The 144,179-nt window shown below is 40.7% G+C and overlaps 1 protein-coding gene and 1 long non-coding RNA gene across 3 annotated transcripts; both read left to right on the top strand.

Annotated features, from left to right (window-relative positions):
• Positions 1-19,797: 19,797 nt before the first annotated feature.
• LOC148004042 (uncharacterized) lies at positions 19,798-28,995 on the top strand. Its single transcript, XR_015627603.1, has 2 exons — positions 19,798-20,650; positions 26,107-28,995. It is a non-coding gene; the product is annotated as an uncharacterized LOC148004042 (long non-coding RNA).
• A 5,196-nt stretch (positions 28,996-34,191) lies between these two features.
• Pate14l3 (prostate and testis expressed 14 like 3) lies at positions 34,192-100,954 on the top strand. Of its 2 annotated transcripts, none has more exons than XM_087560200.1 (4): positions 34,192-34,363; positions 97,484-97,597; positions 98,033-98,191; positions 99,344-99,574. In XM_087560200.1, exons 1-3 carry the CDS (start codon positions 34,345-34,347, stop codon positions 98,155-98,157), a joined length of 258 nt encoding a protein of 85 aa, XP_087416326.1. In that variant the 5' UTR covers positions 34,192-34,344; the 3' UTR covers positions 98,158-98,191; positions 99,344-99,574.
• The last annotated feature ends 43,225 nt before the right edge of the window (positions 100,955-144,179 follow it).

Genomic DNA, 144,179 nt, shown 5'->3' with positions numbered 1-144,179 from the left:
CCAGCAATCTGAAGCTTCGAAATCAAACCTCTGAGCTTTTAGGCATAGTATGTGTAGGGGAAGACACATGGTGTTAAAATTTGAATGGCTCAGACATCCAGATGTATTCTAATTCCTGACCCCTCCTCTTACCAGCCCAATTTCGTACTGAGAAGCTGATGTTCTGATTTCCAAAGCCCCTAAACTGGTGGGAAAAAAAATCATGTACCCCATTGGCTAGGCTTTATGATGACCACAACATGGTCTGTGACCTCAAAGGTGGATCTAGATATATAGGTTTAGGAATTTAGTCTCTCCTCTCCCTCTACTTTGTGTGTGTGCATGTGTGTGTGTGTGTGTGTGTGTGTGTGTGTGTGTGGTGCTGGGGAATAAATTCAGGATCTTGCTTCTGCCAGCCAACTACTCCATTTCTGAGCTGGATCTCCATTATACAACTTTGCCCATACTATCCTTGAACTTGTGATCCTTTTGCTTTTGCTTCCCAAGTGCTGGGATTATGCATGTGCTGCCACACCTACCTTCTATGTTCCATTTATTTTGTGACTTCTGCTTACCCATATCACGACTCTGACCATTTGGACTTACGGTTTATTACCTCTGCTTACTCATAACTTTTGCTCATTTATGGCTTATAACTACTCATAACCCTTGATATACACTAGTCGCTCTTCTCACAGAGGTTTAATAGAGAATCTGACTTATTTAACCTCTTGCCCATCCTTTTGGGCAAACTTAATGCAAAGCTGGGAAATCTGCCCTTCATAAAATTCATGATAGTCACAGTGGACAGCCTGTGTAATCCCCAGTGTGGTTCATTATCATAGTTAGAAGTCACAGTTTTAAGCTTCCCAAAATAGACACACGTAAGTTTGGAGAAGGTGCTGAGTTTTAATCTAATACAAGAAGGCCAAAATGATAGTCTTCCATGTTCAATGTTCCCTCTGCCTAGAGACCTTTATCTTCAGACTCTTGGCCTAATTTGAATCATGCTTCTCTAAGTTCTTTTCACATTCCTGACCTGGAACTTCTCTCTTCGTTATTACAAAATCCAAGTTGATTAAAAATCCTGCTAAGCCAGTCTATCAAAAATCTTTCTTACCATCCTAGACTGTCTTCAGGACAAGAATTCTGTTGAGTCCATCTGGCAAGAATCTCATCTTGTCTACTACTAGTAATTATTCATCCACTGACAACCATTCACCTGGTTTTGTATTTGAATTAGAGGCCAGTCTCTTGATAACTCTTGCAGTAACTATTGGGGTGGTTATCATACTTTTTGTGTTATCTTCTTCTTGAATAAAGCCTTCTGTGTCTTTGGCAAATGTCATGAATATTTACCATTTATTTATTTATTTTCCATCTTACCTTTTATTTTTAATTCTATTACTATTTTATGGATATGATGTGTGCACGTGTGTGCCATGGTGTGAGTAGAGGTCAGAAGTCAGCTTTCAGGAGTTGATTTTCTTTTTTTGCTTTGGACTCTGGGGATAGAACCCAACTTACCAGGGTTAGCTTGTCTTTGCTACTTTGTGGGTTCTTTTTTTCCCTACCCTTCATCCCCCAAGTTTCACCCCCTATTACTAGATAGGAGAGAACGAAGGACAGAGGGGAGGGAGATAGAGATCTTGGAATCTAATCTCTTGTTTCTTTGAGTACGAATACTAACATACCACAATCCCCCCTGCCCTCCTTTCACCCCTCCTTATCCCCCAATGACCAATAACCATCTGCCTCCACCTTTTGGGGCCCTTGACTTTTATATACCTTGAAAAGTTTCCAGAATTCCAAACACCACACAATCAAAGAAACTATCTGAGCCTGGCAAAATCATGCCTCTCCTAGAGCACCATACACATCATAGTCAACTGCTGTGGTCAGTTTGAAGCAGCCCCATATCCCCATATCTGATATTAAAACTTTCATTTCACAGTCTTGAATTTCTGTGGTTTTCTTCCTTCCTTCCTTCCTTCCTTCCTTCCTTCCTTCCTTCCTTCCTTTCTTCCTTTCTTTCTTTCTATCTCTCTTTCTTTCTTCCTTTCTTTCTTCCTTTCTTTCACAGTTGGAAACTTTAATTTCAATAAGTTGGAATGAAAGGATGAAGGACAATGTTTCTCCAACCATTATCCAAAACAGAATATAAAAGATCTTTTACAAATTCATCCTGTGGTTTTACTCCAGATGATTTTTTTTCTTCTCATCTCCACTTGCTGACTCTTACCTCCTTGGTGGTTGCCTACCTAGAAAATTGATAGTGCATGCAGTGCCAGTTGATTTAAAGTTTTATTTTTTCCTTTTTTTATTGGATTTTAAAAAAAGATTTATTTTCATATGAGTACACTGTAGCTGTCTTCAGACACACCAGAGGAGGTCATCGGATCTCATTACAGATGGTTGTGACCCACTATGTGGTTGCTGGGAATTGAACTCAGGACCTCTGGAATAACAATCAGTGCTCTTAACTGCTGAGCCATCTCTCCAGCCCTTTATTGGATATTTTTAAATTTACATTTCAAATGTTACTCTCTTTTTCGGTTTCCCCTCCAGAAACCTGATATCTCCTGCTGCTTCTATGAGGGTGCTCTACCCACCCCCTTCCACCTCCCCACCCTCTGACTGTTCCACATCCCATACTTCCTCCCCACACCCCCTGTTTCCGCAAGGATGTCCCCACCCCACCCACCCCACCAGACCTCTAAACTCCCCGGGGCCTCCAGTCTCTTGAGAGTTAGGTGCATCTTCTCTGACTGAACCCAGACCTGGCAGTCCTCCGCTGTATATGGGTTGGAGGCCTATATCAACTGGTGTATGCTGCCTGGTTGGTGGTCCAGTGTCTGAGAGATCTCGGGGGTCTAGGTTAATTGAGACTGCTGCTCCTCCTACAGGGTCACCCTTCTACTCAGCTTCCTCCAGCTTCTCCCTAATTCAGCTATAGGGGTCAGCAGTTTCTGTTCATTGGTTGGGTATACATATCTGCATCTGACTCTTTCAGCTGCTTGTTGGGTCTTTTGGAGGGCAGTCATGATAGGTCCCTTCCTGTGAGTGCCCCATAGCCTCAGTAATGGTGTCAGGTCTTGGGGTCTCCCCTTGAGCTGGATCCCATTTTGGGCCTGTCACTCCACCTTCTTTTCCTCAGGCTCTTCTCCATCTCCATTCATGCAGTTCTTCTCGACAGGAAGAATTATGGGTCAGAGTTTTGACTGTGGGATAGCAACTCCATCCCTCCCTTGATGGCTTGTCTTTCTGCTGGAGGTGGATTCAATAAGTTCCCCTTCCCCACTGTATGGATTTCATCTAGGGTCCCTCTCTTTGAGTCCTAAGAGTCTCTCACCTCCCAGGTTTCTGGTACATTCTGGAGGGTCCTCCCAACATTCTTCCTCCCAAGGTTGCTTGTTTCCATTTTTTTCTGCTGGCCCTCACGGCTTCAGTTCTTTTCCCCCATCCAATACCAGATCATGTTCTCCTCTCTCCCCACCACCCCAGTTCCCTTTGGTTCCCAGGTCCCTCCCTCCCCCCTTGTAGTTGCTTTCTTCACTTGTGCCCCCACTTTTTTTTTTTTTTTTGCTAATATCTACTTATTAGTGAGAACATACTGTGCATGTCCTTTTGGGTCTGAGTTACCCTACTCAAGATGATATTTTCTAGTCCCATCCATTTGCTTGCAAAACTCCTTGTTCTTAATAGCTGAGTGGTATTCCATTGTATAAATGAACCACATTTTCTGTATCCATTTTTCTGTCATGGGACATCTGGGTTGTTTCCAGCTTCTGACTATCACAAATATGGCTGCTATGAACATAGTGGAACATGTGCCCCTGTGGAGTGGTGGGGCATCTTTGGGGTATATTCCCAAGAGTGGTATTGCTGGGTCTTCAGGTAGATCTATTTCCAATTTTCTGAGGAACCTCCAGATTGATTTCTAGAGTGGTTGTACCAGTTTGCAATCCCACCAGCAATGGAGAATTGTTCCTCTTTCTCTACATCCTCACCAACATGGGTTGTCACCTGAGGTTTTGATCTTAGCCATTCTTATTGGTGGAATCTCAGGGTTGTTTTGATTTGTATTTCTCTGATCACTAAGGACTTTGAATATTTCTTTAGGTGCTTCTCAGCCATTGGAGATTCCTCAGTTTAGTTCTATAGCCCATTTTTTGATTGGGTTGTTTGGTTTTTTGGTGATTAGCTTCTTGAGTTCTTTATATATTTTGAGTTCTTTATATATTTTGAATATAAGCCTTCTACAGATTGTTTTTCCCAATCTGTAGGTTGCTGATTTATCTTATTGACCATGTCCTTTGCCTTACAGAAACTTTCCAGTTTCATGGGGTCCCATTTATCAATTCTTGATCTTAGAGCATGAGCCATTGGAGTTCTGTTTAGGACATTTACCCACTATGTGCCAATGAATTTGAGGCTCTTTCCCACTTTTCTTCTAGTAGATTGTAGTAGTATCTGGTTTTATGTTGGGTTTTTGATCCACTTGGACTTGAGCTTTGTGTATGGTGACAAATATGGGTTTATTTTCATTTTTCTACATATAGACAACCAGTTAGACCAGCACCATTTTTTCATTTTTCCATTTTTTTTGTTTCTTTGTCAAAGAACAAGTGTGTGTAAGTATGTGGTTGTATTTCTGGGTCTTCAATCCTATTCTGTTGACCAACCTGTCTCTGTACCAATACTATGCAGTTTTTATCACTATTGCTCTGTAGTAGAGCTCGAGGTCAGGGATGGTGATTACCCTGGCTGTTTTTTTTTTTTTTTTTTTTTTTTATTGTTAAGAATTGTTTTCGCTATTGTGAGTTTTTGCCTTTCCAGATGAATTTGAGAAATGCTCTTTCTATGTCTTTGAAGAATTGCGTAGGGATTTTGATGGGGATTGTATTGAATCTGTAGATTGCCTTTGGTAGGATGGCTATTTTTACTATATTAATTCTGCCAATCCACGAGCATGGAAGATCTCTCCATTTTCTGAGATCTTCATTGATTTCTTTCTTGAGAGACTTGAAGTTATTGTTATACAGATCTTTCACTTGTTTGGTTAAAGTTGCCCCAAGACATTTTATATTATTTGTGGCTATTGTTTCCCTAATTTTTTTCTCTGCCTGTTTATTATTTGTATAAGGGAAGGGTACTGATTAGTTAATTTTATATCCAGCCACTTTGCTGAAGTTGTTTATCAGCTGGAGAAGTTCTCTAGTAGAACTTTTGGGGTCGCTTATATATGCTATCATATCATCTGCAAATAGTGATACCTTTATTTCTTCTTTGCCAATTTGTATCCCCTTGATCTCTTTTTGTTGTCTTATTTCTAGCTAGTACTTTGAGTACTATATTGAATAGATATGGGGAGAATGGACATTCTTGTCCCCAATTTTAGTGGGATTGCTTCAAGTATCTTTCCATTTAATTTGATATTGGCTGTTGGTGTGCAGTAAATTGCTTTTATTATGTTTAGGTATGGGTCTTAAATTCCTGATCTCTCCAATACTTTTTTTTTTATTTTTTATTTTTTTTTTTATTATCTTGAGTATTTCTTATATACATTTCAAGTGTTATTCCCTTTCCCGGTTTCCGGACAGACATCACCCTCCCCCCTCCCCTTCCTTGTGGGTGTTCCCCTCCCAAACCTCCCCCCATTGCCACCCTCCCCGCATAGTCTAGTTCACTGGGGGTTCAGTCTTAGCAGGACCCAGGGCTTCCCCTTCCACTGGTGCTCTTACTAGGATATTCATTGCTACCTATGGGGACAGAGTCCAGGGTCAGTCCATGTATAGTCTTTAGGTAGTGGCTTAGTCCCTGGAAGCTCTGGTTGCTTGACATTGTTGTACTTTTGGGGTCTCGAGCACCTTCAAGCTCTTCCAGTTCTTTCTCTGATTCCTTCAACGGGGGACCTATTCTCAGTTCAGTGGTTTGCTGCTGGCATTCGCCTCTGTATTTGCTGTATTCTGGCTGTGTCTCTCAGGAGCGATCTACATCCGGCTCCTGTCGGTCTGCACTTCTTTGCTTCATCCATCTTGTCTAATTGGGTGGCTGTATATGTATGGGCCACATGTGGGGCAGGCTCTGAATGGGTGTTCCTTCAGTCTCTGTTTTAATCTTTGCCTCTCCCTTCACTGCCAAGGGTATTCTTTTTCCTCATTTAAAGAAGGAGTGAAGCATTCACATTTTGATCATCCGTCTTGAGTTTCCTTTGTTCTAGGGATCTAGGGTAATTCAAGCATTTGGGCTAATAGCCACTTATCAATGAGTGCATACCATGTATGTCTTTCTGTGAGTGGGTTAGCTCACTCAGGATGATATTTTCCAGTTCCAACCATTTGCCTACGAATTTCATAAACTCGTTGTTTTTGATAGCTGAGAAATATTCCATTGTGTAGATGTACCACATTTTCTGTATCCATTCCTCTGTTGAAGGGCATCTGGGTTCTTTCCAGTTTCTGGCTATTATAAATAAGGCTGCGATGAACATAGTGGAGCACGTGTCTCTTTTATATGTTGAGGCATCTTTTGGGTATATGCCCAAGAGAGGTATGGCTGGATCCTCAGGCAGTTCAATGTCCAATTTTCTGAGGATCCTCCAGACTGATTTCCAGAATGGTTTTACCAGTCTGCAATCCCACCAACAATGGAGGAGTGTTCCTCTTTCTCCACATCCTCGCCAGCATCTGCTGTCACCTGAGTTTTTGATCTTAGCCATTCTCACTGGTGTGAGGTGAAATCTCAGGGTTGTTTTGATTTGCATTTCCCTTATGACTAAAGATGTTGAACATTTCTTTAGGTGTTTCTCAGCCATTCGGCATTCCTCAGCTGTGAATTCTTTGTTCAGCTCTGAACCCCATTTTTTAATAGGGTTATTTGTTTCCCTGCGGTCTAACTTCTTGAGTTCTTTGTATATTTTGGATATAAGGCCTCTATCTGTTATAGGATTGGTAAAGATCTTTTCCCAATCTGTTGGTTGTCGTTTTGTCCTAACCACAGTGTCCTTTGCCTTACAGAAGCTTTGCAGTTTTATGAGATCCCATTTGTCGATTCTTGATCTTAGAGCATAAGCCATTGGTGTTTTGTTCAGGAAATTTTTTCCAGTGCCCATGTGTTCCAGATGCTTCCCTAGTTTTTCTTCTATTAGTTTGAGTGTGTCTGGTTTGATGTGGAGGTCCTTGATCCACTTGGACTTAAGCTTTGTACAGGGTGATAAGCATGGATCGATCTGCATTCTTCTACATGTTGCCCTCCAGTTGAACCAGCACCATTTGCTGAAAATGCTATCTTTTTTCCATTGGATGGTTTTGGCTCCTTTGTCAAAAATCAAGTGACCATAGGTGTGTGGGTTCATTTCTGGGTCTTCAATTCTATTCCATTGGTCTATCTGTCTGTCTCTGTACCAATACCATGCAGTTTTTATCACTATTGCTCTGTAATACTGCTTGAGTTCAGGGATAGTGATTCCCCCTGAAGTCCTCTTATTGTTGAGGATAGCTTTAGCTATCCTGGGTATTTTGTTATTCCAGATGAATTTGCAAATTGTTCTGTCTAACTCTTTGAAGAATTGGATTGGTATTTTGATGGGGATTGCATTGAATCTGTAGATTGCTTTTGGTAAAATGGCCATTTTTACTATATTAATCCTGCCAATCCATGAGCATGGGAGATCTTTCCATCTTCTGAGGTCTTCTTCAATTTCTTTCCTCAGTGTCTTGAAGTTCTTATTGTACAGATCTTTTACTTGCTTGGTTAAAGTCACACCGAGGTACTTTATATTATTTGGGTCTATTATGAAGGGTGTCGTTTCCCTAATTTCTTTCTCGGCTTGTTTCTCTTTTGTATAGAGGAAGGCAACTGATTTATTTGAGTTAATTTTATATCCAGCCACTTTGCTGAAGTTGTTTATCAGCTTTAGTAGTTCTCTGGTGGAACTTTTGGGATCACTTAAATATACTATCATGTCGTCTGCAAATAGTGATATTTTGACCTCTTCTTTTCCGATCTGTATCCCCTTGATCTCCTTTTGTTGTCTGATTGCTCTGGCTAGAACTTCAAGAACTATATTGAATAAGTAGGGAGAGAGTGGGCAGCCTGTCTAGTCCCTGATTTTAGTGGGATTGCTTCAAGTTTCTCTCCATTTAGTTTAATGTTAGCAACTGGTTTGCTGTATATGGCTTTTACTATGTTTAGGTATGGGCCTTGAATACCTATTCTTTCCAGGACTTTTATCATGAAGGGGTGTTGAATTTTGTCAAATGCTTTCTCAGCATCTAATGAAATGATCATGTGGTTCTGTTCTTTCAGTTTGTTTATATGATGGATCACGTTGATGGTTTTCCTTATATTAAACCATCCCTGCATGCCTGGGATGAAGCCTACTTGATCATGGTGGATGATTGTTTTGATGTGCTCTTGAATTCGGTTTGCCAGAATTTTATTGAGTATTTTTGCGTCGATATTCATAAGGGAAATTGGTCTGAAGTTCTCTTTCTTTGTTGGGTCTTTGTGTGGTTTAGGTATAAGAGTAATTGTGGCTTCATAGAAGGAATTCGGTAGGGCTCCATCTGTTTCAATTTTGTGGAATAGTTTGGATAATATTGGTATAAGGTCTTCTATGAAGGTTTGATAGAATTCTGCACTAAACCCGTCTGGACCTGGGCTCTTTTTGGTTGGGAGACCTTTAATGACTGCTTCTATTTCCTTAGGAGTTATGGGGTTGTTTAACTGGTTTATCTGTTCCTGATTTAACTTCGATACCTGGTATCTGTCTAGGAAATTGTCCATTTCCTGAAGATTTTCAAGTTTTGTTGAATATAGGTTTTTATAGTAAGATCTGATGATTTTTTGAATTTCCTCTGAATCTGTTGTTATGTCTCCCTTTTCATTTCTGATTTTGTTAATTTGGACGCACTCTCTGTGTCCTCTCGTTAGTCTGGCTAAGGGTTTATCTATCTTGTTGATTTTCTCAAAGAACCAACTTTTGGTTCTGTTGATTCTTTCTATGGTCCTTTTTGTTTCTACTTGGTTGATTTCAGCTCTGAGTTTGATTATTTCCTGCCTTCTACTCCTCCTGGGTGTATTTGCTTCTTTTTGTTCTAGAGCTTTTAGGTGTGCTGTCAAGCTGGTGACATATGCTCTCTCCTGTTTCTTTCTGCAGGCACTCAGCGCTATGAGTTTTCCTCTTAGCACAGCTTTCATTGTGTCCCATAAGTTTGGGTATGTTGTACCTTCATTTTCATTAAATTCTAAAAAGTTTTTAATTTCTTTCTTTATTTCTTCCTTGACCAGGTTATCATTGAGTAGAGCATTGTTCAATTTCCACGTATATGTGGGCATTCTTCCCTTATTGTTATTGAAGACCAGTTTTAGGCCGTGGTGGTCCGATAGCACGCATGGGATTATTTCTATCTTTCTGTACCTGTTGAGGCCCGTTTTTTGACCAATTATATGGTCAATTTTGGAGAAAGTACCATGAGGAGCTGAGAAGAAGGTATATCCTTTTGCTTTAGGATAGAATGTTCTATAAATATCCGTTAAGTCCATTTGGCTCATGACTTCTCTTAGTCTGTCTACATCTCTGTTTAATTTCTGTTTCCATGATCTGTCCATTGATGAGAGTGGGGTGTTGAAATCTCCCACTATTATTGTGTGAGGTGCAATGTGTGTTTTGAGCTTTAGTAAGGTTTCTTTTACATATGTAGGTGCCCTTGTATTTGGGGCATAGATATTTAGGATTGAGAGTTCATCTTGGTGGATTTTTCCTTTGATGAATATGAAGTGTCCTTCCTTATCTTTTTTGATGACTTTTAGTTGGAAATTGATTTTATTTGATATTAGAATGGCTACTCCAGCTTGCTTCTTCTGACCATTTGCTTGGAAAATTGTTTTCCAGCCTTTCACTCTGAGGTAATGTCTGTCTTTGTCTCTGAGATGTGTTTCCTGTAGGCAGCAGAATGCAGGGTCCTCGTTGCGTATCCAGTTTGTTAATCTATGTCTTTTTATTGGGGAGTTGAGGCCATTGATATTGAGAGATATTAAGGAATAGTGATTATTGCTTCCCGTTATATTTATATTTGGAAGTGAGGTTATGTTTGTGTGCTTTCATTCTCTTTGTTTTGTTGCCAAGATGATTAGTTTCTTGCTTCTAGGGTATAGCTTGCCTCCTTATGTTGGGCTTTACCCTTTATTATCCTTTGTAGTGCTGGACTTGTAGAAAGATATTGTGTAAATTTGGTTTTGTCATGGAATATCTTGGTTTCTCCATCTATGTTAATTGAGAGTTTTGCAGGATACAGTAACCTGGGCTGGCATTTGTGTTCTCTTAGGGTCTGTATGACATCTGTCCAGGATCTTCTGGCCTTCATAGTTTCTGGCGAAAAGTCTGGTGTGATTCTGATAGGTCTGCCTTTATATGTTACTTGACCTTTTTCCCTTACTGCTTTTAATATTCTTTCTTTATTTTGTGCGTTTGGTGTTTTGACAATTATGTGACGGGAGGTGTTTCTTTTCTGGTCCAATCTATTTGGAGTTCTGTAGGCTTCTTGTATGCCTATGGGTATCTCTTTTTTTAGGTTAGGGAAGTTTTCTTCTATGATTTTGTTGAAGATATTTACTGGTCCTTTGAGCTGGGAGTCTTCACTCTCTTCTATACCTATTATCCTTAGGTTTCATCTTCTCTTTGAGTCCTGGATTTCCTGTATGTTTTGGACCAGTAGCTTTTTCCGCTTTACATTATCTTTGACAGTTGAGTCAATGATTTCTATGGAATCTTCTGCTCCCGAGATTCTCTCTTCCATCTCTTGAATTCTGTTGGTGAAGCTTGTATGTACAGCTCCTTGTCTTTTCTTTTGATTTTCTATGTCCAGGGTTGTTTCCATGTGTTCTTTCTTGATTGCTTCTATTTCCATTTTTAATTCCTTCAACTGTTTGATTGTGTTTTCCTGGAATTCTTTCAGGGATTTTTGCGATTCCTCTCTGTAGGCTTCTACTTGTTCTCTAAGGGAGTTCTTTATGTCTTTCTTGAAGTCCTCCAGCATCATGATCAAATATGATTTTGAAACTAGGTCTTGCTTTTCTGGTGTGTTTGGATATTCCGTGTTTGCTTTGGTGGGAGAATTGGGCTCCGATGATGCCATGTAGTCTTGGTTTCTGTTGCTTGGGTTCCTGCGCTTGCCTCTCGCCATCAGATTATCTCTAGTGTTACTTTGTTCTGCTATTTCTGACAGTGGCTAGACTGTCCTATAACCTGTGTGTCAGGAGTGCTGTAGACCTGTTTTCCTGTTTTCTTTCAGCCAGTTATGGGGACAGAGTGTTCTGCTTTCGGGCGTGTAGTTTTTCCTCTCTACAGGTCTTCAGCTGTTCCTGTGGGCCTGTGTCTTGAGTTCACCAGGCAGGTTTCTTGCAGGGGAAAAGTTGGTCCTACCTGTGGTTCCAAGGCTCAAGTTTGCTCGTGGGGTACTGCCTAAGTCCTCTCCGCTGTGGCAGCAATCGGGAAAATCTGTGCCGCTCCTTCCGGGAGCCTCCGTGCACCAGGGTTTCAGATGACGTTTGGTGTTTTCCTCTGGCGCCTGGATGTGCACAGAGTGCAGTCTCTTCTGGTTTCCCAGGCGTGTCCGCCTGTCTGAAGGTTCAGCTCTCCCTCCCACGGGATTTGGTTGCAGAGAACTGTTTATCCGGTCTGTTTCCTTCAGGTTCCAGCAGTGTCTCAGGCGCAGGGGTCCTGCCGCTCCCGGGCCCTCCCCTACGGGAACCCAGAGGCCTTATACAGTTGCCTCTTGGGCCAGGGATGTGGGCAGGGGTGGGCAGTGTTGGTGGTCTCCTCCGCTCTGCAGCCTCAGGAGTGCCCACCTGATCAGGCGGTGAGGTCTCTCTCCCACGGGGTTTGGGAGCAGAGAGCTGCTGCGGTCCGGGATCCGCCGGTGTGGGACTTCCGGTAAACACAGGAAGTGCCCGGCCTTAGAGGAATTTTGCCTCTGTGTGTCCTGAGTTCACCAGGCAGGTTTCTTGCAGGGGAAAAGTTGGTCCTACCTGCAGTTCCAAGGCTCAAGTTTGCTCGTGGGGTACTGCCTAAGTCCTCTCCGCTGTGGCAGCAACCGGGAAGATCTGCGCCGCTCTTTCCAGGAGCCTCCGTGCACCAGGGTTCCAGATGGCGTTTGGTGTTTTCCTCTGGCGCCTGGATGTGCACAGAGTGCAGTCTCTTCTGGTTTCCCAGGCGTGTCCGCCTCTCTGAAGGTTCAGCTCTCCCTCCCACGGGATTTGGGTGCAGAGAACTGTTTATCCGGTCTGTTTCCTTCAGGTTCCGGCAGTGTCTCAGGCGCAGGGGTCCTGCCGCTCCCGGGCCCTCCCCTACGGGAACCCAGAGGCCTTATACAGTTGCCTCTTGGGCCAGGGATGTGGGCAGGGGTGGGCAGTGTTGGTGGTCTCCTCCGCTCTGCAGCCTCAGGAGTGCCCACTTGATCAGGCGGTGAGGTCTCTCTCCCACGGGGTTTGGGAGCCTCTCCAATACTTTTTAATATGCTTTTTTTTGCATCTAAGGAGATGATCATGTGATTTTTTTCTTTGAGTGTTTATATCATGGATTATGTTAATGGATTTTACTATAGTGAACAAACCCTCCATCCCTGGGATGAAGCCTAATTGATCGTGTTGAATAATGGTTTTGATGTGTTCTTGGATTTGGTTTGCAAGAATTTTATTGAGTATTTTTGCATCCATATTCATAAGTGAGATTGGTCTGAAGTTCTCTTTTTTGGTAGGGTCCTTGTGTGATTTAATTAGGTAGTATTCCTTCTGTTTTATTTTATGGAATAGTTTGAGGAATATTGGTATCGGTCTTCTTTGACGGTCTTGTAGAATTCTGAACTAAATCCATCTGACCCTGGTGGTTTTGTTGTTGTTGTTGTTGTTGTTATTGTTGGGAGGTTTTATAATGACTTCTTCTATTTCCTTATGGGATATGGGCCTATTCAGAAAGTTTACCTGCTCTTGATTTAACTTTGGTATGTGAGATATGTCTAGAAAACCATCCATGTCATTTAAATTTTCCAATTTTATTGAGTGAGTATAGGCTTTTGTAGTAGAATCTGTTGTTTTTTTTTTTGAATTTCCTCTGTTTCTGTTGTTATGTCTTCCTTTTCATTTCTGATCTTCTTAATTTGGATACTGGCTGTGGGCCCTTTATTTACTTTGGCTAGGGGTTTATCTATCTTGTTGATTCTCTCCAAGAACTAGCTTTTGGTTTTGCTAATTTGTATTGTTTTCTTTGTTTCTATTTTGTTGATTTCAACCATGAGTTTGACTGTTTCTTGTGGTGTACTCCTCTTGTGTGAGTTTGCTTCTTTTTGTTCTAGAGATCTCAGGTGTGCTGTTAAGTTGCTAGTATAAGATCTCTCTAGTTTCATTACCAGGGCACTTAGTGCTATGAATTTTCTTCTTAGCGCTGCTTTCATTGTGTCCCACAAGTTTGTGTATGATGTATTAACATTTTCATTAAATTCCAGGAAGGCTTTAATTTCTTTCTTTATTTCATTCCTGACCAAATTATTATTGAGTAGAGAGTTGTTCAGTGTCCACATGTATGTGGACTTTCTATTGCTTTTGCTGTTATTGAAGACCAGGCTTAGGTCAGGGTGGTCTGATAGGGTGCATGGGACTATTTTAATCTTCTTGTGTTGGTTGAGGGTTGTTTTATGATCAATTATGTGGTCAGTTTTGGAGAAGGTACCATGAGGTGCTGAAAAGAAGGTGTATTCTTTTGGTTTAGGGTGAAATGTTCTGTAGATATCTGTTAAATCCATCTGGTTCTTAACCTCTATTAGTTTCTCTGTGTCTCTGTTTAGTTTCTGTTTCAATGACCTGTCCATTAATGAGAGTGGAGTGTTGAAATCTCCTACTATTATTGTGTGGGGTTCAATGTGTGTTTTGAGCTTTAGTAAAATTTCTTTTATGAATGTGGGTGCCTTTGCATTTGGGGCATAGATGTTTGCAATTGAGACTTTCTCTTGTTGGATTTTCCCTTTGATGAATATGAAGTGTCCTTCCTTATCACATTTGATAATTTTTGGTTGAAACTCTATTTTATTGAATATTAGGATGGCAACTCCAGCTTTTTTTGTGGGACCATTTGTTTGGAAAACCTTTTTCCATCCTTCTACTCTGAGATAGTGTCTGTCTTTGTTTTTATGAGGTGTGCTTCTTGTATGCAGCAATATGCTGGATCTCGTTTGCATATCCAATCTGTTAACCTATGTCTTTTTATAGGTGAGTTGAGTCCATTAATATTGAGAGATATTAAAAATAGATGACTGTTGGTTCCTGTTATATTTTTTTTTTTTGTAGGTAGCTTTATGTGCTTGTAGTTTACTCCTTTCGGCTTTGTTGTGAGATGCTTAATATCTTGCCTTTTCTTTGGTGTAGGTTTCCTCCTCGTGTTGGAGTTTTCCTTCTAGGATCCTTTGTAGGTCTGGATTGGTCAATAGATAATGTTTGAATTTGGTTTTGTCCTGGAATATTTTGGTTTCTCCATCTATGCTGATTGAGAATTTTGCTGGCTATAGTAGCCTGGGCTGGCATTTGTGTGCTCTTAGAGTCTGCATGACCTCTTCTGGCTCTCATAGTCTTTGTTGAGAAGTCTGGTATAATTCTGATAGGTCTGCCTTTGTATGTTACTTGGTCCTTTTCTCTTGCAGCTTTTAATACTCTTTGTTTGTTTCTGTGCATTTAGCGTTTTGATTATTATGTGACGAGAGGATTTTCTTTTCTGGTTCCATTTGTTTGGTGTTCTATAGGTTTCTTGTACCTTTATGGCCATCTCTTTCTTTAGGTTGGAGAAGGTTTCTTCTATGATTTTTTAAAAATGTTTTCAGGTACTTTGAGCTGGGAATCTTCGTTCTCTTCTATTCCAATTATTCTTAGATTTTTCCTTCTTGTCTTTTCATTGTGTCCTGAATTTACTGGATGTTTTGGGTTAGGAGTTTTTTATGTTTTGGATTTTCTTTGACAGTTGTGTCAATCTCTTCTACAATATCTTCTATACCTGAGATTCTCTCTTCTATCTCTTGTATACTGTTGGTGGTACTTACATCTGTAATTCCTGACCTCTTTCCTAGGCTTTCTGTTTCCAGGTTTGCCTCCATTTGTGTTTTCTTCATTGTTTCTACTTCCAGTTTTAGGTCTTGTACTGCTTTATGCAATTCCTTCACCTGTTAGATTGTGTTTTCCTGTTTTCTTTAAGAGATTTATTTGTTTCCCCTTTAAGGACTTCTACCTGTTTACCTATGTTTTCCTGTGTTTCTTCAGTGAGTTATTTATATCCTCCTTAAAGGACTCTATTCTTGTCATGAGATAGTATTTTGGGTCAGCTTTCTGATTTTCAGATGTGTTGGTGTATTCAGGGCTTGCCGTGATGGGAGAACTGGGTTCTGATGATACCCATGTATATTGGCTTCTGTTGCTTATGGTCTTAGACTTGCCTCTTGCCATCTGGTTATCTCTGATGTTTGCTGGTCTTAGTGACTCTGGAGTCTGTCTCTTTTGTCTCTGGGTTGTAACAGGTCTCCTGGCAGGCCTGTGGCCTGGCTGTAGCAGATGTCCTGTGGGGCCTTCCAACTGGAGGGTCTTCAGAAGGGCAGAGATTTGTTGTCCTGACTTTAGTAGATCTCCTGGGAGGCCTTCAGATCTTTGGGTCTTCAGAGGAGCAGTCAAACTGTTGTCCGGTGTGAAGCTGTTCTCCAGGGGTTGGGGTGGGGTCAATGGACTGTGGTTTCTGTTTCCTTGTGTGCAGCCACACTCCAGGGAGGCTTCCAGTCTTTTGGGTCAGTTTCCCTGCATGCCACAGAGATCCATTGAGGTCTTAAGTCTGTGGTGTCTAGTTTCCCTGTATACAACGGAACTCCTGGGATGCCTTTAAGCTGTGGTGTCCTGGGTGCAGTGGATCTCCTGGGCAGTCTCTGGCTGTGGTGTCAGATGCCCTGGGTGCAACAGATATCTTGGGATGCCTCAGGATATGGTATCGAATGCTCTGAGTGCAGTGGCTCTAGTATGCTTCAGGATATGATGTTGAGTGTTTTGAATGCAGCAGATCCTCAGGTATGCCTTAGGATATAGTCTCTTCTGGGGAGCAGACTAGCTAGCAGTCTGTCCTGGTAAAAAGAACCAGATGGAAGCTGCATCCTGTTTTTGTTTTTTCTTCTATTTTTTATTAAATTGAGTATTTCTTATTTACATTTCAAATGTTATTCCCTTTCCCGGTTTCCTATCCATCAGCCCCCTAGCCCCTCCCCCTGCCTTCCATATGTGTGTTCCCCTCCCCATCCATCCCCCATTACCACACCCCCCAACAATCCTCTAGAATGGGGGTCCAGACTTGGCAGGATCAAGGGCTTCCCCTTCTCTGGTGCTCCAACAAGGCTGTTCATGGCTACCTATGCAGTTGGAGCCCTGGATCAGTCGCATGTATAGTCTTTGGGTAGTGGTTTAGTCCCTGGAAGCTCTGGATGGTTGGCATTGTGGTTCTTATGGGGTCGAAAGCACCTTCAGCTCCTTCAATACTTTCTCTAATTCGTCCAATTGGGGTCCTATTCTCAGTTCAGTGGTTTGCTGCTGGCATTCGCTTCTGTATTTGACATGTTCTGGCTGTGTCTCTCAGGAGAGATTTATATCCAGTTCCTGTCAGCATGCTCTTTTTTTTTTTATTAACTTTGATTTTTTTTATTTGCTTATTTTTTTTCTCCAGCTTTATTAACTTGGGTATTTCTTATTTACATTTTGATTGTTATTCCCTTTCCCGGTTTCCAGGCTAACATCCCCCAAACCCCTCCCACTCCCCTTCTATATGGGTGTTCCCCTCCCCATCCTCCCCAATTACAGCCCTCCCCCCAACAATCACGTTCACTGAGGGTTCAGTCTTGGCAGGACCAAGGGCTTCCCCTTCTCCTGGTGCTCTTACTAGGCTATTCATTGCTACCTATGAAGTTGGAGCCCAGGGTCAGTCCATGTATATAGTCTTTGGGTAGGCTTTGTCCCTGGAAGCTCTGGTTGGTAGGCATTGTTGTTCATATGGGGTCTCAAGCCCCTTCAAGCTCTTTCAGTCCTTTCTCTAATTCCTTCAACGGGTGTCCCGTTCTAAATTCAGTGGTTTGCTGTTGGCATTCGCCTATGTATTTGCTGTGTTCTGGCTGTGTGTATTGGTATGAGGTCTTCTATGAAGGTCTGATAGAATTCTGCACTGAAACCATCTGGATCTGGGCTCTTTTTGGTTGGGAGACTGCTACCAACGCCTTCTATTTCTTTAGGAGTTATGGGGTTGTTTAAATGGTTTATCTGTTCCTGATTTAACTTTGGTACCTGGTATCTGTCTAGGAAATTGTTCATTTCCTGCAGATTTTCAAGGTTTGTTGAATATAGGCTTTTGTAGTAGGATCTGATGATTTTTTGAATTTCCTCTGATTCTGTAGTTATGTCTCTCTTTTCATTTCTAATTTTGTTAATTTGGACACACTCTCTGTGTCTTCTGTTTAGTCTGGCTATGGGTTTATTAATCTTGTTGATTTTCTCAAAGAACCAGCTTTTGGTTCTGTTGATTCTTTGGATAATCCTTTTTGTTTCTACATAGTTGATTTCAGCTCTGAGTTTGATTATTTCCTGCCTCTACCGCTCCTGGGTGAATTTGCTTCTTTTTGTTCTAGAGCTTTTAGGTGTGCTGTCAAGCTGCTGATATATGCTCTCTCCTGTTTCTTTCTGCAGGCTCTTAGCATAGCTTTCATTGTGTCCCATAAGTTTGGGTATGATGTACCTTCATTTTCATTAAATTCTAAGAAGTCTTTAATTTCTTTATTTCTTCCTTGACCAGGTTGTCGTTGAGTCGAGCATTGTTCCACTTCCATGTATATGTGGGCATTCTTTCCTCATTGTTATTGAAGACCAGCTTTAGCCTGTAGTGGTCTGATAGCACGCATGGGATTATTTCTATCTTTCTGTATCTGTTGAGGCCAGTTTTGTGACTGATTATATGGTCAATTTTGGAGAAAGAACCATGAGGTGGCTTTAGGATAGAATATCCTATAAATATCTGTCAAGTACATTTGATTCATGACTTCTCTTTGTCTATGTCTCTATTTAACTTCTGTTTCCATGATCTGTCCATTGATGAGAGTGTGGTGTTGAAATATCTTACTATTATTGTGTGAGGTGCAGTGTGTGCTTTGAGCTTTAGTAAGGTTTCTTTTTTTTCTTTTCTTTTTTTTTCTTTTTTTCGGAGCTGGGGACCGAACCCAGGGCCTTGCGTTTGCTAGGCAAGCGCTCTACCACTGAGCTAAATCCCCAACCCCAGTAAGGTTTCTTTTATGTACGTAGGTGCCCTTGTATTTGGAGCATAGATATTTAGGATCGAGAGTTCATATTGGTGGATTTTTCCTTTGATGAATATGAAGTGTCCTTCCTTATCTTTTTTGATGACTTTTGTTTGAAAATCTATTTTATTTGATATTAGAATGGCTACTCCTACTTGCTTCTTCAGACCATTTGCTTGGAAAGTTGTTTTCCAGCCTTTCACTCTGAGGTAGTGTCTGTCTTTGTCTCTGAGGTGTGTTTCCTGTAGGCAGCAGAATGCAGGGTCCTCATTGCATATCCAGTTTGTTAATCTGTGTCTTTTTATTGGGGAATTGAGTCCATTAATTTTGAGAGATATTAATGAATAGTTATTGTTGCTTCCTGTTATGTTCGAATTTGGATGTGAGATTATGTTGTATGCTTTTCTTCTCTTTGTTTTGTTGCAAGACGATTAGTTTCATGCTTTTTCTAGGGTGTAGCTTGCCTCATTGTGTTGGGCTTTACCATTTATTATCCTTTTCGCGCTGGATTTGTAGAAAGATATCGTGTAAATTTGGTTTTGTCATGGAATATCTTGGTTTCTCCATCTATGTTAATTGAGAGTTTTGCTGGATACAGTAACCTGGGCTGGCATTTGTGTTCTCTTAGGGTCCGTATAACATCTGTCCAGGATCTTCTGGCTTTCATAGTCTCTGGTGAGAAGTCTGGTGTAATTCTGATAGGTCTGCCTTTATATGTTACTTGACTTTTTTCCCTTACTGCTTTTAATATTCTTTGTTTTGTGCATTTGGTGTTTTGAGTATTATGTGACAGGAGGAGTTTCTTTTCTGGTCCAATCTATTTGGAGTTCTGTAGGCTTCTTGTATGTTTATGGGCACCTCTTTTTTTAGGTTAGGTAAGTTTTCTTCTATGATTTTGTTGAAGATATTTACTGGTCCTTTGAGCTGGGAGTCTTCACTCTCTTCTATACCTATTATCCTTAGGTTTAATCTTCTCATTGTGTCCTGGATTTCCTGTATGTTTTGGGCCAGTAGTTTTTTCTGTTTTACATTATCTTTAACAGTTCTGTCAATAATTTCTATGGAATCTTCTGCTCCTGAGATTCTCTCTTCTATCCCTTGTATTCTGTTGGTGATGCTTGTATCTACGGCTCCTTGTCTCTTCCTTTGGTTTTCTATATCCAGTGTTGTCTCCTTTTATGCTTTCTTTATTGCTTCTATTTCCATTTTTAATTCCTTCACCTGTTTGTTTGTGTTTTCCTGCATTTCTCTAGGGGAGTTCTTCATGTCTTTCTTGAAGTCCTCCAGCATCATGATCAAATGTGATTTTAAATCTAGATCTTGCTTTTCTGGTGTGTTCGGATATTCAGTGTTTGCTTTGGTAGGAGAATTGGGGTCCGATGATGCCATGTAGTCTTGGTTTCTGTTGCTTGGTTTCCTGCACTTGCCTCTTGCCATCACATTGTCCCTGGTATTACCTTGTTCTGCTATTTCTGACAGTGGTTAACCGTCTTATAGGCCTGTGTGTCAGGAGTGCTGTAGACCTGTTTTCCTCTTTTCTTTCAGTCAGTTATGGGAACAGAGTGTTCTACTTTCCGGTGTGTAGTCGTTCCTGTCTACTGGTCTTCAGCTGTTCCTGTGGGCGTGTGTCCTGTGTCCACCAGGCAGGTCACTTGGAGCAGAAAAGTTGGCCTTACCTCTGATCTCGGGCATGAAATTGCTCCTCAGAGCTGGATTTCAGCTGTTTGTGAGGGCAGCAACCAGAAGGGCCTGTCCCGCCTTCTCTCGGGACCCTGGCCACAATTACTCTTACACGCAAACCACACAAAGACCCAACTAAGAAAGAGAAGTTCAAACCAGTTTGCCTTATGAACATCAATGAAAAAATACTCAATGAAAAAATTCTTGCAAACCAAAACCAAGAACACATCAAAATGATCATCCATCATGATCAAGTAGGCTTCATCCCAGGTATGCAGGGATGGTTCAATATATGGAAATCAATCAACATAATCCACTATATAAACAAATTCAAAGATAAAAACCACATGATCATTTCATTAGATTCTGAGAAAGCATTTGACAAAATTCAACACCTCTTCATGATAAAAGTCCTGGAAAAAACAGGAATTCAAGGCCATACCTAAATATAGTAAAAACTATATACTCAAACCAGTAGCTAGCATCAAACTATTTGTAGAGAAGCTTGAAGCAATCCCACTAAAATCAGGGACTACACAAGTCTGCCCACTCTCTCCCTACTTATTCAATATAGTTTTCAAAATCCTAGCCAGAGCAAACAAACAGCATAAGGAGTTCAAAGTGATACAAATCAGAAGGTAAGTAGTCAAAATATCACTATTTGCAGATGATATGATAGTATACTTAAGTTTTCCTAAAAGTTCCACCAGAATACTATGAAGCCTGATAAACAATTTCAACAAGTGGCTGTGTATAAAATTAACTCAAACAAATCAGTAGCCTTCCTCTACTCAAAGGATAAACAGGCTGAGAAAGAAAATAGGGAAATGATACCCTTCATAATAGTACCAAATAATACAAAATACCTTGGTGTGACTTTAACCAAGCAAGTGAAAGATCCGTACGACAAGAACTTCAAGTCTCTGAAGAAAGAAATTGAAGAAGCTCTCAAATGATGGAAAGACCTCCCAATAGTCATGAATTGGCAGGATTAATATAGTAAAAATGGCCATTTTGCCAAAAGCAATCTACAGATTAAATGCAATCCTCATCAAAATTCCAACTCAATTCTTCATAGAGATAGAACAATTTGCAAATTAATTTGGCATATCAAAAAACCCAGGATAGTGAAAACTATCCTCAATAATGTAAGAACTTCTGGGTGAATCACCGTTCCTGACCTCAAGCAGTATTACAAAGCAATAGTCATAAAAACTATATGGTATTGGTACAGAGACATACATGTAGATCAGTGGAATAGAATTGAAGACCCAGAAATGAACCCACAAACCTATGGTCACTTGATCTTTGATAAAGGATGTAATACCATCCAATGGAAAAAAGATAACATTTTCAATGTATGATGCTAGTTCAACTGGAGGTCAGCATGTAGAAGAATGCAATTTGATCCATTCTTTTCATCCCATACAAAGATTAAGTCAAGGGATCAAGGACCTCACATTAATCCAGGTACAGTCAAACTAATAGAAGAAAAAGTGGAGAACAGGCTCTGAACACATGGCCAATGAGGAAAATTTTATGAACAGAACACCAATGGCTTATGCTCTAAGATTAAGAATCAACAAATGGGACATCATAAAACTGCAAAGCTTCTGTAAGGCAAAGGACACTCTCATTAAGACAATAGGGCAACCAACAGATTGGGAAAAGATCTTTACCAATCCTACATCTGATAGAGGACTCATATCCAAAATATACTAAGAACTCAAGAAGTTAGACTTTGGAGAGCCAAATAACCCTATTAAAAATGGGATACAGTGCTAAACAACGAATTCACAGCTGAGGAATATAGTGTGTTGGAGAAGCACCTAAGGAAATGTTCAACCTCCTTAGTCATCAGGGAAATGCAAATCAAAACAACCCTGAGATTCCACCTCACACTAATCAGAATGACTAAGATAAAATATGGAGGCAACAGCAGATGCTGTCGAGGATGTGGAAAGAGGAACACTCCTCCGTTGTTGGTGGGATTGCAAACTGGTACAACCTGTCTGGAAATCAGTCAGGATTTCCTCAGAAGTTCTTATATTGTTGAGGATAGTTTTCAGTATCCTGAGTTTTTTTGTTATTCCAAATGAATTTGCAAATTGCTCTTTCTAACTATAGAGAATTGAGTTGAAATTTTGATGGGGATTGCATTGAATCTGTAGATTTCTTTTGGCAAAATGGCCATTTTTTACTATATTAATCCTACCAATTCGTGAGCATGGGAAGTCTTTCCATCATTTGAGATCTGATTCATTTTCTTTCTTCAGAGATTTGAAGTTCTTGTATACAGATCTTTCACTTGCTTGGTTAGAATCACACCAAGGTATTTTATGTTATTTGTGAATATTGTGAATGGTGTTATTTTTCTAATTTCTTGCTCAGCCTGTTTATCCTTTGAGTAGATGAAGGTAACTGATTTTAGTTAAATTTATACCCAGCAACTTTGCTGATATTGTTTATCAGGTTAGTAGTTCTCTGGTGACACTTTTGGAGTCAGGTAAGTACATTATCATATACTATCATAATTTTGTGAAAATCACCTTCCCTGACCTCAAGCTATATTACAGAGCAATAGTGATAAAAACTGTATGGTATTTGTACTTAGACTGGCTGGTAGGTCAATGGAACAGAATTGACGACCCAGATATGAACCCACTCACCTATGGTCACTTGGTCTTTGACAAAGGAGCTAAAACTATCCAGAGGGAAAAAAGATAGCATTTTCAACAAAGGGTGCTTGTTCGACTGGAGGTCAGCATGTCGAAGAATGCAAATCAGTCCATTCTTATCACCTTGTACAAAGCTTAAGCCCAAGGAGATCAAGAACCTGTACATCAAACCAGATACACTCTAACTAATAAAAGAAAAAGTGGGGAAGAATCTCGAACACATGGCCACTGGGGAAAAGTTTCTGAACAAAACACCAATGGTTTATGCTGTAAGATCAAGAATCGACAAATGGGATCCCATAAAACTGCAAAGCTTCTGTAAGGCAAAGGACACTGTCATTAGGACAAAATGGCAACCAATAGATTGGAAAAGATCTTTACCAATCCTACATCTGACAGAGGGCTAATATTCAATATATACAAGAACTCAAGAACTTATACTCCAGAGAGCCAAATAATCCTATTCAAAAATCGGGTACAGAGCTACACAAAGAATTTTCAGCTGGGGAATATCAGATGGCCGAGAAGTATCTAAAGAAATGTTCAGCATCCTTAGTCATCAGTGAAATGCAAATCGAAACAACTCTGAGATTCTATCTCACACAAGTCAGAATGGCTAAGATAAAATACTCAGGTGATAATAACTGCCAACCAATTTTACTGTGTCCAGCAAAGCTATTACTAAAAATTGGAGAATTTAAGAACTTTAACAATAGTAGAACCTAGCAATTCAGAACTACACAGAAGCATTAAAAGAGATACTTACAGGAATTGTACATTGGAAGGACAAAGACAACAACCACAAGCCTAGGAAGGAATATATTTTATTAGAGGAAAACATAAATAAATAAAAATGAGGTGTAAGCTAACATACATGTTCAACTCATTAAATCAGCAAACTCTTAGTATTTGTAAAGATTAACAAAATACTAGAACTACTAGAGCAAACATTTGCATTCCTGAGACTATTCATGCTTGTCAACTGGGGCTAAGAAATTAGTAGTGACTAAGAAAAGACCAGCATCATTGACATGAAATCTTCTGGGAAGTGTTCTTCTGAGAGCACAAAGAGGCTGTGTTCCAGAGAAGGCCAAGGTTGTACCTCCTGCTGTGGCTGGACTTGGTAGTGTGTAAGAGTCACCTAGGTTGTACTGGTTTTGAAGGCATGAAGGGATCATGAAGAGGAGCTGAGGCTGGGCACTGTGAGAGGCCATGGAAGGCCATTGGTGAAGGTGCACCGTCAGTTGCAATTGATGGCCCAGGACTGAAATGGTCTTGCAAAGGAGTTGAGGCTTGGCACCATGAAGAGAGCCTGTGAGAGGCTATTGGTGAAGCCTAGGTGCAGGGGAAGACAGCAGTGTTTTCGAGAAGGAAGCACCATGAGATGAGTACCAAGAGCAGCAGCAGCAGCGGCATCTGTAGCCTAGAAGACAAGGTGAATGCAACGAAGGGCAGAGCTGGAGAAGTGACCCAAGCCCTTTGAAGAGGTCAGAAGATTATTGGTGGATCCTAGACATTGAACAGTTAAGAGTTTGATTTCACTTTTTATTGTGACTATGCCCTGATATTTTTCACTCTTGAATTGAGAAAATATTTTAGTGAAGTCCACAGTTAACAGACTTTGAGTTAAAAAAAAGACTTTGAATTTTAAAAGATATTGTCTATTTTAAAGGGATTGAACTTTTAATATGTAAAGACTGTGGAACTCTTAAAAATCATTTAGATCTTGGGGATTTATAAGAAAGAAAGGGTTGAGGCTTAATAGTTATGTGATTGTGTGTCAAGTTGACAAGCAGTCAATTGTACTGGCTGGTTTTGTGTGTCAACTTGACACAAGCTGAAGTTATCACAGAGGAAGGAGCCTCAGTTGAACAAATGCCTCTATGAGACCCAGCTGTAAGGCATTTTCTCAACTAGTGATCAAGGTGGGAGGACCCAGCCCAATGTGGATGGTGCCATCCTTGGGCTGGTAGTCTTGGGTTCTATAAGAGAGCAAGCTGAGCAACCAGGGGAAGCAAGCCAGTAAGTAACATCCCTCCATGGCCTCTGCATCAGCTCCTGCTTCCTGATCTATTTGAGTTCCAGTCCTGACTTCTTTTGGTAATGAACAGCAATGTGGAAGTGTAAACTGAATAAACCCTTTCCTCCCCAACTTGCTTCTTGGTCATGATGTTTGTGCAGGACTTAGACAGTGACACCCATTTTTAAGGTGGGGGTTTTCTCCCTGAAATAACAGTTTAGAAACTCCCCCAAAGACCCAACAAACATTTCCTATGTGATTCTAGATCCTGTCATGCTAGCACTCAATCAGTGTTAGCCATCACAAGGCTACCCCTTGTTAATTTGACATGCAAACATCAATTTTAAAAATGATAACCTTCTACCCCTTGTCCTTATAGTCAGGGCCATCTCGTAATACAGAACGTGTTCAGTTAACCTTCAAAGTCCTCATAGTCTTTAATGGTTACAATACTTCAGAAGGGTAAATGCAATCTCTTAGGCAATCTTTTAACTGTGAGCCCCTAAATCATTGAAAAGCAAGTTATATTCTTCAAACATAGCGCATTATATACATTCCTATTCCAGAACACAGGAATGTGGTCACAGCAAGGAAAAATTTGATCGAAGCAACATGAAACCTAGCATGGAAAATTCCACTTCCCACATCTACTTGTCTGGCATCCACGACTTATTGGAATTATGACTCCAAAGCTCACTGGTAGCCCTGCACCTCCAGCTCTGGTACCTGAAGCACACAGCTCTTTATGTGTCCTTGGGCAACTTATTGTATGTCTGTAGATTTCCTCAGCAGATGTCATATAGCCTGTCATCTCAAACAAACTGGAGTCTTCATTGAGATTTAGGCTTTGTCTTCACAGCTTCATATATTATTCTGTCAGGGTCTCATTGCAGGAACTGTGAACCAGCCTTGATATCTATCTGGAAATGAGGTTCAAGTCTGCACAACTCTCTCAATCTTTCATTCTTGCCTGTAAAATCAGCACCATATGGCTGGCATTGCTAAGTTGTGCTGCCAGCTCAGAACAAAGTCTAGGCTCCTTGGGCCACAGTTGCACCAGCTTGCCTGTGTGTGGTGAAACAGATAACTGCTTTCTTAAGCAATGGCTAGTTTTGACCAGGACATCTGTGGCATTCTCAGTTAAGTTTCTCCCTTTCAAATGAATTTGGATTTTCATGAGCTGGAAGCTTCCTTGTGTTGGGTCTTGCCCTCACAACATGCTTCCTGTTGTCCTAGTGCCAGAACAATAGGCTAATCTTTAATGGTTCTAATCTCTAACAATTATACTTGGTTTCAAGCTTCCCTTGCCTGTACAGTTAAAAATTGCTTATGTTCATTGCTGAGCTGCACATTTTCCAAAATCTTACTTTTTACTTTTTTTTTTTTGTCACTGCAGACTTGGATGGAAGAGTGAACTGCACCATGACACAGCCTGAATGTTCTCTTGTCTTGAGCAAACAAACTGGGACAACACTTTTAAATTTATTCTCGCTCAAGTTCTCAGGACATAGGGAAGAAAAAAAAAAAAAAGAAAACCACATGATCATCTCATTAGATGCTGAAAAAGCATTTGACAAAACTCAACACCCCTTCATGATAAAAGTCTTGGAAAGATCAGGAATTCAAGGCCCATACCTAAACATAGTAAAAGCAACATACAGAAAACCAGTAGCCAACATCAAACTAAACAGAGAGAAACTTGAAGCAATCCCACTAAAATCAGGGTCTAGACAAGGCTGCCAACTCTTTTCCTACCTATTTAATATAGTACTTGAAGTCCTAGCCAGAACAATCAGACAACAAAAGGAGGTCAAAGGCATGCAAATTGGAAAGGAAGAAGTCAAAATATCACTATTTGCAGATGATATGATTGTATACTTAAGTGATCCCAAAAGTTCCACCAGAGAACTCCTAACCTGATAAACAACTTCAGCAAAGTGGCTGGATATAAAATTAACTCAAATAAATCAGTTGCCTTTCTCTACTCAAAGGATAAACAGGCTGAGAAAGAAATTAGGGAAATGACACCCTTCTTAATAGTCCCAAATAATACAATATACCTTGGTGTGACTTTAACCAAGCAAGTGAAAGATCTGTATGACAAGAACTTCAAGTCTTTGAAGAAAGAAATCAAGGAAGAGGTCAGAAGAAGGAAAGACCTCCCATGCTCATGGATTGGCAGGATTAATATAGTAATAATGGCCATCTTGCTGAAAGCAATCTACAGATTCAATGCAATCCCCATCAAAATCCCAAGTGAATTCTTCACAGAGTTAGAAAGAGCAATTTGCAAATTCATTTGGAATAAGAAAAAAAAAACTCAGGATAGCAAAAACAATTCTCAACAATAGAAGAACTGAAGAAATCACCATCTCTGATGATGTAATGCCCCAAGCTGTATTAAAGAGCAAATAGTGATAAAAACTGTCTGGTATTGGTACTGAAGCAGGCAAATAGATCACTGGAATAGGATTGAAGACCCAGAAATGAACCCACACACCTATGGTCACTTGATGTTTTACCAAGGAGCTAAAACCATCCAGTGGACCAAAGATAGCATTTTCAATAAATGGTGCTGGTTCAACTGGAGGTCAGCATGTAGAAGAATACAAATCAATCCATTCTTACCACTATGTACAAAGCTCAAGTCCAAGTGGACCAAAGACTTCCACATAAAACCAGATACACTGAAACTTGTAGATGAGAAAGTGGGGAAGAGCCTCAAATACATGGACACAAAGGAAAATTTCGTGAACAGACCACCAATGGCTTATGCGCTAAGATCAAGAATTGGCAAATGGGAATTTATAAAATTGCACAGCTTCTGTAAGGCAAGGATACTGTCACTAGGACAAAATGGCAGCCAATACATTTGGAAAAGATCTTTACCAATCCTATATCTGATAGAGGGCTAATATCCATTGTATACAAAGAACTCAAGAAGTTAGACTCCAGAGAACCAAATAACCCTATTAAAGAATAGGGTACAGAGCTAAGCAAAAGAATTCTCAGATGAGGAATATTGAATGGGTGAGAAGCACCTAAAGAAATGTTTAACATCTTCAGTCATCAGGGGAAATGCAAATCAAAACAACCCTGAGATTCTACCTTATACCAATCAGAATGGGTAAGAAAAAAACTCAGGTGACAGATGCTGGTGAGGATGTGGAGAAAGAGGAACACATCGCCATTGTTGGTGGGATTGCAAGCTGCTACAACCATTCTGGAAATCAGTTTGGAGGTTCCTCAGAAAATTGGACATAGCATTACCTGAGGACCCAGCTATAAAACTCCTGGACATACACCCAAAAGATGCTCCAACATAAAACAAGAACACATGCTCCACTATGTTCATAGCAGCCTTATTTGTAATAGCCAGAAGCTAGAAAGAACCCAGATGTCCCTCAACAGAGGAATGGATACAGAAAATGTGGTACATCTACACAATGGAGTACTACCAGCTATCAAAAAACAATGACTTCATGAAATTTATAGGCAAATGGAAAATATCCCGAGTGAGGTAACCTAATCACAAAAAAACACACATGGTATGCACTCACAGATAAGTGGATATTAGCCCAAAAAGCTCTGATTACTGAAGATACAATCCACAGACCACATGAAGCTCAAGAAGGCCAACCAGAATGCAGATGCTTCAGTCCTTCTTAGAAGAGGGAACAAATATATTCAGAGGAGGAGATATGGAGACAAAGTTTGGAGCAGAGACTGAAGGAAAGACCATTTAGAGCCCGTCCCACCTGAGATCCAGTCCATATATATACAGCCACCAAACCCAGACTATTGCTGATGCCAAGAAGTGCATGCTGACAGGAGCCTGATAGAACTGTTTCCTGAGAGGCTCTGCTAGAGCACGACAAATACAAAGGTGAATACTTCCAGCCAACCATTGAATTGAGGTCCCCATTAGAGGAGTTAGAGAAAGGATTGAAGGAGCTGAAGGGTTTTGCAACCTCGTAAGAACAACAATACCAGTGAACCAGAGCTCCCAGGGACTAAACCACCATCCAAAGAGCACACATGGACAGACACATGGCTCCAGATGCATATGTAGCAGAGGATGGCCTTGTTGGGCACCAACGGGAGAAGAAACCCTCGGCCTTGCCAAGACTGGACCTCCCGGTGTAGGGTAATGTCAGGTCTGGTTGGCGAGAAGGGGTTGGTGGTTGGGTGGGGGAAAGGGAATAGCATTTGAAATGTAAATAAAAAATACCCCCCAAAAGAAACAATAGTACTTAAGGCATTAAAAACCATATTTCTTACTAGAGATTGATGTTTTCTGTATAATTTGGATAAGGAGAACTAACCTATATTTCTGGCTCTCTCCAACTAGATATAATGAAGTTAGAATTATTTGGTTAACATCTGAGCATGGTATAAAACATTTTGTAGTTTGATTTGTTGTACTTTTTATGTAATCCAGTTATTTGGACTCAGTATTTTTGAGGCAGGACTATTCAAATTTTCATTTAAAATATAGATACCCCTCAGAGGACTTTAAAACAAGATTTAAAATAAGTTTTGTCAATTAGAATAACTGGATTTAAAATAAAAAATTATACTGAATAAAAGGAAGAATTTTTTTAAAATATAAGACAGTGAAACTGTTGAATCTTTTAAACATGAAAACTAGTCTGAGGGAGGTTCTGGGAAAGCAAACAGTCATAATAAAAAACAAGTAAATGAAAAGATACAGTACCTTCATTTAGAACTTCATTAAAGCTACAATTAACATTTAATTACTATTATAGCAAGTAAAACATTAACTATCATAAAGAGTTTTAAAATGTAACTACTAAAGGGCTTTAAAAACATGAAATGTAAGGGAAATGTTCAGCTGCTTCGGGAATTTGTCAGTGGAGCTGTAGATGAGGATCATCCATCACTTCTGCAGTCTGCATAGGTGTATATGTTTGATGCGAGAAAGTTCATTGCCTCAAATTTTGTAGTCCAGCCGTGGGTTATAAGTTGTTTTCCACCAGTAAGAATGGAGTCTTGGATCATTTTTAAGTCAATGAGAGCATCTAGTTTTATCATTTGAGAAGTTGTTCTAACTAATTTTGAATCATCATAGCTAAAAGTCCTTAGTATATATTTTTCTTTTTTTAGTATTACATTTCATTTATGTGGAGATCAGAAGGACTTGCAGGAGTCAGTTTCCTCCTCTCACCCTGTGGGTCTCGGGCATCTAACTAGGGTTCTTAGGTGTGGTGCATTTACCCTCTGAGCCTTCTTGCTGACCCCATGATTTTTCTTTTGTAATGATGGCTGTATGCAGTTTTCGTGACCTCGCCCAAGCGGTCAAATTTCAGTGGCTTGCCTCTGAGGGAAGGGAAAAAAGATCAGAAGGTAAAAAGATAGGAAAGTTTGATGATATCAGATCTTGAACAAGGTACATTTTATGCCAAGCAGGTTTATCAAGAAGTACATCTTATATACTGTTTGCAGGGTGGGGGAATGGGCCAGCACTGGCAGAGAGCTAAATCAAATAAATTGATTGGCAAAGAGAGTATAGGATACCTCAGACATGGTTGCCTTGGGACGACAACCAGAGCCCTTCAGAGGGGAAACCTGGATTCTCAGAAACTACAACCTTAACTCCTCTGAGGATCTGACCCCAACCCCAGACCAGTCCTTGTCCTCTGGGCAAGGACACAAAACAAGTGTTCTCTTTGTCCTTTTATTAGGGAGTCCTAGAAAGCCTTGGAGTTGGCCTGGCTCCCAACATTTTTACCTACAAAATCTTTAAAGAATAAAATGTCAGGTACTTATTTTATGAAGAGATTCTGAATGTCTTCCAAAAGGGTTAAATTATAGGAGAAAGCCAAAGTTTTAGTTGATTTTGACACTTTACTAGTGCCATTTCTTAATAATAGGCCAAATTTATGAACATTTAAATATTTAATATTTAAATATTTGTCCACAATTACTATACTATACTATACTAGTAGGAATGTTCCAAATATGAATAATTCCATAAATTTAATTCTTTTCCTGTGGTTAAGACAATGACTATCCAACAGGCAAAGAGTTTCTTCTATGGGAAAACACAAAATGAAATCTAATCAGAGCTTTAAATGCCCCATTTTTACTAATGTTAAGAGTCCATGATTTGCAAAGAATGATGCCCTAGGTTCAAATGGTATGCAACAGCCAAGACCATTTATTCTGCAGAAAGCCTGCATACAGGGGGGTCTACCATACATCGGGATGGAAGGCAGAGAGGTGTGGACTTTGAAGGGTCAATTTAACACCTGTTAGGGTAGGAGTGGGCGACTTTTACCTTTCTTTCCCCTGATTGGATGCCTCTATCTCCAGGGCTATAGGTGCTTTAGTGATTGGTTAATGCTCGGGGGATTTTGTGGACTTTTGCTGATTAGCTTCGCTTGACTTAGGTTAGGTGGTGGTGGTGGTGGTGCAGCTTCTACAGCTCCTGATTGGCTGCTCGTGAGATTGGCTCTGGCTAGGTGGTGGGGCAGCTTCCTGATTGGCTGCCCATCAGGGTGGTTTTCCTGGAATTGACTGTTTTGGATTTTTCCATTTCTGGGAAACAGAAACTTAAGACTAGTCTTCCAAACTGCCAGTTTGCAGTCTGTCAAGGAGTCAGCCGGGCTCTGGCCAACTCTGTCCTCTTACTAAGAACAGATTGGCACTTAAGATAACATTGTAAACAGAGAGTCAAGCATTAAATTCATCCCAGGATATTAAATTTTGACTTTAAAAATTTAGTAACCTTTATATTACAATCAACTTAATTATAACCCTACCAACTCCCCCACCCCTATCTTTCTGTAGCATACTTTTATATAATGTTTTAAATCAATTTCCATTATGGAACATTCTTTATATTTCCTTTATTTGATGGTTTATTGTTACGTTTATAACACTAAAAAGATAGTTTTTCGAAACAAGGTTTCTCTGAATAGCCTTGGTTGTTCTGGAATTCTCTGTGTAGACCAGGCTGGTCTTGAATTTAGAAATCCACCTGTCTCTGCCACCTGAGTGCTGGGATTAAGACATGTGACACCACTGCTTAGAATATAATTTTAAACTAAAACACCCCTTCCCCCGACACAACCCATTTATCTGGTATCTGAAATAGTTAACAGTTTATAAATCTAAGTTAAAAAAATTAATAACCTCTTTAGAAGTCATTTTAGGGTTGGAGAGATGGCTCAGCGGTTAAGAGCACCGACTGCTCTTCCAGAGGTCCTGAGTTCAATTCCCAGAAAGCACATGGTGGCTCACAACCATCTGTAATGAGATCCGATGCCCTCTTCTGGTGTATCTGAAGACAACTATAGTGTTCTTATATATAATAAATGAATAAATCTTAAAAAAAAGTCAGTTTAAATTAATTCTTTGTTAGAGATTTGTCATTGCACCTGTCACTTTTAAATAGATTTTATTTAAAAATATCATTTGCTTTGCATTAGGGTTTATGAGGCATCCAAAACAAGATAAAGTTTGACATTTGTTTTTAATTTTGTTTTGGGTCACTTGTTTATATTTTTTTAAAAAGAGATTTATCTATTTTATATAAGTACACTGTAGCTATCTTCAGACTCACCAGAAGAGGGCATCAGATCTCACATGTTTGTGAGCCACCATGTGGTTGTTGGGATTTGAACTCAGGACCTCTGGAAGACCACTGAGCCATCTCTCCAGCCCTTGTTTATCTTATTTAAAATAAATATTTTATGCATATGAGTGTTTGGTCTGCATGTAAGTGTATGCATCATGTGTATTTCTAGTACTCAGGAGGACCAGAAGAGGGCATTGGATCCTCTGGGACAACAGTAGCAGCCATGTGTGAACAAGCAATTGAGTCCTGGCCCTCTGGAAGAGTGATCAGTGCTCTTAAATCACTGAGCCATTTCTTCAGTCTTCTTGTTTGCCTTTGTAGAAATATATATATTCTAAAGAAATATATATTTTGTAGAATATAAAAATAAAATAGTTTTTTCATTTGATTTTTTTTTCTTATCTAGACAGGGTTTCTCTGTGTAGGTAGCTTTTGCTGTCCTAGAACTCACTCTGTAGACCAGGCTGGCCTTGAACTTGTGAGATAATTTTATCTTTTTTTTTTTTTAAACAGATGAATAATTGTCCCAAGAGACCAGATGTTTTGGATCTGGACTCCATTTTAGAGAGTCTGACTAAGGTTGAACTCGAATTAACTAACAAGTTAGCACCTTGCACCAGTTTCTAGGTTACTCCCCAACAAAGCTGCACCTCCAGGTTGCGAGCCTGATCCTGGCACTTATCACAATCACCAACCAGGAGAAAAGCAGAAGTTAAGTTTAGGGTTTGGCTCCCAGCACCAGCCAATTATGTGAAGGGACAAATACAATTCCATAATGGACCCTAATCAGATGTGTACCAGGCTAGATAACTCCTTTTTGACTCTATAAATACCTGCTTGAAATTGGACCCTGGGCTGCACCCTTCTGTTCTGCTGTGTCAGAGACTGTGATGTGGCCAAAACTCGAGTCTGTAAGAGACCCTGGCAGGACTGCATTGGAGTCGGCTCTTTGGTGATCTTTCTGGGTAAACAGGCACAACGAAACATACGATTATCATGTAACATGCTAAGATTATCTTCCAATTATCTATAAATTTTAAGATGTCTTTGTAAGCCTTGAAGCTTACAAAATTTGCAAAAGATATGAACCTGGGAAAATCTGTTTGTTCATCTGTTTGTTTACTTTAAAGAGGCACTAGTGGGTAAAAATATATAAAAATAATTTATATGCATGTACAGACCATATGTAAAATCACAGAGGTAATTTCCCCTCTGATACCTTGCAATGAAGAGTTTAACACCCCAGGGAAGGAATATTATCCAAGAGGAGGAATCTCACCCTGGAGCAGGAGTGATCATCTCTTAAAACTAAAGTCCTCAGTCTGTTTGGCCCATGTCGTAGACCCAGAATTGAGACAAGAATTTATCCAGGGCACAAACCCTTGGCCAGAACTATTTAATTATGTTTATCTTGTTCATACATGAGTTACACTGCCTTGTGTTTTTCTTTTTTTATTGCCTCCCAAGTGCTGGGATTAAAGGTGTGTGCCACCACAGCCAGCAAATGTGTAGCTCAAACTGGTGATAAAATCGATTTTTTTTATAAGCCAAGATTTTTTTTTCAGAAGACATCATTTATTTTGACTTATGGTTCCAGAGGGATAAGAGTCGATAATGTAGGGGTTGGGGAGCACTGGCGAGGAGCAGGCATTTTGAGGCAGGAGCAGAAAACGGAGAGATAACACCAGGAAGGAGAGAGAGAGAGAGAGAGAGAGAGAGAGAGAGAGAGAGAGAGAGAGAGAGAGAGAGAGAGAGAGAGGGAGGGAGGACAGAGAAAGGGAGGGAGGGAGGGAGAGAAAACTAGCTGTGGGATGCAGCTACAGATTCTCAAAGCCCACCCCCAATGACGTACTTCCTCCCACAAGGCCCAGCCTCTTCAGTCTCCCCGAGACACCAACACCGACTGGGGACCAAGTGTTCAAACACACGAGCCTTTGCAGGGTGTTTCTTATTCCAAGCACTCCCCTCCACCTCTGCAGGACTGGGGTTTCCAGGTGTGCGTTAGGATGCTTGGTCTGCGCAGCACTGGGGATGGCTTTGCCCACGCCAGGTAAGCGTTCTACCAACTGAACCATGTCTTCATCCCCGTGTCCTGCTTTCTCACTTAGCATTCCAGAATAAAGTTTTTTTTCCAACTCATTTCTATATCTTCTGAAAATAAACCTTAAAGAAACAAAAGCAAATACAGGAAGTAATTACTCTGTTATTGTAGAAAAATTAATGCTCAGAGTAAGAGGACGAGCAAATGAAGAAACCTGCTTTACAAACTGTGTAAATTTGGTTCAAATCATTTGAACATGTTAAGGCTCCTGCATGCAACATTTTACCTGATGCTGTCTGGGAGCTGAGCAAAGCTCATACTTACTGGTTCTCAAAGGATGGTTTGGTAAAAAGATTAAAAGGTGGGTAGGTACATTCTAGAGGTTTACTTTTTCTTTTTTTATTAGATATATTTTTTACTTACATTTCAAATGTTATTCCCTTTCCCAGTTTCCTGTCCATAAGAATGGGTATTACCCCCATCCATCCCCTTTACTGCACCCCCATACCCCCCTGCACAGGGGTCCAACCTTGGCAGGACCAAGGGCTTCCCCTTCCACTGATGCCCCAATAAGGCTCTTCTCTGTTACCTATGCAGTTGGAGCCCTGGGTCAGTCCATGTATAGTCTTTTGGTAGTGGTTTAGTCCCTGGAAGCTCTGGTTGGTTGGCATTGTTGTTATAAGCCAAGATTTATTTATTTATTTATTTTTTTTATTAACTTGAGTATTTTTTTTTATATTTTCTAGTTACATCCATTTGCCTGCAAAACTCAGGATATCCTCATTCTTTTTTTTTTTTTTTTTTTTTTTTTTTTTGGAAAAGAGGAAATCACATTTATTTTTTTTTCTTTTTTCTTTTTTTTTTTTTATTAACTTGAGTATTTCTTATATACATTTCGAGTGTTATTCCCTTTCCCGGTTTCCGGGCAAACATCCCCCTCCCCCCTCCCCTTCCTTATGGGTGTTCCCCTCCCAACCCTCCCCCCATTGCCGCCCTCCCCCCATAGAGTAGTTCACTGGGGGTTCAGTCTTAGCAGGACCCAGGGCTTCCCCTTCCACTGGTGCTCTTACTAGGATATTCATTGCTACCTATGGGGTCAGAGTCCAGGGTCAGTCCATGTATAGTCTTTAGGTAGTGGCTTAGTCCCTGGAAGCTCTGGTTGCTTGGCATTGTTGTACTTTTGGGGTCTCGAGCCCCTTCAAGCTCTTCCAGTTCTTTCTCTGATTCCTTCAATAGGGGACCTATTCTCAGTTCAGTGGTTTGCTGCTGGCATTCGCCTCTATATTTGCTGTATTCTGGCTGTGTCTCTCAGGAGCGATCTACATCCGGCTCCTGTCGGTCTGCACTTCTTTGCTTCATCCATCTTGTCTAATTGGGTGGCTGTATATGTATGGGCCACATGTGGGGCAGGCTCTGAATGGGTGTTCCTTCAGTCTCTGTTTTAATCTTTGCCTCTCCCTTCCCTGCCAAGGGTATTCTTTTTCCTCATTTAAAGAAGGAGTGAAGCATTCACATTTTGATCATCCGTCTTGAGTTTCCTTTGTTCTAGGGATCTAGGGTAATTCAAGCATTTGGGCTAATAGCCACTTATCAATGAGTGCATACCATGTATGTCTTTCTGTGATTGGGTTAGCTCACTCAGGATGATATTTTCCAGTTCCAACCATTTGCCTACGAATTTCATAAAGTCGTTGTTTTTGATAGCTGAGTAATATTCCATTGTGTAGATGTACCACATTTTCTGTATCCATTCCTCTGTTGAAGGGCATCTGGGTTCTTTCCATTTTCTGGCTATTATAAATAAGGCTGCGATGAACATAGTGGAGCACGTGTCTCTTTTATATGTTGAGGCATCTTTTGGGTATATGCCCAAGAGAGGTATAGCTGGATCCTCAGGCAGTTCAATGTCCAATTTTCTGAGGAACCTCCAGACTGATTTCCAGAATGGTTTTACCAGTCTGCAATCCCACCAACAATGGAGGAGTGTTCCTCTTTCTCCACATCCTCGCCAGCATCTGCTGTCACCTGAGTTTTTGATCTTAGCCAATCGCACTGGTGTGAGGTGAAATCTCAGGGTTGTTTTGATTTGCATTTCCCTTAACTAAAGATGTTGAACATTTCTTTAGGTGTTTCTCAGCCATTCGGCATTCCTCAGCTGTGAATTCTTTGTTCAGCTCTGAACCCCATTTTTTAATAGGGTTATTTGTTTCCCTGCGGTCTAACTTCTTGAGTTCTTTGTATATTTTGGATATAAGGCCTCTATCTGTTGTAGGATTGGTAAAGATCTTTTCCCAATCTGTTGGTTGCCGTTTTGTCCTAACCACAGTGTCCTTTGCCTTACAGAAGCTTTGCAGTTTTATGAGATCCCATTTGTCGATTCTTGATCTTAGAGCATAAGCCATTGGTGTTTTGTTCAGGAAATTTTTTCCAGTGCCCATGTGTTCCAGATGCTTCCCTAGTTTTTCTTCTATTAGTTTGAGTGTGTCTGGTTTGATGTGGAGGTCCTTGATCCACTTGGACTTAAGCTTTGTACAGGGTGATAAGCATGGATCGATCTGCATTCTTCTACATGTTGCCCTCCAGTTGAACCAGCACCATTTGCTGAAAATGCTATCTTTTTTCCATTGGATGGTTTTGGCTCCTTTGTCAAAAATCAAGTGCCCATAGGTGTGTGGGTTCATTTCTGGGTCTTCAATTCTATTCCATTGGTCTATCTGTCTGTCTCTGTACCAATACCATGCAGTTTTTATCACTATTGCTCTGTAATACTGCTTGAGTTCAGGGATAGTGATTCCCCCTGAAGTCCTCTTATTGTTGAGGATAGCTTTAGCTATCCTGGGTTTTTTGTTATTCCAGATGAATTTGCAAATTGTTCTGTCTAACTCTTTGAAGAATTGGATTGGTATTTTGATGGGGATTGCATTGAATCTGTAGATTGCTTTTGGTAAAATGGTCATTTTTACTATATTAATCCTGCCAATCCATGAGCATGGGAGATCTTTCCATCTTCTGAGGTCTTCTTCAATTTCTTTCCTCAGTGTCTTGAAGTTCTTATTGTACAGATCTTTTACTTGCTTGGTTAAAGTCACACCGAGGTACTTTATATTATTTGGGTCTATTATGAAGGGTGTCGTTTCCCTAATTTCTTTCTCGGCTTGTTTCTCTTTTGTATAGAGGAAGGCAACTGATTTATTTGAGTTAATTTTATACCCAGCCACTTTGCTGAAGTTGTTTATCAGCTTTAGTAGTTCTCTGGTGGAACTTTTGGGATCACTTAAATATACTATCATGTCGTCTGCAAATAGTGATATTTTGACCTCTTCTTTTCCGATCTGTATCCCCTTGATCTCCTTTTGTTGTCTGATTGCTCTGGCTAGAACTTCAAGAACTATATTGAATAAGTAGGGAGAGAGTGGGCAGCCTTGTCTACTCCCTGATTTTAGTGGGATTGCTTCAAGTTTCTCTCCATTTAGTTTAATGTTAGCAACTGGTTTGCTGTATATGGCTTTTACTATGTTTAGGTATGGGCCTTGAATACCTATTCTTTCCAGGACTTTTATCATGAAGGGGTGTTGAATTTTGTCAAATGCTTTCTCAGCATCTAATGAAATGATCATGTGGTTCTGTTCTTTCAGTTTGTTTATATGATGGATCACGTTGATGGTTTTCCTTATATTAAACCATCCCTGCATGCCTGGGATGAAGCCTACTTGATCATGGTGGATGATTGTTTTGATGTGCTCTTGAATTCGGTTTGCCAGAATTTTATTGAGTATTTTTGCATCGATATTCATAAGGGAAATTGGTCTGAAGTTCTCTTTCTTTGTTGTGTCTTTGTGTGGTTCAGGTATAAGAGTAATTGTGGCTTCGTAGAAGGAATTCGGTAGGGCTCCATCTGTTTCAATTTTGTGGAATAGTTTGGATAATATTGGTATGAGGTCTTCTATGAAGGTTTGATAGAATTCTGCACTAAACCCGTCTGGACCTGGGCTCTTTTTGGTTGGGAGACCTTTAATGACTGCTTCTATTTCCTTAGGAGTTATGGGGTTGTTTAACTGGTTTATCTGTTCCTGATTTAACTTCGATACCTGGTATCTGTCTAGGAAATTGTCCATTTCCTGAAGATTTTCAAATTTTGTTGAATATAGGTTTTTATAGTAAGATCTGATGATTTTTTGAATTTCCTCCGAATCTGTAGTTATGTCTCCCTTTTCATTTCTGATTTTGTTAATTTGGACACACTCTCTGTGTCCTCTCGTTAGTCTGGCTAAGGGTTTATCTATCTTGTTGATTTTCTCAAAGAACCAACTTTTGGTTCTGTTGATTCTTTCTATGGTCCTTTTTGTTTCTACTTGGTTGATTTCAGCTCTGAGTTTGATTATTTCCTGCCTTCTACTCCTCCTGGGTGTATTTGCTTCTTTTTGTTCTAGAGCTTTTAGGTGTGCTGTCAAGCTGCTGACATATGCTCTTTCCTGTTTCTTTCTGCAGGCACTCAGCGCTATGAGTTTTCCTCTTAGCACAGCTTTCATTGTGTCCCATAAGTTTGAGTATGTTGTATCTTCATTTTCATTAAATTCTAAAAAGTTTTTAATTTCTTTCTTTATTTCTTCCTTGACCAGGTTATCATTGAGTAGAGCATTGTTCAATTTCCACGTATATGTGGGCATTGTTCCCTTATTGTTATTGAAGACCAGTTTTAGGCCGTGGTGGTCCGATAGCACGCATGGGATTATTTCTATCTTTCTGTACCTGTTGAGGCCCGTTTTTTGACCAATTATATGGTCAATTTTGGAGAAAGTACCATGAGGAGCTGAGAAGAAGGTATATCCTTTTGCTTTAGGATAGAATGTTCTATAAATATCCGTTAAGTCCATTTGGCTCATGACTTCTCTTAGTCTGTCTACATCACTGTTTAATTTCTGTTTCCATGATCTGTCCATTGATGAGAGTGGGGTGTTGAAATCTCCCACTATTATTGTGTGAGGTGCAATGTGTGTTTTGAGCTTTAGTAAGGTTTCTTTTACGTATGTAGGTGCCCTTGTATTTGGGGCATAGATATTTAGGATTGAGACTTCATCTTGGTGGATTTTTCCTTTGATGAATATGAAGTGTCCTTCCTTATCTTTTTTGATGACGTTTAGTTGGAAATTGATTTTATTTGATATTAGAATGGCTACTCCAGCTTGCTTCTTCTGACCATTTGCTTGGAAAGTTGTTTTCCAGCCTTTCACTCTGAGGTAGTGTCTGTCTTTGTCTCTGAGGTGTGTTTCCTGTAGGCAGCAGAATTCAGGGTCCTCATTGCGTATCCAGTTTGTTAATCTATGTCATTTTATTGGAGAGTTGAGACCATTGATGTTGAGAGATATTAAGGAATAGTGATTATTGCTTCCCGTTATATTCATATTTGGATGTGAGGTTATGTTTGTGTGCTTTCATTCTCTTTGTTTTGTTGCCAAGACGATTAGTTTCTTGCTTCTTCTAGGGTATAGCTTGCCTCCTTATGTTGGGCTTTACCATTTATTATCCTTTGTAGTGCTGGATTTGTAGAAAGATATTGTGTAAATTTGGTTTTGTCATGGAATATCTTGGTTTCTCCATCAATGTTAATTGAGAGTTTTGCTGGATACAGTAACCTGGGCTGGCATTTGTGTTCTCTTAGGGTCTGTATGACATCAGTCCAGGATCTTCTGGCCTTCATAGTTTCTGGCGAGAAGTCTGGTGTGATTCTGATAGGTCTCCCTTTATATGTTACTTGACCTTTTTCCCTTACTGCTTTTAATATTCTTTCTTTATTTTGTGCGTTTGGTGTTTTGACAATTATGTGACGGGAGGTGTTTCTTTTCTGGTCCAATCTATTTGGAGTTCTGTAGGCTTCTTGTATGTCTATGGGTATCTCTTTTTTTAGGTTAGGGAAGTTTTCTTCTATGATTTTGTTGAAGATATTTACTGGTCCTTTGAGCTGGGAGTCTTCACTCTCTTCTATACCTATTATCCTTAGGTTTGATCTTCTCATTGAGTCCTGGATTTCCTGTATGTTTTGGACCAGTAGCTTTTTCCGCTTTACATTATCTTTGACAGTTGAGTCAATGATTTCTATGGAATCTTCTGCTCCTGAGATTCTCTCTTCCATCTCTTGTATTCTGTTGGTGAAGCTTGTATCAACAGCTCCTTGTCTCTTCTTTTGGTTTTCTATATCCAGGGTTGTTTCCATGTGTTCTTTCTTGATTGCTTCTATTTCCATTTTTAATTCCTTCAACTGTTTGATTGTGTTTTCCTGGAATTCTTTCAGGGATTTTTGCGATTCCTCTCTGTAGGCTTTTACTTGTTTATTAATGTTTTCCTGTGCTTCCCTAAGTGTGTTCATGTCTTTCTTGAAGTCCTCCAGCATCATGATCAAATATGATTTTGAAACTAGATCTTGCTTTTCTGGTGTGTTTGGATATTCCATGTTTGTTTTGGTGGGAGAATTGGGCTCCGATGATGGCATGTAGTCTTGGTTTCTGTTGCTTGGGTTCCTGCGCTTGCCTCTCGCCATCAGATTATCTCTAGTGTTACTTTGTTCTGCTATTTCTGACAGTGGCTAGACTGTCCTATAAGCCTGTGTGTCAGGAGTGCTGTAGACCTGTTTTCCTCTCTTTCAGTCAGTTATGGGGACAGAGTGTTCTGCTTTCGGGCGTGTAGTTTTTCCTCTCTACAGGTCTTCAGCTGTTCCTGTGGGCCTGTGTCTTGAGTTCACCAGGCAGCTTTCTTGCAGCAGAAAATTTGGTCTTACCTGTGGTCCCGAGGCTCAGGTTTGCTCGTGGGGTGCTGCCCACGGGCTCTCTGCAGCGGCAGCAACCAGGAAGACCTGTGCCGCCCCTTCCGGGAGCTTCAGTGCACCAGGGTTCCAGATGGTCTTTGGCTTTTTCCTCTGGCGTCCGAGATGTGTGTGCAGGGAGCAGTCTCTTCTGGTTTCCCAGGCTTGTCTGCCTCTCTGAAGGTTTAGCTCTCCCTCCCACGGGATTTGGGTGCAGAGAACTGTTTATCCGGTCTGTTTCCTTCAGGGTCCGGCTGTGTCTCTGGCAGGGGTCCTGCCGCTCCCCCACGGGAGCCCAGAGGCCTTATACAGTTTCCTCTTGGGCCAGGGATGTGGGCAGGGGTGAGCAGTGTTGGTGGTCTCTTCCGCTCTGCAGCCTCAGGAGTGCCCACCTGACCAGGCGGTTGGGTCTCTCTCTCACCGGGTCTGGGTGCAGAGAGCTGCTGCGGGCCGGGATCCGCGGGTGAGTATTTCTTATATACATTTCGAGTGTTATTCCCTTTCCCGGTTTCCAGGCAAACATCCCCCTCCCCCCTCCCCTTCCTTATGGGTGTTCCCCTCCCAACGCTCTCCCCATTGCCGCCCTCCCCCCATAGACTAGTTCACTGGGGGTTCAGTCTTAGCAGGACCCAGGGCTTCCCCTTCCACTGGTGCTCTTACTAGGATATTCATTGCTACCTATGGGGTCAGAGTCCAGGGTCAGTCCATGTATAGTCTTTAGGTAGTGGCTTAGTCCCTGGAAGCTCTGGTTGCTTGGCATTGTTGTACTTTTGGGGTCTCGAGCCCCTTCAAGCTCTTCCAGTTCTTTCTCTGATTCCTTCAACAGGGGACCTATTCTCAGTTCAGTGGTTTGCTGCTGGCATTTGCCTCTGTATTTGCTGTATTCTGGCTGTGTCTCTCAGGAGCGATCTACATCCGGCTCCTGTCGGTCCGCACTTCTTTGCTTCATCCATCTTGTCTAATTGGGTGGCTGTATATGTATGGGCCACATGTGGGGCAGGCTCTGAATGGGTGTTCCTTCAGTCTCTGTTTTAATCTTTGCCTCTCCCTTCCCTGCCAAGGGTATTCTTTTTCCTCATTTAAAGAAGGAGTGAAGCATTCACATTTTGATCATCAGTCTTGAGTTTCGTTTGTTCTAGGGATCTAGGGTAATTCAAGCATTTGGGCTAATAGCCACTTATCAATGAGTGCATACCATGTATGTCTTTCTGTGATTGGGTTAGCTCACTCAGGATGATATTTTCCAGTTCCAACCATTTGTCTACGAATTTCATAAAGTCGTTGTTTTTGATAGCTGAGTAATATTCCATTGTGTAGATGTACCACATTTTCTGTATCCATTCCTCTGTTGAAGGGCATCTGGGTTCTTTCCAGCTTCTGGCTATTATAAATAAGGATAAGCCAAGATTTTTTTTTTTTGGTTCTTTTTTTTCCGGAGCTGGGGACCGAACCCAGGGCCTTGAGCTTCCTAGGTAAGCGCTCTACCACTGAGCTAAATCCCCAGCCCCAAGCCAAGATTTTTAATGTTACTGTTTGTTAGGTCTTCTCTAATCTTCAATGTGAAAGGGAAGTTTAACACAAAAATCTTTAGTAAACATATATATATATTCCAGAATTAATAAAAAACCTTATATTTAACAGTTTTATATAAGAATATTTTATATCATCCTGAGTGAGGTAACTCAATCACAAAAAAGCACACATGTTATGCACTCACTGATAAGTGGATATTAGCCTAAAAGTTCAGATTACCCAAGATACAATCCACAGACCACATGAAGCTCAAGAAGAAGGACGACTAAAGTGTGGATGCTTCCACTCCTTCTTAGAAGGGGGAACAAAAATATTCATTAGAGGGGATATGGAGACAAAGTTTGGAGCAGAGACTGAAGGAATAGTCATTCAAAGCCTGCCCCACCTGATAGAGCTGTCTTCTGAGAGGCTCTGCCAGAGCATGACAAATACAGAGGCGTTAGAGAAAGGAGGAGTTAGAGAAAGGATTGAAGGAGCTGAAGTGGTTTGCAGACCCATAAAAACAACAATGCCAACCAACCAGAGCTCCCAGGGTCTAAAAGACTATATACATGGACTGACCCATGGCTCCAGCTGCATATGTAACAGAGGATGGCCTTGTTAGATACCAATAGGAGGAGAAGCTCTTGGTCTTGCCAGGGCTCAACCCCCACTGTGTAGGGGAATGTCAGGGCAGGGAAGCAGGAAGGGGTGGGTGGTTGGCTGAGGGAAAGAAATAACGTGTGAAATGTAAATAAAAAATATCCAGGGGTTGGGAATTTAGCTCAGTGGTAGAGCGCTTGCCTAGGAAGCATAAGGCCCTGGGTTCGGACCCCAGCTCCGAAAAAAAGAACCAAAAAAAAAATATCCAATAAATAAAAGAATATTTTGAGGGGTGAGGAGATGGCTCAGCAGTTAAGAACCCTGGCTGCTCTTACAGAGGTCTTGGGTTCAATTCCCACTACCCACGCGGCAGCTCCCAAATGTCTGTAACTCCATTTCCAAAGTATTTGATGCCCTGTTCTGGTCTCCATAGATATAGTCAGACAGGTACTTTACAGGTAATCATGCAAGCAAAACACTCGTACACAGGAAGTAAAATAAAAAAATAATAAAAAATGAAAAGAATGTTTTGAAAATGAAATCATATAATTTGTACGTTTCCCATGACTATAATACAAGTGAAATAAAATTTGTAATTAATATGTATTTATTTAGAATCTGTTTTTGAAGGAAATAATTACATATATATGTATATATTTTCATATGAACTTATATATGTAAAGGTACAGAACATAAAATATGTAAAATAATAAATGAAATAATAAAATTTTTCTTATGATTAATGACTGTTGTTTATGTAAACAATTAGCAATACTTAGCATAACCAAAGACATCACTCTCATAGATTTTAAGATGTTCAGTATACAGGTATGTATTCATCAGGTCTTTTAATACATCGTCAAAATACTCATTATTTGTAAATCTATACATGTGCATTTTATTTAGGCATGACAAAAATAAAAATTTTAGCACACAATGGAAAAGTAAGGAAAAACTAATGTAATTCATTAATTTTTTTCTTTATACAAATAACACATAAAATCAATTATACACACAGATGACATAAATACAAAAAATGGTCAATAGAAATGGTAGAAAATTTATCTCTCACTCTCCTGAAAGTGTGAGAAAGGCTTAGAGACGCAGAGATCATAAGGTGAAGTCTGTCATGTAGATCAAGGTGATGATTCTTCCTCTTCTTAAGAGCTAAATAGCTTAGGAGGAGATGCCTTTACAGATAAAATGGTCTTCCTCAATGTTACTTTGGACCAAAGTCTATTTTGCTTTGACTCTTTTTTAGTGAGGTTAAATCATATTCCCCATGCTTGTGTTTATATCGGAAATAAAAAGAAAGAAGTACATTTCTTTCATGTGTTGTTTAGATCAGGCATCATCTACTGGGCTGATATCAGTCTGGATGCCTAGATCTGGCAATGCTGATCTGTTTCCTCCCTTGGGATTAGGCATCACAGGATGTCCCATACATGTTCTTGTCTTACATTCAGTCATTAATAATGTTCAAGTGACTACTTTTCTCTAGGCATTCCTTGAGGCCCTCAGAATATAAATGCTCCTGTCCAGGGTAAAGCTGAATGGCATGAATGCACACAGTAGCAGACAGGATGGGCAGGAAAGCAAGAAAAGGAGTGTCAGGTAGAGAGAAAGTACAGAACCAGTTGTTCCTTTTGTGCTTTGTTGAAGAATTGTTTTCCACTGTGCTTTGCTAGAAGCAAGAGACTGGCATAGGACATGTGGATAATTAAATCTCATAATGAGGTCCCCCAGAAAAATGACGTACATTTACATATGACCCAGGTGTGGAGCTTAGATGAATCTAGCTTTATTTTTGGTGCCAGTGGCTCTTAACAAGCATTTAGTAGATTCCTGGCTAGAAACATAATCAAGAAAAACTAAGGTAACATGAATCATGCTTAGCAGGGTACATCTACCAAATAGCAGGAAAACCTCACCAACATGCTTAAACATGGATCGTAGTACAAAGCCCTAGGGATGTCTGCAATGAGAAGACTGGAGATACAGCTCTTATGTGTACTTACCAGCCCTAGAGCTCCCCCAAACCTCAAGGACTACAATGCAGGTGAAACCTAGATGTGTGGCTTCAGTACAGACAAGAATTTTTTTTATCTTTATTAACTTGAGTATTTCTTATTTTCGATTATTATTCCCTTTCCCGGTTTCCGGGCCAGCATCCCCCTAACCCCTCCCCCTCCCTTCTATATAGGCTTCCCCTCCCGATCCTCCCTCCATTACACGTTCACTGGGAGTTCAGTCTTGGCAGGACCAAGGGCTTTCCCTTCCACTGGTGCTCTTACTAGGATATTCATTGCTACCTATGAGGTCAGAGTCCAGGGTCAGTCCATGTATAGTCTTTAGGTAGTGGCTTAGTCCCTGGAAGCTCTGGTTGGTTGGCATTGTTGTTCACATGGGGTCTCGAGCCTCTTCAAGCTCTTCCAGTTCTTTCTCTGATTCCTTCAACGGGGGTCCTATTCTCAGTTCAGTGGTTTGCTGCTGGCATTCGCCTAAGTATTTGCTGAATTCTGGTTGTGTCTCTCAGGAGAGATCTATATCCGGTTCCTGCTGGCCCGCATATCTTTGCTTCATCCATCTTATCTAATTGGGTGGCTGTATATGTATGGACCACATGTGGGGCAGGCTCTGAATGGGTGTTCCTTCTGCCTCTGTTTTAAACTTTGCCTCCCTATTCCCTGCCAAGGGTATTCTTGTTCCCCTTTTAAAGAAGGAGTGAAGCATTCGCATTTTGGTCATCCTTCTTGAGTTTCATGTGTTCTATGCATCTAGGGTATTTCAAGCATTTGGGCTAATAGCCACTTATCAATGAGTGCATACCATGTGTGTTTTTCTGTGATATCTCAGGATGATATTTTCCAGTTCCAATCATTTGCCTACGAATTTCATAAAGTCATTGTTTTTGATAGCTGAGTAGTATTCCATTGTGTAGATGTACCACATTTTCTGTATCCATTCCTCTGTTGAAGGGCATCTGGGTTCTTTTCAGCTTCTGGCTATTATAAATAAGTCTGCTATGAACATAGTGGAGAATGTGTCTTTGTTGTATGTTGGAGCATCTTTTGGGTATATGCCCAGGAGAGGTATAGCTGGGTCCTCAGGTAGTTCAATGTCCAATTTTCTAATGAACTTCCAGACTGATTTCCAGAATGGTTGTACCAGTCTGCAATCCCACCAACAATGGAGGAGTGTTCCTCTTTCTTCACATCCTCTCCAGCATTTGCTGTCACCTGAGTTTTTGATCGTAGCCATTCTCACTGGTGTGAGGTGAAATCTCAGAGTTGTTTTGATTTGCATTTCCCTTATGACTAAAGATGTTGAACATTTCTTTAGGTGTTTCTCAGCCATTCGGCATTCCTCAGCTGTGAATTCTTTGTTTAGCTCTGAACTCCATTTTTTAATAGGGTTATTTGTTTCCCTGCGGTCTAACTTCTTGAGTTCTTTGTATATTTTGGATATAAGGCCTCTATCTGTTGTAGGATTGGTAAAATCTTTTCCCAATCTGTTGGTTGTTGTTTTGTTCTAAGAACAGTGTCCTTTGCCTTATAGAAGCTTTGCAGTTTTATGAGATCCCATTTGTTGATTCTTGATCTTAGAGCATAAGCCATTGGTGTTTTGTTCAGGAAATTTTCTCCAGTGCCCATGTGTTCGAGATGCTGCCCTAGTTTTTCTTCTATTAGTTTGAGTGTATCTGGTTTGATGTGGAGGTCCTTGATCCACTTGGACTTAAGCTTTGTACAGGGTGATAGGCATGGATAGATCTGCATTCTTCTACATGCTGACCTCCAGTTGAACCAGCACCATTTGCTGAAAATGCTATCTTTTTGCCATTGAATGGTTTTGGTTCCTTTATCAAAAATCAAGTAACCATAGGTGTGTGGGTTAATTTCTGGGTCTGCAGTTCTATTCCACTTGTCTATCTGTCTGTCTCTGTACCAATACCATGCAGTTTTTATCACTATTGCTCTGTAATACTGCTTGAGTTCCCCCAGAAGTCCTTTTATTGTTGAGGATAGTTTTAGCTATCCTGGGTTTTTTGTTATTCCAGATGAATTTGCAAATTGTTCTGTCTAACTCTTTGAAGAATTGGATTGGTATTTTGATGGGGATTGCATTGAATCTGTAGATCGCTTTTGGTAAAATGGCCATTTTTACTATATTAATCCTGCCAATTCATGAGGATGGGAGATCTTTCCATCTTCTGAGATCTTTTTCAATTTCTTTCTTCAGGGGCTTGAAGTTCTTATCGTACAGATCTTTTACTTGCTTTGTTAAAATCACACCGAGGTATTTTATATTATTTGTGACTATTATGAAGGGTGTCGTTTCCCTAACTTCTTTCTCGGCTTGTTTCTCTTTTGTGTAGAGGAAGGCTACTGATTTATTTGAGTTAATTTTATAACCAGCCACTTTGCTGAAGGTGTTTATCAGGTTTAGTAGTTCTCTGGTGGAACTTTTGGGATCACTTAAATATACTATCATATCATCTGCAAATAGTGATATTTTGACTTCTTCTTTTCCAATCTGTATCCCCTTGACCTCCTTTTGTTTTCTGACTGCTCTGGCTAGAACTTCAAGGAGTATATTGAATAAGTAGGGAGAGAGTGGGCAGCCTTGTCTAGTCCCTGATTTTAGTGGGATTGCTTCAAGTTTCTCTCCATTTAGTTTAATGTTAGCAACTGGTTTGCTTTATATGGCTTTTACTATGTTTAGGTATGGGCCTTGAATTCCTATTCTTTCCAGGACTTTTATCATGAAGGGGTGTTGAATTTTGCAGATAGGAATTTTAAAACTAGTGTATATAGCGAAGACATCTGAAACATGAGGACTCAAAAGCACAGAGCTGATTAATAAAAAATATGTCTTGTGAGTGTGAGCATAGCTTCCCAGGGGAAAGCACTTTTTTTAAAAAAAATAGATATTTTAATGTAGAATTAATGCAACTGCATTGTAAGTACATTTCCAATACAATTAAAATTTGAAGACTTCAAGGGAAATTGTTGCTTTGTTTTATAGTAACACACTCATGGCCTAATAAAATTAATATATTGCTGTTACATTTATTTATTTATTAATTAATTAATTTATATTTTAACTTTATTCCCATCTTTATTAACTTGAGTATTTCTTATTTACATTCGATTGTTATTCCCAGCCAACTTCCCGCTAACCCCTCCTCCTCTCTTTCTCTATGTATGTTCCCCTCCCCATCCTCCCCCCATTACCACCCTCCCCCCAACAATCACGTTCACTGGGGGTTCAGTGTTGGCAGGACCAGGGGCTTCCTCTTCCACTGGTGCTCTTACTAGGATATTCATTGCTACGTATGCAGTTGGAGTCCAGGATCAGTCCATGTATAGTCTTTGGCTTAGTCCCTGGAAGCTCTGGTTGGTTGGCATTGTTGTTCATATGGCGTCTCGAACCCCTTCAAGCTCTTTTAGTCCTTTCTAAGATTCCTTCAACGAGGGTCTCATTCTCAGTTCAGTGGTTTGCTGCTGATATTCGCCTTTGTATTTGCTGTATTCTGGCTGTGTCTCTCAGGAGAGATCTACATCCGGTTCCTGTCGGCCTGCACTTCTTTGCTTCATCCATCTTGTCTAATTGGGTGGCTGTATATGTATGGGCCACAGACAGGCTCTGAATGGGTGTTCCTTCTGCCTCTGTTCTAATCTTTGCCTCCCTATTCTCTGCCAAGGGTATTCTTGTTCCCCTTTTAAAGAAGGAGTGAAGCATACGCATTTTGGTCATCCTTCTTGAGTTTCATGTGTTTTGTGCATCTAGGGTAATTCAAGCATTTGGGCTAATAGCTACTTATCAGTGAGTGCATACCATGTGTGTTTTTCTGTGGTTGGGTTACCTCACTCAGCATGATATTTTCCAGTTCCATCCATTTGCCTATGAATTTCATAAAGTCATTGTTTTTTTTTTATTATTAACTTGAGTATTTCTTATATACATTTCGAGTGTTATTCCCTTTCCCAGTTTCCGCGCAAACATCCCCCTCCCCCCTCCCCTTTCTTATCGGTGTTCCCCTCCCCACCCTCCCCCCATTGTCCCCCTCCCCCCAACAGTCTAGTTCACTGGGGGTTCAGTCTTAGCAGGACCCAGGGCTTCCCCTTCCACTGGTGCTCTTACTAGGATATTCATTGCTACCTATGAGGTCAGAGTCCAGGGTCAGTCCATGTATAGTCTTTAGGTAGTGGCTTAGTCCCTGGAAGCTCTGGTTGCTTGGCATTGTTGTACATATGGGGTCTCGAGCCCCTTCAAGCTCTTCCAGTTCTTTCTCTGATTCCTTCAACGGGGGTCCTATTCTCAGTTCAGTGGTTTGCTGCTGGTATTCGCCTCTGTATTTGCTGTATTCTGGCTGTGTCTCTCAGGAGCGATCTACATCCGGCTCCTGTCGGTCTGCACTTCTTTGCTTCATCCATCTTGTCTAATTGGATGGCTGTATATGCATGGGCCACATGTGGGGCAGACTCTGAATGGGTGTTCCTTCAGTCTCTATTTTAATCTTTGCCTCTCTCTTCCCTGCCAAGGGTATTCTTGTTCCCCTTTTAAAGAAGGAGTGAAGCATTCACATTTTGATCATCTGTCTTGAGTTTCATTTGTTCTAGGCATTTAGGGTAATTCAAGCATTTGGGCTAATAGCCACTTATCAGTGAGTGCATACCATGTATGTCTTTCTGTGTTTGGGTTAGCTCACTCAGGATGATATTTTCCAGTTCCAGCCATTTGCCTACGAATTTCATAAACTCGTTGTTTTTGATAGCTGAGTAATATTCCATTGTGTAGATGTACCACATTTTCTGTATCCATTCCTCTGTTGAAGGGCATCTGGGTTCTTTCCAGCTTCTGGCTATTATAAATAAGGATGCAATGAACATAGTGGAGCACGTGTCTTTTTTATATGTTGGGGTATCTTTTGGGTATATGCCCAAGAGAGGTATAGCTGAATCCTCAGGCAGTTCATTGTCCAATTTTCTGAGGATCCTCCAGACTGATTTCCAGAATGGTTGTACCAGTTTGCAATCCCACCAACAATGGAGGAGTGTTCCTCTTTCTCCACATCCTCGCCAGCATCTGTTGTCCCCTGAGTTTTTGATCTTAGCCATTCTCACTGGTGTGAGGTGAAATCTCAGGGTTGTTTTGATTTGCATTTCCCTTATGACTAAAGATGTTGAACATTTCTTTAGGTGTTTCTCAGCCATTCGGCATTCCTCAGCTGTGAATTCTTTGTTTAGCTCTGAGCCCCATTTTTTAATAGGGTTATTTGTTTCCCTGTGGTCTAAGTTCTTGAGTTCTTTGTATATTTTGGATATAAGGCCTCTATCTGTTGTAGGATTGGTAAAGATCTTTTCCCAATCTGTTGGCTGCCGTTTTGTCCTAACCACAGTGTCCTTTGCCTTACAGAAGCTTTGCAGTTTTATGAGATCCCATTTGTCAATTCTTGATCTTAGAGCGTAAGCCATTGGTGTTTTGTTCAGGAAATTTTTTCCAGTGCCCATGTGTTCCAGATGCTTCCCTAGTTTTTCTTCTATTAGTTTGAGTGTGTCTGCTTTGATGTGGAGGTCCTTGATCCACTTGGACTTAAGCTTTGTACAGGGTGATAAGCATGGATCGATCTGCATTCTTCTACATGTTGCCCTCCAGTTGAACCAGCACCATTTGCTGAAAATGCTATCTTTTTTCCATTGGATGGTTTTGGCTCCTTTGTCAAAAATCAAATGACCATATGTGTGTGGGTTCATTTCTGGGTCTTCAATTCTATTCCATTGGTCTATCTGTCTGTCTCTGTACCAATACCATGCAGTTTTTATCACTATTGCTCTGTAATACTGCTTGAGTTCAGGGATAGTGATTCCCCCTGAAGTCCTTTCATTGTTGAGGATAGCTTTAGCTATCCTGGGTTTTTTGTTATTCCAGATGAATTTGCAAATTGTTCTGTCTAACTCTTTGAAGAATTGGATTGGTATTTTGATGGGGATTGCATTGAATCTGTAGATTGCTTTTGGTAAAATGGCCATTTTTACTATATTAATCCTGCCAATCCATGAGCATGGGAGATCTTTCCATCTTCTGAGGTCTTCTTCAATTTCTGTCTTCAGTGTCTTGAAGTTCTTATTGTACAGATCTTTTACTTGCTTTGTTAAAGTCACTCCGAGGTACTTTATATTATTTGGGTCTATTATGAAGGGTGTCGTTTCCCTAATTTCTTTCTCGGCTTGTTTCTCTTTTGTATAGAGGAAGGCAACTGATTTATTTGAGTTAATTTTATACCCAGCCACTTTGCTGAAGTTGTTTATCAGCTTTAGTGGTTCTCTGGTGGAACTTTTGGGATCACTTAAATATACTATCATATCATCTGCAAATAGTGATATTTTGACTTCTTCTTTTCCGATCTGTATCCCCTTGACATCCTTTTGTTTTCTGATTGCTCTGGCTAGAACTTCAAGAACTATATTGAATAAGTAGGGAGAGAGTGGGCAGCCTTGTCTAGTCCCTGATTTTAGTGGGATTGCTTCAAGTTTCTCTCCATTTAGTTTAATGTTAGCAACTGGTTTGCTGTATATGGCTTTTACCATGTTCAGGTATGGGCCTTGAATTCCTATTCTTTCCAGGACTTTTATCATGAAGGGGTGTTGAATTTTGTCAAATGCTTTCTCAGCATCTAATGAAATGATCATGTGGTTTTGTTCTTTCAGTTTGTTTATATAATGGATCACGTTGATGGTTTTCCGTATATTAACCCATCCCTGCATGCCTGGGATTAAGCCTACTTGATCATGGTGGATGATTGTTTTGATGTGCTCTTGGATTCGGTTTGCCAGAATTTTGTTGAGTATTTTTGCGTCGATATTCATAAGGGAAATTGGTCTGAAGTTCTCTTTCTTTGTTGTGTCTTTGTGTGGTTTAGGTATAAGAGTAATTGTGGCTTCGTAGAAGGTATTCGGTAGTGATCCATCTGTTTCAATTTTGTGGAATAGTTTGGATAATATTGGTATGAGGTCTTCTATGAAGGTTTGATAGAATTCTGCACTAAACCCGTCTGGACCTGGGCTCTTTTTGGTTGGGAGACCTTTAATGACTGCTTCTATTTCCTTAGGAGTTATGGGGTTGTTTAACTGGTTTATCTGTTCCTGATTTAACTTCGGTACCTGGTATCTGTCTAGGAAATTGTCCATTTCCTGAAGATTTTCAAGTTTTGTTGAATATAGGTTTTTGTAGTAAGATCTGATGATTTTTTGAATTTCCTCTGAATCTGTTGTTATGTCTCCCTTTTCATTTCTGATTTTGTTAATTTGGACGCACTCTCTGTGTCCTCTCGTTAGTCTGGCTAAGGGTTTATCTATCTTGTTGATTTTCTCAAAGAACCAACTTTTGGTTCTGTTGATTCTTTCTATGGTCCTTTTTGTTTCTACTTGGTTGATTTCAGCTCTGAGTTTGATTATTTCCTGCCTTCTACTCCTCCTGGGTGTATTTGCTTCTTTTTGTTCTAGAGCTTTTAGGTGTGCTGTCAAGCTGCTGACATATGCTCTTTCCTGTTTCTTTCTGCAGGCACTCAGCGCTATGAGTTTTCCTCTTAGCACTGCTTTCATTGTGTCCCATAAGTTTGGGTATGTTGTACCTCCATTTTCATTAAATTCTAAAAAGTTTTTAATTTCTTTCTTTATTTCTTCCTTGACCAGGTTATCATTGAGTAGAACATTGTTCAATTTCCACGTATGTGTGGGCATTCTTCCTTGATTGTTATTGAAGACCAGTTTTAGGCCGTGGTGGTCCGATAGCACGCATGGGATTATTTCTATCTTTCTGTACCTGTTGAGGCCCGTTTTTTGACCAATTATATGGTCAATTTTGGAGAAAGTACCATGAGGAGCTGAGAAGAAGGTATATCCTTTTGCTTTAGGATAGAATGTTCTATAAATATCCGTTAGGTCCATTTGGCTCATGACTTCTCTTAGTCTGTCTACATCTCTGTTTAATTTCTGTTTCCATGATCTGTCCATTGATGAGAGTGGGGTGTTGAAATCTCCCACTATTATTGTGTGAGGTGCAATGTGTGTTTTGAGCTTTAGTAAGGTTTCTTTTACATATGTAGGTGCCCTTGTATTTGGGGCATAGATATTTAGGATTGAGAGTTCATCTTGGTGGATTTTTCCTTTGATGAATATGTAGTGTCCTTCCTTATCTTTTTTTTTGACTTTTAGTTGGAAATTGATTTTATTTGATATTAGAATGGCTACTCCAGCTTGCTTCTTCTGACCATTTGCTTGGAAAGTTGTTTTCCAGCCTTTCACTCGGAGGTAGTGTATGTCTTTGTCTCTGAGGCGTGTTTCCTGTAGGCAGCAGAATGCAGGGTCCTTGTTGCGTATCCAGTTTGTTAATCTATTTCTTTTTATTGGGGAGTTGAGGCCATTGATATTGAGAGATATTAAGGAATAGTGGTTATTGCTTCCCGTTATATTCAGATTTGGATGTGAGGTTATGTTTGTGTGCTTTCATTCTCTTTGTTTTGTTGCCAAAACGATTAGTTTCTTGCTTCTTCTAGGGTATAGCTTGCCTCCTTATGTTGGGCTTTACCATTTATTATCCTTTGTAGTTCTGGATTTGTAGAAAGATATTGTGTAAATTTGGTTTTGTCATGGAATATCTTGGTTTCTCCATCTATGTTAATTGAGAGTTTTGCAGGATACAGTAACCTGGGCTGGCATTTGTGTTCTCTTAGGGTCTGTATGACATCTGTCCAGGATCTTCTTGCTTTCATTGTTAGTGGCCAAAAGTCTGGTGTGATTCTGATAGGTCTGCCTTCATATGTTACTTGAACTTTTTCCCTTACTGCTTTTAATATTCTTTCTTTATTTTGTGCATTTGTTGTTTTGACTATTATGTGACGGGAGGTGTTTCTTTTCTGGTCCAATCTATTTGGAGTTCTGTAGGCTTCTTGTATGCCTATGGGTATCTCTTTCTTTAGGTTAGGTAAGTTTTCTTCTATGATTTTGTTGAAGATATTTACTGGTCCTTTGAGCTGTGAGTCTTCACTCTCTTCTATACCTATTATCCTTAGGTTTGATCTTCTCATTGAGTCCTGGATTTCCTGTATGTTTTGGACCAGTAGCTTTTTCTGCTTTACATTATCTTTGACAGTTGAGTCAATGATTTCTATGGAATCTTCTGCTCCTGAGATTCTCTCTTCCATCTCTTGTATTGTGTTGGTGCAGCTCGTATCTAGAGCTCCTTGTCTCTTCTTTTGATTTTCTATATCCAGGGTTGTTTCCATGTGTTCTTTCTTGATTGCTTCTATTTCCATTTTTAATTCCTTCAACTGTCTGATTGTGTTTTCCTGGAATTCTTTCAGGGATTTTTGCGATTCCTCTCTGTAGGCTTCTAGTTGTTCTCTAAGGGAGTTCTTCACGTCTTTTTTGAAGTCCTCCAGCATCATGATCAAATATGATTTTGAAACTAGATCTAGCTTTTCTGGTGTGGTTGGATATTCCGTGTTTTCTTTGGTGTGAGAATTGGGCTCCAATGATGCCATGTAGTCTTGGTTTCTGTTGCTTGGGTTCCTGGGCTTGCCTCTCACCATCAGATTATCTCTAGTGTTACTTTGTTCTGCTATTTCTGACAGTGGCTAGACTGTCCTATAAGCCTGTGTGTCAGGAGTGGTGTAGACCTGTTTTCCTGTTTTCTTTCTGCTAGTTATGGGGACAGAGTGTTCTTCTTTCGGGCGTGTAGTTTTTCCTATCTACATGTCTTCAGCTCTTCCTGTGGGCCTGTGTCCTGAGTTCACCAGGCAGGTTGCTTAGAGCAGAAAAGTTGGTCTTACCTGTGGTCCCGAGGCTCAAGTTTGCTCATGGGGTGTTTTCCTCTGGCGTCTGAGATGTGTGCAGAGTGTAGTCTCTTCTGGTTTCCCAGGTGTGTCTGCCTGTCTGAAGGTTTAGCTCTCCCTCCCACAGGATTTGGGTGCAGAGAACTGTTTATCTGGTAGGTCCCTTCAGGTTATGGCAGTGTCTCAGGCGCAGCGGTCCTGCTGCTCCTGGGCCCTCCTCTACGGGAACCCAGAGGCCGTATACAATTTTCTCTTTGGTCAGGGATGTGGGCAGGGGTGGGCAGTGTTGTTGGTCTCTTCTGCTCTGCAGCCTCAGGAGTGCCCACCTGACCAGGCGGTGTGGTCTCTCTCCCACAGGGTTTGGGAGCAGAGAGCTACTGCGGGCTGGGATCTGCGGGTTTGGGACTCCCGGTAAACCACTATTGGTGTTTTGTTCAGGAAAGTTTCCCCAGTGCCCATGTGTTCGTGAATCTTCCCCACCTTTTCTTTTATTAGTTTGAGTATATCTGGTTTGATGTGGAGGCCCTTGATCCACTTGGAATTAAGCTGTGTGTAGGGTGATAAGAATGGATCGATTTGCATTCTTGTATGTGCTGATTTCCAGTTGAACCAACACCATTTGTTGATAATGCTATCTTTCTTCCATTGTATGGTTTTAGCTCCTTTGTCAAAGATCAAGTGACCATAGGTGTGTGGATTCATTTCTGGGTCTTCAATTCTGTTCCACTGATCTATCTGTGTGTCTCTGTACCAATACCATACAGATTTTATGACTTTTGCTCTGTACTACTGCTTGAAGTCAGGGATGGTGATTGCCCCAGAAGTTATTTTACTGTTGAGTATAGTTTTTTCTATCCTGGTTTTTTTGTTATTCCAAATGAATTTGCAAATTGCTCTTTTTATCTCTATAAAGAATTGAGTAGGAATTTTGATGAGGATTGCATTGAATCTGTAGATTGCTTTTGTCAAAATGGCCCATCTTTACTTTATTAATCCTGCCAATCCATGAGCATGGGACATCTTTCCATCTTCTGAGATTTTCCTCAATTTCTTTCTTCAGATATTTGAAGTTCTTGTCCTACAGATCTTTCACTTGCTTGGTTAAAGTCACACCGAGATATCTTGTAAGATTTGGTACTATTGTCAAAGGTGTCATTCCCCTAATTTCTTTTTTTTTTTAATTTTTTTTTATTAACTTGAGTATTTCTTATATGCATTTCGAGTGTTATTCCCTTTCCCGGTTTCCGGGCAAACATTCCCCTCCCCTTCTTTATAGGTGTTCCCCTCCCCATCCTCCCCCCATTGCCGCCCTCCCCCCAACAATCTAGTTCACTGGGGGTTCAGTCTTAGCAGGACCCAGGGCTTCCCCTTCCACTGGTGCTCTTACTAGGATATTCATTGCTACCTATGAGGTCAGAGTCCAGGGTCAGTCCATGTATAGTCTTTAGGTAGTGGCTTAGTCCCTGGAAGCTCTGGTTGCTTGGCATTGTTGTACATATGGGGTCTCGAGCCCCTTCAAGCTCTTCCAGTTCTTTCTCTGATTCCTTCAACGGGGGTCCTATTATCAATTCAGTGGTTTGCTGCTGGCATAAGCCTCTGTGTTTGCTGTATTCTGGCTGTGTCTCTCGGGAGAGATCTCCATCCGGCTCCTGTTGGCCTGCACTTCTTTGCTTCATCCATCTTGTCTAATTGGATGGCTGTATATGCACGGGCCACATGTGGGGAAGGCTCTGAATGGGTGTTCCTTCTGTGTCTGTTTTAATCTTTGCCTCTCTATTCCTTGCCAAGGGTATTCTTGTTCCCCTTTTAAAGAAGGAGTGAAGCACCCTAATTTCTTTCTCAGCCTGTTTATCCTTTGAGTAGAGGAAGGATACTGATTTGTTTGAGTTAATTTTATACCCTGACAATTTTCTGAACTTGTTTATCAGGTTAAGTAGTTCTCTGGTTGAACTTTTCGGGTCACTTAAGTACACCATCATATCATCTGCAAATAGTGATGTTTTGATTTCTTCCCTTCCAATTTGTATCCCTTTGACTTCCTTTTGTTATCTGATTGCTCTGGCTAGGACTTCAAGTACTATACTGAATCAGTAGAGAGATTGTAGGTAGCCTTGTCTAGTCCCTGTTTTTAGTGGAATTGCTTCAAGTTTCTCTCCATTTATTTTCATGTTGGCTACTGGTTTGCTCTATATGGCTTAGTATGTTTAGGTATGGGCCCTGAATTCCTGGTCTTTCCAATACCTTTAACATGAAGGATTGTGGAATATTGTCAAATGCTTTCTCAGCAACTAATGAGATGATCATATTTTTTTTCTTCATTGAGTTGGTTTACATAGTGGATTATGTTGATGGATTTCCGTATATCAAACCATCTCGGCATCCCTGGGACAAAGCCTACTTGATCATGATGGATGATTGTTTTGATGTGCTATTGGATTCGGTTTGGGAGAATTTTATTGAGTACTTTTGCATTGAAATTCATAATGGAAATTGGTCTTAAGTTCTCTTACTTTGTTGGGTCTTTGTGTGGTTTAGGTATAAGCATAATTGTGGCTTCATAGAAGGAATTTGGTAGTGCTCCTTCTGTTTCCATTTTGTGGAATAGTTTGGACAGTATTGGTATGAGGTCTTCTATGAAGGTCTGATAGAATTCTACACTAAACCTGTCTGGTCCTGGGCTCTTTTTGGTTGGGAGACTTTTTATAACTGCCTCTATTTCGTTAGGAGTTATGGGGTTGTTTATACGGTTTATCTGCTCCTGATTTAACTTTGGTACCTGATATTTGCCTAGAAAATTGTCCATCTCATCCAGATTTTCCAGTTTTGTTGAATGTAGGCTTTTGTAGTAGATTCTGATGATTTTTAAAAATTCCTTGGATTCTGTCATTATGTCTCCTTTTTCATTTCTGATTTTGTTAATTTGGATATAGTCTCTGTGCCCTTTGGTAGTTTGGCTAAGGGTTTATCTATCTCCTGGTTTTGTTGATTCTTTTTATAGCCCTTTTTGTTTCTACTTGGTTGATTTCAGTCCCGAGTTTGATTATTGCTTGCTCCCTACTCCTCTTTGGTGTATTTGCTCCTTTTTGCCCTAGACCTTTTAGGTGTGCGGTCAAACTGCTAATGTATGTTCTCTCCAGTTTCTTTTTCGAGGCACTCAGAGCTATGAGTTTTCCTCTTAGCTCTGCTTTCATTGTGTAACATGAGTTTGGGTATGTTGTGCCTTCATTTTCATGAAATTCTAAAAAGCCTTTAATTTCATTCTTTATTTCTTTCTTGATCAAGTTATCATTGAGTAGAGAGCATTGTTCAACTTTCATATATATGTGAGCTTTCTCATTTTCCTTGTTTTTGAAGACGAGCCTTTTTCCATGGTGATCTGAGAGGATGTGTGGGATTATTTCAATTTTCTTGCATCTGTTGAGGCCTATTTTGTGATAGATTGTATGTTCAATTTTGGAGAAGGTACTATGAGTTGCTGAGAAGAAGGTATATTCTTTTGTTTTAGGGTGAAATGTTCTATAAATATCTGTTTAATTTATTTAGTTAATATTTTCTGTTAGTTTCTCTATGTCTTTGCCTAGTTTCTGTTTCTGTGATCTGTCCTTTGATGAGCGTAGAGTGTTGAAATCTTCTACTATTATTGTGTAAGGTGCAATGTGTGTTTTGAGTTTTAGTAGGATTTCTTTTATGCATGTAGGTGCCCTTGCATTTGGAACATAGATATTTAGGATTGAGAGTTCATCTTGGTGGATTTTTCCTTTGATGAATATGAAGTGTCCTTCCTTATCTTTTTTGATAACTTACATCTGCTGTCTCCCATCCTTTTGTTCTTATGTTGGAGCCTCTTTTCAGCTGAGATTCAAGGAGCACAGCATAACTGACATTTGCTTTGAAGCTTGTAGAGAGTTACATTTTGTTTTATATAGGAAGCAGACTATAACTAAGGGCCCATTTTTCTCATGCTTTTACATATCTCCCCTATTTTTCTATTTTTCTATTTCCTATTTTTCTGTCCAGCTTTGAGAAATCAACTGTAGCCTGAATGGAAGATAGGATTTTATCTGGTATTTTAGTTTAAGGATTTTGTTGAGTAGCAGTACATTCCTTTTCCACTGAGGCAAGAGATTTAATATTTAGATATAGCAGATTCAGGAAAGTAGTTTATTTCTGGCCATAAAATCAGGGTACAGTGTGTGGTACCACCCCTTCCCCATACTCATCAAGTACCAGATCTCAGAATTATTTTAGTCTCATAGCCATAAATCCTCACTTGAAAGTTAGTAAAGTATTTGTGGGATGAAATCCAGAAGTACCTTGTCAATGATTGTGGAGGTGGAGGTGTGCAGGGCCAGTGAGAAATGTAGGATGCCTAGCACCAGGACTTACTTCCCCCAAGATATCTGCTCAGTCCTTGGCCTGGGATTCCTGTGACTTTCCCTCCCTACCTGGGCTTTTGTAGATACTTGACCAGGTGAGGCTAGTCTTGAGCTGTATTTTCCTCTGTTGCTCTCTGACCCTCGAGTCCCACTGCTATGGGAAAGCACATCCTGTTCTGTTTGAGATTGGTTCTAGTTTTAATGCTTTGATTTAATCAGAAGTCTGTATGTTGAAATGCTAAAGGTCCTTGACCTCAATTGGTTTTTGATTGATCAATAAAGAAGTCAAAGGCCAAAGGCACCAGGTTGGACCTTTGGAGTAGAGGATGCATAGAGGGACACAGCAGAATTGCCATGACTTGAGGTAGAAGGACGGGCTGCAGGAGTGGCCGGAGATAAAGCCAACCAGTCATACTTCTGATAAGTGGCCACTGGGTACTTTTCCAATTGGGCATAGGGTAGCAGGGGGAGGTTTAGGAATGCCCAGGTTTTGAGGTAGCTAAGGCATTTTAAATGTAACCTAATGTGTGTGTGTCTTTTACTTAAAGAGATAAAGATAAGTTCTGAGTGGGTGTGCCCATGCGATCTGTTGGGGTCACAAAGTGGTGTAGTCAAAACTTACTACTAAACTGTTGCTTCTGCTGGGCATCTCCTTGCTAGTAGGCTGCCTGCAAGGTCAGATCATGGCAGATGGTAGGAGCTGATGCTGGTGTGCAGATACAGTGCTACCACAGTGTGTTGCTCTTTGCAGACATGAGGAACAGGAGTTAGGTCCCGACTCCCTAAACAGTGATCCCTGTAGTCTTCATTCCCACATCTCCTCACTCCCTTTGTCCCCTTTCTTGTGCTGTGAACAATACAGTCCCCATTCCTTTTCTTCCCTTCAAGTTCCTCACCTTCCTTCTCTTCTTATCTTCTTCATATCCCCAAAATTCTCAATTTATTTAGCTTCCTTGTTCATGGTCCTAAGTTTGGGCTGAAAGTTTGGCAAGCCAGGTTCTTGACAGGATGATAACAATGAAGGAATAGCTGGAATTTTCTAGTCCTGATGATAAGATCAGCTTTCCACCCAGCATGAGAGCTTTTATCTTTTCCCCTACAGTATATCATTTCCTGGGATTTAGGATAGGAAAGCCTCCTGGCTCTCCTTAAACCATCATGGGTCTCCGAATAGGTAAAGTTCAACTCTACATTCAATGGCTCCTTCCCTGACCATTGTGTCTTGCTCATTGTTCAGAGGCCCAAGTTTAGTCCCTGTAAGATGATTGAGGGAGGGTCCTATATGAGCCCATTACCCTTGCTTCTGCCTTTCATCTTTCCTATGTGCCCAGTGTGATCTGCTCACTTCTTCTGGGATTTGTGATGAGTTTTGTGGGTGAAAGGAAATGTGTGGCTCAGGACCCACAAGTCAAATTCTCAGCCTGAAAGACATTTATTTGCTCAAGAGGGAGAGAGTGCAGGGAATAGGGGACAAAGACAGAGATCAAGAAAGGAATAAAGGAGGGGGAATAGGGGTAAGGGAGTGGGTAAGGAGAATTTGTCCAAGGGTGACAAATGACTGCCTCTAGATATAGAGGAGATAGATGTGGCACATGAAAAATGGTTTATAAAGGTAAAATGGGAAATCCTGTGTTAGGATGAGGTGTTTAATTTTAATTGGACATGTAATTAGGTGAGCCAAAGGGGGCTTTTTATTGCTGGGTTTCAATACTTTAATAGCTGGATCTTGGTAGTCAGCTTCAGGAGGAGGGATTGACGAAATAAGGGAATAGTCCTTGGGGGATAGCTTTAGGAATGTAATTTAATGGCTTTTTAGCAAGTTACAGGAAACTGGGGAGAAGGGCAAGGGCTCAGAGCCATGCTCACCATGTTTCAGCTGGCCAGAGTTCCTTCAGATTCCCTACAGGTAAGGATGACCTTGGAGGTCTGAAGATGCTCACTTGCCCTGAAGGAGGCAGCTGGGTCTAGAGCCTGGGGGTAAAAGCAAAGAGTGTGGAAGGATGGTTTCCATGTAGGGGAACTCTTTTCTACTTTTGGGATTGGTAGCCACTGGCTGAAGGCCAGACCAAACTTCCTTTGAGGATGAAAAAGGAAATACTTCTTGAGGTGGTCTTTGGGTGGTGGTACTCAAGGGTCTTGCAGGTCAACATTCTCAGGGATGGCAGGATTTATAGTTCTACTCTGTACTGTTGAGAATTGGGCCAGATTAAGCTCTGGTAACTCAGAGAGGCCAATTTTGTCATCTCAGTGTGGCTGGTGGACATTTCACCTGAGAGTCTGACTCTGCTCATTTACAGCTACAGTAATTCTCTCTACAGATATTTAGGATTTTCTCTTGTCCTTCCTTGTCAGACAGAGAACCTGATTATTCTGTTTAGGTGTGTGCTAGAGTGTGCTTTACTAAAAGCAATGCAGAGTGAAATCTGACAACACATTTTATATACTGTGGCGACAAAAATTTCTGTAACAGGCTTCAAGGCCAGACTTTCTTGTTTTGTTCTAATTTTGGTGAACCCTGTGCTTTTTTCTATCATCTTAGATTGGATTACTCTTGCTGTGATGAAACACCATGACCAAAAGAAAGTTGGGGGAGAAAGGCATCATCAAAAGCAGCAAGAGCAGGAACTTGGAGGTAGCAGCTGATGTAGAGGTCATGGAGGGGTGCTTGTTCCTCATAGCTTGCTCAGATGTTTTCTTATAAAAACACGACCACCACCACAGGTATGTCACCATCCATAATGGTCTGTGCCCTCCACAATGGATCTTTAATTAAGAAAATGCTATATAGCCAGAGCCTATGGAACCATTTTGTCTATTGATCGTTCACCCTCTCTGATAGCTCTAGCTTGTGTCAAGTTGACACAAAACTAATCCGTATATTTCTATTCCTGTAACATGTATACTGTAAGATCATTTTTTCCTAGCACTGTCCATACCCTGACATGACTAGACTCACAATCATGTACTGATATTTCCAAAGTTCAGCTGGGGACAGAGAGACACTCTGTCTCCCAACACTTTCCTTTTCCCCCTTTCTCAGATTTGATTTTCTTCCTTCTCTTCTTTCATCCTTCTTTTTTGAGTGATCTATAGCACAATATCCCACCTCTTTTTTTCCTTAAACAAATGAGATGATCAATAAGCACTGCAGTGAGGTAAGTTCACACTTAGCCTACACCCGCCACACACTTAGACGTGTGTTTCCTGGGCAGTTCCAGACTCAGTCAATTTAACAATGACGACTAACAATCACAATGCCACATTCATATTTTGTTCTTTTTCCTGCCTAGCAATGTGTACTGTGACACTCTTTCACACTGCTGGCAGGTATGATGATCCCTCGAATTCAATTGTGCTACTTTATGATTACTGTGCGTTCTTTTTGTTCCGTGATTTTCCTACTGTAGGTTGATGTAGTTAAGAGAACATCTGAGGTATGTCAGGACCAGTGATAGTGTTTAGTAGGCCAAGGGAATTAACTGTGGTTTTCAATTTATGGTGAGTTTACTGACACACAACTCCATCAACAGTTAATGGGAATCTGCAGTTACTTCTGTGGCATGTTTCCAACTCTTAACAAAATATTGATGTATGTCCAGTGATAAATGTGTGATTAGATTACCTTCACAGGAAACTGCCATTCTCCCCTAGAACTGATCATGTTACATTCTCTCTGATGCGTGAAAGCTGCTCCATGACCATGGCAGCACTCACACTGTCAGTTATTGGTGTGTTTGTTCTCTTGTTTCAGCCATTCTAGCTCATGGACCATGGTTGCTTTGCACTTCACTCTGGGAAGTGACATTTGGCATGAGTCACTTGTTTAGAATCAACTCCTTAGTCAAGTTTCTGTTATGATAGTTTAAGTTAGATCTGCTGACTTGAGGAAATCCTTTACATATTCTATATCAAGCTCTTTGAAATTTTATACCAGTCAGATATTTAACAATGTTTTCCTATTAGCAACAGATTTGAATTTTAATAATATAGATTCCACTTTCTTCAGGTACTGTTTGGAAACACTCTAATGGAACATGTCTAAGTTAATGAGAGGCTTTATTTCACCTCATAATTATAACCTGCTCACAACTATTGTATCTCCAGGTTGGTAAACTGATGCTCTCTTCTGGCTTCTAATGGCATAAGCATACATGTGGTATACAGACATACATGAAGGAAAAACATCCATGCCCATAAAAAAACTAAATAATTTTTTATAAAGACTAGTAAAATTTCCTTTTTGTTCTCTTTTTATTGGATAATTTTTAATTTACATTTCAAATGTTATTCCCTTTCCTACTTTCCCAGACTTAAGCCCTATCTCTTCCACTTCTTCCACAAGGTTGTTCCCCTCCCCTTCCTGCTCCCCTGACATTCCACTACACTGGTGGTCTAACTTTGGCAGAACCAAGGGCTTTTTCTTCCTTTGGTGCCCAGGAAGACCATCCTCTGCTACATGTGCAACTGGAGCCATGGGTCAGTCCATGTATAGTCTTGGGGTAGTGTTTACTCCCTGGGAACTCTGGTTGGCTGGCATTGTTCTTCTTATGGGGTTGCAAGCCCCTTCAGCTCACTAAACAACTTTTAACGTATAGATGTTAATTTTATTACATTTTCATTTTCAAGTTTAATATGTTGGTCTCTGACATATTTGAGTTAAATTTTGTTTATTGTCTAAATAGTGGGTCAATGATCTTTTACTTATTTAAATTTTGCCAATGTACTGGGAGGTAATTTTCAGTCTACTGTGGGAGGAAAGTCATCAAGGAATGGCCCAGCTGTTAGATGCATATGTAAAACACTAAACCTGCTGGGAAAAGTGTACATATTGGTGAAAAGAGACACTACTTTTTTGGAGGGCAGGAATGAACTGCTTTCTGATTAGAATGGAAGCTTGTTCCCCAGAAAGGAATCTATGACTTTATCTCTAACGTGGTCAAAACCTCATGTCTTAGGAGGTCATAGGCCTAAGGATGGGGGATGTACTATCATTGTCTTGTTAAGTGTACATTTGATCTAATTGTCTTTCAACTATTAGTGATTATAAACATAGATTAATTTTGCATTCTATGCTGGACAAAAAGCCTCTTTCTGTAGTTAGTACAATGACTCTCAAGTGGGCAGGTGACTGCTGAGTTCTCCGTGTTAACTGAGACTTCTGTGTCAACCTCCACAAGCCCAGGGGACACTGTGGAAGAAGAGAAGAATGTAAGAGCCAAGGAGGAGTGTGGAGGACTGGGAAGCACTGTCATCTGCCCCTGGCATGGCCATGGCTCTCATGGACTTATGGCATCTGTAGTTGCATATGTGGGAAGGAAAGTCACTCGGGGACTCTCAGGAGGAGAGGAAGAGGCAGATATGATTAATGGCATTAAGATACATTGTATACATGAAGGAAATATCAAAGAGTAAATTAAAAGTATTTAAAAAATAAGATAAAATTTACTGCTTTGCTCACGTGATTTGCCATTTCCCCCATAGCAAAATACAGGCATTGTTTTTCTTTTCTTTTCTTTTCTTTTTTGCCACATTTCATATTAATTGTAAACACTTTTTTTATTAACTTGAGTATTTCTTATATAGATTTCGAGTGTTATTCCCTTTCCCGGTTTCCGGGCAAACATCCCCCTCCCCTCTCCCCTTCCTTATGGGTGTTCCCCTCCCAACCCTCCCCCCATTGCCGCCCTCCCCCCAACAATCTAGTTCACTGGGGGTTCAGTCTTAGCAGGACCCAGGGCTTCCCCTTCCACTGGTGCTCTTACTAGGACATTCATTGCTACCTATGAGGTCAGAGTCCAGGGTCAGTCCATGTATAGTTTTTAGGTAGTGGCTTAGTCCCTGGAAGCTCTGGTTGCTTGGCATTGTTGTACATATGGGGTCTCGAGCCCCTTCAAGCTCTTCCAGTTCTTTCTCTGATTCCTTCAACGGGGGTCCTATTCTCAGTTCAGTGGTTTGCTGCTGGCATTCGCCTCTGTATTTGCTGTATTCTGGCTGTGTCTCTCAGGAGCGATCTACATCCGGCTCCTGTTGGTCTGCACTTCTTTGCTTCATCCATCTTGTCTAATTGGGTGGCTGTATATGTATGGACCACATGTGGGGCAGGCTCTGAATGGGTGTTCCTTCAGTCTCTGTTTTAATCTTTGCCTGTCCCTTCCCTGCCAAGGGTATTCTTTTTCCTCATTTAAAGAAGGAGTGAAGCATTCACATTTTGATCATCCGTCTTCAGTTTCGTTTGTTCTAGGGATCTAGGGTAATTCAAGCATTTGGGCTAATAGCCACTTATCAATGAGTGCATACCATGTATGTCTTTCTGTGATTGGGTTAGCTCACTCAGGATGATATTTTCCAGTTCCGACCATTTGCCTACGAATTTCATAAAGTCGTTGTTTTTGATAGCTGAGTAATATTCCATTGTGTAGATGTACCACATTTTCTGTATCCATTCCTCTGTTGAAGGGCATCTGGGTTCTTTCCAGTTTCTGGCTATTATAAATAAGGCTGTGATGAACCTAGTGGAGCACGTGTCTCTTTTATATGTTGAGGCATCTTTTGGGTATATGCCCAAGAGAGGTATAGCTGGATCCTCAGGCAGTTCAATGTCCAATTTTCTGAGGAACCTCCAGACTGATTTCCAGAATGGTTTTACCAGTCTGCAATCCCACCAACAATGGAGGAGTGTTCCTCTTTCTCCACATCCTCGCCAGCATCTGCTGTCACCTGAGTTTTTGATCTTAGCCATTCTCACTGGTGTGAGGTGAAATCTCAGGGTTGTTTTGATTTGCATTTCCCTTATGACTAAAGATGTTGAACATTTCTTTAGGTGTTTCTCCGCCATTCGGCATTCCTCAGCTGTGAATTCTTTGTTTACCTCTGAACCCCATTTTTTAATAGGGTTATTTGTTTCCCTGCGGTCTAACTTCTTGAGTTCTTTGTATATTTTGGATATAAGGCCTCTATCTGTTGTAGGATTGGTAAAGATCTTTTCCCAATCTGTTGGTTGCCGTTTTGTCCTAACCACAGTGTCCTTTGCCTTACAGAAGCTTTGCGGTTTTATGAGATCCCATTTGTCGATTCTTGATCTTAGAGCGTAAGCCATTGGTGTTTTGTTCAGGAAATTTTTTCCAGTGCCCATGTGTTCCAGATGCTTCCCTAGTTTTCTTCTATTAGTTTGAGTGTGTCTGCTTTGATGTGGAGGTCCTTGATCCACTTGGACTTAAGCTTTGTACAGGGTGATAAGCATGGATCGATCTGCATTCTTCTACATGTTGACCTCCAGTTGAACCAGCACCATTTGCTGAAAATGCTATCTTTTTTCCATTGGATGGTTTTGGCTCCTTTGTCAAAAATCAAGTGACCATAGGTGTGTGGGTTCATTTCTGGGTCTTCAATTCTATTCCATTGGTCTATCTGTCTGTCTCTGTACCAATACCATGCAGTTTTTATCACTATTGCTCTGTAATACTGCTTGAGTTCAGGGATAGTGATTCCCCCTGAAGTCCTTTTATTGTTGAGGATAGCTTTAGCTATCCTGGGTTTTTTGTTATTCCAAATGAATTTGCAAATTGTTCTGTCTAACTCTTTGAAGAATTGGATTGGTATTTTGATGGGGATTGCATTGAATCTGTAGATTGCTTTTGGTAAAATGGCCATTTTTACTATATTAATCCTGCCAATCCATGAGCATGGGAGATCTTTCCATCTTCTGAGGTCTTCTTCAATGTCTTTCTTCAGTGTCTTGAAGTTCTTATTTTACAGATCTTTTACTTGCTTTGTTAAAGTCACACCGAGGTACTTTATATTATTTGGGTCTATTATGAAGGGTGTCGTTTCCCTAATTTCTTTCTCGGCTTGTTTCTCTTTTGTATAGAGGAAGGCAACTGATTTATTTGAGTTAATTTTATACCCAGCCACTTTGCTGAAGTTGTTTATCAGCTTTAGTAGTTCTCCGGTGGAACTTTTGGGTTCACTTAAATATACTATCATATCATCTGCAAATAGTGATATTTTGACCTCTTCTTTTCCGATCTGTATCCCCTTGATCTCCTTTTGTTCTCTGATTGCTCTGGCTAGAACTTCAAGAACTATATTGAATAAGTAGGGAGAGAGTGGGCAGCCTTGTCTAGTCCCTGATTTTAGTGGGATTGCTTCAAGTTTCTCTCCATTTAGTTTAATGTTAGCAACTGGTTTGCTGTATATGGCTTTTACTATGTTTAGGTATGGGCCTTGAATTCCTATTCTTTCCAGGACTTTTATCATGAAGGGGTGTTGAATTTTGTCAAATGCTTTCTCAGCATCTATTGAAATGATCATGTGGTTTTGTTCTTTCAGTTTGTTTATATAATGGATCACGTTGATGGTTTTCCGTATATTAAACCATCCCTGCATGCCTGGGATGAAGCCTACTTGATCATGGTGGATGATTGTTTTGATGTGCTCTTGGATTCGGTTTGCCAGAATTTTATTGAGTATTTTTGCGTCGATATTCATAAGGGAAATTGGTCTGAAGTTCTCTTTCTTTGTTGTGTCTTTGTGTGGTTTAGGTATAAGAGTAATTGTGGCTTTGTAGAAGGTATTCGGTAGTGATCCATCTGTTTCAATTTTGTGGAATAGTTTGGATAATATTGGTATGAGGTCTTCTATGAAGGTTTGATAGAATTCTGCACTAAACCCGTCTGGACCTGGGCTCTTTTTGGTTGGGAGACCTTTAATGACTGCTTCTATTTCCTTAGGAGTTATGGGGTTGTTTAACTGGCTTATCTGTTCCTGATTTAACTTCAGTACCTGGTATCTGTCTAGGAAATTGTCCATTTCCTGAAGATTTTCAAGTTTTGTTGAATATAGGTTTTTATAGTAAGATCTGATGATTTTTTGAATTTCCTCTGAATCTGTAGTTATGTCTCCCTTTTCATTTCTGATTTTGTTAATTTGGACGCACTCTCTGTGTCCTCTCATTAGTCTGGCTAAGGGTTTATCTATCTTGTTGATTTTCTCAAAGAACCAACTTTTGGTTCTGTTGATTCTTTCTATGGTCCTTTTTGTTTCTACTTGGTTGATTTCAGCTCTGAGTTTGATTATTTCCTGCCTTCTAGTCCTCCTGGGTGTATTTGCTTCTTTTTGTTCTAGAGCTTTTAGGTGTGCTGTCAAGCTGCTGACATATGCTCTTTCCTGTTTCTTTGTGCAGGCACTCAGCACTATGAGTTTTCCTCTTAGCACAGCTTTCATTGTGTCCCATAAGTTTGGGTATGTTGTACCTTCATTTTCATTAAATTCTAAGAAGTCTTTAATTTCTTTCTTTATTTCTTCCTTGACCAGGTTATCATTGGGTAGAGCATTGTTCATTTTCCACGTATATATGGGCATTGTTCACTTATTGTTATTGAAGACCAGTTTTAGGCCGTGGTGGTCTGATAGCACGCATGGGATTATTTCTATCTTTCTGTACCTGTTGAGGCCCGTTTTTTGACCAATTATATGGTCAATTTTGGAGAAAGTACCATGAGGAGCTGAGAAGAAGGTATATCCTTTTGCTTTAGGATAGAATGTTCTATAAATATTCGTTAAGTCCATTTGGCTCATGACTTCTCTTAGTCTGTCTACATCTCTGTTTAATTTATGTTTCCATGATCTGTCCATTGATGAGAGTGGGGTGTTGAAATCTCCCACTATTATTGTGTGAGGTCCAATGTGTGTTTTGACCTTAGTAATGTTTCTTTTACATATGTAGGTGCCCTTGTATTTGGGGCATAGATATTTAGGATTGAGAGTTCATCTTGGTGGATTTTTCCTTTGATGATTATGACGTGTCCTTCCTTATCTTTTTTGATGACTTTTAGTTGAAAATTGATTTTATTTGATATTAGAATGGCTACTCCAGCTTGCTTCTTTTGACCATTTGCTTGGAAAGTTGTTTTTCAGCCTTTCACTCTGAGGTAGTGTCTGTCTTTGTCTCTGAGGTGTGTTTCCTGTAGGCAGCAGAATGCAGGGTCCTCGTTGCGTATCCAGTTTGTTAATCTATTTCTTTTTTTTTCTTGATAAAGGTATTTTATTTAGTAAACAGTTAACAAATGAAAAATAATGCTCTATTTCAAAGTAAAAATATTTTTGACATTTGTAAATTTATGGGTTTCTAATGCATCACTATCTGAATATTTAAGTGATAACATTTTAAAGGAAAAGTCTTTATATTTTACTACCTTCAGTGGCATATTTCTAATACAAACAAGTAATATATATTAAATATATGTTTATTTAATTTTATACTATGCCCTGACAAATGTAAGCGAGAAGTTGATAGAACTTACAAAGGAAGAGCGGAAAAGAGGAAATGGGGATAGGGTAGCATTCATGCACGTGTACATGCACGAGAGAGAGAGAGAGAGAGAGAGAGAGAGAGAGAGAGAGAGAGAGAGAGAGAAAGAGAGAGGAGAGAGAGAGAGACAGAGAGGGGAAAAGAGAGACAGAGAGGGAAAGAGAGGGAGAGAGACACAGAGAGACACAGGGAGAGATAGAGAGAGACAGTGAGATAGAGAGACAGAAAGGGGAAAAATGGAGAGAGGGAGAGAGGTGGACAGAAAGGGAGACACATCAAGAGACACACAGAGAGAAACACAGACATACACAGAGTATTACCACATTAATACTTAAAATTGTCAAAGTACTAAAATGTCTGTAATACAAATATGGAACAAAAAATTATTTGCAATATCAGCCAATTATTGCCAGTAACAGTGGCTTTTATGTTGGAATCTTGAGTTATATTGTTAAATATTGAGTGTGCTCTGTGTTCCTGTCTAGTTGTGTTCAACTGTGCTTTGATTTTGATGCCCTTTTCCGACACTTTTATGCCATTACTTAACATTTTGGTAATTGGAGACAAATGTATTTCCTAAGAAGCACCTGAAACAAAAGTCCACAAGCCGTAGGAAATATGGATCATGTTCTGCATTGTAATCAGAGCTATCAAAGAAAGCCTTATTTATGCAAGAATGCAATTGGGAGAAAAGTAACAGTCAGTCAATTGCTTTGTCCTTTTGAAAGAATCATTTGTAACAAGCCAATTTCAATCAATTATATGGACATTTTGTAAAATTAATGCTTTTTGTTAGTATTAATAATAAGTGTTCTGCCAGAGCAGGACTGGAAGACGGGAACATTGGGAGTGAGTTACCCTCACCAAGGAGAGCTGTTGTGAGGTGCAGTGCAGGTAAATGGGCAGTGTGGGTGTTAATGCTGGGAACAAGAATAGAAGAAAGGGCAGGAAGTGAGCTGTGGGGAAGGCTCATAAAGTGTTCTTTAAAATGTCAGCAGCTAGAATTTGTTCTTCCAGCTCTGTAGGTATGCACAAGGCAGGGTTTATTCTCTATCCTTGTGATTAAGGAACAATGAGGCAAAGATTATGAAGTAAAACTTTACTTTTCTGGCGATTCTTTCTTAATTTGTTTCATGCTTATTATTAAGTAGAAGATTCTTTTTTTTTTTAACAAAGAGAGCTTTTTATTAACTTGAGTGTTTGTTATTTACATTTCGAGTGTTATTCCCTTTCCCCGGTTTCCAGGCAAACATCCCCCTATTCCCTCCCCCTCCCCTTCTTTATGGGTGTTCCCCTCCCCACCCTCCCCCCATTACTGCCCTCCCCCCAACACTCACGTTCACTGGGGGTTCAGTCTTAGCAGGACCAAGGGCTTCCCCTTCCACTGGTGATCTTACTAGAATATTCATTGCTACCTATGAGGTCAGAGTCCAGGGTCAGTCCATGTATAGTCTTTAGGTAGTGGCTTAGTCCCTGGAAGCTCTGGTTGATTGGCATTGTTGTTCATAAGGGGTATCGAGCTCCTTCAAGCTCTTCGAGTTCTTTCTCTGATTCCTTCAACAGGGGTCCCGTTCTCAGTTCAGTGGTTTGCTGCTGGCATTCGCCCCTGTATTTGCTGTATTCTGGCTGTGTCTCTCAGGAGCGACATACATCCGGCTCCTGTCGGCCTGCACTTTTTTGCTGCATTCATCTTGTCTAATTGGATGGCTGTATATGTATGGGCCACATGTGGAGCAGGCTCTGAATGGTGTTCCTTCTGTGTCTGTTTTAATCTTTGCCTGTCCCTTCCCTGCCAAGGGTATTCTTGTTCCCCTTTTAAAGAAGGAGTGAAGCATTCACATTTTGATCATCTGTCTTGAGTTTCCTTTGTTCTAGGGATCTAGGGTAATTCAAGCATTTGGGCTAATAGCCACTTATCAGTGAGTGCATACCATGTATGTCTTTCTGTGTTTGGGTTAGCTCACTCAGGATGATATTTTCCAGTTCCAGCCATTTGCCTACGAATTACATAAACTCGTTGTTTTTGATAGCTGAGTAATATTCCATTGTGTAGATGTACCACATTTTCTGTATCCATTCCTCTGTTGAAGGGCATCTGGGTTCTTTCCAGCTTCTGGCTATTATAAATAAGGCTGCAATGAACATAGTGGAGCACGTGTCTTTTTTCAATGTTGGGGCATCTTTTGGGTATATGCCAAAGAGAGGTATAGCTGGGTCCTCAGGCAGTTCGATGTCCAATTTTCTGAGGATCCTCCAGACTGATTTCCAGAATGGTTTTACCAGTCTGCAATCCCACCAACAATGGAGGAGTGTTCCTCTTTCTCCACATCCTCGCCAGCATCTGCTGTCACCTGAGTTTTTGATCTTAGCCATTCTCACTGGTGTGAGGTGAAATCTCAGGGTTGTTTTGATTTGCATTTCCCTTATGACTAAAGATGTTGAACATTTCTTTAGGTGTTTCTCCGCCATTCGGCATTCCTCAGCTGTGAATTCTTTGTTTACCTCTGAACCCCATTTTTTAATAGGGTTATTTGTTTCCCTGCGGTCTAACTTCTTGAGTTCTTTGTATATTTTGGATATAAGGCCTCTATCTGTTGTAGGATTGGTAAAGATCTTTTCCCAATCTGTTGGTTGCCGTTTTGTCCTAACCACAGTGTCCTTTGCCTTACAGAAGCTTTGCGGTTTTATGAGATCCCATTTGTCGATTCTTGATCTTAGAGCGTAAGCCATTGGTGTTTTGTTCAGGAAATTTTTTCCAGTGCCCATGTGTTCCAGATGCTTCCCTAGTTTTCTTCTATTAGTTTGAGTGTGTCTGCTTTGATGTGGAGGTCCTTGATCCACTTGGACTTAAGCTTTGTACAGGGTGATAAGCATGGATCGATCTGCATTCTTCTACATGTTGACCTCCAGTTGAACCAGCACTATTTGCTGAAAATGCTATCTTTTTTCCATTGGATGGTTTTGGCTCCTTTGTCAAAAATCAAGTGACCATAGGTGTGTGGGTTCATTTCTGGGTCTTCAATTCTATTCCATTGGTCTATCTGTCTGTCTCTGTACCAATACCATGCAGTTTTTATCACTATTGCTCTGTAATACTGCTTGAGTTCAGGGATAGTGATTCCCCCTGAAGTCCTTTTATTGTTGAGGATAGCTTTAGCTATCCTGGGTTTTTTGTTATTCCAAATGAATTTGCAAATTGTTCTGTCTAACTCTTTGAAGAATTGGATTGGTATTTTGATGGGGATTGCATTGAATCTGTAGATTGCTTTTGGTAAAATGGCCATTTTTACTATATTAATCCTGCCAATCCATGAGCATGGGAGATCTTTCCATCTTCTGAGGTCTTCTTCAATGTCTTTCTTCAGTGTCTTGAAGTTCTTATTTTACAGATCTTTTACTTGCTTTGTTAAAGTCACACCGAGGTACTTTATATTATTTGGGTCTATTATGAAGGGTGTCGTTTCCCTAATTTCTTTCTCGGCTTGTTTCTCTTTTGTATAGAGGAAGGCAACTGATTTATTTGAGTTAATTTTATACCCAGCCACTTTGCTGAAGTTGTTTATCAGCTTTAGTAGTTCTCCGGTGGAACTTTTGGGTTCACTTAAATATACTATCATATCATCTGCAAATAGTGATATTTTGACCTCTTCTTTTCCGATCTGTATCCCCTTGATCTCCTTTTGTTCTCTGATTGCTCTGGCTAGAACTTCAAGAACTATATTGAATAAGTAGGGAGAGAGTGGGCAGCCTTGTCTAGTCCCTGATTTTAGTGGGATTGCTTCAAGTTTCTCTCCATTTAGTTTAATGTTAGCAACTGGTTTGCTGTATATGGCTTTTACTATGTTTAGGTATGGGCCTTGAATTCCTATTCTTTCCAGGACTTTTATCATGAAGGGGTGTTGAATTTTGTCAAATGCTTTCTCAGCATCTATTGAAATGATCATGTGGTTTTGTTCTTTCAGTTTGTTTATATAATGGATCACGTTGATGGTTTTCCGTATATTAAACCATCCCTGCATGCCTGGGATGAAGCCTACTTGATCATGGTGGATGATTGTTTTGATGTGCTCTTGGATTCGGTTTGCCAGAATTTTATTGAGTATTTTTGCGTCGATATTCATAAGGGAAATTGGTCTGAAGTTCTCTTTCTTTGTTGTGTCTTTGTGTGGTTTAGGTATAAGAGTAATTGTGGCTTTGTAGAAGGTATTCGGTAGTGATCCATCTGTTTCAATTTTGTGGAATAGTTTGGATAATATTGGTATGAGGTCTTCTATGAAGGTTTGATAGAATTCTGCACTAAACCCGTCTGGACCTGGGCTCTTTTTGGTTGGGAGACCTTTAATGACTGCTTCTATTTCCTTAGGAGTTATGGGGTTGTTTAACTGGCTTATCTGTTCCTGATTTAACTTCAGTACCTGGTATCTGTCTAGGAAATTGTCCATTTCCTGAAGATTTTCAAGTTTTGTTGAATATAGGTTTTTATAGTAAGATCTGATGATTTTTTGAATTTCCTCTGAATCTGTAGTTATGTCTCCCTTTTCATTTCTGATTTTGTTAATTTGGACGCACTCTCTGTGTCCTCTCATTAGTCTGGCTAAGGGTTTATCTATCTTGTTGATTTTCTCAAAGAACCAACTTTTGGTTCTGTTGATTCTTTCTATGGTCCTTTTTGTTTCTACTTGGTTGATTTCAGCTCTGAGTTTGATTATTTCCTGCCTTCTAGTCCTCCTGGGTGTATTTGCTTCTTTTTGTTCTAGAGCTTTTAGGTGTGCTGTCAAGCTGCTGACATATGCTCTTTCCTGTTTCTTTGTGCAGGCACTCAGCACTATGAGTTTTCCTCTTAGCACAGCTTTCATTGTGTCCCATAAGTTTGGGTATGTTGTACCTTCATTTTCATTAAATTCTAAGAAGTCTTTAATTTCTTTCTTTATTTCTTCCTTGACCAGGTTATCATTGGGTAGAGCATTGTTCATTTTCCACGTATATATGGGCATTGTTCACTTATTGTTATTGAAGACCAGTTTTAGGCCGTGGTGGTCTGATAGCACGCATGGGATTATTTCTATCTTTCTGTACCTGTTGAGGCCCGTTTTTTGACCAATTATATGGTCAATTTTGGAGAAAGTACCATGAGGAGCTGAGAAGAAGGTATATCCTTTTGCTTTAGGATAGAATGTTCTATAAATATTCGTTAAGTCCATTTGGCTCATGACTTCTCTTAGTCTGTCTACATCTCTGTTTAATTTATGTTTCCATGATCTGTCCATTGATGAGAGTGGGGTGTTGAAATCTCCCACTATTATTGTGTGAGGTCCAATGTGTGTTTTGACCTTAGTAATGTTTCTTTTACATATGTAGGTGCCCTTGTATTTGGGGCATAGATATTTAGGATTGAGAGTTCATCTTGGTGGATTTTTCCTTTGATGATTATGACGTGTCCTTCCTTATCTTTTTTGATGACTTTTAGTTGAAAATTGATTTTATTTGATATTAGAATGGCTACTCCAGCTTGCTTCTTTTGACCATTTGCTTGGAAAGTTGTTTTTCAGCCTTTCACTCTGAGGTAGTGTCTGTCTTTGTCTCTGAGGTGTGTTTCCTGTAGGCAGCAGAATGCAGGGTCCTCGTTGCGTATCCAGTTTGTTAATCTATTTCTTTTTTTTTCTTGATAAAGGTATTTTATTTAGTAAACAGTTAACAAATGAAAAATAATGCTCTATTTCAAAGTAAAAATATTTTTGACATTTGTAAATTTATGGGTTTCTAATGCATCACTATCTGAATATTTAAGTGATAACATTTTAAAGGAAAAGTCTTTATATTTTACTACCTTCAGTGGCATATTTCTAATACAAACAAGTAATATATATTAAATATATGTTTATTTAATTTTATACTATGCCCTGACAAATGTAAGCGAGAAGTTGATAGAACTTACAAAGGAAGAGCGGAAAAGAGGAAATGGGGATAGGGTAGCATTCATGCACGTGTACATGCACGAGAGAGAGAGAGAGAGAGAGAGAGAGAGAGAGAGAGAGAGAGAGAGAGAGAGAGAGAGAGAAAGAGAGAGGAGAGAGAGAGAGACAGAGAGGGGAAAAGAGAGACAGAGAGGGAAAGAGAGGGAGAGAGACACAGAGAGACACAGGGAGAGATAGAGAGAGACAGTGAGATAGAGAGACAGAAAGGGGAAAAATGGAGAGAGGGAGAGAGGTGGACAGAAAGGGAGACACATCAAGAGACACACAGAGAGAAACACAGACATACACAGAGTATTACCACATTAATACTTAAAATTGTCAAAGTACTAAAATGTCTGTAATACAAATATGGAACAAAAAATTATTTGCAATATCAGCCAATTATTGCCAGTAACAGTGGCTTTTATGTTGGAATCTTGAGTTATATTGTTAAATATTGAGTGTGCTCTGTGTTCCTGTCTAGTTGTGTTCAACTGTGCTTTGATTTTGATGCCCTTTTCCGACACTTTTATGCCATTACTTAACATTTTGGTAATTGGAGACAAATGTATTTCCTAAGAAGCACCTGAAACAAAAGTCCACAAGCCGTAGGAAATATGGATCATGTTCTGCATTGTAATCAGAGCTATCAAAGAAAGCCTTATTTATGCAAGAATGCAATTGGGAGAAAAGTAACAGTCAGTCAATTGCTTTGTCCTTTTGAAAGAATCATTTGTAACAAGCCAATTTCAATCAATTATATGGACATTTTGTAAAATTAATGCTTTTTGTTAGTATTAATAATAAGTGTTCTGCCAGAGCAGGACTGGAAGACGGGAACATTGGGAGTGAGTTACCCTCACCAAGGAGAGCTGTTGTGAGGTGCAGTGCAGGTAAATGGGCAGTGTGGGTGTTAATGCTGGGAACAAGAATAGAAGAAAGGGCAGGAAGTGAGCTGTGGGGAAGGCTCATAAAGTGTTCTTTAAAATGTCAGCAGCTAGAATTTGTTCTTCCAGCTCTGTAGGTATGCACAAGGCAGGGTTTATTCTCTATCCTTGTGATTAAGGAACAATGAGGCAAAGATTATGAAGTAAAACTTTACTTTTCTGGCGATTCTTTCTTAATTTGTTTCATGCTTATTATTAAGTAGAAGATTCTTTTTTTTTTTTAACAAAGAGAGCTTTTTATTAACTTGAGTGTTTGTTATTTACATTTCGAGTGTTATTCCCTTTCCCCGGTTTCCAGGCAAACATCCCCCTATTCCCTCCCCCTCCCCTTCTTTATGGGTGTTCCCCTCCCCACCCTCCCCCCATTACTGCCCTCCCCCCAACACTCACGTTCACTGGGGGTTCAGTCTTAGCAGGACCAAGGGCTTCCCCTTCCACTGGTGATCTTACTAGAATATTCATTGCTACCTATGAGGTCAGAGTCCAGGGTCAGTCCATGTATAGTCTTTAGGTAGTGGCTTAGTCCCTGGAAGCTCTGGTTGATTGGCATTGTTGTTCATAAGGGGTATCGAGCTCCTTCAAGCTCTTCGAGTTCTTTCTCTGATTCCTTCAACAGGGGTCCCGTTCTCAGTTCAGTGGTTTGCTGCTGGCATTCGCCCCTGTATTTGCTGTATTCTGGCTGTGTCTCTCAGGAGCGACATACATCCGGCTCCTGTCGGCCTGCACTTTTTTGCTGCATTCATCTTGTCTAATTGGATGGCTGTATATGTATGGGCCACATGTGGAGCAGGCTCTGAATGGTGTTCCTTCTGTGTCTGTTTTAATCTTTGCCTGTCCCTTCCCTGCCAAGGGTATTCTTGTTCCCCTTTTAAAGAAGGAGTGAAGCATTCACATTTTGATCATCTGTCTTGAGTTTCCTTTGTTCTAGGGATCTAGGGTAATTCAAGCATTTGGGCTAATAGCCACTTATCAGTGAGTGCATACCATGTATGTCTTTCTGTGTTTGGGTTAGCTCACTCAGGATGATATTTTCCAGTTCCAGCCATTTGCCTACGAATTACATAAACTCGTTGTTTTTGATAGCTGAGTAATATTCCATTGTGTAGATGTACCACATTTTCTGTATCCATTCCTCTGTTGAAGGGCATCTGGGTTCTTTCCAGCTTCTGGCTATTATAAATAAGGCTGCAATGAACATAGTGGAGCACGTGTCTTTTTTCAATGTTGGGGCATCTTTTGGGTATATGCCAAAGAGAGGTATAGCTGGGTCCTCAGGCAGTTCGATGTCCAATTTTCTGAGGATCCTCCAGACTGATTTCCAGAATGGTTGTACCAGTTTGCAATCCCACCAACAATGGAGGAGTGTTCCTCTTTCTCCACATCCTCGCCAGCATCTGTTGTCCCCTGAGTTTTTGATCTTAGCCATTCTCACTGGTGTGAGGTGAAATCTCAGGGTTGTTTTGATTTGCATTTCCCTTATGAATAAAGATGTTGAACATTTCTTTAGGTGTTTCTCCGCCATTCGGCATTCCTCAGCTGTGAACTCTTTGTTTAGCTCTGAGCCCCATTTTTTAATAGGGTTATTTGTTTCCCTGCGGTCTAACTTCTTGAGTTCTTTGTATATTTTGGATATAAGGCCTCTATCTGTTGTAGGATTGGTAAAGATCTTTTCCCAATCTGTTGGTTGCCGTTTTGTCCTAACCACAGTGTCCTTTGCCTTACAGAAGCTTTGCAGTTTTATGAGATCCCATTTGTCAATTCTTGATCTTAGAGCGTAAGCCATTGGTGTTTTGTTCAGGAAATTTTTTCCAGTGCCCATGTGTTCCAGATGCTTCCCTAGTTTTTCTTCTATTAGTTTGAGTGTGTCTGCTTTGATGTGGAGGTCCTTGATCCACTTGGACTTAAGCTTTGTACAGGGTGATAAGCATGGATCGATCTGCATTCTTCTACATGTTGACCTCCAGGTGAACCAGCACTATTTGCTGAAAATGCTATCTTTTTTCCATTGGATGGTTTTGGCTCCTTTGTCAAAAATCAAGTGACCATAGGTGTGTGGGTTCATTTCTGGGTCTTCAATTCTATTCCATTGGTCTATCTGTCTGTCTCTGTACCAATACCATGCAGTTTTTATCACTATTGCTCTGTAATACTGCTTGAGTTCAGGGATAGTGATTCCCCCTGAAGTCCTTTTATTGTTGAGGATAGCTTTAGCTATCCTGGGTTTTTTGTTATTCCAGACGAATTTGCAAATTGTTCTGTCTAACTCTTTGAAGAATTGGATTGGTAGTTTGATGGGGATTGCATTGAATCTGTAGATCGCTTTTTGTAAAATGGCCATTTTTACTATATTAATCCTGCCAATCCATGAGCATGGGAGGTCTTTCCATCTTCTGAGGTCTTCTTCAATTTCCTTCTTCAGTGTCTTGAAGTTCTTATTGTACAGATCTTTTACTTGCTTTGTTAAATTCACTCTGAGGTACTTTATATTATTTGGGTCTATTATGAAGGGTGTCGTTTCCCTAATTTCTTTCTCGGCTTGTTTCTCTTTTGTATAGAGGAAGGCAACTGATTTATTTGAGTTAATTTTATACCCAGCCACTTTGCTGAAGTTGTTTTTCAGCTTTAGTAGTTCTCTGGTGGAACTTTTGGCATCACTTAAATATACTATCATATCATCTGCAAATAGTGATATTTTGACTTCTTCTTTTCCGATCTGTATCCCCTTGACCTTCTTTTGTTGTCTGATTGCTCTGGCTAGAACTTCAAGAACTATATTGAATAAGTAGGGAGAGAGTGGGCAGCCTTGTCTAGTCCCTGATTTTAGTGGTATTGCTTCAAGTTTCTCTCCATTTAGTTTAATGTTAGCAACTGGTTTGCTGTATATGGCTTTTACCATGTTCAGGTATGGGCCTTGAATTCCTATTCTTTCCAGGACTTTTATCATGAAGGGGTGTTGAATTTTGTCAAATGCTTTCTCAGCATCTAATGAAATGATCATGTCGTTTTGTTCTTTCAGTTTGTTTATATAATGGATCACGTTGATGGTTTTCCATATATTAAACCATCCATGCATGCCTGGGATGAAGCCTACTTGTTCATGGTGGATGATTGTTTTGATGTGCTCTTGGATTCGGTTTGCCAGAATTTTGTTGAGTATTTTTGCGTCGATATTCATAAGGGAAATTGGTCTGAAGTTCTCTTTCTTTGTTGTGTCTTTGTGTGGTTTAGGTATAAGAGTATTTGTGGCTTCGTAGAAGGTATTCAGTAGTGATCCATCTGTTTCAATTTTGTGGAATAGTTTGGATAATATTGGTATGAGGTCTTCTATGAAGGTTTGATAGAATTCTGCACTAAACCCGTCTGGACCTGGGCTCTTTTTGGTTGGGAGACCTTTAATGACTGCTTCTATTTCCTTAGGAGTTATGGGGTTGTTTAACTGGTTTATCTGTTCCTGATTTAACTTCGGTACCTGGTATCTGTCTAGGAAATTGTCCATTTCCTGAAGATTTTCAAGTTTTGTTGAATATAGGTTTTTATAGTAAGATCTGATGATTTTTTGAATTTCCTCTGAATCTGTTGTTATGTTTCCCTTTTCATTTCTGATTTTGTTAATTTGGACGCACTCTCTGTGTCCTCTCGTTATTCTGGCTAAGGGTTTATCTATCTTGTTGATTTTCTCAAAGAACCAACTTTTGGTTCTGTTGATTCTTTCTATGGTCCTTTTTGTTTCTACTTGGTTGATTTCAGCTCTGAGTTTGATTATTTCCTGCCTTCTACTCCTCCTGGGTGTATTTGCTTCTTTTTGTTCTAGATCTTTTAGGTGTGCTGTCAAGCTGCTGACATATGCTCTTTCCTGTTTCTTTCTGCAGGCACTCAGCGCTATGAGTTTTCCTCTTAGCACAGCTTTCATTGTGTCCCATAAGTTTGGGTATGTTGTACCTTCATTTTCATTAAATTCTGAAAAGTTTTTAATTTCTTTCTTTATTTCTTCCTTGACCAGGTTATCATTGAGTAGAGCATTGTTCAATTTCCAAGTATATGTGGACATTCTTCCCTTATTGTTATTGAAGACCAGTTTTAGGCCGTGGTGGTCTGATAGCACGCATGGGATTATTTCTATCTTTCTGTACCTGTTGAGGCCTGTTTTTTGACCAATTATATGGTCAATTTTGGAGAAAGTACCATGAGGAGCTGAGAAGAAGGTATATCCTTTTGCTTTAGGATAGAATGTTCTATAAATATCCGTTAGGTCCATTTGGCTCATGACTTCTCTTAGTCTGTCTACATCTCTGTTTAATTTATGTTTCCATGATCTGCCCATTGATGAGAGTGGGGTGTTGAAATCTCCCACTATTATTGTGTGAGGTCCAATGTGTGTTTTGAGCTTTAGTAAGGTTTCTTTTACATATGTAGGTGCCCTTGTATTTGGGGCATAGATATTTAGGATTGAGAGTTCATCTAGGTGGATTTTTCCTTTGATGAATATGAAGTGTCCTTCCTTATCTTTTTTGATGACTTTTAGTTGAAAATTGATTTTATTTGATATTAGAATGGCTACTCCAGCTTGCTTCTTCTGACCATTTGCTTGGAAAGTTGTTTTTCAGCCTTTCACTCTGAGGTAGTGTGTCTTTGTCTCTGAGGTGTGTTTCCTGTAGGCAGCAGAATGCAGGGTCCTCATTGCGTATCCAGTTTGTTAATCTATGTCTTTTTATTGGGGAGTTGAGGCCATTGATATTGAGAGATTTTAAGGAATAGTGATTATTGCTTCCCGTTATATTCATATTTGGATGTGAGGTTATGTTTGTGTGCTTTCATTCTCTTTGTTTTGTTGCCAAGACGATTAGTTTCTTGCTTCTTCTAGGGTATAGCTTGCCTCCTTATGTTGGGCTTTACCATTTATTATCCTTTGTAGTGCTGGATTTGTAGAAAGATATTGTGTAAATTTGATTTTGTCATGGAATATCTTGGTTTCTCCATCTATGTTAATTGAGAGTTTTGCAGGATACAGTAACCTGGGCTGGCATTTGTGTTCTCTTAGGGTCTGTATGACATCAGTCCAGGATCTTCTGGCCTTCATAGTTTCTGGCGAGAAGTCTGGTGTGATTCTGATAGGTCTGCCTTTATATGTTACTTGACCTTTTTCCCTTACTGCTTTTAATATTCTTTCTTTATTTTGTGCGTTTAGTGTTTTGACTATTATGTGACGGGAGGTGTTTCTTTTCTGGTCCAATCTATTTGGAGTTCTGTAGGCTTCTTGTATGCCTATGAGTATCTCTTTTTTTAGGTTAGGGAAGTTTTCTTCTATGATTTTGTTGAAGATATTTACTGGTCCTTTGAGCTGGGAGTCTTCACTCTCTTCTATACCTATTATCCTTAGGTTTGATCTTCTCATTGAGTCCTGGATTTCCTGTATGTTTTGGACCAGTAGCTTTTTCCGCTTTACATTATCTTTGACAGTTGAGTCAATGATTTCTATAGAATCTTCTGCTCCTGAGATTTTCTCTTCCATCTCTTGTATTCTGTTGGTGAAGCTTGTATCTAGAGCTCCTTGTCTCTTCTTTTGGTTTTCTATATCCAGCATTGTTTCCATGTGTTCTTTCTTGATTGCTTCTATTTCCATTTTTAATTCCTTCAATTGTTTGATTGTGTTTTCCTGGAATTCTTTCAGGGATTTTTGTGTCTCCTCTCTATGGGCATCTACTTGTTTATTTATGTTTTCCTGGAATTCTTTCAGGGATTTTTGCGATTCCTTTCTGTAGGCTTCTACTTGTTTATTAATGTTTTCCTGTGTTTCTCTAAGGGAGTTCTTCACGTCTTTCTTGAAGTCCTCCAGCATCATGATCAAATATGATTTTGAAACTAGATCTTGCTTTTCTGGTGTGTTTGGATATTCAATGTTTGTTTTGGTGGGAGAATTGGGCTCCAATGATGCCATGTAGTCTTGGTTTCTGTTGCTTGGGTTCCTGCGCTTGCCTCTCACCATCAGATTATCTCTACTGTTACTTTGTTCTGCTATTTCTGACAGTGGCTAGACTGTCCTATAAGCCTGTGTGTCAGGAGTGCTGTAGACCTGTTTTCCTCTCTTTCAGTCAGTTATGGGGACAGAGTGTTCTGCTTTCGGGCGTGTAGTTTTTACTCTCTACAGGTCCTCAGCTGTTACTTTGGGCCTGTGTCTTGAGTTCACCAGACAGGTCACTTGCAGCAGAAAAGTTGGTCTTACCTGTGGTCCTGAGGCTCAAGTTCACTCGCGGGGTGCTGCCCACGGGCTCTCTGTGGCGGCAGCAACCAGGAAGATCTGTGCCGCCCTTTCCGGGAACTTCAGTGCATCAGGGTTCCAGATGGCCTTTGGTGTTTTTCTCTGGCGTCCGAGATGTACGTGCAGAGAGCAGTTTCTTCTGGTTTCCCAGGCTTGTCTGCCTCTCTGAAGGTTCAGCTCTCCCTCCCACGGGATTTGGGTGCAGAGAACTGTTTATCCGGTCTGTTTCCTTCAGGTTCCGGTGGTGTCTCAGGCAGGGGTCCTGCCGCTCCTGGGCCCTCCCCCACGGGAGTCCAGAGGCCTTATACAATTTCCTCTTGGGCCAGGGATGTGGGCAGGGGTGGGCAGTGTTGGTGGTCTCTTCCGATCTGCAGCCTCAGGAGTGCCCACCTACCAGGCGGTGAGGTCTCTCTCTCTCACGGGGTCTGGGAGCAGAGATCTGCTACAGGCCGGGATCCGCGGGTGTCGGACTTCCGGTAAACACAGGACATGCCCGGTCCTAGAGGAATTCTGCCTCCGTGTGTCCCGAGCTCACCAGGCAGCTTTCTTGCAGCAGAAAAGTTGGTCTTACCTGTGGTCCCGAGGCTCAAGTTCACTCGCGGGGTGCTGCCCACGGGCTCTCTGCGGCGGCAGCAACCAGGAAGATCTGCGCCGCCCCTTCTGGGAGCTTCAGTGCACCAGGGTTCCAGACGGCCTTTGGTGTTTTCCTCTGGCGTCCGAGATGTGTGTGCAGAGAGCAGTCTCTTCTGGTTTCCCAGGCTTGTCTGATTCTCTGAAGGTTTAGCTCTCCCTCCCACGGGATTTGGGTGCAGAGAACTGTTTATCCGGTCTGTTTCCTTCAGGTTCCGGCGGTGTCTCAGGCAGGGGTCCTGCCGCTCCTTGGCCCTCCCCCACGGGAGTCCAGAGGCCTTATACAGTTTTCTCTTGGGCCAGGGATGTGGGCAGGGGTGGGCAGTGTTGGTGGTCTCTTCCGATCTGCAGCCTCAGGAGTGCCCACCTGACCAGGCGGTGAGGTCTCTCTCTCACGGGGTCTAATTGTAAACATTTTATGTTTCCATTTTGTTCTCATTATTGTGTTAATTAGTTTTATTCATTTTCCAAATGATATTTTTCTGCAAGTACAGGGATCACTGTATATAATATAGATTTCTCTGTCCATTTTCTTTCTTTTAAATTAAATTAAAATTTTATATCCTGCTCACTACCCTCCTCCTGGTCATTCTCTCAAACATTCCTTCCCCAACCCACCCACCCACCCCTTCTCTTCTGAGCAGTTGTGAGTCCCTTGGATATCCCCACACTCTAGCACTTCAAGTCTCTGTAAGGACAGGTGCTTCCTGTCCCACTGAGGCCAGACAAGGCAGCCCAAATAGAAGAACATATCCGACATATAGACAACAGCTTTTAGGATATCTCCTGTTCTAGTTGTTTGGGACCCACATGAAGGTCAAGCTGCACATATGCTACATATGAGCAGGGAGGCCTAGGTTCACCCTGTGTATGTTCTTTGGTTTGGTGGTTCAGATTCAGAGCCCCAAGGGTGCAGGTTAGAGTAGCCAGAGGTGCTAAATCCTTCCTTACTCTAGGCTGGTATTTGCTTGCCTCAGGACTCCAGGAATTAGGAAGTTATGTGGTGAAGTCCAGGCTCAGAAAAATGGGGCAATTATCAAGCCCCGAATTGTTTATTGAGTATTGTTTTGTGTTCTAGGACAATGATAGGGCAAGTTGGAGAGGGTGAAAGTTCTGTAGGAGGAGAGGTCATGGATTTCTTCTGACCAGAGGATTTTATGTGCCAAAGCAACATGCCATCAGCCATCTTTGCCCAATCTGTATGCCAAGGTCCTTCTGCAGAATTGTATAGAAAACACTGCTTCATTTATTTTATTCTCTTGAATTTGTTATTTGGGACTTCCAACAATTGTATATATCTTCAAAACCTCCCTTAAAGGAATGTCATAGCACTCTACATGGAAAAACACTCATATATTTGACTCTAAGTACTCTGGAAACAAGATGATCTAGTTTTGTGTGTTTATCTTACCAATCTTTGTGAAAGCAATTGATCTTTAATTGGAAATGGCCATTTTTAAATTGTTATGACATTGATAGACTCTTTTTTAAAGTTTTATTTTCTATGAACAAATTGTTTATGAAATCTCTAGTTCCCTCAGTTCTATATGGTGTCAGAAGTGTATGGCAGACTGAACTATTGGGAAGAGATATTTTAGTAGAGTGATTAATGCAATAAATGGACAGATAGATACCAATATTGCAAAGAATGTAAAGAATGTCCAGGCATACATGACAGAAAGCAAGGAGTTGTTGTTCTAAGTTTCTAAGAATGAGGGAGGTTCTGAGACATGTGAGTGATGAGTAGCGGAGAGTGCCTGATGTAGTCAGGCTGTCTCTTATGCCTGTAGGGGTAACATTAAGTCTGTCAGCCTGGATTCTGTGTGCAGAGTCATCTATGAGGGTCAGAGAGACAGAGCTGTAGACCACATGACTTGAGCAGCAGCTGATTTAAGTCATGAGGTATCTAACCAACCGATGTGTCTACATATCTTGGTAGGAAATCAGGTAACCAGATGCAGTGAGCCCAATGCTTTCATCATCTCAGGGAGATATGTGACCCTCTCTCTGACCACAACTTTGTACAAGAGAACATAACCAGAGAACATTATTGGTTCCCAGTCTGGGGAGATGTACCCATGAAATCGAGGAAATTCATTCTGGGCCTCAAGGACTGTTATGGGAGCTGATTCTTTTGAAAAAGAAACATTAAGGTTAGCTGCTTTCAGAGCACACACTTCATAAGTGGGAAGGTAATGGTACCTTTGTATGGAGCTCTAGGGACAAAGGAATAGCACAAACTCTTAGAGGATAAATTTTACATGGAAGGGAAAATAGAAACCTTGGTCTCTTGGGCAGCTTGTTTGCCATTGCCTTTACAAAGGAGAGAGTACATTTGAGGCATCTCTGGGTAGCAGCATGGGAAAAGATCTGTCCTTATGTCTGTGTGATGTCTGCTATTGTACTAGAAACAATGAGACAAGTTTCAATGTTAAAAGTCTTTATCAGACACAAATTTATAGATATTTTAATAAAATATATGTACTGGGAAAACCAGATCAACATCTCTCTCTCTCTCTCTCTCTCTCTCTCTCTCTCTCTCTCTCTCTTTCTCTCTCTCTCTCTCTCTCTCTCTCTCTCTCTCTCTCTCAGAGTGTCACCTAGTCTCATCTCAATTGCTTATTCTGTGCTTATTATGGTATTTGAACAGATAAGGAGTTAGAATCTCACTGGTTTCTTCTGTCATACATGTTATACCATTGTATGCTACTTTCTGAATCTGCTCATTTGGAGAGCAGCATTTGTAGGCAATAGAAATTAGATCCCAATTATTCAAAGGATGAATCATGCGTCACCATGTCAGGCTCCAAGCTGTCTGGATCAAAGTTTGATTGTTAGACAATGGGCATATAGACTTTTATTTTTATCCTTTTTTTTTACCTTTACCTTTCCCATTATGAGGTTGATGATACAAAGGTCTCACTTATTCTGATATTGTGTTCCAGCTATGAAGAGATATTTGAGAGCTTTGGTTGGCATTGACGTGCTATAGGATCACAAGCCAAAAAGCCTTGATGTATATTTTTTAAAGGAAAGGAATATGTTTCAGTGGGTGTGGAAAGCCAGCAGGTTAAACAAACATGAGCTGAACACACAGCAGAATTAAATACAAGAACAAAGGGAATATGGGGATAAATGAGCTCAAACTGACTTGAAAAAGCTTCCTAGAGATGATGCTGGCCATGCAGTCTAGGTCTATAGTAGTCGGGGTTCTCTCAAGATATTGACCTTGTATAACTTACCAAATGGAGATTTAGTAGAGTGGCTTATAGGATATTGTCCATCTAGTTAAACAATGGCTATCTACCAATGAATATTCTAAGAGTCCCGTAGCTATTCAGTCTGGAAGTCTAGATGTCTCAGTTGCTTTTCATTGTACACCAGAATCCCAAAGCAGTAGGCTATAATGCCACTGAAGTAATGGACTTGCCAGTGAGAGTGAGGCCAAGCAGGCAAAGAGCAAAAGCTTCATTCTTTTATGTCTTTTATATAGGCTGTCCCAGAAGGTGTGGCCTATATTAAAGATCTTCCCACCTCCAAAGATACAGATTAAAATCGGTCTGCCCACTCCAAATATTTGAATTATGAAAAACCCTTTACAGGTTTACCCAGCAACCTGGGATTTAATGAATTTCTTATGAAGTCAAGTTAGCACCCAAGAATAGCTATCACAATTCTATATGAAAATTTGATTTAACACCTTGAATAGTTTGATATTCTCTGACTTTTTGGAGAAATTTCCTGTACTTCTCCTGAGGTTGTGGCCTTGAAATACCAAGTCTCATGTAGGAAAGTACATGAAGAAATGTAGAGGTTTGAAGGACCATTTCTGTCATGGAGTTGAGGCATTGCTGACTGTTCACTTTAGTAGATATTGTAGCCTTCCTGAAAGATGCATGATGAGACAGTTCTAATAACTATATAGGTGAAGTTACACTTGTCCAAATGAGTCCTCTAAGAATACGTAGCACTGAATAGGTCATCTATTTCTTTCTTTTTTATTGTCTGTTTGTGAATTTCACATCATGCATTCCAATCCTACTGATCTCCCTGTTTCTTTGTATCTGCCCTTTGTGTTTGCAACTTCCTCGACAAAAGAAAATAAAATAAGATAGAATTAAAAACAAAATCTTGTTTTAGAAGCTGCAGTATGTCACACATCTTTTTTGTCCACACATAACCTTTTGTCCATACATCTTTACTTACAAACGTCCATTGCAATGAGTCATTGGTCTAGTTCAAGACCTCTGACTTCTGCTACTTTATCTATACTGGATTCTCACAGGATATCCTGTTGTTCGCCATGTGTCATGCACGTACTGCAGTTTTGGATCTGTCTGACAGGCTCTGTCATCCCTTTGGCAGATCATAGATTGGGTAGATGTTGGGGTGGGCCAACTCACAGCCCTGGATCTGGGCCTGAGGACACCTATTTCTTACCAAGTTGGGATGACTGCTGCAAAATCCGTGAGATTTTGTTTTTGTTATATTTTCATCTAGGGTGTGACAGATAAAATTCTTTTATATGAAAGGACCCTATGTTGGGAAGAGCATAAAAAGATGAGAAAGCTAACATGCTCACAATCTGCTTATTAGAGATTGCTGTCATAGTGTATTAGCAGTGCTAACTACCACATGATCCCAGAATCCAAACATAGAAGAGGTTGGTCTTTCAGATGTTGTAGTTTGGCCCAGAGATGAACTGCTCCCATAGCTCTATGTACCCAAATCCTGTGGGAGAGAGAGAGCTGTACTCTCAGAAGTGTAGAAAATACTGAGAGCTCAGGGGAGACTTCCAGTTCTGCTCACATTCCTGGCCCAAGAGGAACCTGCCTACTACCCTCTGGATACAGTAACCTAGAAGCAGTCAGGGGCAGGACCCTTTGAGTCTCTGCCTAATTCCAGAGCTGAAAGTCAGTTACTGGGAGCAGTGCCAAACCTGAGGGTAGATGTAAGACCAACCCTTCTGCTCTAAGTGACCCATCTGGAGGCTTCAAGACACAAAAACCCAGGAGTACCTCTCTGTTCCCAGACCTGACTGAAAGAAAACAGTTCTATAGGAGTGCTGACACACAGGCTTACAGTGTGTCATTATCTGTGATGTCACCATCAGAGAGAGCAAGACAAGTTACCACCAGAGACATACCTGAGGGGTGGGGAAAGTACAGGAACCCAAGCAACAGAAACCATGACTAATTGACATCATCAGAGCCATGCTCTCCCACCAAACCAAATAATGGATATCCAAGCACACCAGAAAAGCAAGATTTGGATTGAAAAATCACATCTCATGGTGATGTAGAGGACTTTAAGAAGGACATAAATTACTCCCTTAAAGAAACCCAGAATAACACAGGTAAACAAGTAGAAGGCCTTAAAGAGAGCACATAAAACTCCCTTAAAGAATTACAGGAAAACACAACCAAACAGGTGAAGGAATTGAAAAAGAACCAATCAGGATTTAAAAATGAAAATAGAAACAATAAAGAAATCACAAAGGGAGACAACCCTGGAGATAGAAAACCTAGGAAAGAGATCAAGAGTCATAGACACAGCATCACGAAGAGAATAGATGAGATATGGAAAAGAGAATCTCAGGGGCAGAAGATGCCATAGAAAACATGGACACAAACATCACAGATAATGTAAAACTCCAAAAGCTCCTAACCCAAAACATCCAGGAAATCAGGACACAATGAGATGATCAAATCTAAGGATAATAGATATAGAGTAGAGCAAAGACTCTCTTCTTAAAGGGCTAGTAAATATCTTCTACAAAATTACTGAAGAAAACTTCCCTAAAAAAAGTGATGCTTATACACATACAAGAAGCCTCCAGAACTTCAAATAGATTGGGCCAGAAAAGAAATTCCTCCTATCACATAACAGACAAAACACCAAATGCACAAAAAATATTAAAAGCAGTAAGGGAAAAAGGTCAAGTAACATATAATGGCAGATGAATCAGAATTACACCAGTCTTCTCACCAGAGACTATGAAAGCTAGAAGATCCTGCGCAGATGTCATACAGACCCTAAGAGAGCACCAATCCCAGCCTAGGCTACTATATCCAGCAAAACTCTCTATTAACATAGATGGAGAAACCAAGATATTCCATAACAAAACAAAATTTACACAATATCTTTCCACAAATCTAGCCCTACAAAGGATAATAGAAAGCTCCACCACAAGGAGGGAAACCGTACCCTAGAAAATGGAAGAAAGTAATCTCCTTGCAAGGGAACCAAAGTAAGAGAGTCTCACAAACATAACTTCACCTCTAACAACAAAAATAACAGGAAACAACAATCACTATTCCTTAATAACTCTTAACATGAATGGACTCAATTCCCCAATAAAATGGCATAGACACAGATTGGATACATAAAGAGAACCCCACATTTTGCTGCATAAAGGAAACACACCTCAGTGACAAAGACAGTACCTCAGTGTAAAAGGCTAGAAAACAATTTTCCAAGCAAATGATCCAAAGAAATAAGATGGAGTAGCCATACAATTATGGAATAAAATTGACTTTCAACCCAAAGTTATCAAAAATATAAGGAAGGACAGTTCATACATCAAAGGAAAAATCCAACAAGATGAACTCTCAATCCTAAATATCTATGCTCCAAGTGCATTCATAAAAGAAAACTTACTAAAGCTCAAAACACACATGGACCTCACACAATAATAGTAGGATGTTTCAACACCCCACTCTCATCAATGGACAGACCATGGTAACAGAAACTAAGCAGAGACATAGAGAACCTAACAGAAGTCATGCACCAAATGGATTTAACAGATATTTAAAGAATTTGTCATCCTAAAACAAAAAGATATACCTTATTTTCAGCACCTCATTGTACGTTCTCCAAAATTGTCACATAAGTGGTCAAAAAACAGGTCGCAACAGGTACAAGAGGAGTGAAGTAATCACATGCATCCTATCAGACCACCATGGAATAAGGCTGGTCTTCAATAACAACAAAAACGACAGAAAGCCCTCATATACATGGAAGTTGAATAACATTCTACTCAATGATAACTTGGTCAAGGAAGAAATAAAGAAAGAAATTAAATACTTTTTAGAATTTAATGAAAATGAAGGCACAGCATACCCAAACTTATGTGAGACAATGAAAACAGTGCTATGAGGAAAACTCAAAGCTATGAGTGCCTCCAAAAAGAAACTGCAGAAAGCATACATTAGGAGCTTGACAGTACACCTAAAAGCTCTAGAACAAAAAGAAACAAATATACCCAAGTGGAGTAGAAGGCAGGAAATAATCCAACTGTGGGCTGAAATCAACCAAGTAGAAACAAAAAGAAGTATACAAAGAATCAACAAAACCAGGAGCTCATTCATTGACATAATTATCAAGATAGATAAACCCTTAGCCACACTAAGAAGAGGACACAGAGAGTGTAACCTAATCAAGAAAATCAGAAATGAAAAGTGAGACATAACAACAGAAACTGAAGAAATTAAAACAAGCATCTGATTGTATGACAAAAGCCTGCATTCAACAAAACTGGAAAATCTGGAGGAAACGGAAACTTTTCTAGACAGATACCAGGTTCGAAAATTAAATCAGGATTAGATAATCCATCAAAACAGTCCCATAACTCCTAGAGAAATAGAAGCTTTTATTAAAATCTCCCAACCAAAAAAAGCCCAGGACCAGATGGGTTTAGTGTAGAATTCTATCAGAACTTTATAGAAGACCTCCTACAAATACTGTCCAAATTACTTCACAAAATAGTAGCAGAAGGAGCACTAACCAATTCCTTCTATGAAGCCACAATTACAATTATACTTAAACCACACAAATTCTCAACAAAGAAAGAGAACTTTAGACCAATTTCCCTTATGAATATTGAGGCAAACACACTCAATAAAATTCTAACAAGCGAAATCCAAGGACACATCAAAACAATCATCCATCATGATCAAGTAGGCTTCATTGAAGGGATGTAAGGATGGTTCAATATATGGAAATTCATCAACGTAATCCAGTATGTAAACAAACTCAAAGAAAAAAATACTTGATCATGTCATTAGATGCTGAGAAAGCATTTGAGAACATCAAACATCGCTTCGTGTTTAAAGCCTTGGAAAGATCAGGAATTCAAGGCCCATATTTAATCACAGTAAAAGCAATATACAGCAAACCAGTAGCCAACACTAAACTAAATGGAGAGATACTTGAAGCAATCCCACTAAAATCAGGGACTAGACAGGCTGCCCACACTGTCCCTACTTATTCAATATAGTACTTGAAATGCTAGGCAGAGCACTCAGAAAACAAAAGGAGGTCAAAGGGATACAAATCAGAAAAGAAGAAGTCAAAATTTCACTATTTGCACATGATATGATAGTATATTTAAGTGACTCCAAAAGTTCCACCAGGGAACTACTCAGCCTGATAAACAACTTGAGCAAAGTGTCTCAGTATAAAATGACCTCAAACAAATCTGTACCCTTCCTTTACTCACAGGATAAACAGGATGAGAAAGAAATTAGGAAACTACACCCTTCACAATAGTCATAAATAACACAAAACACCTTGGTGTGACTCTAATGGAGCAGGTGAAATATCTGTATGACAAGAACTTCAAGTCTCTGAAGAAAGAAATTGAAGAAGATCTCAGAAGATGAAAAGACTTCCCATGATCATGGATTGGCATGGTTAATATAGTAAAAATGCATTTTTGCATTTTGCCTAAAGCAATCTACAGATTCAATGAAATTCCCATCAAAATTCCAACTCAATTCTTCATATAGATAATAAGAGCAATTTGCAAATTCATTTGGAATTACAATAGCCCAGGATAGCAAACACTATTCTTAACAATAAAAGAACTTCTTGGGGATTCAGCATCCCTGACCTCAAGCTGTATTACAGAACAATAATGATAAAAAAAAACTGTATGGCATTGGTACAGAGACAGGCAGGTAGATCAATGGAATAGAATTGAAGACCCATAAATGAACCAACACACCTCTGGTCACTTGATATTTCACAAAGGAGCTAAAACCATCCAGTGGAAAAAAGATAGCATTTTCAACAAATGGTGCTTGTTTAACTGGAGATCAGCATGTAGAAGAATGCAAATCAATGCACTCTTAACGCTTATACAAAGATTAAGTCCAAGGTGATGAAGGACCTCCACATAAAACCAGATATATTCAAACTAATAAAAGAAAAAGTGGGGAAGAGTCTTGAACACATGGGCACTGGAGAAATTTTCTGGAACAAAACACCAATGGCTTATGCTCTAAGATCAAGAACTGACAAATGGGACCTCATAAAATTGCAAAGCTTCTGTAAGGCAAAGGATACTGACAATAGGACAAAACAGCAACAAACAGATTGGGGAAAGATCTTTAACAATCCATATTCTGGTAGAAGGCTATTATCCAATATATGTAAGGAACTCAAAAACTTAGACTCCAGAGCACCAAATAGCCCTATTAAAATGGGGTACAGAGGTAAACAAAGAATTCTCACTTGAGAAATATCAAATGGCTGAGAACCTAAAGAAATGTTCAACCTCCTTAGTCATGAAGGAAATGCACATCAAAAAACCCTGAGACTGTATCTTACACCAGTCAGAATGGCTAAGATCAGACACTCATGTGACAACAGATACTGGTGAGGATGTGGAGAAAGAGGAACACTTTTTATTGTTCATGGGATTGTAAGCTGGTATAACCACTCTGGAAAGAAATCTGGAATTTCCTCAAAAAATTGGTCATTGTACTACCTGAAGACCCAACTATACTATTCCTGGACATATACCCAAATGTTGCTCTAACATACAACAAAAGCCCATGTTCCATTATGTTCTTAAAAGCTTTTTTTTATAATAGCCAGAACCTGGAAAGAACCCAGATGCCCTTCAACAGGGGAATGAATACAGAGGATGTGGTACATCTACACAATTGAGTACAACTCAGGTATCAAAAACAATGACTTCATGAAACTCATAGGCGAATGGATGGAAATAGCAAATATCATCCTTAGTGATTTAACCCAATCACAGAAAACATACATGGTATGTACTCACTGATAAGTGGATATTAGCCCAAAAGCTTGAATACCCAAGATACAATCCACACACCACATGAAGCTCAAGAAGAAGGATGACAAAAGTGAGGATGCTTCAGTCCTTTTTAAAAGGGGAAACAAAAATTTTCATAGGAGGAAAAGATATAGGGGCAAAGTTTGGATCAGAGACTGAAGGAATGGCTAATCAGAGCCTGCCCTACCTGTGGATCCAGCCCATATATGTACAGCGACCAAAACTAGACAATATTGTTGAAGCCAAAAGTGCATGCTGACAGGAGCCTGATATAGGCATCTCCTGAGAGGTTGAGCCAGAGCATGACAAATGTAAAGGTGAATGTTAGCAGCAAACATTAACTGAGAAAGGGTCCTCATTGAAGAAGTTAGAGAAAGGATTGAAGGAGCCGAAGGGGTTCACATCCCCATAAGAACAACAATACCAACCATCCAGAGGTCCCAGGGACTGAACTACTACCCAAAGAGTACACATGGACAGACCAATGACTCCAGCTGCATATGTAGCAGAGGATGGCCTTGTTGGGCACCAATGGGAGAAGGCCTTGTTCCTGCCAAAGCTGCCCCCCGCCCAGTGTAGGGGAATGTCAGGGTGGAGAGGTGGGAAGCGGGGATGTTTGTGGAGGGGAACTCGAATATAAGAAGGGGAGGGGGATGAGATAGGAAGCTTATGGACTCAAAACCGGGAAACGAATAACATTTGAAATGTAGCTAAAAAAATAAAGAAAAGAAAACACCATTAAAAAAGATGCTGTAAAAAAAAAGATGCTGTAGTTTGTTAGGTTAGAGAAGTAGCAGAAGAGGAAAAGGACACTTACAGAATATTGGTGTGAATGTAAATTTACTCAGACAATATGGAAATCATTGTGAATGTTCTCAAAAGAGAATGACTACATAATCAGCTATATCACTGGTGTGCTTGTGTGTGCATATGCAGAGTGTGTGTGTAATTGTGAAGTTTGTGTGTGTGTGAGTGTGTGTGTGTGTGTGTGTGTGTGTGTGTGTATGCATTCATTCATGGAATACAAGGATGGAACATTAGGTATAAAATACAGGTAATTTATTGGATTTGTGTTCTCTTTTGTATGTATATGGTATATACATGGGTACATATTGTATAGAAAGGTATGCATATACAGATGTGTGAATGTATGTTAGAGAGATCATAGACTACATCATTTGTCTTCCTCCATATTTTGTATTGTTTTAGATAATGTCCTCCCTCCTTTCTCAAGGTCCACCTCTGCTCTTAAGGCTCTATTATTCTAGTAAATGGCACATTATTGTTTAGAAAACATCTCTCTTCCAACCTGGAGCTCCTTGACTGCCTAGCCCTAGCTTGCTTGTAAGCCAGAGATTCTCTCACCTCTACTTCTGAGTGATGGCTTGCAATCCCATAGGCATACCCTGCACTTGCTGTGCTTGCTGGCACGCTGAGCTCAATCTGGATCTTGAGTTTGTGTAACAGATACTTTACTGACTAAGCTATCATTCCAGCTCTGGTGAGAGTCTTGAAAGTGAACTTGAGTAGCAACTTAATGAATTAGGTGACCTCTGAAGTCTCATTAATAATAATGTACTAAACTAGAGTGGGACACCAAACCTGGCTCTGACATTTTTCAAAGTTAATAAATTGATTTGTAGTTTAATTTTTATTCTTCAAAGCTTCGTACATGTAGATTTTAAATTTTAGTTCTTTTTAAAATCCTCTATTTCTGTTGTTCCCATCTAGTTCAGCTGAAACCATTGAACAGGGGCTTAAAGAGATGCTGGACCAAATAATAAGACATATCTGTCAAGAAACAGAGAACCGATATGTGGAAAGGAACTGACACAAAACTACTCAAGAAATAAGCTTTGTTCAGAGAGAGGTGATCCATATCCACAAGGAGTGGGGCAATCACTAGACCTTGACGTCAGAGAGCATCACATCATGCCAGAGGCAGCATGATGGGGCTGTAAGTTTGGGGGATTAAAGATATCATGAAATTGCTACAAGAGTCAACTCAAAGAGTAGGAGAGATAGCTACCATCGACCTGTCTTAAAAACAAACAAACAAAACACAACAGAACCAAACCAAAACCAACTGACACAAGAAACAAGTCTTAAAAACAAGCAGTCGTTTCTGGGGGAGGTGTGCATCAGTGTAGTTTGTTTGTAATGGCCGAAAAGCTGAAGCACATCTAGGGATTTCTGGTGTGAAGACAGTCTAGAGCAGCACAGTGGGAGAGGAGGACATCATCTGATGGCCCGTGTACTAACAATACCCAAATATGGTTGTGGGCTTCCCAAGGGAGAGTCTTCTCTGTCTTTGCAACCAGTTTATTTACTATTTGGGCAGCTCCAAAAGCAGTTTTAGAAAGGAAAAGATAGGAGATGTTTTACATACTTTTGGTACTATGTAAACAGAGTTTATTTTCGTCTTTGTACCTGTTTGAGAGGTTTCTAGAAAGCAGATGTGGTCTCTGTATAATTTTGGTTTTATCAGTGGTGCTTTAAGCTTCCTGACTCCATCAGTAGGACCAGGAAACCAGATCCAGAACGAAAGTTCTGTTTCTCTACCATGTTCTCCTTACATGGCCCTGTAGTTTCCTTGTCTTTCTATCTAGCCCCAAGGAAGATGACTGTAGTCTGCATGGAAGATGAACAAGAGTGTGCAATTTGGGTTTCAGTGGTTTATTGAGCAATTAAATGTATTCTTAGATGTATATCTCATTCACACAGAGTCCAGGAATTTAAATATCTGGATGCAGAGGCTGAGGCTATTGGCTTCTGTGTGTGAGCCATAGCCTAGTGTGTAGCACCCTCTAGGCTCCTCAGGTCCCCAGTTTCAAAAAATCTCACAGCAATTAACCCCTATTGGAAAGTTAGTGAAATAAATATGTAGACACGAATCCAGAAGAACTTGAACCATTGCGTAGTGGTGTAGATGTGAGCAGACATGGTGAAGCACGTAGGATCTGTGCTTCCTCTAGGCTATCTGCTCAGCCCACTGGCTTGGGATCCCATTGGCTTTTCCTGCTAGCCTGAGTTCATATATAAACATGCATAGTTGAGGCCTTGAGTACTCAGTCCTATCTCAGCTACTCTTCATACCTAGGAGATCACTGCCATGGGGAAGAATATCCTGCTCCTTCTGCTGGGCCTCTCATTTGTGATAGGCTTCCTGCAAGGTGAGATCATGGCAGATGGTGCCATCAAGCAGACAATCTGTCAAAGGGTATTGGGTTTTGGGAGGTGAGGAGTAAGATACTAGACTGGACTACTTTTATAAGTGACTTCACCCTTCATTTCTGTGTTCTCACACCACCTTCCTTCCCTGCCCTTTCTTGTACACAGTAGGGACCTCTCCAGTCCCTCTTCTTCTTTGTCACAGCTCTGGTCCTGGTGTCCTTTCTCCTAGTACTTCAGCTTTCCTCCTCAGGTTTTAAGAAACTAATATTCTCAATTCCTCCAGCTGACGTGTGCACAGGTCTATATTTGCATTGAAAATAATGCTGGAAGGTCCTTGACAGGATGCAGATAATGATGTGATGGGGAGCACCTGTCTGGTCATAGGTGGTAAGCTCAAGCTCCTACAGCAGAGCTCTGATCTTCCTCCCTACATCCCTGTCCATTCACATTTGAGTGTGGGAAAATCTGGCTCTTCTTAAACCTTTCCTAGGCTTCAAGATCATGGATCACCCTGTAGGGCTCAGCTCAGCATACACACAGATCTTTGTTTGGTCACTGTTGATTATTCATTGACTATAGCCATAAGATAAGCTGGCTTCAATCTGGTTAATGAGTGAAACTCTTACTCTTGATTTTTGCCTTGTAGCTCTGAGATGTTTGGAGTGTGATATGTTAAACTCGGATGGAATTTGTGAGAAAGGAAACTCCACCTGTGAGGCTAAAGAGGACCAGGAATGTGGCATACTGGTAGTTTCTCAAGGTGGGTCAAGTCTGGGAGACTTCAGGGTGATCCTGTTTGCTGCTGACAAATGAAGTAGCACTTGCTGCACTCCTGGGACAAAGCAGAAACTGTGGGGGACTGTGTTTCTGTGTAAACTCAGGGCAAGGCTCTTTTGTACTTGGTACTGGTTGTCTTCTGTTCTTGGCCAGATGAAGACACATTTTTGAGGGGGGAGTCTCTGCATGGTCTTGAGAAGTTCTCTTGGGATGAGAGCATTTGAATTGTAAAATTCTATTCAGCAGTTTTGGGGATGGGAAACATTCCTGCTGGCCGAATTACAGGTTGATTGACGGTAACTACAGTAACTTCAATGTAGCTGGCATAGATTACACTGGGGAGCATGACTCTCCTCAATTATTGAGATTCCGATTTCACAACTGTTTGTGTTTCTCTGTTGCTTTCCTTCATATACAGGTGTTGATATCCTCTTTGGGATGCAAGATTGTTCTTCTCACTGCTTAAATAAGACTTTCCACCATTATAATCTAACACTGGATTTTACATGTTGCCACGACCAATCACTCTGCAATGAGTTTTAGAGGCCAGGCTACTTCTTGCTCAATTCTGCTGCAGGTGAGCCCTTCCCCCTTCCTTGTGCTCTCATAACCTCACAACATCTGTTCCCTGAACTGACCAAGTCCTGACACCTGCCTGTAGTCAGCATCCATTGCTGATGTGTCAGCAGTTCAGGTAGGGACAGAGAGCTGATCTCTGCTTCCCACTGCCCAGTGCTTCCCTCTTCTAGATACTTCTTCCTTCCTTTGCTTCCTCCATAGTTCCATCAATAAGTGACATTCATCACCTTTATCAACACTGGTTTTTATCCTAGTGAATAAGACAGATCTCACACCTGCCCTTTATGAACCTTCAGATTATTGATGCCTCTTTTGCCAAGGTTGCAAGCCAATATTTTTAGTTCCAGTACATATCTGTCATATTAAATATTAATAAATAAAGCCCAGTGCAGGTTACTTCCCACTTCAGTGGGTTATGTTTCCAAATGAAAGGCACATGCACAAGTGCACAAGCTTTTATATTTCAATATGCCTTAAAGAGCACAATAGCCGGGCCACTGCCTAACCTCCATTCAGTTAATCCTGACTTATTACTTACTAATTAGTTAGCCAGTGACTGCTTTCTTCAACCCAGCCTACAACACTTAACAATCTATACAAAATTTGAAAGAACCCATGGCTTTAATATTTAATTGGGTCAGAAACATCATATCCTAATAAGTCTAGATATGTCACAGACACATCCAGAGAGGTGTTTGAGGAATGCCTTGAACATCCTGATACAATAAAGTTTACAGTTAATATTAGCCATTACATGGGCTGAGGTCACTTCAGCATCACAGCATCTAATTCTATTTTGTGTATGCATTGAAAGACTGTCCAGTTTAGCTTTTCCTAGTAAATACATAATTTGAAGTTGATGTCGTTGGCACCATTACTTTTATATTTTTTCCAGCACATGCTTACTCAACTGACAAAATACAGATAATACTGTCCACAGGAAACATGACTAGTAATCCCATCCCACACTGCCGAGACATAGCTTGTTTACCTGTTCAGGCTTTAAAATCATTAATAAATTCCAAAGCTTTACATCATTAATAAATTTCAAAACTTTAAAATCATTAATAAATTATGATGTATATTTATATGTATTTACATGTGACTATGTATATACAAATATTAAAATCATTGTAACTTCGCTTTTCAGTGCTGTTCCTTGAATCCTGGCAATGGAGCATGTCAGCGAGCATTCTACTATTGACTTGTCTTGAAGCCGATACCTTGTCTTTCCATCGTATGGCTTAGATGTCTTTTGTAGTCTACATTTAACTTACTCCATTGTATTTGATGCTCTTGCATTCATTGTATACCTTTAAAGTTTTTCATCAATCCTTCAGAGTTGTCTAGATTACTTTCTATTACATAATATTTGCATTTATTTATTTTGTGTGTCTTTCTATATTGTCATTCCATGACACATGTTGAAGTCCAAGATGAACCTTTATGACTCAGTACCATTTTTCTACCATGTTAGTTCTGTAGGTTGAACTCAGTAGTCAGACTTAGTGGTATTCATACAAGTGGTGGTGGGGGGGTGTCAATGGGTACAGTTATTTGTCACTAAGCCTGGTGATCTGATTTCAGTTCCTCAGACCCACATGGTAGAAGGAGTAAACGGATCTATTCATGTTTTTCTCTGACCTCCATGTAAAGAACATTGCAGGATGTGTATACACCCCCCCACTCACCATTGAAACAGACAGATACACAATTAATGTAGTAAAAAAATACAACTACAGCATTTTTTATCCCTCGCCACATTCCTTCCTCTACCCTACCCTTCCATTCTCCTCCTCATTTAACTTGTATTCTAATTTTCCTCCTGGAATATCCTTTTCCCATGACGCTTTACTAATTTCTTGATAGTTGTAGGTATTCCAAGCAGACTAAACATGTCTGAAGAATCAAAGCTCACCCCCCAATGAGAGAAAATAAATACCAAGGAAATAAAAATGCCATTCATAAATGGGTAACTGCAATGAATAGTTTTCAAAAGTGATGAGGAGGAGGAAGAGGAAAAGAGGAGGAGGAGGAGAATAAAAAAGGAAGATAAGGAGGAGGAGGAAAGAAAAAAAGAAATGGAAATGGCTAGTAATTATTTTTTAAAGTGCTCCAGACTAGGTGGCAGTGATAAATTTCACTAGGAATGGGAAATAGAATAGATAGTTTTTAATGAACAAGAAGATGTACTTCTAGAATGTGAAGATCAAATTAGGAGGGGGAAGTCAGAGTTGGCAAGGGAGGGAATACTGGGAGAGATAGCTAAACTAAGGGCCCTCTGAGAGGTCACGTGGAAACCTGTTATAGTAGAAATTTCCTATAATATATACATATATGGAAGTGAGCTACATGAAATTGCCAAATACTGGGGGAGACAGCTTCAAGTGGACATCTCTCATCACCAAATAAAGCTTCCAGTACTGGGAGTAGGTTATACAATTGCGTTGTTAGACAAAGGGCTCCAATGGTGTGGTGATCTTAATGAAAATGGTCCCTATAGGCTCATATGGAGTGGCACTTTTAGGAGGTGTGCAGTTGTTAGAGTAGTTATGGCCTTGTTGGAGAAAGCATGTCACTGGGGATGGGCTGTGAGGTTTCAAATGCTTAAGGCAGTCCCAGAATCACTCTTTCTTCCTGCTGTCTGCCAATCCGAATGTAGGACCACTGCCTTCTCTGGCATCATATCTACCTTTACACTGCCATGCTTCCCACCATGATGATACTGGATTAAACTTCTGAATCTGTTTAGGTAGGAGCTGATGCAGAAGCCATAGAGGAGTCCTGCTTATTGGCTTGCTTGCTTAGACTGTTGTTCTTATAGAACCTAGACCACAAACCCAAGGATGGCACTGGGCCCTCCTCCACTGATAACAAATTAAGAAAATGCCCTACAACTGGATCTTTTGAGGTGTTTTCTCAATTGATGCTTCTTCCTCTCCAATGACTTTAACTTGTGTTACCTTGACATATAACCAGCGAGTACAGTAACCAACCAAAATCTGATTGGATTTAAGGCCTACTTCATGAGATAGAATCCATATCCAATGTTGCTTGGGTGGCCAAGAATCTGAGATCAGATGTGCTAGAGGCCTAGGGGAATCCCAAATACTACTGTGCTGCAAAGGACACAGCAGTAAAATAAGTAAAGGCATTCTACCACCAGAGACCATTATTTCTGCAGCAGATGGGAACACAAACAGAGATATGCAAGTAGATAACATTCAAAGAGCGAGAGACCATGAAGCACTCAGTCCTAAGTGGGATGTTTCTATCAATTTCTTCTCCCCAGGGCACAGGCACTCTATGGAAGAGGATGTAGTAATAGTGTAAGAGCCAGAGGGGAGAGAGGACACCAAAAAAAAAAACAAGACCCTCAAGAGGATCTATGCACAATAGAACTCACAATTCTGGCAGTATGGACAGGGCCTCATAGGTCCTCACCAAAATGGGTCCTGGAGATGAAAGAAATGGACATATGTCCTCATCCTTAAACTAGACACTATCTGCAATTGATAGCCACTTGTAAATTAACAATTATTTTGTCAAAGAAATCTAACTTGGAAACAAATCATATTTTTCTCTTTTTTGCATTAAAAAATTGGATGTTATTTACATTTCAAATGTTACCCCCTTTCCCAGGTTCCCCTCTGGAATCCCCCTATCCCACCTCCTCTCCCCCTGTTTCTATGAGGGTGCTCCCCCACCCCCTCCTTCACACCTCCCAGACCTAGCATCACCCTACACTGGGGCATCAAGCCTTCACAGAACCAAGGGCATCTCCTCCCATTGATGCCCAAGAAGGCCATCCTCTGCTACATATGTGGCTGGCTTCATGTGTACTCTTGAAACGAACCGCTTAAATTTTTTAAAATTTATTAATTAAATTGTCTTTACTTATTCATGTCACCCCTCACATAGTCCTTTTCCCCCTCCCCTCTCCTCCTCCTCCTCCTCCAGGCAGGTGGCAGGCCTTGGGCATCTCTCCCCTCCCTGGCACTTCAAGTCTTTTCAAAGCTAGGCATTTTCTTTCCAACTGAGGCCAGACAAGGCAACCCAGCTAGTAGAACACATCACATGTATAGGCAACAGCTTTTGGGGTAGTCTCTGCTCCAGTTGTTCAGAACCCACATGAAGATCAAGCTACACCTCTGCTACATATGTGCAGGGAGGAGTATATTCTTTGGTTGTTGGTTCAGACTCTGAGAGCCCCAAGGGTCTAGGTTATTTGATGCTGTTGGTCTTCTTGTGGAGTTCCTATCCCATTTGGGATACACAATCCTTCCTCCTATTCTTCCCTAAGAATCCCCAAGCTCCAACCACTGTTTGGTTGTGGGTGTCTATATCTGTCTGCTTCAGTTGCTGTGTGGAGGCTCTAAGAGGATAGCCATACTAGACTCTTGTCTGCAAGCCTAACAGAGTATCATTAATAGTGTTAGCAATCAGTGCTTGTCCGTGGGATGGGTCTCAAGTTGGGTGGTGATTGGTTGGCCATTCTCTCAGTCTCTGCTCCCTCCCCCATGTCTGTATTACTTGTAGATAGGGTAAATTTTAGGTTGAACGTTTTGTAGATGGGTTGGTGTCTCCATTGCTCCACTGGAGTTCCTGTCTGGATACAGGAGGTGACCTCTTTAGGTTCCATTATCCCCAGTGAAGTGAGTCACAGCTAAGGCCACCCTCATTAATTGTTGGGTGCCTCCCTTGTCCCAGTCCACATCTCATCCTGGAGATGCCCACCACCTCCTCACCCCTGTCAGTTGCAGATTTCCATTTCTTTTCATGTTCATCTAGCCATCTCTCCTGATTTCCCTACATCTGATACCAAATCCTCCATTCATCTCCCCATCATCATCCCTCCCAATTCTCTCTCTTCATCTACATCTTATGATTATTTTATTCCCTCTTCTGAATGAGATTCAAGCTTCCTTGCTTGGGCCTTCCTTCTTTACACCCTCTCTTTGGGTCTATGGAGTGTAACATGGTGCCTGTATTTTATGGCTAATATCCACTTAGATGTGAGTATATACTATGCATGTGTTTTTCGGTTTGAGTTACTTTACTCAGGATGATATTCTTTTTTTTTTCTTTTCTTTTTTTCGGAGCTGGGGACCGAACCCAGGGCCTTGTGCTTCCTAGGCAAGTGCTCTACCACTGAGCTAAATCCCCAACCCTCAGAATGATATTCTTAAGTTCCATTCATTTGCCTAAAAAGTTAGTGATGTCTTGGCTTTTAAAAGCCGAATAGTATTACATTGTGTAGATATACCACATTTTCTTTATCCATTCTTCAGTTGAGGGATATCTAGGTTGTTTCCGGTTTCTGGCTATTATGAATAAAGCTGCTATAATATAGTTGAGCAAGTGCCTTTGTGAGATGTTGGGGCATCTTTTGGGTGTAGACCCAGGAGTGGCATGGCTGGGCCTTGAGGTAGAGCTATTCCAAGTTTTCTGAGAAAACTCCAAATTGGTTTCTAAAGTGGTTGTATAAGTTTACACTCCCACCAGTGATTGATGAGTGTTCCTCTTGCTCTATATACTGGCCAGCATGTGCTATCTCTTAAGTTTTTGATCTTAGCCATTCTGGTAAGTGTCTGATAGAACATTAGAGTTGTTTTGGTCTGCATTTCCCTGGTGACTAAGAACTCCGAACATTGCTTTAAGTGCTTCTTGGCTGTTCAAGATTCCTCTGTTGTGAATTCTGCTTAGTTCTATACCCAATTAGATTTTTGGGTTGTTGGTGTCTAACTTCTTTAGTTCTTTGTAAATTTTGGATATGAGCCCTCTGTTCGTTGTAGGATTGGTTAAGGTATTTTCCTAACCTGTGGACTGTGTTTTATCCTGTTGACAATGTCCTTTGCCTTACAGAAGCTTTGCAGTTTCATGACGTTCCATTTACCAATTGCTGATCTTAGAGCTTGAGCCATTGGTGTTCTGTTCAGGAACTTCTCTCCTATACCAACACATTCAAGGGTATTTTCCACTTTCTCTTCTACTAGATTTAGTGTATCCAGTTTTATGTTGAGGCCCTTGATCCACTTGGGTTTGAGCTTTGCGCAGGGTTGTAAGTATGGACTATTTTCATTCTTCTACATGTTGATATACAGTTAGTCTAGCACCATTTGTTGAAGATGCTTTCATTTTTCTACTGTATAGTTTTGGCTTCTTTATCAAGAATCAAGCGTCCATAGGTGTGTGAGTTTATTTCTGGGTCTTCCATTTGATTTCATTGGTCGATGTGTCTATTTCTGTACCAATATCATGCAGTTTTTTTAAAAAAAAATCACCATTGCTCTCTAGTAAAACTTGAAAACAAACCACTCAACACCATTCTGATCGGAGTAAGATGAAATTGCAAGGCAGTTTCCTGATGGCTAGGATAATGTAAATTAAAAAGGTATTTTTTTAAGTCATTCGTATTTAATCTTTTGAGAATTCTCTGATTAGTTCCATGCCTCGGTTTTCCCCCCATTGGGTTTTTTTTTTCAATTTTTCCACATGGAGAGATTTAATGAAAGGACAAGACAAGGGAGAAGGACAAGAGAGAAGAAAGAGGAGAAGAGAGTAGAGAAGGAGAGTAGAGTACAAGCCAGCCATGAGCATGTAGAGAGAAAGGGCAAGGGGAATAGGGAGAAAAGGGAGAAAGGGGAAAGAGGGTGAGAGCAAGAGAACAAGAGCAAGAGAGTGAGGAGGGGGCAAGCAGCCCCTTTCATAGTGTCAGGAATATCTGGTTGCTGTCAGGCAACTGTGGGGGTGGAGCTTAGACAGAATGCTAACATTTTTCCATTTTGGTTTAATTGAAAAAGAAAAATTAGAAAGGCGATGGTGGAGCAGGAATAGGGTCATTGTGATCTCTGACTACTTCATGCTTATTTGGGGTGACATGTCTCTAGGGAACCTAAAAAAGTGGGTAGGGGATGTTTGTCCAGTCTTAGAGTTGTCTGTTTCCTTGTTGTTCAGGGTCTGTGGAACCATCTAAGGATAGGTCAGAAGGAATATGTCCAATAGAAGTGTCCGTGTCTGCGAGAGGAGATTGAACATCTGGAGGTCACTTCTCTGGAGCTGTCCCAGGTGTAGTAAGTACCTGGACTTCACAAGATGCTGGAACACGCGCGCGCGCACACACACACACACACACACACACACACACACACACACACACACACACACATGTTATAGGTAGAATTAAGCACATTTCTAAGAAAAATTTTTCTTAGATGTACTTTTTTTAAGTTTTCTTTTTTCTTCCATTTTATTTAATTGGATATTTTTTATTTACATTTAGAATATTATTTCCTTTCCCAGTTTCCTGTCCATCAGCCCCCTAATCCCTACCCCTCCCCTTCTATATGAGTGTTCCCCTCCACATCCATTCCCCATTACCGCACCCCCAACAATCCCCTACACTAGGGGTCCAGCCTTGGCACAACCAAGGGCTTCCCCTTCCACTGGTGCCCCAACAAGGCTACTTACTGCTACATATGAAGTTGGAGCCCAGGGTCAGTCCATGTATAATCTTTGGAAGTGGAATGGTTTAGTCCCTAGAAGCTCTGGTTGGTTGGCATTGTTGTTCTCGTGGGGTCACAAGCCCATTCAGCTCCTCCAGTCCTTTCTCTAATGCCTCCAATGGGGGTCCTGTTATCAGTTCAGTGTTTTGCTTCTGGCATTCAACTCTGTATTTGACATATTCTGGCTGTGTCTCTCAGGGGAGATCTATCTCCAGTTCCTGTCAGCATGCACTTCTTAGCTTCATCCATCTTATCTAGTTTTGGTGGCTGTATATATATGGGCCACATGTGGGGCAGGCTCTGAATGGCCATTCCTTCAGTCTCTGGCCTAAACTTTGCCTCTCTATCTCCTCTATGGTCATTTTTGTTCCCCTTTTAAGCATATACATTTTGGCCTTCCTTCTTGAGTTTCATGTGGTCTGTGCATCTTGGGTAGTTCAAGCATTTGGGCTAATATTCACTTATCAATGAGTGCATACCAAGTGTGTCTTTGTTGTATGTTGGAGTATCTTTTGGGTCTATGCCCAGGAGAGGAATAGCTGGGTCCTCAGGTAGTACAATGTCCAATTTTCTGAGGAACCTCCAGACTGATTTCCAGAGAGGTTGTACCAGTTTGCAATCCCACCAACAATGGAGGAGTGTTCCTCTTTCTCCACATCCTTGTCAGCATCTGCTGTCACGTGAGTTTTTGGTCTTAGCCATTCTGACTTGTGTGAGGTGCAATCTCAGGATTGTTTTGATTTGCATTTCCCTTATGACTAAGGACTTGAACTATTCTTTAGGTTCTTCTCAGTCATTCTATATTCCTCAGCTGTGAATTCTTTGTTTAGTTCTGTACCCCATTTCTAATAGGGTTATTTGGCTCTCTGGAGTCTAACTTTGTGAGTTCTTTGTATTATTTGGATATTTGCACTCTATCAGTTGTAGGATTGGTAAAGATCTTTTCCCAATCTGTTGGTTGCCATTTTGTCCTAATGACGGTGTCCTTTGCCTTACAGAAGCTTTTCAGCTTTATGAGATCCCATTTGTCAATTCTTTTTTTTTCTTCATCTTTATTAAATTGGGTATTTCTTATTTACATTTCAATTGTTAGTACCTTTCCCAGTTTCCAGGCCAACATCCCCCTAACGACTTCCCCTCCCCTTCTGTATGGGTGTTCCCCTCCCCATTCTCCCCCTATTACCACTCTCCCTCATAACAATCACATTCACTGGGGGTTCAGTCTTGTCAGGACCAAGGGCTTCCCCTTCCACTGGTACTCTTACTAGGCTATTCATTGCTACCTATGAGGTTGGAGCCCAGGGTCAGTCCATGTATAGTCTTTGGGTAATGGCTTAGTCCCTGGAAGCTCTGGTTGGTTGCCATTGTTTTTCATATGGGGTCTCGGGCCCCTTCAAGCTCTTCCAGTCCTTTCTCTTATTTCTTCAACGGGGGTCCCGTTCTCAGTTCAGTGGTTTATTGCTGGCATTCACCTATGTATTTGCTGTATTCTGGGTGTGTCTCTTAGGAGAGATCTACATCTGGTTCCTGTCGGCCTGCACTTCTTTGCTTCATCCATCTTATCTAGTCTGGTGCCTGTATATGTATGGGCCACATGAGGGGCAGGCTTCTGCCTCTGTTCTAAACTTTGCCTCCCTATTCCATCCCAAGGGTATTCTTGTTCCTCTTTTAAAGAAGGAGTGAAGCATTCTCATTTTGGTCATCCTTCTTGAGTTTCATGTGTTCGGTGCATCTATGGTAATTCAAGAATTTGGGCTAATAGCCACTTATCAATGAGTGCACACCATGTGTGTTTTTTTATGATTGGGTTACCTCACTCAGGATGATATTTTCCAGTTCCATCCATTTATCTATGAATTTCATAAAGTCATTGTTTTTAATAGCTGAGTAATATTCCATTGTGTACATGTACCACATTTTCTGTATCTATTCCTCTCTTGAAGGGCATCTGGTTTCTTTCCAGTTTCTGGCTATTATAAATAAGGCTGCTATCAAAATAGTGGAGCATGTGTCTTTGTTATATGTTGGGGCATCTTTTGGGTATATGCCTAAGAGAGGTATAGCTGGGTCCTCAGGTAGTTCAATGTCCAATTTTCTGAGGAACCTCCAGACTGATTTCCAGAATGGTTGTACCAGTCTGCAATCCCACCAACAATGGAGGAGTGTTCCTCTTTCTCCACATCCTCGCCAGCATTTGCTGTCACCTGAGTTTTTGATCTCAGCCATTCTCACTGGTTTGAGGTGAAATCTCAGGGTTGCTTTGATTTGCATTTCCCTTATGACTAAAGATGTTGAACATTTCTTTAGGTGCTTCTCAGCCATTCAGCATTTCTCAGCTGTGAATTCTTTCTTTAGCTCTGAACCCCCCTTTTTTAATAGGGTTATTTGTCTCCCTGCAGTCTAACTTCTTGAGTTTTTTGGTATATTTTGGATATAAGTCCTCTATCAGTTGTAGGATTGGTAAAGATCTTTTCCCAATCTGTTGGTTGTCATTTTGTCCTAACCACAGTGTCCTTTGTCTTACAGAAGCTTTGCAGTTTTATGAGATCCCATTTGTTGATTCTTGATCTTAGAGCATAAGCCATTCGTGTTTAGTTCAGGAAATTTTCTCCAGTGCCCATGTGTTTGAGATGCTTCACCACTTTCAGTGTGTGCTTTGGTGGGAGAATTGGGCTCCGATGATGCCATGTAGTCTTGGTATCTGTTGCTTAGGTTCCTGCGCTTGCCTCTCACTGTCATGTTGTCTCTGGTCTTACCTTGTTCTGCTATTTCTGACAGTGGCTAGACTGTCCTATAGTCCTGTGTGTCAGGAGTTATGTAGACCTGTTTTCCTGTTTTCTTTCAGCCAGTTATGGGAACAGAGTGTTCTGCTTTCAGGTGTGTAGTTGTTCCTGTCTACTGGTCTTTAGCTGTTCCTGTGGGCGTGTGTCCTGAGTCCACCAGGGAGGTCACTTGGAGCAGAAAAGTTGGTCTTACATCAGGTCCCGGCGCTGAAGTTGCTCCTAAGGCCTGTTTTTGAGCTCTCCATGAGGGCGGCAACCAGAAGGCCCCGCCCTGCCTTTTCCTGGAGCCCTGGTACACTAGGGTCCCAAATGGTGTTAGGTTTTTTCCTCTGGAGTCAGAAATGTGGGCAGAGTGTAGTCTCTTCTGGCTTTCCAGGTGTATCTGCCCCTCTGAAGGTTTAGCTCTCCCTCCCACAGGATTTGGGTGCAGGGAGCTGTTGACCAGGTCCCTTCAGATCCGGGCGGTGTCTCCATTTGTTGATTCTTGATCTTAGAGAATAAGCCATTGGTGTTTTGTTCAAAAAAATTTTCCCCAGTGTCTTTGTGTTTCAGACTCATCCCCACTTTTTTCTATAAGTTTGAGTATATCTGATTTTATGTGGAGGTCTTTCATCACCTTGGACTTAAGCTTTGTACAGGGCAATAAGCATGGATCAAGTGGCATTCTTCTAAATGTTGGTCTCCAGTTGAACCAGCACCATTTGTTGAAAATGCTATCTTTCTTCCATTGGATGGTTTTAGCTCCTTTGTCAAAGATCAAGTGACCACAGGTGTGTGGGTTCATTTCTGGGTCTTCAATTCTATTACTTTGATATTCCTGCCTGTCTCTGTACTAATAACATACAGTATTTATCACTATTGCTCTGCAATACTGCTTGGGGTCAGGAATGGTGATTCCCCCAGAAGTTCTTTTATTGTTGAGTATAGTTTTCACTAACCTGGGTTTTTTGCTATTCCAAATGGATTTGCAAACTGCTCTTTCTAACTCTATGAAGAATTGGGTTGGAATTTTGATGGTGATTGCATTGAATCTGTAGATTGCTTTTGGCCACTTTTACCATATTAATCTTGCCAATTCATGAGCATAGGAGGTCTTTCCATCTTCTGCATTCTTCTTCAATTTCTTTCTTCAGAGACTTGAATTTCTCGTCATATAGATCCTTCACTTGCTTGGTTAGAGTCACACCAAGATATTTTATGTTACTTGTGGCTATTGTGAAGGATGTGATTTCCCTAATTTCTTTCTCAGACTGTTTATCCTTTGAGTAGATGAAGGTTACTGATTTGTTTGAGTTAATTTTACTCAGGCTGAGTAGCTCTCTGGTGGAATTTTGGGGTCACTTAAGTATACTATCATATCATCTGCAAGTAGTGATATTTTGACTTCTTCCTTGCCAATTTGTATCCCTTTGACCTCTTTTCACTGTTTGATTGCTCTGTCTAGGACTTTGAGTACTGTATTGAATAAGTAGGAAGAGAGCCAGCAGCCTTGTCTAGTCCCTGATTTTAGTGGGATTGCTGCAATTTTTTTCTCTGTTTATTTTGATGTTGGATACTGGTTTGCTGTATATTGCTTTTGCTATGTTTAGGTATAGGTCTTGAATTCCTGACCTTTCCAAGACTTTTAATATGAAGGATTGTGGAATTTTGTCAAATGCTTTCTCAGCAACTAATGAGATGATATTTTGTTTTTATTTCATTGAGTTGGCTTACATAGTGGATTATGTTGATGGATTTCTTTTTCTTTTTTTCTTTTCATCTTTATTTACTTGAGTATTTCTTATTTGCATTTCGATTGTTATTCCCCTTGCGGGTTTCCAGGCCAACATCCCCCTAACCCCTCCCCTCCCCTTCTCTATGGGTGTTCCCCTCTCTATCCTCCCCCCATTACCGCCCTCCGCCCAACAATCACGTTCAATGGGGGTTCAATCTTGACAGGACCACGGGCTTCCCCTTCCACTGGTGCTCTTACTAGGCTATTCATTGCTACCTATGAGGTTGGAGTCCAGGGTCAGTCCATGTATAGTCTTTGGGTAGTGGCTTAGTCCCTGGAAGCTCTGGTTGGTTGGCATTGTTGTTCATATGGGGTCTCAAGCCCCTTCAAGCTCTTTCAGTCCTTTCTCTGATTCCTTCAACAGAGGTCCTTTTCATTTCTACTTGGTTGATTTCAGCGTTTAGTTTGGTTATTTCCTGCCTTCTACTCCTATTGGATGTATTTGTTTCTTTTTGTTCTAGAGCTTTTAGGAGTGCTGTCAAGCTGCTGACATATGCTCTCTTGTTTCTTTTTGCAGACACGCAGATCTATGTGTTTTCCTCTTTTTTTAAATTTTTTTTATTAACGTGAGTATTTCTTATATATATTTCGAGTGTTATTCCCTTTCCCGGTTTCCAGGCAAACATCCCCCTCCTCCCTCCTCTTCCTTATGTGTTTTCCTCTTAGCACTGCTTTCATTGTGTCCCATGAGTTTGGGTATGTTGTATCTTCATTTTCATTAAGAAGTCTTTAATTTCCTTTTTATTTCTTCCTTCATAAAGTTGTCATTTAGTAGGCCATTGTTCAACTTCCATGTATATGTGTGCTTTCTGTCGTTATTGTTGTTATTGAAGGCCAGCCTTAGTCAGTGGTGATCTGATCTGATCTGATACATGGGATCATTTCTACCTTCCTGTATCTGTTGAGGCCTGTTGTGACTGTCAGTGTTAGAGAAGGTACCATGAGATGCTGAGAAGAAGGTATGTCCTTTTTTTTTAGGATGGAATGTTCTATAAATATCTGTTAAATCCATTTGTTTCATAACTTCTGTTAGTTTCTCTATGACTCTGTTTAATTTCTGTTTCCAATATCTGTGCATTGATGAGAGTGGGGTATTGAAATCTCCTACTATTATTTTGTGAGGTGCAATGTGTGATTTGAACTTTAGTAAGGTTTCTTTTATGAACATAGGTGTATAGATATTCAGAATTGAGAGTTCATCTTGGTGGATTTTTCCTTTGATTAATATGAAGTGTCCTTTCTTATCTTTTATAATGACTTTTGGTTGAAAGTCAATTTTATTTGATATTAGAATGACAACTCCAGCTTGTTTCTTTGGGCCATTTGCTTGAAAAGTTGTTTTCCAGCCTTTTACTCTGAGGTAGTGTCTGTCTTTGTCTCTGAGGTGTGTTTCCTGCATGCAGCAAAATGCTGGGTCCTCTTTATGTATTCAGTCTGTTAGTCTATGTCTTTTTATTGGGGAATTGGGTCTGTTGATGTTGAAAGATATTAAGGAATAGTGATGGTCGCTACCTGTTATTTTCATTATTAGAGGTGGAATTATGTTTGTCTCTCTTTTGGTTTCCTTGCAAGGACTTTATTGCTTTCTGTATGGTGTAGTTTCTCTCCTTGTGTTGGAGTTTTCCATCTATTATCTTATTTAGGGATGGATTTGTAGAAAGATATTGTGTAAATTCAGTTTTTTCATGGAATATCTTGGTTTCTCCATCTATGTTAATTGAGAGTTTTGCTGGATATAGTAACTTGGGCTGGCACTTGTGTTCCCTTAGAGTCTGTATGACATCTGTTCAGGATCATCTGGCTTTAATAGTCTCTGGTGAGAAGTCTGGTGTAATTCTTATAGGTCTGCCTTTATATGTTACTTGATCTTTTTCCTTTACTACTTTTAATATTCTGTCGTTTTTTCATGTACTTGGTGTTTTATCTATTATGTGACAGGAGGAATTTCTCTTCTGGTCCAATCTATTTGGAGTTCTGTCGGCTTCTTGTATGTTTATGGGCATCTCTTTCTTTAGGTTAGGAAGTTTTCTTCTATAATTTTTTTGAATATAATTACTGGCCCTTTAAGTTGGGAGTCTTCATTTTCTTCTATACCTATTATCCTTAGGTTTGATCTTCTCATTGTGTCCTGGATTTCCTGTATGTTTTGGGCTAGGAGATTTTTGCGTTTTACATTATCTTTGACAGTTGTGTCAATGTTTTCTATGGTATCTTCTGCCCCTGAGATTCTCTTCTCTATCTCTTGTATTCTGTCGGTGATGCTTGTATCTATGGCTTTTTATTTCTTCCTTAGGTTTTCTATATCCAGGGTTGTCTCCCTTTGTGCTTTCCTTATTGTTTCTATTTCCATTTTCAATTTGTTCACCTGTTTGGTTGTGTTTTCCTATAATTCTTTCAGGGATTTTTGTGTCTCCTCTCTAAGGTTTCTACTTGTTTACTTGTGTTTTCCTGCATTTCTTTAAGAGAGTTCTTTATGTCTTTCTTGAAGTCCTCCATCATTATCAAAAAATGTAATTTTAAATCTAAATCTTGCTTTTCTGATGTGTTTGGGTATCCAGGATTTTCTTTGGTGGGAGAACTGGGCTCTGATGATGCCAAGTAGTCTTGGTTTCTGTTGCTTAGGTTCCTGTGCTTGCCTCTAGCCTTTGGGTTTTTCTGGTGTTTGCTTGTCTTGTTGTTTCTGAGAGTGACTTTACCCTGCTGTAGGCCTCTGTGTCAGCACTCCTGTAGAACTGTTTTCCTGTTTTCTGTCAGCCTTTTCTGAGAACAGGTGCTCTGCTTTCAGGTGTGTTAGCACCCCCAGAAACTGTCTTCCCCCTTTAGGCACAGGCAGGTATCAAATGGTCCTGTCCCTGATTGCTCCTAGGACCTTGCACCCAGTGGGAACAGTTGGCACTATGTGATTCCCTTTTGGGTTTGGACTATAGGCAGAGGGTATTCTTCTCTGGCTTCTCTCCCCATGGGATTTGGATGCAGGGAACTGTTTGGCCAGTTCAGTTCGGTCCTGGGCACAGAGCAAAACACATGAGTACTGGTGGCTGTCTGTTCCTATATCCCTGTGTCTAGAGGCACTGTGCAGTTTACCCTTGTACCAGGGATGTGGGCAGAGGTGTGCAGAGGTGGCAGTCTGTCCTGCGGTCTCAGGATGACTGCATTCCTGGGTGTTCAGCTCTCTTCCCCACGGGATTTGGGTGCATGAAACTATGAGACGGTGTCCATTTACTTCTGGCCAGAGCCAGAAACAGGAAGTGCCCTGACCCAGAGGACTTCTGCTTCTGTGTATCCTGAATCCACTAGACAGGGCACTTTGTAGCAGAAAAGTGGGTCTTACCTCTGCTCTCAGGTATGTTAGCATTTCTGGAGACTGTCTTCCAGCTCTAGGCATGGGTAGGAATCAAAGGGTCCTGCCCCTGATTGCTCTTAGGTCCTTGCACCCAGCAGGCACAGTTGGCACTATGCGATTTTCTCTTGGGTCTGGACTGTGGGCAGAGGGTAGTCTCCTCTGATTTCTCAGGAGTATACATACTTCTGAGGATCCAGCTCTTTCCCCCACAGGGTTTGGGTGCAGGGAGCTGTTTGGCTGGTTCAGTTTGGTCCTGGGCGCAGACCAGAACTGTGGATACCAGCAGCTGTCTATTCCTATATCCCTGTGTCCAGGGGCACTGTGCAGTTTCCCCTTGGACAAGGGATGTGGACAGAGGTGTGCAGAGGTGGCAGTCTGTCCTGTGGTCTCAGGATATCTGCCTGTTTCTATTTTTATTTTTAAGTTCTGTATGGTTTTTTTTCAATTTCTTCACCTGTTTGGTTTTGTTTTCCTGTAATTCTTTCAGGGATTTTTGTATTTCCTCTCTAAGGGCTTGTATACTTGTACACTTGTATACTCCTCTCTACTTGTATACTTGTGTTTTCTTGCATTTCTTTAGGGGAGTTCTTTATGTCTTTCTTGAAGTCCTCCATCATTATCTAAAAAAAATGTGATTTTCAATCTAAATCTTGCTTTTCTGTTGTATTTGGGTACCCAGTATTTGCTTTTCTGGGAGAACTTGGTTCTGATGATGCCATGTAGTCTTTGTTTCTGTTGCTTAGGTTCCTGATCTTGCCTCTCACCATCAGGTTGTCTCTGTTGTTAGCTTGTCTTGCTGTTTCTGGAAGTGGTTTGACCTTCCTGTAAGCCTCTGTGTCAGCACTCCTGTAGACCTGCTGTTTTTTTCAGCCAGATCTGGGAACAGAGGGCTGCTCTTGGGTTTGTGTATCCTGCAGTCTCCAGTCAGGTCACTTAGAGCAGAATAGTTGGTCTTACCTCTGCTCTTAGGTGTGTCAGTGCTCCTGGCGACTAGCTTACAGCTCTGGGTGCAGGCAGAAACCAGAAGAGTCCTATCCCTCACTGCTCCTAGGTTCCTGTATCCAGAGGGCTCTAGGCATGTTCCTCTTTGGCCAGGAATATGAGCAGAGTGATGGTCTCTTCTGAGCTCTCAGGATTGTCTGCACTTCTGAGAGACCAGCTATCTCTCCCATAGGATTTGGGTACAGAGAGCTGTGAGAGTGGTTCATCTCCATACCCAACTACAACATCTTAAATGTAGGATCAACCTCTTACATGTTTGGATTCTGAGACCATGTTTTAGTTACCACTGCTAACATACTGATGACTGCCATTTCTGACAAACAGATTGTGGGCATGTTAGATTTCTCATCTTTTTCTGTTTTTCCCAAAATAGGGTCTTTTCATAAAAAATAATTTTATCCTTCACATCCTAGCTGAAAATATAACAAACACAAAATCTCAGGGATTTTGCAGCAGTCATCCCAACCTGATAAGAAATAGATGACCTCAAACCAAGATCCAGTGCTTTTAGTTGGCCCACCCCAACATCTACCCAATCTATGATCTGCCAAAAATATGGTGGCCTGTTTGACAGATCCAAAACTGCAGTATCTGTATGACCCAGGGTAACATTAGAATATACAAGATGATTCCCTGTAAGAATCCAGTATAGATAATATAGCAGAAGCCACAGGTGTTGAATCAGACCTCTGGTCTCATTGCAATGAACATTTGCAAGTAAAGATGTGTAGAAAAAAAGGTGTGTGTGAACAAAAAAGATGTGTGACATACTGCAGCTTCTAAAACAAGATTTTTAAATTAATTATATCATATTTTATTCTCTTTTGTGGAGGAGGTTGCGAGGGCAAAGGGCAGATATGAAGAAACACGGAGCTGAGTGGGATTGGAGTGCATGATGTAAAATTCACAAACAGACAATAAAAAACAGTTGACATATTTGGTGATACTTATTCTTAGAGGACTCATTTGGACAAGTGTAATTACACTTATATAGATATTAGAACTGTCTCAGCATGCATCTGTTAGGAAGGCTACAGAATCTACTAAAGTTAACTGTCAGCAATGCCTCAACTCCCTGACAGAAATGGTCCTTCAAACCTATACATTCTTTCACATGCCTTCCTACGTTAGACCTCGTATTTCAAGGCCACAACCTCAAGAGAAGTTGAGGAAAATTTTCCAAAAACTCAGAGAATATCAAAATATTCAAGGGGTTAAATCAAATTTTCATATAGAACTTTTGATAGCTATTCTTGGTTACCAACTTAACTTCATATGAAATTAACTAAATCCCAAGTGGCTGGGTAAGCCTGTGAAGGGTTTTTCATAATTCAAATATTTGGAGTAGGAAGATCTACTTTTAATCTGAATCTTTGGAGGTGGGAAGATCTTTAATATAGGCCCCAACTTCTGGGGCAGCCTACATAAAAGACATAAAAGAATGAAGATTTTGCTCTTTTCCTACTTGCCCTCACTCTCACCGGCAAGTCCATTTTTTCACTGGCATTACGGCCTACTTCTTTGGGATTCTGGTGTACATTGAAAACCAGCTGAGACATCTAGACTTGTGAACTGAACAGCTACTGGACTGTCAGGCCTTTCATTGGTAGATAGCTGTTGGGAGCGATGCCCTTAAAACCCTCCATTATTGATGTTAATAGTATAGTTAGAGTTAAGTATGACTGGGTTCATGGAAAATCCCCAGCCAGCTGCAGAAGACTAATACAAATCTGGTGGTCAGAATGAATAATAATATGATAAAGTTGTGACCTTGCTGAGAAATACATCTGATGTCCAGACGCCCAATGTGATGACCTGTAACCTTTCTGAAAAACCAACATCCTGCTGACTAATAGATATGATAAATGTGACCTTCCTCACATCCTGTTAACATCAGCTAATTGCCCGACCACAAGAACTGTGTCCTTGGCCTGCATAAATGTTTCACACTTCCCCCTTCCCCCTGTTATGGTATAAATTCAGCCTTGGGAAAAAATAAAATTGTCTCCTTGATCAGACTCTTGTCTTGGTGTCCTTCTTCATGTCTCTTGTCCCCCATTCTCTTCCAGGTACCCTCTGCACCCTCGTTGACTGTCCTGCAGGATGAGACAGATAGCCATCGTTTAACTAGAAGTACACCATCCAGTAATCCACTGTACTAAGTTTCCATTCTATAAGTTCCACAAGGTCAATATCTCCAGAGAACCCTGACAATTATAAACCTCATGGCCGGCACCATCCGTAGGAAGCTTTTTCAGATTAGTTTGAGCTCTTTTAGTCCCCATAGTCCTTTTGTTCGTGTTTTTCATTCTGCTTTGTGTCTTCAGCTCATGCTTGTTTAACCTGCTCACTTTCCACAACCACTGACACATACTCCCTTCCTTTAAAAAATATACCTCAAGGCTTTTTGGCTTGTGACCCTATGGCAGGTCAATGCCAACCAAAGCCCTCAAATATCCCTTCTCAGCTGGAACACAATACCAGAATAAATGAGACCTTTATCCCATCGACCTCATAAGAGGAAAGGCAGAGACAATAAAGACTAAAAATAAAAGACTATATGACCATTGTCTAACAATCAAACTCTGACTCAGACAGCTGGGAGCCTGACATTGTTACTTGTGATTCATCCTCTGAATAATTGGAACCTAATTCCTAATGCTCATAAATGCTGTTCTCCAAATGAGAAGACTCAGAGAGTTGCATGTAATGCTACAACATGTATGACAGAAGAAACCAGTGAGATTCTAACTCCTTATATGTTCAAATACAATACCACAGAATAAGCAATTGAGATGAGACTAAGTGACCAATTCTCTCTGTCTCTGTCTCTGACTCTCTGTCTCTCTGACCCTCTGTCTCTCTCTATCTCCGTCTTTGTCTCTGTTTCTCTGCCCCTCTCTGTGGTGTGTGTGTGTGCGTGTTTGTGTGTGTGTGTGTGTGTGTGTGTGTGTATGTGTGTGTGCGTGCGTGTGTATGTGTGTATGTGTGGTGTGTTGTGTTGATCTGGTCTTCCTACAGTACTTATCTTTTATCTTAAAGTATCTATAAATTTGTGTCTGATAAAGACTTTTACCACTGAAACGTGTCCCACTGTTTCTACTACAATAGCAGACATCATACAGACCTAAGGACAGATCCTTCCAAGTTCTGCTACTCAGAGATACTTCAAATGTACTCCATCTTCTGTGAAGGCGATGGCTAACCATCTCCCCAAGAAACTTTAGTTTCTATTTTTTTCTTCCATGGAAAATTTGTCCTCTAAGTGTTTGTGGTATTCCTTTGTCCCTAGAGCTCCATACAGAGGTACCATTCCCTACCCACTTATGAAGTGTGTATTCTGAATGCAGCTAGCCTTAATGTACTTTTTCAAAAGAATCAGCTCTCATAACAGTCTTTGAGACCCAGAATGAATTTCCTAAATTCTATGGGTACACCTTCCCAGACTGGGAACCAATAATACTCTCTGGATATGTTCCCTTGTGCAAAGCTCTGGTCAGATAGAGGGTCACAGACTCCCTGAGACGATCAAAGCACTGGGCTCACTGCATACTGTTACCTGATTTCCTACCAAGATATCTAGAGACATCTGTTGGTTAGATCCCACATGATTTAGATCAGCTGCTGCTCAAGTCATGTGTGTCTACAGCTCTGTCTCTCTGACCCTCATAGATGACTCTGCACACAGAATCCAGGCTGACAAACTTAATCGTTTCCCTACAGGCATTACGGACAGTTTGACTACAGCCAGCACTCTCCCCTACTCATCACTCACATGTCTCTGAACTTCCCTGAGTCTTAGAAACATAGAACAACTCCTTACTTTCTGTCATGTATGCCTTGATATTCACCACAGTCCTTGCAATATTGGTATCTATCTGTCTCTTTATTGCATGAATCACTCTACCAAAATATCTCTCCCCAATAGTTCAGTCTGCCATACCCTTCTGACACCATATAGAACTGAAGGAACTAGGGATTTTCATAGACAATTTGTTCATAGAATATAAACCTAAAAAGATTCTAAGAATGTCTTAACACTGTAAAAATCATCATTTCTATTTAAAGATTTATTGCGTTCACAAAGGTTGGTAAAATAAACACACAAGGCCCAGGAGCGGCAGGACCCCTGCCTGAGACACCACCGGAACCTGAAGGAAACAGACCGGATAAACAGTTCTCTGCACCCAAATCCCGTGGGAGGGAGAGATAAACCATCAGAGAGGCAGACAAGCCTGGGAAACCAGAAGAGACTGCTCTCTGCACACACATCTCGGACGCCAGAGGAAAAAGCCAAAGACCATCTGGAACCCTGGTGCACTGAAGCTCCCGGAAACGGTGGCACAGGTCTTCCTGGTTGCTGCCGCTGCAGAGAGCCCGAGGGCAGCACCCCACGAGCGAACTTGAGCCTCGGGACCACAGGTAAGACCAACTTTTCTGCTGCAAGAAAGCTGCCTGGTGAGCTTGAGACACACGGAAGCAGAATTCCTCTAGGACCCGGCACGTTCTGTGTTTACCTGAAGTCCCACACCCATGGATCCCGGCCCGCAGCAGCTCTCTGCTCCCAGACCCCGTGAGAGAGAGACCCAACCGCCTGGTCAGGTGGGCACTCCTGAGGCTGCAGAGCGGAAGAGACCACCAACACTGCTCACCCCTGCCCACATCCCTGGCCCAAGAGGAAACTGTATAAGGCCTCTGGGCTCCCGTGGGGGAGGGCCCAGGAGCGGCAGGACCCCTGCCTGAGACACTGCCGGAACCTGAAGGAAACAGACCGGATAAACAGTTCTCTGCACCCAAATCCCGTGGGAGGGAGAGCTAAACCTTCAGAGAGGCAGACAAGCCTGGGAAACCAGAAGAGACTGCTCCCTGCACACACATCTCGGACGCCAAGGAAAAAGCCAAAGACCATCTGGAACCCTGGTACACTGAAGCTCCCGGAAGGGGCGGCACAGGTCTTCCTGGTTGCTGCTGCTGCAGAGAGCCCGTGGGCAGCACCCCACGAGCGAACTTAAGCCTCGGGACCACAGGTAAGACCAAATTTTCTGCTGCAAGAAAGCTGCCTGGTGAACTCAAAACACAGGCCCACAGGAACAGCTGAAGACCTGTAGAGAGGAAAAACTACACACCCGAAAGCAGAACACTCTGTCCCCATAACTGACTGAAAGAGAGGAAAACAGGTCTACAGCACTCCTGACACACAGGCTTATAGGACAGTCTAGCCACTGTCAGAAATAGCAGAACAAAGTAACACTAGAGATAATCTGATGGCGAGAGGCAAGCACAGGAACCCAAGCAACAGAAACCAAGACTACATGCCATCATCGGAGCCCAATTCTCCCATCAAAACAAACATGGAATATCCAAACACACCAGAAAAGCAAGATCTAGTTTCAAAATCATATTTGATCATGATGCTGGAGGACTTCAAGAAAGACGTGAAGAACTCCCTTAGAGAACAAGTAGAAGCCTACAGAGAGGAATCGAAAAAAATGCCTGAAAGAATTCCAGGAAAACATAAATAAACAAGTAGAAGCCCATAAAGAGGGGACACAAAAATCCCTGAAAGAATTCCAGGAAAACACAATCAAACAGTTGAAAGAATTAAAAATGGAAATAGAAGCAATCAAGAAAGAACACATGGAAACAACCCTGGATATAGAAAACCAAAAGAAGAGACAAGGAGCTCTAGATACGAGCTTCACCAACAGAATACAAGAGATGGAAGAGAGAATCTCAGGAGCAGAAGATTCCATAGAAATCATTGACTCAACTGTCAAAGATAATGTAAAGTGGAAAAAGCTACTGGTCCAAAACATACAGGAAATCCAGGACTCAATGAAAAGATCAAACCTAAGGATAATAGGTATACAAGAGAGTGAAGACTCCAAGCTCAAAGGACCAGTAAATATCTTCAACAAACTCATAGAAGAAAACTTCCCTAACCTAAAAAAAGAGATGCCCATAGACATACAGGAAGCCTACAGAACTCCAAATAGATTGGACCAGAAAAGAAACACCTCCCGTCACATAATTGTCAAAACACAAAACGCACAAAATAAAGAAAGAATATTAAAAGCAGTAAGGGAAAAAGGTCAAGTAACATATAAAGGCAGACCTATCAGAATCACACCAGACTTCTCGCCAGAAACTATGAAGGCCAGAAGATCCTGGACTGATGTCATACAGACCATAAGAGAACACAAATGCCAGCCCAGGTTACTGTATCCAGCAATACTCTCAATTAACATTGATGGAGAAACCAAGATATTCCATGACAAAACCAAATTTACACAATATCTTTCTACAAATCCAGCACTACAAAGGATAATAAATGGTAAAGCCCAACATAAGGAGGCAAGCTATACCCTAGAAGAAGCAAGAAACTAATCGTCTTGGCAACAAAACAAAGAGAATGAAAGCACACAAACATAACCTCACATCCAAATATGAATATAACGGGAAGCAATAATCACTATTCCTTAATATCTCTCAATATCAATGGCCTCAACTCCCCAATGAAAAGACATAGATTAACAAACTGGATACGCAATGAGGACCCTGCATTCTGCTGCCTACAGGAAACACACCTCAGAGACAAAGACAGACACTACCTCAGAGTGAAAGGCTGGAAAACAATTTTCCAAGCAAATGGTCAGAAGAAGCAAGCTGGAGTAGCCATTCTAATATCAAATAAAATCAATTTCCAACTAAAAGTCATCAAAAAAGATAAGGAAGGACACTTCATATTCATCAAAGGAAAAATCCACCAAGATGAACTCTCAATCCTAAATATCTATGCCCCAAATACAAGGGCACCTACATACGTAAAAGAAACCTTACTAAAGCTCAAAACACACATTGCACCTCACACAATAATAGTGGGAGATTTCAACACCCCACTCTCATCAATGGACAGATCATGGAAATAGAAATTAAACAGTGATGTCGACAGACTAAGAGAAGTCATGAGCCAAATGGACTTAACGGATATTTATAGAACATTCTATCCTAAAGCAAAAGGATATACCTTCTTCTCAGCTCCTCATGGTACTTTCTCCAAAATTGACCATATAATTGGTCAAAAAACGGGCCTCAACAGGTACAGAAAGATAGAAATAATCCCATGCGTGCTATCGGACCACAACGGCCTAAAACTGGTCTTCAATAACAATAAGGGAAGAATGCCCACATATACGTGGAAATTGAACAATGCTCTACTCAATGATAACCTGGTCAAGGAAGAAATAAAGAAAGAAATTAAAAACTTTTTAGAATTTAATGAAAATGAAGGTAAAACATACCCAAACTTATGGGACACAATGAAAGCTGTGCTAAGAGGAAAACTCATAGCGCTGAGTGCCTGCAGAAAGAAACAGGAAAGAGCATATGTCAGCAGCTTGACAGCACACCTAAAAGCTCTAGAACAAAAAGAAGCAAATACACCCAGGAGGAGTAGAAGGCAGGAAATAATCAAACTCAGAGCTGAAATCAACCAAGTAGAAATAAAAAGGACCATAGAAAGAATCAACAGAACCAAAAGTTGGTTCTTTGAGAAAATCAAAAAGATAGATAAACCTTTAGCCAGACTAACGAGAGGACACAGAGAGTGCGTCCAGGTTAACAAAATCAGAAATGAAAAGGGAGACATAACTACAGATTCAGAGGAAATTCAAAAAATCATCAGATCTTACTATAAAACCTATATTCAACAAAACTTGAAAATCTTCAGGAAATGGACAATTTCCTAGACAGATACCAGGTATCGAAGTTAAATCAGGAACAGATAAACCAGTTTAACAACCCCATAACTCCTAAGGAAATAGAAGCAGTCATTAAAGGTCTCCCAACCAAAAAGAGCCCAGGTCCAGACGGGTTTGGTGCAGAATTCTATCAAACCTTCATAGAAGACCTCATACCAATATTATCCAAACTATTCCACAAAATTGAAACAGATGGAGCACTACCAAAATCCTTCTACGAAGCCACAATTACTCTTATACCTAAACCACACAAAGACACAACAAAGAAAGAGAATTTCAGACCAATTTCCCGTATGAATATCGACGCAAAAATACTCAATAAAATTCTGGAAAAACGAATTCAAGAGCACATCAAAACAATCATCCACCATGATCAAGTAGGCTTCATCCCAGGCATGCAGGGATGGTTTAATGTACGGAAAACCATCAATGTGATCCATTATATAAACAAAGTGAAAGAACAGAACCACATGATCATTTCATTAGATGCTGAGAAAGCATTTGACAAAATTCAACACCCCTTCATGATAAAAGTCCTGGAAAGAATAGGAATTCAAGGCCCATACGTAAACATAGTAAAAGCCATATACAGCAAACCAGTTGCTAACATTAAACTAAATGGAGAGAAACTTGAAGCAATCCCACTAAAATCAGGGACTAGACAGGCTGCCCACTCTCTCCCTACTTATTCAATATAGTTCTTGAAATTCTAGCCAGAGCAATCAGACAACAAAAGGAGATCAAGGGGATACAGATAGGAAAAGAAGAGGTCAAAAATATCACTATTTGCAGAAGACATGATAGTATATTTAAGTGATCCCAAAAGTTCCACCAGAGAACTACTAAAGCTGATAAACAACTTCAGCAAAGTGGCTGCGTATAAAATTAACTCAAATAAATCAGTTGCCTTCCTCTATACAAAAGAGAAACAAGCCGAGAAAGAAATTAGGGAAACGACACCCTTCATAATAGACCCAAATAATATAAAGTACCTCGGTGTAACTTTAACCAAGCAAGTAAAAGATCTGTACAATAAGAACTTCAAGACACTGAGGAAAGAAATTGAAGAAGACCTCAGAAGATGGAAAGATCTCCCATGCTCATGGATTGGCAGGATTAATATAGTAAAAATGGCCATTTTACCAAAAGCAATCTACAGATTCAATGCAATCCCCATCAAAATACCAATCCAATTCTTCAAAGAGTTAGACAGAACAATTTGCAAATTCATCTGGAATAACAAAAAACCCAGGATAGCTAAAACTATCCTCAACAATAAAAGGACTTCAGGGGGAATCACTATCCCTGAACTCAAGCAGTATTACAGAGCAATAGTGATAAAAACTGCATAGTATTGGTACAGAGACAGACAGATAAACCAATGGAATAGAATTGAAGACCCAGAAATGAACCCACACACCTATGGTCACTTGATTTTTGACCAAGGAGCCAAAACCATTCAATGGAAAAAAGATAGCATTTTCAGCAAATGGTGCTGGTTCAACTGGAGGGCAACATGTAGAAGAATGCAGATCGATCCATGCTTATCACCCTGTACAAAGCTTAAGTCCAAGTGGATCAAGGACCTCCACATCAAACCAGACACACTCAAACTAATAGAAGAAAAACTAGGGAAGCATCTGGAACACATGGGCACTGGAAAAAATTTCCTGAACAAAACACCAATGGCTTATGCTCTAAGATCAAGAATCGACAAATGGGATCTCATAAAACTGCAAAGCTTCTGTAAGGCAAAGGACACTGTGGTTAGGACAAAACGGCAACCAACAGATTGGGAAAAGATCTTTACCAATCCTACAACAGATAGAGGCCTTATATCCAAAATATACAAAGAACTCAAGAAGTTAGACCGCAGGGAAACAAATAACCCTATTAAAAAATGGGGTTCAGCCACAGGTGGCCCATACATATACAGCCACCCAATTAGACAAGATGGATGAAGCAAAGAAGTGCAGACCGACAGGAGCCGGATGTAGATCGCTCCTGAGAGACACAGCCAGAATACAGCAAATACAGAGGCGAATGCCAGCAGCAAACCACTGAACTGAGAATAGGTCCCCCATTGAAGGAATCAGAGAAAGAACTGGAAGAGCTTGAAGGTGCTCGAGACCCCAAAAGTACAACAATGTCAAGCAACCAGAGCTTCCAGGGACTAAGCCACTACCTAAAGACTATACATGGACTGACCCTGGACTCTGTCCCCATAGGTAGCAATGAATATCCTAGTAAGAGCACCAGTGGAAGGGGAAGCCCTGGGTCCTGCTAAGACTGAACCCACAGTGAACTAGACTGTTGGGGGGAGGGTGGCAATGGGGGGAGGTTTGGGAGGGGAACACCCACAAGGAAGGGGAGGGGGGAGGGTGATGTCTGTCCGGAAACCGGGAAAGGGAATAACACTTGAAATATATATAAGAAATACTCAAGATAATAAAAAAAAATAAAATAAAATAAAATAAAAAAAAAGAAGTTGTAAAAAATGGGGTTCAGATCCCGGACCGCAGCAGCTCTCTGCTCCCAAACCCAGTGGGAGAGAGACCTCACCGCCTGATCAAGTGGGCACTCCTGAGGCTGCAGAGCAGAGGAGACCACCAACACTGCCCACCCCTGCCCACATCCCTGGCCCAAGAGGCAACTGTATAAGGCCTCTGGGTTCCCGTAGGGGAGGGCCCGGGAGCGGCAGGACCCCTGCGCCTGAGACACTGCCGGAACCTGAAGGAAACAGACCGGATAAACAGTTCTCTGCACCCAAATCCCGTGGGAGGGAGAGCTGAACCTTCAGAGAGGCAGACACACCTGGGAAACCAGAAGAGACTGCACTCTGTGCACATCCAGGCGCCAGAGGAAAACACCAAACGCCATCTGGAACCCTGGTGCACGGAGGCTCCTGGAAAGAGCGGCGCAGATCTTCCCGGTTGCTGCCACAGCGGAGAGGACTTAGGCAGTACCCCACGAGCAAACTTGAGCCTTGGAACTGCAGGTAGGACCAACTTTTCCCCTGCAAGAAACCTGCCTGGTGAACTCAGGACACACAGAGGCAAAATTCCTCTAAGGCCGGGCACTTCCTGTGTTTACCGGAAGTCCCACACCGGCGGATCCCAGACCGCAGCAGCTCTCTGCTCCCAAACCCCGTGGGAGAGAGACCTCACCGCCTGATCAGGTGGGCACTCCTGAGGCTGCAGAGCGGAGGAGACCACCAACACTGCCCACCCCTGCCCACATCCCATGCCCAAGAGGCAACTGTATAAGGCCTCTGGGTTCCCATAGGGGAGGGCCCGGGAGCGGCAGGACCCCTGCGCCTGAGACACTGCCGGAACCTGAAGGAAACAGACCGGATAAACAGTTCTCTGCAACCAAATCCCGTGGGAGGGAGAGCTGAACCTTCAGACAGGCGGACACGCCTGGGAAACCATAAGAGACTGCACTCTGTGCACATCCAGGCGCCAGAGGAAAACACCAAACGTCATCTGAAACCCTGGTGACGGAGGCTCCCGGAAGGAGCGGCACAGATTTTCCCGGTTGCTGCCACAGCGGAGAGGACTTAGGCAGTACCCCACGAGCAAACTTGAGCCTTGGAACCACAGGTAGGACCAACTTTTCCCCTGCAAGAAACCTGCCTGGTGAACTCAAGACACAGGCCCACAGGAAGAGCTGAAGACCTGTAGAGAGGAAAAACTACACGCCCGAAAGCAGAACACTCTGTCCCCATAACTGGCTGAAAGAAAACAGGAAAACAGGTCTACAGCACTCCTGACACACAGGCTTATAGGACAGTCTAGCCACTGTCAGAAATAGCAGAACAAAGTAACACTAGAGATAATCTGATGGCGAGAGGCAAGCGCAGGAACCCAAGCAACAGAAACCAAGACTACATGGCATCATCGGAGCCCAATTCTCCCACCAAAGCAAACACGGAATATCCAAACACACCAGAAAAGCAAGACCTAGTTTCAAAATCATATTTGATCATGATGCTGGAGGACTTCAAGAAAGACATAAAGAACTCCCTTAGAGAACAAGTAGAAGCCTACAGAGAGGAATCGCAAAAATCCCTGAAAGAATTCCAGGAAAACACAATCAAACAGTTGAAGGAATTAAAGTTGGAAATAGAAGCAATGAAGAAAGAACACATGGAAACAACCATGGACATAGAAAATCAAAAGAAAAGACAAGGAGCTGTAGATACAAGCTTCACCAACAGAATTCAAGAGATGGAAGAGAGAATCTCGGGAGCAGAAGATTCCATAGAAATCATTGACTCAACTGTCAAAGATAATGTAAAGCGGAAAAAGCTACTGGTCCAAAACATACAGGAAATCCAGGACTCAATGAGAAGATCAAACCTAAGGATAATAGGTATAGAAGAGAGTGAAGACTCCCAGCTCAAAGGACCAGTAAATATCTTCAACAAAATCATAGAAGAAAACTTCCCTAACCTAAAAAAAGAGATACCCATAGGCATACAAGAAGCCTACAGAACTCCAAATAGATTGGACCAGAAAAGAAACACCTCCCGTCACATAATTGTCAAAACACCAAACGCACAAAATAAAGAAAGAATATTAAAAGCAGTAAGGGAAAAAGGTCAAGTAACATATAAAGGCAGACCTATCAGAATCACACCAGACTTTTCGCCAGAAACTATGAAGGCCAGAAGATCCTGGACAGATGTCAAAAAGACCCTAAGAGAACACAAATGCCAGCCCAGGTTACTGTATCCTGCAAAACTCTCAATTAACATAGATGGAGAAACCAAGATATTCCATGACAAAACCAAATTTACACAATATCTTTCTACAAGTCCAGCACTACAAAGGATAATAAAGGGTAAAGCCCAACATAAGAAGGCAAGCTATACCCTAGAAGCAAGAAACTAATCATCTTGGCAACAAAAAAGAGAATGAAAGCACACAAACATAACCTCACTTCCAAATATGAATATAACGGGAAGCAATAATCACTATTCCTTAATATCTCTCAATATCAATGGCCTCAACTCCCCAAAAAAAGACATAGATAAACAAACTGGATACGCAACAAGGACCCTGCATTCTGCTGCCTACAGGAAACACACCTCAGAGACAAAGACAGACATTACCTCAGAGTGAAAGGCTGGAAAACAATTTTCCAAGCAAATGGTCAGAAGAAGCAAGCTGGAGTAGCCATTCTAATATCAAATAAAATCAATTTTCAACTAAAAGTCATCAAAAAAGATAAGGAAGGACACTTCATATTCATCAAAGGAAAAATCCACCAAGATGAACTCTCAATCCTAAATATCTATGCCCCAAATACAAGGGCACCTACATATGTAAAAGAAACCTTACTAAAGCTCAAAACACACATTGCACCTCACACAATAATAGTGGGAGATTTCAACACCCCACTCTCATCAATGGACAGATCATGGAAACAGAAATTAAACAGAGATGTAGACAGACTAAGAGAAGTCATGAGCCAAATGGACCTAACGGATATTTATAGAACATTCTATCCTAAAGCAAAAGGATATACCTTCTTCTCAGCGCCTCATGGTACTTTCTCCAAAATTGACCATATAATTGGTCAAAAAACGGGCCTCAACAGGTACAGAAAGATAGAAATAATCCCATGCGTGCTATCGGACCACCACGGCCTAAAACTGGTCTTCAATAACAATAAGGGAAGAATGCCCACATATACGTGGAAATTGAACAATGCTCTACTCAATGATAACCTGGTCAAGGAAGAAATAAAGAAAGAAATTAAAAACTTTTTAGAATTTAATGAAAATGAAGGTACAACATACCCAAACTTATGGGACACAATGAAAGCTGTGCTAAGAGGAAAACTCATAGCGCTGAGTGCCTGCAGAAAGAAACAGGAAAGAGCATATGTCAGCAGCTTGACAGCACACCTAAAAGCTCTAGAACAAAAAGAAGCAAATACACCCAGGAGGAGGAGAAGGCAGGAAATAATCAAACTCAGAGCTGAAATCAACCCAGTAGAAACAAAAAGGACCATAGAAAGAATCAACAGAACCAAAAGTTGGTTCTTTGAGAAAATCAACAAGATAGATAAACCCTTAGCCAGACTAACGAGAGGACACAGAGAGTGCGTCCAAATGAACAAAATCAGAAATGAAAAGGGAGACATAACTACAGATTCAGAGGAAATTCAAAAAATCATCAGATCTTACTATAAAAACCTATATTCAACAAAACTTGAAAATCTTCAGGAAATGGACAATTTCCTAGACAGATACCAGGTATCGAAGTTAAATCAGGAACAGATAAACCAGTTAAACAACCCCATAACTCCTAAGGAAATAGAAGCAGTCATTAAAGGTCTCGCAACCAAAAAGAGCCCAGGTCCAGACAGGTTTAGTGCAGAATTCTATCAAACCTTCATAGAAGACCTTATACCAATATTATCCAAACTATTCCACAAAATTGAAACAGATGGAGCCCTACCGAATTCCTTCTATGAAGCCACAATTACTCTTATACCTAAACCACACAAAGACCCAACAAAGAAAGAGAACTTCAGACCAATTTCCCTTATGAATATCGACGCAAAAATACTCAATAAAATTCTGGCAAACCGAATTCAAGAGCACATCAAAACAGTCATCCACCATGATCAAGTAGGCTTCATCCCAGGCATGCAGGGATGGTTTAATATAAGGAAAACCATCTACGTGATCCATCATATAAACAAACTGAAAGAACAGAACCACATGATCATTTCATTAGATGCTGAGAAAGCATTTGACAAAATTCAACACCCCTTCATGATAAAAGTCCTGGAAAGAATAGGTATTCAAGGCCCATACCTAAACATAGTAAAAGCCATATACAGCAAACCAGTTGCTAACATTAAACTAAATGGAGAGAAACTTGAAGCAATCCCACTAAAATCAGGGACTAGACAAGGCTGCCCACTCTCTCCCTACTTATTCAATATAGTTCTTGAAGTTCTAGCCAGAGCAATCAGACAACAAAAGGAGATCAAGCGGATACAGATCGGAAAAGAAGAGGTCAAAATATCACTATTTGCAGACGACATGATAGTATATTTAAGTGATCCCAAAAGTTCCACCAGAGAACTACTAAAGCTGATAAACAACTTCAGCAAAGTGGCTGCGTATAAAATTAACTCAAATAAATCAGTTGCCTTCCTCTATACAAAAGAGAAACAAGCCGAGAAAGAAATTAGGGAAACGACACCCTTCATAATAGACCCAAATAATATAAAGTACCTCGGTGTGACTTTAACCAAGCAAGTAAAAGATCTGTACAATAAGAACTTCAAGACACTGAGGAAAGAAATTGAAGAAGACCTCAGAAGATGGAAAGATCTCCCATGCTCATGGATTGGCAGGATTAATATAGTAAAAATGGCCATTTTACCAAAAGCAATCTACAGATTCAATGCAATCCCCATCAAAATACCAATCCAATTCTTCAAAGAGTTAGACAGAACAATTTGCAAATTCATCTGGAATAACAAAAAACCCAGGATAGCTAAAGCTATCCTCAACAATAAGAGGACTTCAGGGGGAATCACTATCCCTGAACTCAAGCAGTATTACAGAGCAATAGTGATAAAAACTGCATGGTATTGGTACAGAGACAGACAGATAGACCAATGGAATAGAATTGAAGACCCAGAAATGAACCCACACACCTATGGTCACTTGATTTTTGACAAAGGAGCCAAAACCATCCAATGGAAATAAGATAGTATTTTCAGCAAATGGTGCTGGTTCAACTGGAGGGCAACATGCAGAAGAATGCAGATCGATCCATGCTTATCACCCTGTACAAAGCTTAAGTCCAAGTGGATCAAGGACCTCCACATCAAACCAGACACACTCAAACTAATAGAAGAAAAACTAGGGAAGCATCTGGAACACATGGGCACTGGAAAAAATTTCCTGAACAAAACACCAATGGCTTATGCTCTAAGATCAAGAATCGACAAATGGGATCTCATAAAACTGCAAAGCTTCTGTAAGGCAAAGGACACTGTGGTTAGAACAAAACGACAACCAACAGATTGGGAAAAGATCTTTACCAATCCTATAACAGATAGAGGCCTTATATCCAAAATATACAAAGAACTCAAGAAGTTAGACCGCAGGGAAACAAATAACCCTATTAAAAAATGGGGTTCAGAGCTGAACAAAGAATTCACAGCTGAGGAATGCCGAATGGCTGAGAAACACCTAAAGAAATGTTCAACATCTTTAGTCATAAGGGAAATGCAAATCAAAACAACCCTGAGATTTCACCTCACACCAGTGAGAATGGCTAAGATCAAAAACTCAGGTGACAGCAGATGCTGGCGAGGATGTGGAGAAAGAGGAACACTCCTCCATTGTTGGTGGGATTGCAGACTGGTAAAACCATTCTGGAAATCAGTCTGGAGGTTCCTCAGAAAATTGGACATTGAACTGCCTGAGGATCCAGCCATACCTCTCTTGGGCATATACCCAAAGATGCCTCAACATATAAAAGAGACACGTGCTCCACTATGTTCATCGCAGCCTTATTTATAATAGCCAGAAACTGGAAAGAACCCAGATGCCCTTCAACAGAGGAATGGATACAGAAAATGTGGTACATCTACACAATGGAATATTACTCAGCTATCAAAAACAACGAGTTTATGAAATTTGTAGGCAAATGGTTGGAACTGGAAAATATCATCCTGAGTGAGCTAACCCACTCACAGAAAGACATACATGGTATGCACTCATTGATAAGTGGCTATTAGCCCAAATGCTTGAATTACCCTAGATCCTTAGAACAAAGGAAACTCAAGACGGATGATCAAAATGTGAATGCTTCACTCCTTCTTTAAATGAGGAAAAAGAATACCCTTGGCAGGGAAGGGAGAGGAAAAGATTAAAACAGAGACTGAAGGAACACCCATTCAGAGCCTGCCCCACAGGTGGCCCATACATATACAGCCACCCAATTAGACAAGATGGATGAAGCAAAGAAGTGCAGACTGACAGGAGCCGGATGTAGATCGCTCCTGAGAGACACAGCCAGAATACAGCAAATACAGAGGCGAATGCCAGCAGCAAACCACTGAACTGAGAATAGGTCCCCCGTTGAAGGAATCAGAGAAAGAACTGGAAGAGCTTGAAGGTGCTCGAGACCCCAAAAGTACAACAATGTAAAGCAACCAGAGCTTCCAGGGACTAAGCCACTACCTAAAGACTATACATGGACTGACCCTGGACTCTGTCCCCATAGGTAGCAATGAATATCCTAGTAAGAGCACCAGTGGAAGGGGAAGCCCTGGGTCCTGCTAAGACTGAACCCCCAGTGAACTAGACTATGCGGGGAGGGTGGCAATGGGGGGAGGTTTGGGAGGGGAACACCCACAAAGAAGGGGAGGGGGGAGGGTGATGTCTGTCCGGAAACCGGGAAAGGTAATAACACTTGAAATGTATATAAGAAATACTCAAGATAATAAAAAAATAAAATAAAATAAAATAAAAAAAAAGAAATTTATTTTTAAAAAATCCAAATGCTAGCATTGTCCAGAAAAATTTGACAGGTTTATTTATAATTGTTATGAAGTTGAACTGTTGAAATGTGTTCACTGAAACATTTTGCTTGCATTTATATTAAAAATGCACACACAAATGAACGTGGAGAAACTGCCAATACCTGCCTGATTCTGTCCCCTAGGTTTCCACTCGCAATCATATACTTAGGTGCCTTTGACCCCATGGAAAAAATATCTAACATTCAGAACTACTGATAACAGGAAGAAGAGGGAAAATTTTTTAAGAATGAAATGTTTCGGGGTTGGGGATTTAGCTCAGTGGTAGAGCGCTTGCCTAGGAAGCGCAAGGCCCTGGGTTCGGTCCCCAGCTCCGAAAAAAAGAACCAAAAAAAAAAAAAAAGAATGAAAAAAAAAAAGAAAGAAAAAAAAATGGGGTTCAGAGCTAAACAAAGAATTCACAGCTGAGGAATGCCGAATGGCTGAGAAACACCTAAAGAAATGTTCAACATCTTTATTCATAAGGGAAATGCAAATCAAAACAACCCAGAGATTTCACCTCACACCAGTGAGAATGGCTAAGATCAAAAACTCAGGTGACAGCAGATGCTGGCGAGGATGTGGAGAAAGAGGAACACTCCTCCATTGTTGGTGGGATTGCAGACTGGTTAAACCATTCTGGAAATCAGTCTGGAGGTTCCTCAGAAAATTGGACATTGAACTGCCTGAGGATCCAGCCATACCTCTCTTGGGCATATACCCAAAAGATTCCTCAACATACGAAAGAGACACGTGCTCCACTATGTTCATCGCAGCCTTATTTATAATAGCCAGAAGCTGGAAAGAACCCAGATGCCCTTCAACAGAGGAATGGATACAGAAAATGTGGTACATCTACACAATGGAATATTACTCAGCTATCAAAAACAACGACTTTATGAAATTCGTAGGCAAATGGTTGGAACTGGAAAATATCATCCTGAGTGAGCTAACCCATTCACAGAAAGACATACATGGTATGCACTCATTGATAAGTGGCTATTAGCCCAAATGCTTGAATTACCCTAGATCCCTAGAACAAACGATACTCAAGACGGATGATCAAAATGTGAATGCTTCACCCCTTCTTTAAATGAGAAAAAAGAGTACCCTTGGCAGGGAAGGGAGAGGCAAAGATTAAAACAGAGACTGAAGGAACACCCATTCAGAGCCTGCCCCACATGTGGCCCATACATATACAGCCACCCAATTAGACAAGATGGATGAAGCAAAGAAGTGCAGACCGACAGGAGCCGGATGTAGATCGCTCCTGAGAGACACAGCCAGAATACAGCAAATACAGAGGCGAATGCCAGCAGCAAACCACTGAACTGAGAATAGGTCCCCCATTGACGGAATCAGAGAAAGAACTGGAAGAGCTTGAAGGGGCTCGAGACCCCAAAAGTACAACAATGTCAAGCAACCAGAGCTTCCAGGGACTAAGCCACTACCTACAGACTATACATGGACTGACCCTGGACTCTGACCCCATAGGTAGCAATGAATATCCTAGTAAGAATACCAGTGGAAGGGGAAGCCCTGGGTCCTGCTAAGACTGAACCCCCAGTGAACTAGACTATGGGGGGAGGGCGGCAATGGGGTAGGGTTGGGAGGGGAACACCCATAAGGAAGGGGAGGGGGGAGGGGGATGTTTGCCCGGAAACCGGGAAAGGGAATAACACTTGAAATGTATATAAGAAATACTCAAGTTAATAAAAAAAAATAAAATAAAAAATAAACACACAAAACTAGATCACCTTGTTTCTAGAGTATGTAGAGTCAAATATATGAGCTCTTTTCCATGTAGAGTGTTAGTAAGGGAAGCTTTGAAGATATATACAATTGTTGGAAGTCCCAAATAAAAATTCAAAAGAATAAAATAAATGAAGCAGTTTTTTGTTTTTTTATTTTTTTATTAACTTGAGTAGTTCTTATTTACATTTCGAATGTTATTCCCTTTCCCGGGTTCCAGGCTAACATCCCCCTAACCTCTTCCCCTCCCCTTCTCTATGGGTGTTCCCCTCCCCATCCTCCTCCCATTACCGTCCTCCCCCCAACAATCACATTCACTGGGAGTTCAGTCTTGGCAGGACCAAGGGCTTCCCCTTCAACTGGTGCTCTTACTAGGCTATTCATTGCTAGGTATGCAGTTGGAACCCAGGGTCAGTCCATGTATAGTCTTTGGGTAGTGGCTTAGTCCCTGGAAGCTCTAGTTGCTTGGCATTGTTGTTCATATGGGGTCTCGAGCCCCTTCAAGCTCTTCCAGTCCTTTCTCTGATTCCTTCAACAGGGGTCCCGTTCTCAGTTCAGTGGTTTGCTGCTGGCATTCGCCTCTGTATTTGCTGTATTCTGGCTGTGTCTCTCAGGAGAGATCTACATCTGGTTCCTGTCGGCCTGCACTTCTTTGCTTCATCCATCTTGTCTAATTGGGTGGCTGTATATGCCTGGGCCACATGTGGGGCAGGCTCTGAATGGGTGTTCCTTCTGCCTCTCTTTTAATCTTTGCCTTGCTATTCCCTGCCAAGGGTATTCTTGTTCCCCTTTTAAAGAAGGAGTGAAGCATTCACATTTTGATCATCCTTCTTGAGTTTCATGTGTTCTGTGCATCTAGGGTAATTCAAGCATTTGGGCTAATAGTCACTTATCAATGAGTGCACACCATGTGTGTTTTTCTGTGATTGGGTTACCTCACTCAGGATGATGTTTTCCAGTTCCAACCATTTGCCTATGAATTTCATAAAGTCATTGTTTTTGATAGCTGAGTAATATTCCATTGTGTAGATACACCACATTTTCTGTATCCATTCCTCTGTTGAAGGGCATCTGGGGTCTTTCCAGCTTCTTGCTATTATAAATAAGGCTGCTATGAACATAGTGGAGCATGTGTCTTTTTTATATGTTGGGGCATCTTTTGGGTATATGCCCAAGAGAGGTATAGCTGGATCCTCAGGTAGTTCAATGTCCAATTTTCTGAGGAACCTCCAGACTGATTTCCAGAATGGTTGTACCAGTCTGCAATCCCACCAACAATGGAGGAGTTCCTCTTTCTCCACATCCTCACCAGCATTTGCTGTCACCTGAGTTTTTGATCTTAGCCATTCTCACTGGTGTGAGGTGAAATCTCCGAGTTGTTTTGATTTGCATTTCCCTTATGACTAAAGATGTTGAACATTTCTTTAGGTGCTTCTCAGCCATTCGGCATTTCTGAGCTGTGAATTCTTTGTTTAGTTCTGAACCCCATTTTTAATACAGTTATTTGTCTCCCTGTGGTCTAAATTCTTGAGTTTTTGGTATATTTTGGATATAAGCCCTCTATCTGTTGTAGGATTGGTAAAAATCTTTTCCCAATCTGATGGTTGCCATTTGGTCCTAACAACAGTGTCCTTTGCCTTATAGAAGCTTTGCAGTTTTATGAGATCCCATTTATCGATTCTTGATCTTAGAGCATAAGCCATTGGTGTTTTGTTCAGGAAATTTTTTCCAGTGCCCATGTGTTCCAGATGCTTCCCTAGTTTTTCTTCTATTAGTTTGAGTGTATCTGGTTTGATGTGGAGATCCTTGATCCACTTGGACTTAAGCTTTGTACAGGGTGATAAGCATGGATCGATCTGCATTCTTCTACATGCTGACCTCTAGTTGAACCAGCACCATTTGCTGAAAATGCTATCTTTTTTCCATTGAATGGTTTTGGCTCCTTGGTCAAAAATCAAGTGCCCTTAGGTGTGTGGGTTCATTTCTGTGTCTTCAATTCTATTCCATTGGTCTATCTGTCTGTCTCTGTACCAATACCATGTAGTTTTTATCACTATTGCTCTGTAATACTGCTTGAGTTCAGGGATAGTGATTCCCCCTGAAGTCCTTTTATTGTTGAGGATAGTTTTAGCTATCCTGGGTTTTTTGTTATTCCAGACGAATTTGCAAATTGTTCTAACTCTTTGAAGAATTGCATTGGTATTTTGATGGGGATTGCATTGAATCTGTAGATCGCTTTTGGTAGAATGGCCATTTTTACTATATTAATCCTGCCAATCCATGAACATGGGAGATCTTTCCATCTTCTGAGGTCTTCTTCAATTTCTTTCTTCAGGGGCTTGAAGTTCTTATTGTACAGATCTCTTACTTGCTTGGTTAAAGTCACATCGAGGTATTTTATATTATTTGGGACTATTATGAAGGGTGTCGTTTCCCTAATTTCTTTCTCGGCTTGTTTCTCTTTTGTGTAGAGGTAGGCTACTGATTTATTTGAGTTAATTTTATACTCAGTCACTTTCCTGAAGTTGTTTATCAGCTTTAGTAGTTCTCTGGTGGAACTTTTGGGATCACTTAAATATACTATCATATCATCTGCAAATAGTGATATTTTTAATTCAATGTAGCAGTTCTTAATACACAATTCTGCAGAAGGAGTCTGGAATACAGATTGGGCAAAGATGGCTGCTGGCCTGCTGAATTGCACATAACAGTGGTTTTAAAATCCTCTGGTCAGAAAAAAATCCATGGCCTCTCCTCCTATAGATCATAACTTACCCCCTCTCCAACTTGCCCTATCATTGTCCTAGAACACAAAACAACACCCAATAAACAATTTGGGGTTTCAGCCTTGCCCCATTTTCTCACCCAGGGCTCAGCCTCATAACTACCTAGTTCCTGGAGTCCTGAAGCAAGCAAATATCAGCCTAGAGTAATGAAGGATTTAGCACACTGGCAACTCTAGCCTATACCCTTCGGGCTCTGAGTCTGAACCACTAACCAAAGAACATACACGGACTGGACTTAGACCTCCCTGCTCATATGTAGCAGATGTGCAGCTTGACCGCATGTGGGTCCTAAACAACTAGAGCAGGAAATATCCTAAAAGCACTTGCCTATATATGGGATATGTTCTTCTATCGGATGCCTTGTCTGGCCTCAGTCGGACAAAAAGTGCCATGTCTTGAAGAGAATTGAAGTGCCAGAGTAGGGGGGATATCCAAGGGCCTTGCAACTGCTCAGAAGTGAAGGGGTTGGTGGGTGAGTGGGTGGGTGGGGGAAGGAATGTTTGAGAGAATGACCAGGAGGAGCATAGTGAGCAGGATATAAAGTGAATACATAACAAAATTTAATTTAATTTAAAAGAAAGAAATTGACAGAGAAATTTATGTCACACACTGAATTCTGTACTGGCAAAAAATCATTTGAAAATGAATAGAACTGATTGATACAATAATGAGAACAAAATGGAAACTTAAAACAAACAAACAAACCAAAACCAACCATCTTTCTATATGAGAAATGGCAATAGGTGAGCAAAGCAGTAAATTTTATTTATTTTTAAAATATGTTTAATTTGTTCTTTGATTTTCCTTCATACATGCAATGTGTCTTGAGGCCGTTAATCACATCTGCCCCTTCCACTTCTCCTGAGAGTCCCTGAGTGATCTTCCTTCCCACATATGTAATCACAGATGCCATAAGTTCATGAGAGCCATGGCCATGCCAGGGCCAGATGACAGTGCTTCCCAGTCCTCCACACTCCTCCTTGGCTCTTACATTCTTCTCTTCTTCCACAGTGTCCCTGACCTTGGGCAGGTTGACAAAGCAGTCTCAGTTAACAGAGAGAACTCAGCAGTCATCTGCCCACTTGTTAGTCATTATATTAACTACAGAAAGAGGCTTTTTGTCCTGTGTAGAATGCAAAATTAATCTATGTTTATATTCCCTAATACTTGAAAGGCAATTAGATCAAATATACACTTAGGAAGACAACAACAGTATATCCCCCATCCTTAGGACTATGATCTCCAAAGACATGTGGGTTTGACCAGATTAGAGTCAAACTCATAGATTCCTTTCTGGGGAACAAGCTTCCATTCTAATCGGAAAGCAGTTCATTCCCCCCACACACAAGAAAGTAGTGCCCCTCTTTCACCAATATGTATACTTTCCCCAGCAGGTTTGGTGTTTTACATACACATATAATAGTTGGGCAATCCCTTGATGACTTTCCTCCCACAATGGACTAAAAATAACTTTCCAGTACATTGACAAAATTTTAAAAAGTAAAAAGTCATAGTCTCACTATTTAGATATACACAAAATTTAACTCAAATGTGTCAGAGACCGGCATATTAAACTTGAAGATGAAAATGTAATGAAATTAATATTGGTTTAGATTTTTATGTGCATGGGTGTTTTTGCTTCATGTATATTTGTGTACTATATGTATGCTTATGCTATTGGAAACCAGAAGAGGGCATCAGTTTGTGGACCCGGAGTTAGAATCATTGAGAGTGGGTTATAATTGTGAGGTGAAAATGGACTTAACAGATATTTATAGAACATTCTATCCTAAAGCAAAAGGATAAACATTCTTCTCAGCACCTCATGGTACTTTCTCCAAAAGTGACCATATAATTCGTCAAAAAACGGGCCTCAACAGATGGAGAAAGATAAAAATAATCCCATGCATTCTATCAGACCACCACAGCCTAAAGCTGGTCTTCAATAACAATAAAGGAGGAACGCCCACATATACATGGAAGTTGAACAATGCTCTACTCAACGATAACCTGGTCAAGGAAGAAATAAAGAAAGAAATTAAAGACTTCTTAGAATTTAATGAAAATGAAGGTACAACATACCCAAACTTATGGGACACAATGAAAGCTGTGCTAAGAGGAAAACTCATAGCTCTGAGTGCCTGCAGAAAGAAACAGGAGAGAGCATATGTCACCAGCTTGAGAGAACACCTAAAAGCTCTAGAACAAAAAGAAGCAAATACACCCAGGAGGACTAGAAGGCTGAAAACAACCAAGTAGAAACGAAAAGGACCATAGAAAGAATCAACAGAACCAAAAGTTGGTTCTTTGAGAAAATCAACAAGATAGATAAACCCTTAGCCAGACTAACGAGAGGACACAGAGAGTGTGTCCAAATTAACAAAATCAGAAATGAAAAGGGAGACATAACTACAGATTCAGAGGAAATTAAAAAAATCATCAGATCTTACTACAAAATCCTATATTCAACAAAACTTGAAAATCTGCAGGAAATGGACAATTTCCTAGACAGATACCAGGCCGAAGTTAAATCAGGAACCGATAAATCAGTTAAACAACCCCATAACTCCTAAGGAAATAGAAGCAGTCATTAAAGGTCTCCCAACCAAAAAGAGCCCAGATCCAGACAGGTTTAGCACAGAATTCTACCAGACCTTCATAGAAGACCTCATACCAATACTATCCAAACTATTCCACAAAATTGAAACAGATGGAGCACTACCGAATTCCTTCTATGAAGCCACAATTACTCTTATACCTAAACCACACAAAGACCCAACAAAGAAAGAGAACTTCAGACCAATTCCCTTATGAATATCGACGCAAAAATACTCAATAGAATTCTGGCAAACCGAATCCAAGAGCACATCAAAACAATTATCCACCATGATCAAGTAAGCTTCATCCCAGGCATGCAGGGATGGTTTAATATAAGGAAAACCATCAACGTGATCCATTATATAAACAAACAGAAAGATCAAAACCACATGATCATTTCATTAGATGCTGAGAAAGCATTTGACAAAATTCAACACCCCTTCATGATAAAAGTCCTGGAAAGAATAGGAATTCAAGGCCATACCTAAACATAGTAAAAGCCATATACAAAAACCCAGTAGCTAACATTAAACTAAATGGAGAGAAACTTGAAGCAATACCACTAAAATCAGGGACTAGACAAGGCTGCCCACTCTCTCCCTACTTATTCAATATAGTTCTTGAAGTTCTAGCCAGAGCAATCAGAGAACAAAAGGAGATCAAGGGGATACAGATTGGAAAAGAAGAAGTCAAAATATCACTATTTGCAGATGATATGATAGTATATTTAAGTGATCCCAAAAGTTCCACCAGAGAACTACTAAAGCTGATAAACAACTTCAGCAAAGTGGCTGGGTATAAAATTAACTCAAATAAATGAGTAGCCTTCCTCTACACAAAAGAGAAACAAGCCAAGAAAGAAATTAGGTAAACAAAACCCTTCATAATAGTCCCAAATAATATAAAATACCTCGGTGTGACTTTAACCAAGCAAATAAAAAATCTTTAGTATAAGAACTTCAAGCCTCTGAAGAAAGAAATTGAAGAATACCTCAGAAGATGGAAAGATCTCCCATGTTCATGGATTGGTAGGATTAATATAGTAAAAATGGCCATTTTACCAAAAGTGATCTATGAATTCAATGCAATCTCCATCAAAATACCAATCCAATTCTTCAAAGAGTTAGAAAGAACAATTTGCAAATTCATCTGGAATAACAAAAAACCCAGGATAGCTAAAACTATCCTCAATAATAAAGACTTCAGGGGGAATCACTATCCCTGAACTCAAGCAGTATTACAGAGCAATAGTGATAAAAACTGCATGGTATTGGTACAGAGACAGACAAATAGACCAATGGAATAGAATTGAAGACCCAGAAATGAACCCACAACCTATGGTCACTTGATTTTTTACAAAGGAGCCAAAACCATTCAATGGAAAAAAGATAGCATTTTCAGCAAATGGTCCTAGTTCAACTGGAGATCAGCATGTAGAAGAATGCAGATCAATCCATTCTTATCACCCTGTACAAAGTTTAAGTCCAAGTGGGTCAAGGACCTCCACATCAAATCAGATACACTCAAACGAATAGAAGAAAAAGTGGGAAAGAATGAATCTCAAACACATGGGCACTGGAGAAAATTTCCTGAACAAAACACCAATGTCTTATGCTCTAAGATCAAGAATCGACAAATGGGATCTCATAAAATGGCAAAGCTTCTCATAAGGCAAAGGACACTGCTGTTAGGGCACAACAGCAACCAACAGATTGGGAAAAGATCTTTACTAATCCTACAACTCACAAAGTCAGACTTCATGAAGACAAATAACCCTATTAAAAATGGGGTTCACATAAAGAAGGGAAGGGTGAGGAGTTAGGGGGATGTTGGCCCGGAAACGAGGAAAGGGAATAACACTCAAAATGTAAATAAGAAATACTCAAGTTAATAAAAACAATTTTTAAAAATGGGGTTCAGCTTCACTCATTTAAAAGGGTAACAAGAATACCCTTGGGAGGAAATAGGGAGGCAAAGTTTAGAACAGAGACAGAAGGAACACCCATTCAGAGCCTGACTCATATGTGGCCCGTATATATACAGCCACCCAATTAGACAAGATGGATGAAGCAAAGAAGTGCAGGCCAACAGGAACTGGATGTAGATCTCTCCTGAGAGACACAGCCAGAATACAACAAATACATAGGCATGCCAGCAACAAACCACTGAACTAAGAACGGGACCCCTGTTGAAGGAATCTTGGAAAGGACTGGAAGAACTTGAAGGGGCTTGACACCCCATATGAACAACAATGCCAACCAACCACAGCGTCCAGGACTATGCCACTATCCAAAGACTATATTTGGACTGACCCTGGGCTCCAACCTCAAAGGTAGCCATGAATAGCCTAGTAAGAGCACCAGTGGAAGGGGAAGTCCTTGGTCCTGCCAAGATTGAACCCCCAGTGAACATAATTGTTGGGGGGAAGATGGTAATGGGGGAGGGGAACACCCATACAGAATGAGAGGGTGAGGGGTTAGGGGGATGTTGGCCGTGAAACCAAGAAGGGGAATAACAAATGAAATGTAAGTAAGAAATACTCAAGTTAATAAAGATGAAAAAATAAATTAAAAAATGGGGTTCAGAGCTAAACAAAGTATTCACAACTGAGAAATGCCAAATGGCTGAGAAGAACAAAAACAAATGTTCAACATCCTTAGTCATAAGGGAAATGCAAATCAAAGCAACCATGACATTCCACCTCACACAAGTCAGAATGGCTAAAATAAAAAGCTCCAGTGACAGCAGATGCTGGCAAGGATGTGGAGAAAGAGGAATACTCCTCCATTGTTGGTGGAATTGCAGACTGGTACAACCATTCTGGAAATCAGTCTGGAGGTTCCTCAGAAAACTGGACATTGAACTACCTGAGGACACAGCTATACCTCCCTTGGGCATATACCCAAAAGATGCCCCAACATATAAAAAAGACACATGCTCCACTATGTTCATTGCAGCCTTATTTATAATAGCCGGAAGCTGGAAAGAACCCAGATGCCCTTTAACAGAGGAATAGATACAGAAAATGTGGTACATCTACACAATGAAATACTACTCAGCTATCAAAAACAATGACTTTATGAAATTCATAGGCAAGTGGATGGAACTGGAAAATATCATCCTGAGTGAGGTAACCCAATCACAGAAAAACACACATGGTATGCACTCATTGATAAGTGGCTATTAGCCCAAATGCTCCAGTTACCCTAGATGCACAGAACACATGAAACTCAAGAAGGATTATCAAAATAAGAATGCTTCACTCCTTCTTTAAAGGGGGAACAAGAATACCCTTGGGATGGAATAGGGAGGCAAAGTTTAGAACAGAAGGAACACCCATTCAGAGCCTGCCCCACATGTGGCCCATACATATACAGCCATCAGACTAGATAAGATGGATGAAGCAAAGAAGTGCAGGCCGACAGTAAACGGATGTAGATCTCTCCTGAGAGACACAGCCAGAATACAGTAAATACATAGGCAAATGCCAGCAGTAATCCGCTGAACTGATCAGGGGGCCCCCGTTGAAGAAATCAGAGAAAGGAGTAGAAGAGCTTGAAGGGGCTTGAGACCCCATATGAACAACAATGCCAACCAACCAGAGCTTCCAGGGACTAAGCCACTACCCAAAGACTATACATGGACTGACCCTGGGCTCCAACCTCATAGGTAGCAATGAATAGCCTAGTAAGAGCACCAGTGGAAGGGGAAGCCCTTGGTCCTGCCAAGACTGGTCCGCCAGTGAACATGATTGCTGGGGGGAGGGCGGTAATGGGGGGAGAATGGGGAGGGGAACACCAATAGAGAAGGGGAGAGGGGGAGTTAGGGGAATGTTGGCCCAAAAACTGGGAAAGGGGATAACAATTTAAATGTACATAACAAATACTCAAGTTAATAAAGATTAAAAAAATGAAATTAGGGAAATGACACCCTTCATACTAGTCTCAAATAGTATAAAATACCTCGGTGTGACTTTACCCAAGCAAGTGAAAGATCTGCATGATAAAAACTTCAAGTCTTTGAAGAAAGAAATTGAAGAAGACCTCAGAACATGGAAAGATCTCCCATGCTCATGGATTGGCAGGATTAATATAGTAAAAAATGGATATTTTACCAAAAGAATCTATAGTTTAATGCAATCTCCATCAAAATTCCTTCTCAATTCTTCATAGAGTTATAAGAACAATTTGCAAATGCATCTGGTATAACATAAAATCCAGGATAGCTAAAACTATTCTCAACAATAGAAGGATTTCTGGAGTAATCAGCATCCCTGAACTCAAGCAGTATTACAGAGCAATAGTGATAAAAGAAACTGTATGGTATTGGTACAGAGGAAGGCAGATGGACCAGTGGAATAGAATCGAAGACCCAGAAATGAACCCACACACCTATGGTCACTTGATTTTTGACAAAGGAGCCAAAACCATCCAGTGGAAAAAAGATACCACTTTCAACAAATGGTGCTGGTTCAACTGGAGGTCAACATGTAGAAGAATGCAGATTGATTCAATCTTATCATCCTGTACAAAGCTGAAGTCCAAGTGGTTCAAGGACCTCCACATCAAATCAGATACACTCAAACGAATAGAAGAAAAAGTGGGAAAGAATGAATCTCAAACACATGGGCACTGGAGAAAATTTCCTGAACAGAATACCTATAGCTTATGCTCTAAGACCAAGAATCGACAAATGGGATCTCATAAAACTACAAAATTTCTGTACAGCAAAGGACACTGCTGTTAGGGCACAACAGCAACCAACAGATTGGGAAAAGATCTTTACCAATCCTACAACTGATAGAGGGCTTTTATTCAAATTATACAAAGAAATCGCAAAGTCAGACTGCAGGGAGACAAATAACCCTATTAAAAATGGGGTTCACTGAGATTACACCTCACACCAGTGAGAATGGCTAAGATCAAAAACTCAGGGGACAACAGATGCTGGCAAGGATGTGGAGAAAGAGGAACACTCCTCCATTGTTGGTGGGATTGCAAACTGGTACAACCATTCTGGAAATCAGTCTGGAGGATCCTCAGAAAATTGGACATTGAACTGCCTGAGGATCCAGCTATACCTTTCTTGGGCATATACCCAAAATATGCCCCAACATATAAAA

The sequence above is a fragment of the Rattus norvegicus genome, chromosome 8 (genome assembly GCF_021556685.1).
Source record: "Rattus norvegicus strain SHRSP/BbbUtx chromosome 8, alternate assembly SHRSP_T2T, whole genome shotgun sequence".
NCBI lineage: Eukaryota > Metazoa > Chordata > Mammalia > Rodentia > Muridae > Rattus > Rattus norvegicus.
This window is presented reverse-complemented; position numbering and strand designations above follow the sequence as displayed.

Coding starts and splice junctions, on each gene's coding strand:
- Pate14l3 (XM_087560200.1), top strand. Junction 97,598..98,032: donor CATACTGGTAGTTTCTCAAG/GTGGGTCAAGTC, acceptor CTTCATATACAG/GTGTTGATATCCTCTTTGGG.